The sequence below is a fragment of the Leucoraja erinacea genome, chromosome 25, assembly GCF_028641065.1.
Source record: "Leucoraja erinacea ecotype New England chromosome 25, Leri_hhj_1, whole genome shotgun sequence".
Taxonomy (NCBI): Eukaryota; Metazoa; Chordata; class Chondrichthyes; order Rajiformes; family Rajidae; genus Leucoraja; species Leucoraja erinaceus.
Genome location: NC_073401.1, coordinates 28,084,381 through 28,191,979, shown reverse-complemented (window position 1 = coordinate 28,191,979; position 107,599 = coordinate 28,084,381). Strand labels below are relative to the sequence as shown.

At 50.3% G+C, this 107,599-nt stretch overlaps 4 protein-coding genes across 10 annotated transcripts; 2 read left to right on the top strand and 2 right to left on the bottom strand.

Moving 5' to 3' along the window:
- Nucleotides 1–13,033: 13,033 nt before the first annotated feature.
- Nucleotides 13,034–29,232, top strand: LOC129709192 (ubiquitin carboxyl-terminal hydrolase 30-like). 4 transcript variants are annotated; one of them, XM_055655377.1, is made up of 12 exons: nucleotides 13,034–13,189; nucleotides 13,794–13,976; nucleotides 15,260–15,363; nucleotides 15,861–15,959; nucleotides 17,081–17,126; nucleotides 20,143–20,237; nucleotides 20,459–20,518; nucleotides 21,970–22,056; nucleotides 23,407–23,481; nucleotides 24,615–24,837; nucleotides 25,672–25,780; nucleotides 27,755–29,232. In XM_055655377.1, the coding sequence occupies exons 1-12, from the start codon at nucleotides 13,072–13,074 to the stop codon at nucleotides 28,017–28,019; spliced, it is 1,464 nt and encodes a 487-aa protein (XP_055511352.1). In that variant the 5' UTR covers nucleotides 13,034–13,071; the 3' UTR covers nucleotides 28,020–29,232. The 4 variants fall into 4 exon arrangements, with proteins under 4 accessions (XP_055511352.1, XP_055511350.1, XP_055511354.1 ...); XM_055655375.1 differs by having other exon boundaries at nucleotides 15,257–15,363; XM_055655379.1 differs by lacking the exon at nucleotides 15,861–15,959.
- A 1,385-nt stretch (nucleotides 29,233–30,617) lies between these two features.
- alkbh2 (alkB homolog 2, alpha-ketoglutarate dependent dioxygenase) lies at nucleotides 30,618–35,571 on the bottom strand. 3 transcript variants are annotated; one of them, XM_055655381.1, is made up of 4 exons: nucleotides 35,404–35,571; nucleotides 33,412–33,807; nucleotides 32,758–32,956; nucleotides 30,618–31,741 (listed from the first exon to the last, which is right to left on the bottom strand). In XM_055655381.1, the coding sequence occupies exons 2-4, from the start codon at nucleotides 33,770–33,772 to the stop codon at nucleotides 31,423–31,425; spliced, it is 879 nt and encodes a 292-aa protein (XP_055511356.1). In that variant the 5' UTR covers nucleotides 33,773–33,807; nucleotides 35,404–35,571; the 3' UTR covers nucleotides 30,618–31,422. The 3 variants fall into 3 exon arrangements, with proteins under 3 accessions (XP_055511356.1, XP_055511357.1, XP_055511358.1); XM_055655382.1 differs by having other exon boundaries at nucleotides 35,290–35,417; XM_055655383.1 differs by lacking the exon at nucleotides 35,404–35,571 and adding an exon at nucleotides 35,265–35,397.
- Nucleotides 35,572–35,747: 176 nt separating this feature from the next.
- unga (uracil DNA glycosylase a) lies at nucleotides 35,748–45,305 on the top strand. The gene is made up of 7 exons (XM_055655380.1): nucleotides 35,748–36,119; nucleotides 37,550–37,825; nucleotides 39,488–39,583; nucleotides 40,492–40,589; nucleotides 41,403–41,491; nucleotides 42,399–42,577; nucleotides 44,402–45,305. Exons 1-7 carry the CDS (start codon nucleotides 36,009–36,011, stop codon nucleotides 44,540–44,542), a joined length of 990 nt encoding a protein of 329 aa, XP_055511355.1. The 5' UTR covers nucleotides 35,748–36,008; the 3' UTR covers nucleotides 44,543–45,305.
- Nucleotides 45,306–48,572: 3,267 nt separating this feature from the next.
- On the bottom strand, nucleotides 48,573–91,623 carry myo1ha (myosin IHa). 2 transcript variants are annotated; one of them, XM_055655374.1, is made up of 31 exons: nucleotides 90,420–91,623; nucleotides 88,586–88,701; nucleotides 88,050–88,248; nucleotides 86,780–86,860; nucleotides 83,516–83,695; nucleotides 82,360–82,458; nucleotides 81,086–81,199; nucleotides 79,216–79,287; nucleotides 75,992–76,111; nucleotides 74,863–74,930; nucleotides 72,610–72,715; nucleotides 71,730–71,810; nucleotides 70,963–71,054; nucleotides 70,057–70,151; nucleotides 69,319–69,365; nucleotides 67,204–67,284; nucleotides 66,362–66,467; nucleotides 64,954–65,071; nucleotides 63,577–63,690; nucleotides 62,494–62,570; nucleotides 61,478–61,546; nucleotides 59,121–59,205; nucleotides 57,850–58,012; nucleotides 56,192–56,275; nucleotides 55,335–55,428; nucleotides 54,558–54,613; nucleotides 53,921–54,056; nucleotides 52,724–52,794; nucleotides 50,371–50,468; nucleotides 49,464–49,563; nucleotides 48,573–48,980 (listed from the first exon to the last, which is right to left on the bottom strand). In XM_055655374.1, exons 1-31 carry the CDS (start codon nucleotides 90,543–90,545, stop codon nucleotides 48,954–48,956), a joined length of 3,075 nt encoding a protein of 1,024 aa, XP_055511349.1. In that variant the 5' UTR covers nucleotides 90,546–91,623; the 3' UTR covers nucleotides 48,573–48,953. The 2 variants fall into 2 exon arrangements, with proteins under 2 accessions (XP_055511349.1, XP_055511348.1); XM_055655373.1 differs by having other exon boundaries at nucleotides 48,573–49,563.
- Nucleotides 91,624–107,599: the final 15,976 nt, after the last annotated feature.

The following is a 107,599-nucleotide window of genomic DNA, read 5'->3' as shown; positions in this document are numbered from 1 at the left end:
ATGTTGGGGGGAGTCCAGAACCAGGGGTCACAGTTTAAGAATAAGGGGTAAGCCATTTAGAACGGAGACGAGGAAACACTTTTTCTCACAGAGAGTGGTGAGTCTGTGGAATTCTCTGCCTCAGAGGGCGGTGGAGGCAGGTTCTCTGGATGCTTTAAAAAGAGAGCTAGAAAGGGCTCTTAAAAATAGCGGAGTCAGGGGGTATGGGGAGAAGGCAGGTACGGGGTACTGATTTGGGATGATCAGCCAATGATCACATTGAATGGCGGTGCTGGCTCAAAGTGCTGGATGGCCTCCTCCTGCACCTATTGTCTATTGATCCTAATTAGTTTAGTTTAGAGATACAGCGTGGAAACAGGCCCTTCGGCCCACCACCAAGTCCGCGCCGACCAGCGATGCCCGCACGCTAACACTATCCCACACACTAGGGACAATTTACAGAAGCCAATTAACCTACAAACCTGCACGCCTTTGGAATGTGGGAAGAAGCACAAGCACCCGGAGAAAACCCACGCAGGTCATGGGGAGAACGTACAAACTCCGTAAAGGCAGCACCCGTGGCCGGGATCGAACCCGGGTCTCTGGCGCTGTGAGGCAGTGACTCTACCGCTGCACCACCGTGACCGTCCCAGGTGGAGCTGCGGTCTGACGAAGGGTCCCGACCCGAAACATCGCGCGTCCAAGTTCTCCGCAGATGCTGCCTGACCCGCTGAGTTACTCCGAGATTTCAAACATCTGCAGTTCCTTGTGTCGGGATAAGGGACGGGTGATGGACGATTATACCCCACGTGTAACAGGGACATGCGAGCCAACACAGTCTTCTGTGTCCATTCCCCTCTTGACCAAGCTTCCATCTTGATGGGTGAGAACGTTCGTGACCCTCTCGGCCGAAGAAACAAAGGCTGGTAAGGTGCAGGGGCGCCCAAAGTCTGGGCTTAGAGATACAGCACAGAACAGGCCCTTCGGCCCACCGAGTCCGCACCGACCAGCGATCCCCGCACACTAACACCACCCTACACCCTACACACACACACACACCAGGCACAATTTACAATGACACCAAGCCACTTAACCTACAAACCCGCACGTCTTTTGGAGCGTGGGAGAAAAAACGAAGATCTCGGAGAGAACCGACGGGGGTCACGGAGAGAATGTGCAAACCCTGTACAGACAAGTGCCCGTAGTCGGGATCGAACCGGGGGATCCAGGGCTCTGGCGCTGTGAGTGAGGCGGCGACTCTACCCGCTGCGACACCGTGCCGCCCTGACCGTGAACAAGAAAGGGATGACCTCTTCCCAGCAAAGATCCTATAGCGGAGCAAGATAGACCACTCCTGCTAAACGCAATGGGCTGACGTGTAGTACGCAACAGAGTGGGCCTTTTTTTCATCCATTTCCGTAACCGGACCCGACCCGACTCGCAGTGTAATCAACGTTGCAGGGGAACGGTTTGTGTCAATAAATTAAAATTCTGAAAATGAGGAGGATTTTTACGAGGATGTTTCCGTAACCAATTTCCGTCTCCGCGCTAGTATCTTTGCTCCGCTACGGGATCTTTGGTGCGGAGACGGAAGCCGGTTACGGAAATGGGGCCGAAAATCCCCCACGAATCTGCCCATGGCCGTACTAGGTCTTTGTCGTCGAGTGGGCCATCTTGCTCCGCTGTTGGATCTTTGCTTCCCAGTGTCCGTGAGTCTGAGTCGTGTTTTATTCAAAATGGTGGTAGATTTTGATAATGTCGTAAGATGTTGTTCCTGTGAGCGCAGATTCTTAAATGTGCTGAGCTTCATCGACTGTGTACACGGTTTTAAACCCAGGGGGAAAGAAAACCGTCGTACCTATACAGATGAACATATATAATATATATTTATTGTAGAAGTGAATTGTGTGTTTTCAACAGAGATAAGAAAAGAAAAAAGCCACCCAAGTGCTTTACATTTCAGAGCACAGTTTGCACTGTTTTGCCAAGTTCCTTCCGTCTCGGTATTTTGTCCTGTTTATGACTTGGTTTGGTCTGTCATTTTTGTCGGAGCCCAGAGGTGGACGATCTTAAAAGGGGCCTGTCCCACTGTACGAGGTGTTTCAAGAGTTCCCCCCCTGATTCGAACTCTGAGAATTACGGGAACAGCCGCTCGTAGGTACCCGGGGCTCTCGTGGACATTTTTGAACGTGTTGAAAAAAAACTTCGCCAGTCTTCACGAGCTTACCGCGTTTCCCGAGTACCTGCCGTTAGCGTTACGAGCCGCTAAGAGACGTCCACGAGCTCCGACGTACCCGCTAACGTACATTTTCTGTGCTTACCGCGAGTTAGATTTTTTTTTTTAAACTCAGGAGAGCTCTTGGGTGAACTCGTACAGTGGGACAGGGGCTTAACTCCAGCCGCAACCTCCAAAGGGGTCTAGTCTTAATCAAGGAAAGCCAACTTCAGGAGCCCCTGCTGCAGACTCGGACCAAATCAACCCAGCGGTTGGGATCGGTCTAAAGGCCACGTATAGCAAAGCTGTGTGTGTGTGTGTTTTCAAGAGAGAGTTAGATTTCGCTCTTCGGGCTAAGGGGATCGAGGGATATGGGAGGAAAAAGCAGGACCGGGGTGCTGATTTTGGATGCAAGCACAAAATGCTGGAGAAACTCAACGGGTGAGGCAGCATCTATGGCGAGAAGGAATTGGCGACGTTTCGGTTCCAGAAACGTCGCCAATTCCTTCTCTCCATAGATGCTGCCTCGCCCGCTGAGTTTCTCCAACATTTTGTGCCTACCTTCAATTTTACCAGCACCTGCTGTTCTTTCGTAAGCACTACCGATTACTGGATGATCAGCCACGATCATCACATTGAATAGCGGTGCCGGCTGGAAGGGCCGAATGGCCTAGTCCTGCACCTTATTTTTCCATGTGTGTTCCCCACCCAAAACAAAAAAGATTCAAAACTCACGTAACTTGCGTAGGAAAAGATTTCGCTCTGGAGCCTGGAGTAGGGTCCCGACCCAAAGCGTCACCAAAGATGCACACAAAACGCTGGAGTAACTCAGCGGGACGGGCGGCATCTCTGGAGAGAAGGAATGGGTGACATTTCGGGTCGAGGCCTTTCTTCAGACTGGATACAGCAGTGGGGTTGCCCGTGCTATAGCAGTGGACATATCTAGAAGAAACTGAGCAGGCCATTTAAAATGTGTAAGAAGGAACTGCAGACGCTGGTTTAAACCAAAGAAAGACACAAAATGTTGGGAGTAACTCAGCGGGACAGGCAGTAGTCGTCTTGTTGTGTCTCATTGTCTGTGACTCGTTTTCACCTAGCTCACCGCTAACAATGGCCTGCTTCCTGTATCATGGTTACTTTTTGTGCGTATCTTTCATTCATTCGTTCGATATCTCTCTACATCACCGTCTAAATCTCTCCTTCCCCTTTCCCCCGACCCAAAACATCACCTATTCCTTTTCCCCAGAGATGCTGCCTGGCCCGCTGAGTTACTCCAGCACTTTTGTGTATTAACCAGTACCTGCAGTTCCTTGTTTCTACACTGCGAGTGGCTGGTAGGATTTGCTCTGACGAGCAAAGTTATAAACAAATTTCTAGTTGAGATTAGTTTGGAGATACTGCGCGGAAACAGGCCCTTCGGCCCACCGTGTCCCCGCCAACCAGCGATCACCTCGTTACACCAACACTATCCTACACACAGTAGGGACCATTTACAATTTTAACCAAAGCCAATTAACCTACAAACCTGCACGTCTTTGGAGTGTGGGAGGAAACCAGATCACCCGGAGAAAACCCACGCAGGTCACGGGGAGAACGTACAAACGTGAAATGGGCTGTTTGGCCGAATTTCGAGTTTTAAGAGATATGGCGCGGGAAAGAGGCCCTTCGGCCCGCCGAGATGGATCCCCGCACGCTAGCACTATCCCACACACACACACACACACAGTAGGGACAATTTACAATTTCACTGAAGAGAAAGTACAAACTCCGTATAGGACGGCACCTGTGGTCGGGATCGAACCTGGGTCTCGGGTGCTGTGAGGCAGCAACTCTACAGCTGCACCACCTTTATGTAAAAGAAAGGCGTGGAGGCGCAGCGGTAGAGCTGCCGCCTTACAGCGCTTGCAGCACCAGAGACCCGGGTGCTGTCTGTACGGAGTTTGCACGTTCTCCCAGTGAACTGCGTGGGTTTTCTCCGAGATCTTCGGTTTCCTCCTGCACTCCAAAGACGTGCAGGTTTGTAGGTTAATTGGCTTTGGTATAAATGTAAAAAATTGTCCCCAGTGTGTGTGCAGGGTGGTGTTAGCATGTGGGGATCGCTGGTCGGCACGGACCTGGTGGGCCGAAGGGCCTGTTTCCACGCTGCATCTCCGAAACTAAACAAAACAGGGACATTCTTCCCGAACTGGGGAGGGGAGAGGGGCAGCCGTGGCAGGTTTTATCACCATCTGCGGAGACTGGTCTGGTCTGCAGTAACTCCTGGAGCCCTGGAACGATGTCTTGTACTCCTCCATTCTGTGCTCAGCTCCTCCACACAGTGCCATGTTCCCTATAACAACATGTTGTAACTTTATAGTAAGATATATATTTTATCATTGAATTTCTTTTCTAAAACTTGAGATCGCATCCTGTTTAGCAGTTAAAAGGGTGAAATTAAAATGATTTAAAGAGAGCTATAAATATATATATGAATTCTATGGTGAATGTATTTTAAATATGAGATATATCTATAATTAAATAAATGTCCCAAATATATATTGGATTGTGTGTGTGCGTGCTTTATACACAGTTTGTTTTGCCGAACAAGTTAAGACTATATTTCAAACAATTTTGAAGCTTGAAGTATACAAGTTGGCTAGCCCTGTGCACACCTCCACATTCAGAGACAGTTTCTTCCCAGCTGTTATCAGGCAACTGAACCATCCTACCACAGCCCGAGAGCAGTGCTGAACTACTATCTACTTCTTTGGTGACCCTCGGACTATCTTTGATCGGTCTTTGCCAGCTTTACCTTGCGCTAAACGTTATTCCCTCATCATGTATCTGCACACTGTGGACGGCTCGATTATGACCATGTGTTGTCTTTCCGCTGACTGGTTAGCACGCAACAAAAGCTTTTCACTGTACCTCGGTACACGTGACAATAAACTAAACTGAAACTCAAGCCCATAAGTGATAGGAGTAGAATGAAGCCCTTCGGCCCATTGAGTCTACTCTGCCATTCAATCATAGAAACAGAAAATAGGTGCAGGAGTAGGCCATCTGGCCCTTCGAGCCTGCATTGCCATTCAATATGATCATGGCTGATCCAACTCAGTATCCTGTACCTGCCTTCTCTCCATACCCCCGATCCCTTTGGCCACATCTAACTCCCTCTTAAATATAGCAAGAGGGAGTTAGATGTGGCCCTTGTGGCTAATGGGATCAGGGGGTATGGAGAGATCATGGCTGATCTATCTCTCCCTCTCAACCCCATTCTCCTGCCTTCTCCCCATAACCCCTGACTCCAGTACTAATCAAGAATCTTATCAATCTCTGCCTTAAAAATATCCATAGCTGGCTTGTCCTCCACAGCTGGCTGTGACATAGAATTCCACGGATTCACTATCCTCTGGCTGAAATCTCTTCAGTGTAAGGTACTATTTTCACACTCTATGCTGTACAGGAGTGTAAATGTGATTGTACCCATGTGTGGTCAAATATTTACTGAACTGTACGCAAAAAATAAATTTTACTGTCCCTACATACCTAAGTACCGTAGAGGTGTTGATGTAAAACAGAAACTAGCCACTCAGAACAACGAGCCTGCTGGTTTAGTGTAGTTTGGTTTAGAGTTATAGCCCTTCGACCCACCAAGTCCGTGCCGACCAGCGATCCCCGCACACTAACACTAACCTACACACACTAGGGACAATTTACACTTTAATCAAAGCCAATTAACCTACAACCCCACACGTCTTTGGGATGTGGGAGGAAACGGGAGCGCCCGGAGGAAACCCATGCGGTCACGGGGAGAACGTGCAAACTCCGCACAGACAGCATTGAACCTGGGTCTCTGGCGCTGTGAGGCAGCAACTCTACCGCTGCGCCACCGTGCAGCCCCATGAACCAGTCTACGGTGAATTGAACTATGTATACATGGATTGTATGGAAGAACTATATAAAACAGAAACAGGCCATTCAGGCCATCAAGTCTGTAAATTCAGGGAATGCCTGAGAAAGTGGGAGATCATAGAACTAGGGTGAAAAGAGCCAACATGCTGGAGTAACTCAGCAGGTCGGGCAGCATCCCTGGAGAACATGGATCAGTGACGTTTCGGTTTGGGACCTTTCTTCAGACTGATTGAAGAGACCCAATGTGAAACAATATTTATCCATGTTCTCCAGGGATTGCTGTCTGACCTGCTGAGTTACTCCAGCATTTTGTGTCTTACCACCCTAGTTCTATGATCTCCCACTTTCCCATGCATAGGCAGTGCAGCGGAGACTCACAAGGTTAATTCCTGGGATGGCGGGACTGTCATATGTTGATAGAATGGAGCGGCTGGGCTTGCGTACTGTGGAATTTAGTAGGATGAGAGGGGAGCTTATTGAAACATAAGATTATTAAAGGTTTGGACACGCTAGAGGCAGGAAACATGTTCCCGATGTTGGGGGAGTCCAGAACCAGGGGCCACAGCTTAAGAATAAGGGGTAAGTCATTTAGAACGGAGATGAGGAAAAACTTTTTCACCCAGAGAGTTGTGAATCTGTGGAATTCTCTGGCTCAGAAGGCAGAGGCCAATTCACTGGAGGCTTTCGAGAGAGTTAGATAGTGTTCTTAAGAATTCTCTGCCTCAGAAGGCAGTGGAAGCCAATTTTCTGGATGCGTTCAAGAGAGATCTAAATAGGGCTCTTAAAGATAGAGGAATCAAGGGATATGGGGAGAAGGCAGGAGCGGGGTACTGATTGTGGATGATCAGCCTTGATCACAGTGAATGGCGGTGCTGGCTCGAGGGGCAGAATGGCCTCTACTCCTGCACCAGAGGAGGAGGAGCCATCTTGGGGAATGGCTGCCCAGCACCTCGGCTTCGGTGGCGGCACAGTGCTGGAGCGCTATCGCGGAGCGGAGCGGGCGATGCCTTGCCTGGGTCGCCGCGCTGGATCGACGCGCTGGAGCTCCGGTGAGATGTGACCGCCGAGATCAACACCTCCGGGCTGCGGGTCTGCGGAGCGGAGCGGGCGGCGCCGACCTTAACATCGGGAGCCTGGGAGCTCCAAACCGGCGCGGCCTTGTCGACTTCGGAAGCCGACAATCCCCTGCTAGGAAGCGGCCGTTCCAGGTGGCCCAGCCGCTGTGAGGACTCTCCCAACGCCGGGGCAACACCACCCGGCCAGAACGGCCAGGAACATCGGGCCTCCGTAGAGGCAATAGCGGTGGCCTCAATAGGCCTGACTTTGGGTGAACTGGGGATGGGGACTGGACTTTGTGCCTTCCCCCACAGTGGTATCCACTGTGGGGGGGATGATTTTTCTGTGTGTAAGTTAACATGTTAGTCTGTGTCCAAGATGGCTGTCGGAAGGGAGAGTGGACGCTGGCGAGCTTTAGCTGCCGCTGCTCTCTCTTCACATTGTGATTTTTGATTTTTTGATTTTGTGTCTTTGGAGCGATTTCTATCTTTAATTTGTGTATTGATGATGTCCTTATTATTTATTTTTCGCCGACTATATCTTTTTTTTCTCTTCTGTTAACTTTTGTAAGGTGCCCTTGAGACTTTGAAAGGCACCCGAAAATAAAATTTATTATTATTTTTATTATTATTATTATTATTATTATTATTATTATTATTATTATTATTATTATTATTATTATTATTATTGTCCAGCATCTTTCCTTGGTAAACCTGCGTCTGCAATTCCTTGTTTCCACATAGGACTAGTGTGAATGGGTGATCGCTGGTCGGTGTGGATTCAAAGGGCCCAAGGGCCAGTTTCGGTGCCATATCTCTAGATTCTCCAGATTCCACACGCGTCTATACACTAGAGATTATTTACAGGGAGAAGACGGATTGGTAAAATTGATTGATTGAACTGATTGAAAAATACAGCATGGAAACAGGCCCTTCGGCCCACCGAGTCCATGCTGACCATCGATCACCCGTTCTATGATATCCCACTTTCTCATCCACTCCAGACACACTTGAGGGCAATTTTCAGTGGGCCAATTAATCCACTAACGCACACGCATTTAGAATGCGGGAGGAAACCAGGGTATTGCGGAGAAACCCAGACACGGTCGCGGGGAGGACGTGCAAACTCCACACAGACAGCACCCGGAGTCAGGGTGAAACCCGGGTCTCTGGTGTTGTGAGGCACCAACTCTACCGCCAACGTGATGCACTCATCCAAACGTCACCTCCAAGGTTCGCCCGCCCGGAGAGGATGGTGTCAGACGGAGGGGGGAGGGCGGTACGCAGACCGGCTGCTGGAGGGAAGGCACTGGGAGTGTGGGATGGGGAGGGAGATGGCGATGGAGGGGGAGGAGGGAGGTGAGGATAGAGGGAATGAGCCGGGGGGATGGGGAGGAATGAAGAGAGAGATTGGGAGGGAGAGAGTGGAGGGGAGATGGGGTGAGATCGGGTCGAGGATACACAGAAAGCTGGAGTAACTCAGCGGGGGGGGGCAGCATCTCTGGAGGGAAGGAATGGGCGACGTTTCTTGGTTTCTTGGTCCTCCAAAATATTCCAAATGGAATTTAAACTGGAGGTGGAGACCCTTCTTCAGAGTGAGATAGGAAGTGTGAGGAGTGAGGAAGAGAGATTGGGGGGAGGGAGAGGGGGTGGAGGGAGTGTAAGAGGATGGAGGGAGGGAGCAGTCTCTGAGGGAAGGGGTGGGGAAGGGAAGATGTGAGTGGGTGGTGGGACCAGGGTGGTGGGGTGGGACCAAGGTGGAGGGACCATGGTGGAGGGACCATGGTGGTGGGACCATGGTGGAGGGACCATGGTGGTGGGACCAGGGTGGTGGGACCATGGTGGTGGGACCAGGGTGGTGGGACCAGGGTGGTGGGACCAAGGTGGTGGGACCAGGGTGGTGGGACCATGGTGGAGGGACCAAGGTGGTGGGACCAGGGTGGTGGGACCATGGTGGAGGGACCAGGGTGGTGGGACCATGGTGGTGGGACCATGGTGGAGGGACCATGGTGGTGGGACCATGGTGGAGGGACCATGGTGGTGGGACCATGGTGGTGGGACCATGGTGGAGGGACCATGGTGGTGGAGGGACCATGGTGGAGGGACCATGGTGGAGGGACCAGGGTGGAGGGACCATGGTGGAGGGACCAGGGTGGTGGGACCAAGGTGGTGGGACCATGGTGGAGGGACCATGGTGGAGGGTGGGACCATGGTGGGACCAGGGTGGTGGGACCATGGTGGTGGGACCATGGTGGTGGGACCATGGTGGAGGGACCATGGTGGAGGGACCAGGGTGGTGGGACCAGGGTGGTGGGACCAGGGTGGTGGGACCAGGGTGGTGGGACCATGGTGGAGGGACCATGGTGGTGGGACCAGGGTGGTGGGACCATGATGGAGGGACCAGGGTGGTGGGACCAGGGTGGTGGGACCATGGTGGAGGGACCATGGTGGAGGGACCAGGGTGGTGGGACCAGGGTGGTGGGACCATGGTGGAGGGACCAGGGTGGTGGGACCAGGGTGGTGGGACCATGGTGGAGGGACCAGGGTGGTGGGACCAAGGTGGTGGGACCATGGTGGAGGGACCAGGGTGGTGGGACCAGGGTGGTGGGACCAGGGTGGTGGGACCAGGGTGGAGGGAGCAGGGTGGAGGGACCATGGTGGAGGGACCATGGTGGTGGGACCATGGTGGAGGGACCAGGGTGATGGGACCACGGTGGTGGGACCATGGTGGAGGGACCAGGGTGGTGGGACCAGGGTGGAGGGAGCAGGGTGGTGGGACCAGGGTGGTGGGACCAGGGTGGAGGGGACAGGGTGGTGGGACCATGGTGGAGGGACCATGGTGGAGGGACCATGGTGGAGGGACCAGGGTGGTGGGACCATGGTGGAGGGACCATGATGGCTTTGGAGACATCTCTGGCTGAGGGGAGCAGCAGTGGATCGCCCCGGCCACCGGGGGGCGCTGATGAACGACTATAGTAGTGGCAGCTCCGTGCCACAAGGCGGCGCTGGCGGGTTGGGGGGGGGGCGGCAGTGACAGTTCCCGGCCACCCAGGGGGGGGGTGGATGGGGGCCAGTGACAGTGCTACTTCCCGGCCACGTGGGGCCGCTGTTGGACGGCAGTAGCAGTGGATCCTCCGTGCCAGCAGGGGCCGCTGTGGGGTGACACGTAGCCGCGCCGCCTCCCGACCACCAGGGGCCGCTGTTGGACGGCAGTGACAGCGCCGCCTCCCACCACCAGGGGCCGCTGTTGGACGGCAGTGACAGCGCCGCCTCCCACCACCAGGGGCCGCTGTTGGACGGCAGTGACAGCGCCGCCTCCCACCACCAGGGGCCGCTGTTGGACGGCAGTGACAGCGCCGCCTCCCACCACCAGGGGCCGCTGTTGGACGGCAGTGACAGCGCCGCCTCCCACCACCAGGGGCCGCTGCCGGTGCCCCCTCCCTCCGTCACCGGCCGGCGTGGGTGTGGGCGGGGCGACGGCGCTGCTGCTGCAACAGGGCCCGGGGTCGGGGTCGGGGATGCGAGGCGGGCCCGGGGGAGGCCGCGCTCAGCCCGGGGAGCAGGGCTGAGTGTGGGGATTGCTGGAGGGAGGGGGGGAGGAAGATGTATAGTGAGTGTGGAGGAGAGGAGGGAGGAGGGGGGGGGAAGCTGCTATGAGAATGCAGGGTGAGATGAGTGTGGAGGGAGAGGAAGAAGGGGGAAGATGCTATAAGAATGCAAGGTGAGGTGAGTGTGGAGGAGAGGAAGAAGGGGGAAGTTGATAGGAGAATGCAGGGTGAGGTGAGTGTGGAGGAGAGGAGAGGGAGGGAGACGATAGGAGAATGCAGGGTGAGGTGAGTGTGGAGGAGAGGAGAGGGAGGGAGATGCTAGGAGAATGCAGGGTGAGGTGAGTGTGGAGGAGAGGAGGGAGGAAGGGGGAAGACGCTATAGGAATGCAGGGTGAGGTGAGTGTGGAGGAGAGGAAGGAGGGAGGGGGAAGATGCTATAGGAATGCTAGGGTGAAGTGAATGGAGAGAGAGGGGGAAGACGATAGGAGAATGCAGGGTGAGATGAGTGTGGAGGAGAGGAAGAAGGGAGAAGATGCTATAAGAATGCAGGGTGAGGTGAGTGTGTGGAGGAGGAGGGGAGGGGAAGATGCTATAAGAATGCAGGGTGAGTGTGGAGGAGAGGAGGGAGGGAGGGGGTGAGATGCTGTAAGAATGAGGGTGAGGTGAGTGAGAGGAGAGGAAGGAGGGAGAAGATGCTATGAGAATGCAGGGTGAGGTAAGTGTGGAGGAGGGAGGGAGGGAGAAGACGCTAGGAGAATGCAGGGTGATGTGAGAGTGGAGGAGAGGATGGAGGGAGGGGGAGGACGCTATGAGAATGCAGGGTGAATGAGGAGGGAGGAAGGGGGAAGACGCTACGACAATGCAGGGTGAGAGTGGAAGAGAGGGGGGAGGATGCCATGAGAATGCAGGGTGAGTGTGGAGGAGAGGAGAGGGAAGGAGGGGGAAGACGCTACGACAATGCAGGATGAGAGTGGAGGAGAGGAGGGAGGGAGGGGGAAGACGCTAGGAGAATGCAGGGTCAGAGTGGAGGAAGAGGGGGAGGATGCTATGAGAATGCAGGGTGACTTGGACAGGTTGAGGGAGTGGGCAGATACATGGCAGATGAAGTTTAATGTGGATAAATGTGAGGTTATCCACTTTGGTAGCAAAAACAGGAAGGTAGATGATTATCTGAATGGAATCAAGTTGGGAAAAGTGGAAGTACAACGGGATCTGGGGGTCCTTGTACATCAGTCAATGAAAGTAAGCATGCAGGTATAGCAGGGAGGGAGGGAGAGAGAGATGGGGGAGGGGAAAGAGAAAGAGAGAGGGAGAGGAGGAATGAGGGGGTGAAGAAGGGTGCTGGGCGAGGAAGGTGGAGGGGAAGGGTGGAGGAAGGAGAGTGAAATAGGGATGGGGAGAGAGAGATGGCGGGGGAGGGAGGTAACCGAGTGGATGTTGGAGGGGAGGTGGCTGAGGAGGTTGAGGGAGGAGAGAGAGGGGAGAGGGCGTTGGCGAAGGAGGTGAGAAGGATGGCAGGGAGGGAGGGTGAGAGAAGATGGGAGAGACGGAGGGGAGGGCAGGATAGTGAGGGGGGTGGAGCAGGAAGGGTTGGGGATAGGATAGAGGGATGGAGGGGGTGTGTGGGAGAGGAAAAAAAGAGCGGAGGGATGGTGTGGGGGTGGAGGAAATGAGTAGGAGCGGAGGGGGAAATAAGTGAAGGGGTGCTTGGAGAAGAGGGGAAGGGAGGAGAGGGGGAGGAGTGGAGGGTGGGGAAGATGGAGGGGAGAGGCTGAGGGAGAGCGGGGTGGGTTGAGGAGGATAGAGGGTAGGGGGAGAGAGAGGATAGAGGAGGGAGGGGGGGTTGGAAAGTGAGACGGGAGAGAGGGGAATAACTAAACTAAATACAGTACAACAAGGTCATCGTTGTTTTCTGGTGCAAAGGTTGAGGTGAATATGACGTGACCATAAACAAAACTAAACCATGCCGAGCAAAGATACTAGAGGAGTAAGATAGACCACTCTTACAAAAACCAATGGACTGACCTGTAGTACGCAACGGAGTGGAACTGCCGCCATTTTGGGAATAAGACTCCGACTTCCGCTATGCGTCTCGCAGTTTAATCCACGTCAGTCCATTGGGTTTTGCAGGAGTTTATCTTGGTCTAACTTAGCCTTCTATGATCTCTGTTTATAATAATGTGCTACTTTTTTTTTAAACAAAAAGGAAAATTGCGTATAATATGGTCGACCGGTAGGCGCAATGAAAGGTTTCTGGACCATATGCATTCTATGATTTTTGGCTCCTCTAGTACCTTTGGTGCTGAGTGAGGCTGGAGCGGGGGGGAAGTAAGTTGACCATGGACAGCGTCCAATATCTAAACCGGCTTGTGTGGTCTAAATGCGCAGAGGCAGAATGCTGAGGAACTGGGGTGTCATCGGGGGGATTGCCGCCGCCCTGGCAGCGAGTATCTACGTGTTGTGGGGGCCGATTACCGATAGGAAGAAGCGCCGGAGAGGTACGTGTACCAGCAGTGCTACCGACGCGACCCTCCCCGTCCGCCCCTCTCCCAGTGTTGCACGCTGCCCTGTAACTTTTTTTACAAGGATAAACTATAATACAACTATGTTACAGTCCTTGTCCAAGATGTATTCAACCCCCCCGCGGTGCCCAGCGGTCCCGGAAATCCCCCACGGTGCCCGTGGACAGCGCGTAGTCCCTCTCTCGTACCACCCAGTTGCGGACGTAACCCCGGAAAAGGGGCGGGCAGCCGGCTCGGGCAGAGCCCTCTTCCGCCTGGCGCTGTGATGGCCAAGCCCAGGAGCAACCCAACCAGAACATCTTCAGCCCCAACCAGACGGCTGGCGGGTCTGTTGAACCACGAGGGGAAAAGGGTTGCATGGGACTCCACGCTGCAGTAGCCTCCACCCTAGCTGCCCGATGCCCGAAACCCCGTCGAGGCCCAGCCCTGGTCCGCACCCTTTTGCCCGAGGGGTGAGAGGAGACAAGGCCTCGTGTTTCCAATCATTGTGGGCCGATCGTTGAACCGTCCCGTGTTCGCTGTGACCGGCCGTGGTTGAGCTCGAGTTATTGACCGGCCCTTGGCCCTTGCTGTGTTCCAGGGCTGGTCCCCGGCCTCCTCAACCTGGGCAACACCTGCTTCATGAACTCCCTGCTGCAGGGGCTGTCCGCCTGCCCCTCCTTCGTCCGCTGGCTCGGGGACTTCACCACTCGCTACCGTCTGGACGCTTCCCTGGAGGAACGCAGCCCCTACCTCTCCGTCACCCTCCACCGATTACTCCGAGGTGAGTCTACAAACCAGGAGCAGCAGAGGGTGGTGAATCTGTGGAGCTCGTCGCCACAGACGTCTGTGGAGGCCAAGTCAATGGGTACTTTCAAGGCGGAGATTGATAAGATTCTTGATTAGTACGGGTGTCGGGGGTTATGGGGAGAAGGCAGGAGAATGGGCTTGAGAGGGAGAGATAGATCAGCCATGATTTGAGGAATTTCAGGAAGGACATCCTTGTGATTGAGACAGTGCAGCGTAGGTTCACGAGATTGCCCCCTGGGATGGCGGGACTGTCATATGAGGAAAGATTGAAAAGACTAGGCTTGTATTCACTGGAGTTTAGAAGGATGAGGGGGATCTTATAGAAACTTATAAAAGGACTGGACAAACTAGATGCAGGAAAAATGGTCCCAATGTTGGGCGAGTCCAGAACCAGGGACCACAGTCTTAGAATAAAGGGGAGGCCATTTAAGACTGAGAAGGTGAGAAAAACCGTTTTCACCCAGAGAGTTGTGATTTTGTGGAATTCCCTGCCACAGAGGGCAGTGGAGGCCAAATCACTAGATGGATTTAAGAGAGAGTTAGATAGAGCTCTAAGGGCTGGTGGAATCATGGGATATGGGGAGAAGGCAGGCGCGGGTTATTGATTGGGGACAATCAGCCATGATCACAATGAATGGCGGTGATGGCTCGAAGGGCCGAATGGCCTCCTCCTGCACCTATTTTCTATATTTCTATGATTGAATGGCGGAGTAGAATCGATAGGCCGAGAAGCCTAATTCTACTCCTAAGACCTCCGATCCTAACTGATAATTCTTTTCACCGTCTCTTGCCAAGAGGGTGCTGAGGCAACTCCTTGCAACTGATCTTCACCTTGAAGTCAGACACGAAATGCTGGAGCAACTCAACGGGTCAGGCACCAACTCTGGCGAGAAGGGGTGGGTGACGTTTCGGGTCGAGGGACCCTTCTTCGGACTAAGAGTCAGGGGAGAGGGAGACACAGAGATATGGAAGGGTAAAGTGTGAAAAAAAAGATCAAAGGGTCAGGTTGAAACCGAAGACAGACACAAAAGGCTGGAGTAACTCAACGGGACAGGCGGCATCTCTGGGGAGAAGGAACAGGCGACGTTTCGGGTCGGGACCCTTGGTCAGGCTGAGGGTCATGGGGAGAGGGGGACGTGAGATGTAGATAGTACTTGGGAGAGAGGAATGGAAGATGTGCAGAAAGTAAGGATGATCAAGGAAAGGTGGGGCCCACAATGGTCCATTGTTGGTTGTCATTGTCTCCTCTGCTAGCAGTATTATCCGGCACCGGCGAGACGTCGGAGGACGTGGTGGATGCGGGGAGCCTCCTGGAGGTGTTGCGGATGTACAAGTGGCAAATGTCGTCCTTCGAAGAGCAGGTAAGCACCAGGGCTGTAAAGCCGCAGAGTGATACAGCGCAGAAAACAGGCCCTTCCGCCCAACTTGCACATGCCAACCACGAGTCCCGCCCGCCCGCCTGCGTTTGGCCCATTACCCCCTAAACCTTTCTTGTCTTTGATTGGTACGGGTGTCGGGTTACGCGGAGAAAGCAGATGAATGGGGTTAGGAGGGAGAGATAGATCAGCCACGATTGAATGGGGGAGTAAACTTGATGGGCCGAATGGCCTAATTCTTCTCCTATCACTTATGACCGTATGTATGCAAACAGTCACCACATAAAGGTCACCAACAAAGTGACAAAGAATGGCCTACTCCTGCACCTATTGTCTATTGTCTGTCTACGGGCAGTGATTTGGCAAAGACCGCCCGTCCCTGCCACACTGCTCCGCGCTTTGTTTCCTGTCACGGGAGAAGGTGCTGATTTCCCACCACGTACAGCCCTTGGCTTGACTGCCCTTCCCCTCTGCCCCCCCAGGATGCCCACGAGCTGTTCCACGTGCTCACCTCGGCCCTGGAGGATGAGCGGGACCGCCAGCCACAAGTCGCCCACCTGTTCGATGTTCACTCTCTGGAGGTAAAGTTTCAGTTTAGTTTAGAGAGACAGCGTGGCCGGAAACAGGCCCTTCGGCCCGCCGAGTCCGCGCCGACCAGCGATCCCCGCACACTAACACTATCCTACACACACTAGGGACGATTTACAATTTACACCAAGCCAATTAGCCCGCAAACCTGCATGTCTTTGGAGTGCGGGGGGAGACCGAAGATCTCGGAGAAAATCCACGGGGAGAACGTACAAACTCCGTACAGACAGCACCTGTAGTCGGGATCGAGGCCGGGTCTCAAGCGCTGTGAGGCAGCAACTCTACCGCTGCGCCAACGTGACTGCTTTATTGCCACATGTCCTGAAACGCAACACGGAAAATCCTACGTGCAGCAACGACAGCGGCAGCAGCACAGCGGGCTGTAAACGTGGCACTCAACACATAATGTGATAAACAACCAAACAGTTTGATAAATTAAGAAACAGCAATATAGTGCAAGAATTAAATAAAAACTAATCTAGCAGCGTTAAACTGGGATTGTATTTAGTTTAGTTGTGAGACAGAGCGTTGAAGCATTTGTTCCCTGCAGCTTCTTCCACCGAGTCAAAGACCTGAGAGCAAAGCGGATCCAGTGACAGTTATTCTGGGACTGGACCCATCACTGCTGAACCTGCAGATGTTTTCAAGAGAGAGTTAGATATAGCTCTTAGGGCGAAGGGAATCAAGGGATATGGGGAGAAAGCAGGATCATCCTGATTCTGGATGATCAACCGTGATCATATTGAATGGTCAAATTTGGCTGGAAGGGCCGAATGGCCTACTCCTGCACCGACAATGATACCAAAGGCAATTAACCTACAAACACACTCGTCTTTGGGGTGAGGGGGAATCCAGAGCACTCGGAGAAAACCCACGCAGGTCACGGGGAGAAGGTGCAAACTCTGTACAGACAGCACCCAGTGCGGCCCTAACACTATCCTGCACACCGGGGATAATTGAACATGCTCTCCGAAGGTAGACACAAAATGCTGGCGAATCCCAGTGGGTCAGGCTGCATCTGTAGAGAAAAGGAATGGGTTACGTTTCGGGTCGAGACCCTCCTTCAGACTCCAGCAGGCTGGATAATCGTGCTCTCTCTCCTTGCCTTTTGTAGACCCCACCAGCATCAGAGGGCAGCCAGCCCAGCTGCAGGAGCCGGGGTAAGAATCTGAGTCAGAAAACTTTCCGCGGCGACATGGTTTAGCTTCAGCTTTAGGTTTCTTACCTGTTTAGCTCTGTTTTGCACGCTCTCCACATCAGATGTGTTAACGCCACACATAAACAGACTCAAGTCAAACTCAAGTACAATGGAACGAGGAAAGGGGAAGGTACAGGGTACAGAATGTAGTTCTCAGCGTTGTGTGGGAGGTGGGTTTCTTCCGGGTGACAATAGACAATAGGTGTAGGAGCAGGCCATTTGACCCAGCACCACCATTCAATGTAATCAGTACCCCGTTCCTCCCTTCTCCCCATATCCCCTGACTCCACTATCTTTAAGAGCCCTATCCAGCTCTCTCTTGAAAGCATCCAGAGAACCTGCCTCCACTGCCCTCTAAGGTAGAGAATTCCACAGACTCACCACTCTCTGTGAGAAAAAGTGTTTCCTCGTCTCCGTTTTAAATGGTTTATTCCTTATTCTTAAACTATGGCCCCTGGTTCTGGACTCCCCCAACATCTGGAACATGTTTCCTGCCTCTAGCGTGTCCAAGCCCTTAATAATCTTATATGTTTCAATGAGATGGCCTCTCATCCTTCTAAACTCCAGAGTGTACAAGCCCAGCCGCTCCATTCTCTCAGCATGTGACAGTCCCGTCATTCCGGGAATTAACCTTGTAAACCCTACGCTGCACTCCCTCAATAGCAAGAATGGCCTTCCTATCGATACACCATCGAAAGATTACAACTGCACACACCATTGTTCATTGTTTCGATGGTATCATCTTCATTATTGCCTGCTGATTTTTTTTGCTTTCTTTCTGAAGTTGATTTGAGCCTTTTCGTAGACAATACTGCTTTGGAGTTCCCTCTTGCTCAACTTTCCCTTCGTTTAGCTCCGAGATACAGCGTGGAAACAGGCCCCTCGGCCAAACTGGATCCACGCTAACCCATCGGTCACCTGTACACACTAGTTCTATGTTATCCCACTTTCTCATCCACTCCCTTCACAATAGGGGCAATTCACAAAGGGCCAATTAACCCACACACCTGCACCTCTCTCTTTGGAGCGTGGGAGGAAACAGGAGCACCCGGAGAAAACCCAGACAGTTGGCGGGGAGAACGTGCAAACTCCACTCTGACAGCACTCCAGTTGACGATGGAACCCGGGTCTCCGGTGGTGTGAGGCAGCGGCACTACCAGCTGCGCCACCGTGGCGCCCCTTGCCAATTGAAAATTAGAACATTGGCGCAGCGGTAGAGTTGCTGCCTTACAGCGCTCGCAACTTCGGAGACCCGGGTTCGATCCTGACCACGGGCGCTGTCTGTACGTTCTCCCCGTGACCTGCGTGGGTTTTCTCCGGGATCTTCGGTTTCCTCTCACACTCCAAAGACATACAGGTATGTAGGTTAATTGCCCCTAGTTTGCGTAAGACTGTGTTAATGTGCGGGGATCGCTGGTCGGCACGGTCTCGGTGGGCCGAAGGGTCTGTTTCTGCGCTGTATCTCTCAACTAAACTAAACTAAAAACTGCAGATGCTAGAAATCTAAATTCGAACAAAAAAGTGCTGGAAACACTCAGCAGGTCAGGCATCATCTGTGGAAAATCATCAGTTAACATTTCTGGTCTGAGACTTTTGTTGATAGAACAGGAACAGGCCCTTCAGCCCACGATTTTTTAGTTTAGTTTAGAGATACAGCGCAGAAATGGGCCCTTCGGCCCACCGAGCCCACGCTGACCAGCGATCCCCGTACACTAGCACTTTCAATCAATCAATCAATCAATCAATCAACCTTTGTTGTCATCTTGCAAAGCAACCATTTTACAGTGCAAAATGAGAAGATGTTTCCCTGGGAATACCAGAGCATCGCACATGAAACTTAAACATTTCACACATAATAACAGTAAAAACAATCCAGTCCCTGATGAAACAGTATAAACAATTAAAAGCAGGTAAAACAGCAACATTAAAATACAGTAAAAACAGTCATTAAAATGTCCAGGGCAACTGATTTGAGTGGCCAGTACCAGAGTTATTAAATTGTCAGTGCAAAGCAGCAGAATCAGGTGGAGTGACTGTTTAGCAGCCTCACAGCCTGTGGCAGGAAGCTGTTTAGCAGTCTGGTAGTCCGGGCTTTGATGCTACGGTATCTCTTGCCTGATGGCAGGAGATCCAGATGTGTGTGGAGGGGGTGCACTTTGTCCTTAGCTATTCTCAGAGCTTTTTTCAGACAGCGGCTCTGGAACAGTTCTTGTACCAAGGGTAGGGAGACGCCAATGATCCTTTCTGCTCCCCTCGCTACCTTCTGCAGAGCCTTCCTGTCTGAGCAGTTACAGTTAGAGTACCACTTGTTTATGCAGCACGTGAGTACAGATTCCACCGTGCCCCTGTAAAAAGTCCTGAGGATGTTGGTAGGGAGTGTTGTTCCTGGACCAGGTGAGACTGTCTGTAATTTGCACTCCGAGGAACTTTATGCTCTCCACTCTCTCCACCGTGGTGCCACTGATGTTGAGGGGTGTGTGTTTTGGCTGCGCCCTCCTGAAGTCGACAATCATCTCCTTTGTTTTGTCGACGTTTAATGCTAAATTGTTGTTGCCGCACCAGTCCACTAGTTGTTTCACTTCCTCCCTGTGCATTGTTTGATCATCTCCGCTGATGAGTCTCACCACTGTTGTGTCATCTAATGTTTCCCACACATTAGGGACAATTTATAATCTTTACTAAAGCCAACCAATCTACAAACCTTTGGAGTGTGGGAGGAAACCGGAGCACTCGGAGAAGACCCATGCAGGTCACGGGGAGAACGTACAAACTCCGTGCAGACAGTGCCCGTAGTCGGGATCGAACCAGGGTCTGTGGCGCCGTGAGGCAGCAACTCTACCGCTGCGCCACCGTGCTGCCCTGATTTTCTGGCAAGGTCCTTGAACTGTTTCTCCCCGAGGTGCTGCCTGACCTGCCGAGTATTCCCTGCCTCGTTCTTGTTTGCTTTCCCCTGCTCATTGATATCTTTCCTGTTCAAGGTCCTCTGCTGCTGCCACCGAGCCCGTGGAAATCCCAGCACCCTTTCCATGGTCGGCTAACCAGTAACATGGTGTGTAAACAGTGTGAACAGCAGGTGGGTGAGCCCCCCCCCCCCCCCCCCCCCCTTTTGTTCCCCTCGAACCCAATCTTTTGCACAAGGATCTCCGCACGTCACTTTAGTTCCGTTACCAAGTAGTTTTGTTTATTTTCCTGTATCTTGTTGTGTTGTTGTAAATCAATTTCCCTCCGGGGATAAATAAAGTTGTTTGGTAGCCATGATTCTAATCTTGTACAAACTGCGCCTCTTCTCTGCAGAGTCCTGTCCGATACGACACGTTCGACAGCCTCTCCCTCACCATTCCCGCGGTGACCTGGGTACGTAGTACAGCCCGCACGTTGAAGACTCCGTTGTTTCGTATCATGTCCAGGTCCACCACCGATTTTCCGGCACCCGTGCTTCCAGAGCCTTGCCGTATTGTCTGTGTTTTGCCGGAACAACAGAGGTCACGGCTTGTATCATGTCCAGGTCCACCACCGATTTTTCCGCACCCCGTGCTTCCAGAGCCTTGCCGTATTGGGGGGGTCACGGGGGGGGGGGGGGGGGGGTGAGATACCGGCCCGCAAAGTCGGCCGCAGAAGATGGCTGTGGGGACGGATCTGCCCGCGAGGTCTCGACCCGAAACGTCACCCGTTCCTTCTCTCCAGAGATGCTGCTTGTCCCACCGAGTCACTCCAGCTTTTTGCGTTGTTTTCTTTGCCAGCATGATTAAGCGGGATAACGTAGAACTAGTGTGAACGGTTGATCGATGTTCGGCGTGGACTAAATGGGCCGAAGGGCCTGATTCCATGGCGTATCTTTAAGAAAATATGGGGGTGGGATTTAATCCTGAAAAATGTCAGCTGGAGTAGACAGAATGGTGGGGCTGAGGAAGGAATGAGAAGGGCATTGTCGTATACATGCCATAAGGTTATGATAGGAACAGAATTAGGCCATTCGGCCCACCAAGTCTACTCTGCCATTCAATCATGGCTGATCTATCTCTCCCTCCTAACCCCATTCTCTTGTCCTCTCCCCGTAACCTCTGACACCCGTACTAATCAAGAATCTATCTATCCCTGCCTTCAAAATATCCACTGACTTGGCCTCCACAGCCTTCTGTGGCAAAGAATTCCACAGATTCACCAACCTCTGGCTAAAGAAATTCCTCCCCATCTCCTTCCTAAAGGAACGTTGTTTAATCCTGAGGCTGTGACCTCTAGTTCTAGACTCTCCCACTAGTGGAAACATCCCCTCCACATCCACTACATCCAGGCCGGTCACTACTCAATGAGGTCCCCCCTCATTCTTCTAAACTCCAGCGAATGCAGGCCCAGTGCCGCCAAGTGCTCATCATATGTTAACACACTCATTCCTGGGATCATTCTTGTACACGGTGCCCTTGGGATCCTAAGGGCAAAAGAACAGATAGATACATTGTCAGAGAAGGCTCACTTGCTATCATTAGCCATAGCTTAAAGCCCTGTGCCACTGTACGAGTTCATTCCAAGAGCTCTCCCGAGTTTAAAAAAAATCAAACTTGTGGTAAGCACGGAGAATGAACGTAGCGGGTACATCGGAGCTCAGGGACGTCTCTTAACGACTCGTAACGCTAACGGCAGGTACTCGGGAAGACTCGTGAAGATGTTTCAACATGATGAAAAATGTCCACGAGAGCATAGAACTAGTGTGAACGGGTGATCGATGGTCGGTGTGGACTCAGTGTGCCAAAGGGCCTGTTTCCTTGTTGTATCTCTAAACTCATTTATCCACCATTTATCCCTTGCAGGGTCGACCCGTGACGCTGGATCTTTGTCTACAACACTTCATCTCTACAGAGTCCATCAAGGACGTGACGTGTGAGAACTGCAGCAAGGTAAATGCAGCCCGATGGTTCAGCGGTGCTTCATTGACACACGGGCCTCGACACAGTGAAACACCATTTTTCTGCATACAATTCAGCAAAATCTTTCCATTCAAGAGCACAATCATTCCTCAATACATACGTGTAAGAGTGCTACATGACACTGGGGCAGTACACAAGAGCCGGCACATTGCTGGCACCAACCTCTATCCTTCAAATTCACAGTTGCTAAAAATGTAGAGGCTTCACTTGGCCTTCCAGGCCCAATGTTGTATGATGCAACCATGTAGATCACACAATCACTCACTCTCCCCCTATCTCCCTCCTCCTCCCCCTCTCACCCACCCCCTCTCACTCACCCCCTCTCTCCCTCACTCTCACTTCCCCTCTCTCCCTCCTCTACTCCTCTCTCCCTCTCCCTCCCTCCCTCCCTCTCTCCCTCTGTCTCTCTCACTCTCCCTCCCTCTCTCTCCTCCCTCTCTCCTCCTCTCTCTCGCCTTTCTCTCTTTCTCTCTACTCCCCTCCCTCTCCCCTCTATCGACCCCCTTCTCTCTCTACCTCCCTCTCTATATCTCTCTCCCTCCCTATCCCCCTCTCTCTATCTCTCTCCCTCCCTCCCTCTCTCTCACCCTCCTCCTCCTCTTCTCCTCCCTCCTCTTCTCCCCCTCCCTCCCCCTCTCTCCCTCCCTTCTTCCCTCTCCCTCACTCTCTCTCCCTCTCCCTCTCTCCCTTTCTCCTTCGCCCCCTCTCTCCCTCGCTCACCCACGCTCTCTCTTTCTCACACACACACACTCCAGACATATTTGGAACATTTATTTATTTATAGATATGACGAGGTTGTTGCCAGGACTCGAGGGCCTGAACTACAGGGAGAGGTTGAGCAGGCTGGAACTCTATTCGGTAGAGAGAGAGCTGGATGATGAGGGGTGATCTTCCAGAGATGTATAAGATCTTGAGAGGAAAAGATAGGGCGAATACACAGTCCTATCTCCCCCATCTCCCCCCCCCCCCCGCCAGGGGTAGGTTTAATAGGAACCTAGAGGGCCACTTTTTTACATAAAGGGTGGTGGGTGTATGGAACGAGCTGCCGGAGGAGGTAGTTGAGGCAGGGCCTATCACAACATTTGAACAGGCACATGGATAGGACAGGTTTAGAGGGATATGGGCCAAATGCAGAAAGGTGGGACTTGTGTAGATGGGACATGTTGGACAGCATGGGCAAGTTGGGCCGAAGGGCCTGTTTCCACGCTGTATGACTCTATATATCTCATATTTAAAATACACTCACCATAGATTTTAATTTATATTTATATCTCTCTCTTTTAAATTCTGGGAACTCTTTCTGTTCTTTCACTAAATCAGGTCGAGGGGAAGCAGAGTGGTTGGATTCCAGGAAGCCATCGGACAACCTTCATCAAACAGCTGAAGATCGGCAAGGTGGGCTTGTGTCCGTGATCGCAAATTGCTTTTGGATGTTGATAGCTGCCGAGTCCAGTGCAAAGTCAGAAGTGATAGGAGCAGAATCGGGCCATTCGGCCCATCGACTCTACTCCGCCGTTCAGTCATGGCTGATCGATCTCTCCCTCCCAGCCCCATTCTCATGCCTTCTCCCCATAACCCCTGACACCCATAACTAATCAAGAACTGTGGCGCAGCAGTAGAGTTGCTGCCTCGCAGCGGCAGAGACTGGGGTTCGATCCCGACTAGGGGTGCTTGCTTGTACGGGGTTTGTGCATTCTCCCCATGACCGCGTGGGTTTTCCCCGAGATCTTCGGTTTCCTCCCACACTCCAAAGACGTACAGGTTTGTAGGTTTAAGAAAGAACTGCAGATGCTGGTAAATGGAGCGGCTGGGCTTGTATACTCTGGAATTTAGAAGGATGAGAGGGAATCTTATTGAAACATATAAGATAAGCTAGAGGCAGGAAACATGTCCCCGATGTTGGGGGAGTCCAGAACCAGGGGCCACAGTTTAAGAATAAGGGGTAAGCCATTTAGAACGGAGATGAGGAAACACTTTTACACACAGAGAGTGGTGAGTGTGTGGAATTCTCTGCCTCAGAGGGCGGTGGAGGCCGGTTCCCTGGAAACTTTCAAGAGAGAGCTAGATTGGACTTAAAAATAGCGGAGTCGGGCGATAGGGGGAGAAGGCAGGAACGGGGTACTAATTGTGGATGATCAGCCATGATCACATTGAATGGTGGTGCTGGCTCGAAGGGCCGCATGGCCTACTGCACCTATTGTCTATTGTAAATTCGAAGGTAGACACATGCTGGAGAAACTCAGTGGGTGAGGCAGCATCTATGGAGAGAAGGAATTGGCGACGTTTCGGGTCGAGACCCTTCTTCCTTCTCTCCATAGCTGCTGCCTCACCCGCTGAGATTCTCCAATATTTTGTGTCTGGTGGTTTGTAGGTTAATTGGCTTGGCATAAATGTAAAATTGTGTGTGTTGGATAATGTTGGTTTGCGGGGATGGCTGGTCGGCGCGGACTCGGTGGGCCGAAGGGCCTGTTTGCGCGCTGTGTCTCTAGACTGTAAAACTAACCTGTGCTGACTCTTCTTGTTGTGAGCTCCCGCAGTGCCTGTGCATCCACCTGCAACGACTGTCCTGGTCCAGCCAGGGGAGCCCTCTGAAGCGCAACGAGCACGTGCAGTTCAGCGAGTTCCTCTCGCTCGACGCCTACAAGTACCGCGGGCCGGCGTGGCGGCGGCACGGGCAGCGGCGGCTGAGCCGAGCGGCCAGCACCGGCAGTCTGCCGTGTATGCTGGAGGCAGCCCTGCTGAGCAAACCAGGTACGCACCGCCCACCGTCACATTGTCAAGCTGCAGAGATTTACCGGACTTTAGACGAGAGAGAGAGAGATACAGGCCCTTCGGCCCATCGAGCCCGCACCGACCAGCGATCACGACCCCCCCCTACACTAATTCTATCCGACACACACCAGGGACAAGTTACAGAAGTCGAACAACCTACAAACCCGCACGTCTTTGGAGTGTGGGGGGAAACCGAAGCACCCGAAGATAAGTCACGCGGTCACTGGGAGAACGTGCAAACTCCTCGCAGACAGCACCCTAGGTCAGGATCGAACCTGGGTGTCTGGCGCTGTAAGGAGGCAACCCTACCGTGCCGCCCTAGAAATTAGGTGCAGGAGTAGGCCATTCGGCCCTTCGAGCCTGCTCTAAGCCCTGAGCTACAGGGAGAGGTTGAGCAGGCTGGGACTCTATTCCTAGCAGCGCAGGTGGATGAGGGGTGGGGGTAGCACAGTTGCTCAGCGGTAGAGTTGCTGCCTCACAGCGCCAGAGGCCCGGGTCCGATCCCGACTACGGGTGCTTGTCTGTACGGAGTTTGTACGTTCTCCCCGTGGGGTTTCTCCGAAATCTTCGGTTTCCTCCCACACTCCAAAGGCGTGCAGGCTTGTAGGTTAATTGGTTTGGTATAAAATGTAAATCGGCCCCTAGTGCGTGCAGGATATTGTCAGCGTGCGGGGATCGCTGGCCGGCACGGACTGGGTGTTTCCTAGACTAGAAGGACCTTTATCCCGGGGGTGGAAGTGTCCAAGGCAAGTGGGAGTACCTTTAAGGTGAGAGGGACAAAGTGTAAAGGAGGTCTTCTGTGATTCCATGCAGGGTCAACTCTACCCAGCCTTGCTAAAATGCCCATGGCAAATGGAGCATGTTCATCATCCCTGCTGTCATCTTTAACCACTACACCGTCCATTGGCACTGCAAGTTACTCGTGAGTCCATTTAATATTTCTCTTCCGCCCCCTCTCTCCCCTCCAACTCCATCCCCCAATATTGTTCCATATGTCAAAATAAAATTACGGGTTCATTCAAACGTGTTACCGCATCAAAAATAGACCCAGAACACTGGAGTAACTCAGCGGGACAGGCAGCATCTCTGGAGAACACGGGCTGGTGACGTTTCCGGTTTGGGCGAGAAGGCAGGAGAACGGGGTCGAGAAAGGCAAATAGATCACAGCTATGACCAAATGGCGGGGCAGACTCAATGGGCTGAATGGCCTAAGTCCAGTCCTGTGTCCTATGGACCCTTCTTCAGACTGAGAGTCGTGTGGTAGGGAGAAAGCTGGAAGAGAGGAGGGGCAGGACAAAATCTGGGAAGTAATGTGGATACAGGTGAGGTGGGGGGGGGGGGGGGGGGATAGCAATAGGTAGATGGTTGGACAAAGGCCACAGATCAAAAGAGGGAAGGTATGAGCCAAGATTGTTTGCATTGCATGAGCAGGCACTATCATAATGTTGCAGGTGCTATCCCAACGTTTAAGAGACATGTGGACAGATACATGGATAGGACAGGTTTAGAGGAGTATGGGCCAAGAACAAGATACATCCCAGCGAAGTCCGATGAAAGAAGGATCTCCAATGAGGTAGATGGGAGCTCAGGACCGCTGGCTGCAGCTCAGCAGCAAACCATATCTGAAGAAGGGTCTCGAGCCGAGACGTCACATATTCCTTTCCTCCAGAGATGCTGCCTGACCAGCTTTTTGTGCCTGTCTTATATTTGAAGGGGGTAAGGAGATGGTAGACACAAAAAGCTGGAGTAACTCAGCGGGTCAGGCAGCATCTCTGGAGAGAAGGAATGGGTAACGTTTCGGGTGGAGTTTGCACGTTCTCCCTGTGACCGCGTGGGTTTCCTCCGGGTGAATATTATTGAGGGTGGTGCAGCTGGTAGAGCCGGTGTGTGTGTGTGTCTTTGTGTGTCCCCATGTGTGTGTGTGTGTGTGTGTGTGTGTCTGTGTGTGTGCGTGTGTGTCCATGTGTATCTGTGTGTGTATGTGTGTGTGTCCATGTGTATCTGTGTGTCCGTGTGTATCTGTGTGTCTGTGTGAATCTGTGTGTCTGTGTGTATCTGTGTGTCTGTGTGTGTCCGTGTGTATCTGTGTGTGTGTCCATGTGTATCTGTGTGTCTGTGTGTGTGTCCGTGTGTATCTGTGTGTGTGTCCATGTGTATCTGTGTGTGTGTGTGTGTGTCTGTGTGTGTGTGTGTCTGTGTGTGTGTGTGTGTGTCTGTGTGTGTCTGTGTGTGTGTGTCCGTGTGTATCTGTGTGTGTGTCCATGTGTATCTGTGTGTGTGTGTGTCCGTGTGTATCTGTGTGTGTGTGTGTGTGTGTGTGTGTATGTGTGTGTCCGTGTGTATCTGTGTGTGTGTGTGTGTATCTGTGTGTGTGTGTGTGTGTGTGTCTGTGTGTGTGTCCGTGTGTATCTGTGTGTGTGTCCGTGTGTATCTGTGTGTATGTGTCCATGTGTATCTGTGTGTGTGTCCGTGTGTATCTGTGTGTATGTGTCCATGTGTATCTGTGTGTCCGTGTGTATCTCTGTGTGTCCATGTGTATCTGTGTGTGTGTGTGTGTCTGTGTGTGTCCATGTGTATCTGTGTGTCCGTGTGTATCTGTGTGTGTGTCCATGTGTATCTGTGTGTGTGTGTATGTGTATGTCCATGTGTATCTGTGTGTGTGTGTATGTGTATGTCCGTGTGTATCTGTGTGTGCGTGTGTGTCTGTGTGTGTCCGTGTGTGTGTCCGTGTGTATCTGTGTGTATCCGTGTGTATCTGTGTGTGTCCATGTGTGTGTGTGTGTGTGTCTGCGTGTGTGCGTGTCTATCTGTGTGGAGTTTGCACGTTCTCCCTGTGACCACGAGGGGGCGGGCCATTCCTCCCAGTACAGACTTCCTGCCCTCACGCCCCCTACAGGTCGCCGGTGTACTCGTTCCGCCTGATGTCGGTGGTGGTCCACCACGGGGACGTCCACTCGGGTCACTTTGTCACCTACCGCCGCTCGCCCTCCACCTCCAAGAACCCGCTGGCGCTGAGCAGCCAGTGGACCTGGATCTCGGACGACACCGTGCGCAGGGCCAGCCTGCAGGAGGTGCAAGCCTCCAACGCCTACCTCCTCTTCTACGAGCGGGTCCCGCCTCTGGCCCGGCACGCCAGCCGCGAGCTCGTACTGGGCAAGTAAGTGTGCGGCGAGTCGCACGGCGGAGGGACTTTGCCAGCTTCACCGTTGAAAGGGAGGTGAACTTCTGAAGAGATGGGACCTGATTATTGCCGAGCTGGTGGTGGCGTCTGCTTCAGTATCTGCAGTGAACCAAAGCGCGTAAATCAAACGGCTCCAGAATGTTGTATATATGTGGACTTTGACTGTTTGAACTAGCTGAGAGCTCTCTTGACATCATATTAGCACAGTGGAAGAGCTGCTGACTCACAGCTCCAGAGACCTCGGTTCGATCCTGACCTTGGGCGCTGTGTGTGTGTGTGTGTGTGGACTTTGCACGTTGCTGCGTGGGTTGCCACCTGGTGAATATTATTGGGGCGGGACAGTGGCACAGCGGGTAGAGTTGCTGCCTTACAGCGCCCGAGACCCGGGGTACCATCCTGACCTCGGTGCTGTCTGTACGGAGTTTGCACGTTCTCCCTGTGACCGCGTGGGTTTTCTCTGGTGGCTCCGGTTTCCTCCCGCGTCCCAAAGACGTGCGGGTCTACGGGTTAATTGGCCCTCTGCAAATCGGGAGTGGACGTGAAAATGGGATAACACAGGACTGGCGCGAACGGTGGTCGGCATGGACTCGTTGGGCCGAAGGGCCTGTTTCCATGCTGTACATTCCAACCAATCAAAGAAATTGGCATGCCCTGTGGAGTCTTTTGGGTTGGGACATGGTGTGTATGGTGATCGCTGGTCAGAGCAGACGGACTCGATGGGCCGAAGGGCCCGTTTCTGCTCCGTATCTCCAAAGTGAATCGGGGGTGAGCAACAGGAAGGGTCTGATCCAGGAGAAGTGTGAAGGGAACGGGAAAAGGCCGATCGCCAGGCCACGTAATTCGGACCCGCCTGCACCTTGTGGAGCGGACACCCACCAATGTTGACCCTTGCCTTCGCCCTTGGTGCACCCATCAATCTCCACAAGGTTCGCCTGTGTCTGTGTTCACTGTACATGAGAATGGGGGAAGGGGGGAAATGAAAACGTTTATACACGTTTGATTTTTTTAATACCTTTGTGAGAAAATAATGTGAAGTTCTGATTGTGTAAATGAGAAACTTCAGAAACGAAAGCAACTTTTGCACTAACCCAATGTACGCACATATATCTGACACGATGAAAGTGCTTTACAAGTGTTTTAATGAATTTGTTAAGCGGAAATGTAATAAAACGTTCATGAGCGTCAAATCTGGAGATTTGGAGGCAAGTTTATTTTTTTTAACTTTAGAAACTTTTAAAGTGGTGGCGCAGCGGTAGAGCTGCTGCCTCACAGTGCCGGAGACCCGGGTTTCATCCTGACTACGGGTGCGGTCTGTACGGAGTTTGTACATTCTCCCCGTGACCTGTGGGTTTTCTCCAGGTGCTCCGGTTTATTCCCCCCCACCCCACACTCACACTCCAAAGACAAACAAGTTTGTAGGTTGCGTAGGAAGGAACTGCAGATGCCGGTTTACATTGAAGATAGACACACAATGTTGGAGTAACTCAGCGGGTCAGGCAGCATCTCTGGGTAGAAGGAATGGGTGACGTTTCGGGTCGAGAGGTCTGAAGAAGGGTCTCGACCCGAAACGTCACCCATTCCTACTATCCAGAGATGCTGCCTGTCCCGCTGAGTAACTCCAACATGTTGTGTCTGTGCTCCCCTGCACACCGGCTTGTTAATCTGGCGACCAAACCTCGGGGCCCTTGTGGTCCAAGTATAGACACAGCCGGTTTGTAGTTTTAAGTGCTGCCCGCTGCAGGTTTGTAGGTTAATTGGCCTCTGTAAATTGTCCGTGTGTAGGATACTGCTAGTGTAGAGGATAATCGCTGGGCTGGGTGTGGATGGGTCTGTTTCCACGCTGTATCTCTAAAATCTGAGGCAGGGGCTGGCAACCTTATTCTGCATACGGGCTAGGACCCATGTCTGTGAGCGGATGGCAGGCCACGTCTATCGCCATAGTGTGACACTTGGTGTTTTTTGCATTCGTTTTCATGTGGTTTTCAGTTAGTTTTCTGCAGTTCCCAGATCAGCTCGCCTGCCCCGGGACTGGATGTAGCGCCCAGGTCGTGAAAACAAATTGAAACCAAAATATACCTGTGGGCCGATGATTTTGGGTTACGGGCTGAATCCAGCCCGTGGGCCACAGGTTGCCGACCCCCAGGCTAACCTTTGCCCTGATTTTTTTTTTTTCTTTTATTTCCAAACTAGGAAGCCGGCCTTCTCCCCATAACACTCGCTCTTCCCCAAGCTGAACCTAGTCCAGACTTTTCTGCTCAAGGCAATGGAATAGGAATTGAAAGTAAGGACAGATACAAAACGCTGGAGTAGCTCAGCGGGTCAGGCAGCATCTCTGGAGAAAAATAAACGGGAGACGTTTCGGGTCGAGACCCCGTCACCGTCATTGAAACGTCACCCATTCCTTCGGTCCAGAGATGCCGCCTGGCTCGTAAAGTTACTCCAGCATTTTTGTGACTTATCTTCGGTGTAAACCAGGATCTGCAGTTCCTTCCAACACAAATTGAAACCTGTCTCCTTACGACAGACGGCAATAGTCTGATAAACTGAACCAAGTAAAACTGTACCCAAGTCACCTGCGTCAGAGTAGAAACGTTTTAATAAGAAATATTTATAAAATATACATACAGACAGAATGGATAACAATACCCCTAATATTCTACGGAAGTAATTGGTAAAAAATGTGCCTCCATCTCTGGTCTGAGGCTCATCATTTAGTCAAGTAATCCAGTACTAATTGCAAAGAGGACATTAGAGGGGTTTTTTTAAACATACTAATCCTGTTGAAAAACACAAAATGCTGGAGGAAGTGATGAAGACGTGTGTGTTTGTAGGCAAATCGGCCGCTGTGGATTGCTGTGGATTTAGTGTGCAGAGTGGTTGAGAGAGTTGGATAACGTATAACCAGTGTGTCAAGGGGTGGTTGATGGTCGGCTTGGACTCTGGAGAAAGGTCCGTTTCCACGCTGTATCTGTAAACTCAGCAGCATGTTTAGTTTAGTTTAGAGATATAGCGTGAAAACAGGCCCTTCAGCCCACCGGGTCCGCGCCAACCAGCGATCAGCCCGTACACTAGCACTATCATACACATGCTTACACATGCACTCACACGCACACATACACATACGCACACACATACGCACACACTGGGGACAATTTACAATTTCACCGAAGCCAATTAACCTACAAACATGTACATCTTTGGAGTGTGGGAGGAATCCGGAGTACCCGGAGAAAACCCACGCAGGTCACGGGGAGAAGGTACAAACTCCATACAGACAGCGCCCGTGGTCAGGATCGAACCTGGCGCTGCGAGGCAGCAACTCTACCGCTGCGCCGCCCTTACACCGAAGACGGAGCCACAAAGACGCGGAGTGATCCGGGGGCTCAGGGCGCCAGCGAGGGCAGCACCCGGCGGAAGGTCAGGTTGACCCTAGGGGTCAGCACCGCTCTGCGGACGGGCAGGCTGTGGTACCAGTAGACGTTGGTGGGGTAGTTCATCACCAGCAAGCTGCCGTGGGCCAGGGGCAGCTTCACCGGGGCCACCGCCCCCCGCTGCCGCTGGGCACCCTTCCCCCGCGAATCGCCGTGCCGCAAGACGAAGTCCCTGCAGGCGCCGAAGGAGACGGAGGCAATGGGGCTGCCCGGCGCCAGCTCCCGCTCATCATCTCGATGCTCCCCAATATGGTCTCTCCCGTCCTTGTACCTGTGGAGCAAGACAGGCAGAAACGTTACCCCCCTCCCAGCCCCCACTCACAACGGCAGCCAACTCTCTTTCGTATCAAGGGGAAGGGGAAAAGATTTAATAGGAATCTGAGGGGTAACCTTTTCCACACAGAGGGTGGTGGGTGTATGGGACAAGCTGCCTGAGGAGTTAGGTGAGGCTGGGACTATCCCATCGTTTAAGAAACAGTTGGACGGGTACATGGATAGGACAGGTTTGGAGGGATATGGACCAAGCGCAGGCAAGTGGGACTAATGTAGCTGGGACATTGTTGGCCGGTGTGGGCAAGTTGGGCCGAAGGGCCTGTTTCCACACTGTATCACCACTCTATCTCCAAAATAAAATTAACAAGATTGTGAATTAATCGAACAAAATGAGTCATGGCACGGTGGGGCTAAAATGGCACTAGTTTGTTTTCTCTCAAACATGTATTGTACACGTATTCACACACCAGGGAAACATGCGGTCAGTTTAGTTTATCGTCACCTGTACAGTGTCACAGTGAAAAGATTTTGTTCCATGCTGCCATGGTGGCGGAAAGACAATACGTGGTTACTATCGAGCCGTTTACAGTGTACAGATACATGACCAGGGCATAACGTTTAGTGCAAGGCAAAGTCAATAGACAATAGGTGCAGGAGTAGGCCATTCGGCCCTTCGAGCCAGCACCGCCATTCAATGTGATCATGTCCTATCAAAGATAGTCCAAGGGTCACGAAAGGAGTAGATTGTAGTTCAGGACCGCTCTCTAGTTGGTGGTAGGATGGTTCCGTTGCCTGATAACAGCTGGGAAAAAACTGTCTCTGAATCTGGAGGTGTGCATTTTCACATTTCTGTACCTTTTGCCCGATGGGAGAGGGGAGAAGAGGGAGTGACCAGGGTGCGACTGGTCCTTGATTATGCTGCTGGCCTTGCTGAGGCAGCATGAGGTGTAGATGGAGTCAGTGGTTCGTGTATATATATATATATATATATTCTATCTATATATATATCCTCACCTGTTGACTAGTACAAAGTTGAACGTGTGCCCTGTCACCTGTGTGACCCTCTCTCGTATCCTCAGCAGCAGAGGAATCCAAGGCTTTGGGGTCAGGGTCACCCCCGAGTACCTGTAGGTCAGGCCCGGGTCTCCGTACGTCACCTGTTGGCGGGGAATGCTGTGCCACTTCCCAAATACCTGCACCTTTGTCAGATCACCTTAAAAAGAAACAAGGTGTAACACAGTAAACCCTCGCGATACCAGACCTGTTTGTGGTGGATTTCCGTTGGAGCGGAGTGAGGGTCCCACTTCTCGTGTCCCAGCCACCCCCCCCACCCACCCCACAGGTGATCGATGGGCCGAATGGCCTAATTCTGCTCCTAGCACTTACGACAGGCGTAGAGGGATCTGGGCCAATCGCAGGCAGGTGGGACTAGTGTAGCTGGCGCACCATGGTCGGCGTGGGCAAGATGGGCTGAAGGGCCTGTTTCCATGCTGTGTCAATGTCCATGAGAGCCCCGAGTACCGACGAGCGGCCATTACCGTAAATCTCCGAGTTCGAATCAGGGCAAACTCGGGAGAACTCTTGGAATGAACTCGTACCGTGGGGCAGGGGTTTTTACTCCAGCTTTTTTTGTGTCTCTTATCTTCCCACTTCCCCTTCAGTCTGTACCTGAAAAATACTCCAGCTCCCTCTCCAACTGCGAGAGGATGGCATCGGCCTCGGAGGTTGGGAAGAGTCTGGTGTAGTCGCAGGAGAGGCCCTCTGCACGGATGTTCCTCCAGGAGGGGGTGGGGGTGGGCGACATCTCCCACCCGTCTCCGTGGGGCTGAGGGGGAGGTTGCTGCCGTTCCTTCCCGGGGCTGCCATTTGCCTTCCTCTTCTTCCTGGGTCTCTCGTCCTCCCCGTCGCTCCGACCGGCCGCCGTCCCACGCCGGCCCCCTCCCCAACCTTCGGCGCTCTTCGCATCATCGCTGACCACCACCACAAACTTATCCATTGTCTCCACGGATGAACTCGACACATTGGGCATCTTCCATCCACCCAGGTGAAGATTTCAGCGGCAGTCTGGTTAGGAAACGGACAATGGACCATAAAATATAGAGATATGAGAAATTATATACAAATGGAAATCCCATTCGCCAGGACAGATATTTATAAGATCTCATTCTTTGTAAGAACCTTAAGGGAATGGAATAAACTAGACAACAATATGGTCAAATCACCTTCACTAGACAGTTTTAAGGGGACACCAAAAGCAAGTTAGTGTGCACAACACATCCAAGTTGGCGAATATGCAGAGTACTGCCTTGCTGACTACAAATACAGAAGATTCAGAAGATATAAGTAAACTGCAGATGCTGGTTTAAACCAAAGATAGACACAAAAAACCCGACGTAACTCGGCGGGACAGGCAGCATCTCTGGAGAGAAGAGATGGGTGACGTTTTGGGTGGAGACTCTTCTTCAGACAATGGTGGATGCTCTCTATGCTCCTGTCTCCAGCACAAGGTCCATATCCTCTATTCCCCGCCTGCCTTTGTGGCTGTCAAAATATCTCTCAAAAGGACACAAAATGCTGGAATAACTCAGCAGATCAAGCAGCATCTCTGGAGAACATGGTCAGGTGATTTTCCTAAAATGTCACCTCTCCATGCATTCCAGAGGTGCTGCCTGACCGGCTGAGTTACTCCAGCACTTTGTGACCTTTAGTGTAAACCATCACAGGGCAGCAGACCCGGGTTCAATCCTGGCCACGGGTGTTGTCCGGACGGAGTTTGCGGGTCCTCCCCGTGACCGCGTGGGCTTTCTCTGGGATCTCCGGTTTCCTCCCACACTACAAAGATGCAGGATTGTAGGTTAATTGGCTTCTGTAAATTGTTTCCAGAGTGTGGGATAGAACTAGTGTATGGAGCATAAAGTCACATGTCCTAAACACAACAATTACATTCTTACTTGCAGCAATATAACAGAATATATAAACATGGTGTAGGAAGGAACTGCAGCTTCATATACTCTGTAAACAAGATCAAAATATGTATAATTGAACATATATATATATACATATATATATATACACACACATATATATATGTGTATATATATATATATATACACACATATATATATATATGGTATATATATATTGTATATATATATATATATATATATATATATATACATATATACATATATATATATATATACATGTGTATGTATATATATATATATACACATATATATATATGTGTGTGTGTGTATATATAGTTCAATATATATTTTCATATCGTTTCATATATATATATACATGCACACATGTATACACATATATACGCAGATATACACACGTACAGATATACACACGTATCTACACACAGTTATACACAGACACAGACTTTTAGACACTTTCAGACATAAAATATATATATATATATAAAAGTATGTATATATATATAAAATATATATATATATACATACACACATAAAATAAACAAACAATAATAGTGCAAAAAGCCAAAGCCCCACGTCTATGTAGTTACGACAATCATACAGCAATTGCATGACTTCTCTGCCTCATTTCTCTCCCCACTGTTGGATTTTGACTGCTTTGCAGAATTAAAGCGGCAACATGGTGGATAAGTGCAAGGACCCGCTGCAATCCCACCTCTCAGCGACTCCCCCACCAACACATGTCTCCTGCTTCCTGCACCTTGTCAGCAGAACACGTGGCCACGAGTAGGCAGTCCCTACTTTTAACCCCTTAAATGCCTAAAACAAAAACTGTTTTTTGTGATTAATTAATTTAATGATGTGGGAGAGGGCGGGGGAGGCAGGAAAACGTGGTGAAATATAAAATCCAGCTGTGTGTGTGTCTGTGTGTCTGTGTGTGTGTGTCTGTGTGTGTCTATCTGTGTGTGTGTGTCTATCTGTGTGTGTGTCTCTGTGTGTGTGTGTCTGTCTGTGTGTGTGTGTGTCTCTGTGTGTGTGTGTGTCTCTGTGTGTGTCTCTGTGTCTGGTTGGGGGTGCACTCTGTTCCCCTTTGCTGGGCCGCTTTCTGAGTATTTCCGGGAGGAGGTGGGGAGATTTCAGATGTGTTGGTGTAGTTTTAGCTCCGCCTTGCAGAGCTGGCGCGAAAAAAGCCACATGGGCGAGAGAGAAAGTCAGCGCTGAAATCCCCGTGTGTGGACTGACTGTATTTTCACCGGGTGAACCGAACTGCTCAGAAAGGCCGAAAACATTCATTCATTTGTAGGGAAACAGTTCTCCAATATGATCGGGCAGAAATCCATCGTATCCTACTTCATCACACGAGCCAAGAAAAGAAGTTTGCTTGAAGTTGCAGAAGATGATTCGAAGGAGAAAGAGGGCATTAATCAGGAGGTGAATGAAAAGTAAACTTGTGGCGTTAATGTGAACTCATTGCTTTTTGGAAAAACAAAATTGTGAGCTTGTATGTTGAGGGAGGTAGGAAGGAAGGGTCTCGACCCTAACAATGTCACCCATACCTTTTCTCCAGACTTGCTGTTACTCCAGCATTTTGTAAACTTTTAATTTTCTTTGGTGAGGTTTAACAGCATCATGAGTTTCGTTTTAAGTATTGTCTTTGAAGAGTTCTTGACTGGAAGCAGAGCGGTTTGTGGTTTGAGTAATGCGGAAAGTTTTTATATAAAGACGCTTTCTGGGTTTTTTCTTTAAAGAAAGCAGGGCCAGTTTGGACTATTGTGTAGTAGTATACAATTAGATGGGAAAGTTTTCAATTGTCACCTCTTGTGAAAATGTAAACCTTGTTGCTGTTAGGTTCATTATTTTTTTTTTAAATGATATATTTTTAAATAAATTTAAACGTTGAGGCTTTTTTTTTAATCATGAAATATTAATCTTATGTGAAACACAATTTCCCCACAGTTGTCCGAATTTTTCGAACAGTTGCCTGCGGTAATTCCATGTTTTAAATCTCTTTTCATTTGGAGTTGGCGGGAAAATGTCACTAATAAGCGGAAAAGTAACAAAGTGGAGGAGGATCAGCCAATGAGAACGGGGCAGTGCTGGAGCAGGAATGAGAGAGACTCCACGCTGGAGTATCAATGGGTCAAGGGCTGGAGTATCAATGGGCCCGAGTATCAATGGGTCAAGGGCTGGAGTATCAGTGGGCCCGAGTATCAATGGGTCAAGGGCTGGAGTATCAGTGGGCCCGAGTATCAGTGGGTCAAGGGCTGGAGTATCAGTGGGCCAAGGGCTGGAGTATCAATGGGCCCGAGTATCAATGGGTCAAGGGCTGCAGTATCAATGGGCCCGAGTATCAGTGGGTCAAGGGCTGGAGTATCAGTGGGCCCGAGTATCAGTGGGTCAAGGGCTGGAGTATCAGTGGGTCAAGGGCTGGAGTATCAGTGGGGAGTATCAGTGGGTCAAGGGCTGGAGTATCAGTGGGTCAAGGGCTGGAGTATCAATGGGCCCGAGTATCAGTGGGTCAAGGGCTGGAGTATCAATGGGCCCGAGTATCAATGGGTCAAGGGCTGGAGTATCAGAAGGCTGGAATATCCGAGAGCTGGAGTATCAAGTGGGCTGGATTATCAGTGGGTCAAGGGCTGGAGTATCAATGGGCGGGGAATTAAGCTGGAGAACCAGTGGGCTGGGCTGGCGTATCAGTGGGCTGGGCTGGAGCAAAGATCTTGGGGCTGGAGAGCCAGTGGGCTGGGCTGGAGTAGCAGCGGTCAAGGTGCGGGGCTGGGTCGGCGGGGAGAGAGGGAGGGAGGGAGATGTTGCGCCGCGTCCGGCCTGTCTTCAGCCGCTGCCTCTGTGTCCGCCCGCAGCACGGAGACCGGGCGCCGGGGAAGAGACTGCGGCTGGAGCCCGGGCTGGAGCTGGAGCTGGAGCCGGGACCAGGAGCAGGCGAGGAGCAGCAGCAGCAGCAGCCGGGGGGAGCGGCCGAGCCCCGCATCCCGCTCAGCCCACAGCAACGGTCCCGCATCGAGATCAACAAACAAGCGGCCCTGCATAAGCTGGCCGCCCGCAAGGCGCCGCCCGGCCTCGCCCACAGCTGGAAGACTGAGCTGCTGGCCGAGTTCACCAAGCCCTACTTCACCAGGGTGAGAGAGAGACAGAGAGAGCAACTGCTAACGCTGCAATCCAGTAGCAACCTTTCCCTTCCTCCCCTCCCCTCCCCCCCCTGCATAGAAACATAGGCATTAGGAGCAGTTTGGCTTCCATTCGGCAAGTTCAAGTATAGCACCTGAACTTTTATTTTCTGATCGTTTGATCATCCAACTCAGTATCCCGTACCTGCCTTCTCTCCATACCCCCTGATCCCCTTAGCCACAAGGGCCACATCTAACTCCCTCTTAAATATAGCCACATGAACTGGTTCTCAACTACCCTCTGTGGCACAGTTTCCAGAGATTCACCACTCTCTGTTGAAAAAACCTTCTCATCTCGGTTGAGAAGGATTTTTTTATCCTTAAGCAGTGACCCCTTGTCCTGGACTTCCCTAACATCGGGAACAATCTTCCTGCATCTAGCCTGTCCAACCCCTTAAGAATTTTGTAAGTTTCTATAAGATCCCCTCTCAATCTTCTAAATGTGGCCTTGTGGCATTATTGATTTCAGTTTTGGCTTCTATTCACAAAGGCAAGTATAGCCCACAACTTTTGATTTTCTCTCGTGTTTATATTGTTTACAGTGTACTATGGCATCGAAAATAGGTGCAGGAGGTGGCCATTCGGGCCTTCACGCCAGCACCGCCATTCATTGTGATCATGGCTGATCATCCCCTATCAATAACCCGGGCCTGCCTTCTCCCCATATCCCTTGACTCCACCAGCCCCTAGAGCTCTAATCTAACTCGCTCTTAAATCCATCCAGTGACTTGGCCTCCACTGCCCTCTGTGGCAGGGAATTCCATAAATACACAACATAGGGGGAGCTTTCATTAATAAAAAAACATTGCAATTTTCATTGTGGGGGTGGAGATGAGGATTGGGGGAGCAGCCCAAGAATGCAGCTGTACTTTGGGCGCTGGGGAGCGGACATGGACACAGACTGGGCCCTGAGCGTGGCTCCGGAGGGGGTAGGGAGGGGAGAGTGGGGTAGATGAGGAGGGAGAGTTGGGGGGGATAGAGGAAGAGGATGGGGGGAGTGGTGGAATATTGCGTTGGGGGTACGGGACCCAACGGGTCCTGTCGTCCGTCTAGTATGACAATTAAACACTCCTGACTCCTGCCTTCTCCCCATAACCCTGACACCCGTACTAATCAAGAATCTGTCAATCTCCGCCTTACAAATGATCCACTGACTTGGCCTCCACAGCGTCTGTGGCAAAGAATTCCGCAGATTCACCACCCTCTGACTAAAGAAATTCCTCCTCATCCCCATTTTGGAAAGTAGGGCCTTCTATTCTGAGTAGGAAAGAACTGCAGATGCTGGTTTAAATCGAAGATGGACACAAATTGCTGGAGTAACATCTCTGGAGAGAAGGAATGGATATTGTTTCGGGTTAAGATCAACCTCAATCTGAAGACGGGTCTCGACCGGAAACATCACCCATTCCTTCTCTCCAGAGATACTGCCTGTCCCGCTGAGTTACTCCGGCTTTTTGTGTCCACCTTCTATTCTGAGGCTGTGCCCTCTGGTCCTAGACTCTCCCACCTCTCCACATCCACTCTATCCAGGCCTTTCACTATTCGGTAAGTTGCAATGAGGTACCCGCTCATCCTTCTAAGCTCCAGTGTGTTTTTCACCTTGTTTATTTGCAGCTGATGGATTTTGTCACGGCTGAGAGGAAGCACTGCACGGTTTACCCACCGCCTCACCAAGTCTTTGCCTGGTCCGAGCTGTGTGATATCGACAATGTAAGTGCCTCGATTAAAGATTGCCTTGCTGTAAAGCCCTATCTGACTAATTCCTCGAATAGTGAAATAAACTTGGCTAGGTGACGTTTCCAGTCTTCAGACTGATAGAAGTCTTGTGGTGTGCAGAAGTGTCTCGACCCGAAACGTCACCTATTCCTCTCATAAAACATAGAAAATAGGTGCAGGAGTAGAAGTCTTGTGGTGCTGATCATCCAGATCAGTACCCCATTCCTGTCTCCCGACCCGTAAACTTGAAAACACCTGAATTGCCTTCTGAGGCAGAGAATTCCACATAAAACTGGGTGGAAAATAATTGGCCTCCCCTTAAAATGGGTCTGGCAGGATGTTTCCTGTAGGTGTCCAACCCCTTAATAATTCGTTTCAATAAGATCCCCTCTTATCCTTCCTTCGAGCCAGCCCAGCCGCTCCATTCATCAACATATAAGTCATCCCGGCGTGATCATCCAGAATGTCCTTCCTCAGACCAACACTACCCCATAAGGCCCTGTACAACTGCTTTCTACTCAACCCCATATTCCATTGCTTTTTTCCGTTGGCTTACTTTCTAAGAACAAGGTCCCCCAATCTCTTTGGATATCTAACAGACAATAATCTGTCTTGAAAACATCCATTTTGTGAATTGATCATCCCTACCTCGTCCCTGCTTTCTCCCCTGTCTGTGGCAGAGAATTCCACAGATTCACAACTCTCTGTGCAGAGTGAAAAACTCTCTGGTTTTTTTTCTTCATCTCAGTCCTAAATGGTCTACTCCTTATTCTTAAACTGTGTTTCAACCTGGTTCTGGACTCTCCCCAACACGGGGAACATTTCTCCAGAGCCTGACCCGCTGAGTTACTCCAGCATTTTGTGTCTGTCCTTGCGATAAATTGTAGCTTTGTGTGTTTCAGGTGAAGGTGGTGATTCTGGGCCAGGACCCTTACCATGGGCAGAGCCAGGCCCACGGGCTGTGCTTCAGCGTCAAGCACCCCATTGCCCCCCCGCCCAGGTAAGTACCCCCCCCACCCCCGTAAAATTCTGAAGGGATTAGATCGGCTAAATGCAGGTAAAATGTTCCTGATGTTGGGTGATTCCAGAACCAGGGGTCACCATATAAAAAGTAATGGGTAAAGGCCATTTCGGACTGAGATGAGGAAAAACGTTTTCACCCAGAGAGTTGTGAATCTGTGGAATTCTCTGCCACAGAGAGCAGTGGAGGCCAATTCACTGAATGTATTCAAGAGAGAGTGAGAATTCCACAGACTCACAACTCTCTGTGAGAAAACGTGTTTCCTCGTCTCCGTTCTAAATGGCTTACCCCTAATTCTTAAACTGTGGACCCCCCAACATTGGGAACATGTTTCCTGCCTCTAGCGTGTCCAAACCCTTAACAGTCTTGTATGTTTCAGTAAGATAGCCTCTCATCCTTCTAAACTCCACAGAGTATGCATTCTCTCAGCATATGACAGTCCCGCCATCCCAGGAATTAACCTTGTAAACCTGCGCTGCACTCCCTCAATAGCAAGAATGTCCCTCAAATTAGGGGACCAAAACTGCATACAATACTCCAGGTGTGATCTCACTAGGGCCCTATACAACTGCAGAAGGACCTCTTTGCTCCTATACTCAACTCCTCTTGTTATAAAGGCCATTCACTTTCTTCACTGCCTGCTGTACCAAATACTAAAGATGGTGCATTGAAGGGCCTCTGTGTTGACCTGGTTCCATGTTGACACTCTGAGAACGAGTGGTTTGGGGGAAACCAGGACAGGTTGAATGATCCTGTGTTTTGAGCGCCGCAAATGACCCTCTCCTCCTGCAGTCTGGAAAACATGTACAAGGAGCTGGAGACGGACATCGAAGGCTTCGAGCGACCTTCCCACGGGGATTTGACGAGCTGGGCTAAGCAAGGTACATACATAGCACAGACAGTTTGGAGTGTTGTGTTCGGTTCTGGGCACCATGTTATGGGAAAGGTGTAGTCAAGCTGGAAAAGTTTGCGGAGAAGATTTACGAGGAAGTTGCCAGGACTCGAGGGTCTGAGCTACAGGGAGAGGTTGAGCAGGCTGGGATTCTATTCTCTGGAGCGCAGGAGGATGAGGGGTGATCTTATAACAAATATGTGTATAAAAAATATGAGAGGAATAGATCGGGTAGACACACAGAGTCTCTTGCTCAGAGTAGGGGAATCGAGGACCAAGTTTAAGGTGAGGGGGGGAAAGATTTAATAGGAATCTGAGGGGCAACTCTTTTACACAAAGGGTGGTGGGTGTATGGAACGAGCTGTTGGAGGAGGTAGTTGAGGCAGGGACTATCGCAACGTTTAAGAAACATTTAGACAGGTACATGGATGGGACTGGTTTGTAGGGATATGGGCCCAACGCAGGCAGGTGGGACTAGTGTAGATGGGACATGTTGGCCGGTGTGGGCAAGTTGGGCCGAAGGAGGGAAAAACTCATAACGTTTCAGCGTTATGGCCTTTCAATTGGGCAGCGGATGTGGGATGTGGGAGGAAACCTGAGCACCCGGAGAAAACCCACGCAGGTCACGGGGAGAACGTACAAATGGCGTACAGACAGCACCCGTAGTCGGGATTGAACCCGAGTCTCTGGCGCTGTGCGGCGGCAACTCTGCCGCACGTTAGTTTACTGTCACGTGGACCGCGGTACAGTGAAAAGCTTGTTGCGTGCCATCCAGTCAGTGGAAAGACAATGCGTCTGTGGCTAGCACGGAAATAGTCGCCTTAATTGGGCGCCATTTTAGGAAGCAGACTCACGGACGTGGTTTTTTTTTTTTTTTTTTTGCGTGTTTGGATCAGGCGTGTTGCTGCTGAACGCTGTGCTCACGGTGCGAGCCCACCAAGCCAACTCGCACAAGGATAAAGGCTGGGAGAACTTCACTGACGCGGTGGTGTCTCGCCTCAACCACAGCCGGGACGGCCTGGTGTTCATGCTGTGGGGAGCCTACGCACAGCGCAAAGGCAGCGTCATTGACCGGGTAGGTCGCACGCGGGGTGGGAGCTGAATCAGGCCGCTCGGCCCATCAGGTCTACTCCTCCATTCAGTCATGGCTGATCTATCTCCCCCCCCCCCCCTCCCCAACCCTATTCTCCTGCCCATAACCCCTGACACACGTGCAGCCAAGCACCCGTAGTCAGGATCGAACCCGGGTCTCTGGCGCTGTGAGGCAGCGTGAAGTGCAGGCGGTTTAAATATGTTTTGCCGTGTGTGGGATATATTCATAAGTGATAGGAGTAGAATTAGCCATTCGGCCCATCAGGTCTATTCCACAATTCAGTCATGGCTGATCCTATCTCCCTCTCTCCTAACCACGTTCTCCTGCCTTCTCCCCGTAACCCCTGACGCCCGTACTAATCAAGAACCCCCCCCCCGGAAACTCCTTCCTAAAGGAACGTCCTTTAATTCTGAGGCTGTGACCTCTAGTCCTAGACTCTCTCACGAGTGGGCACAAGCTCAATGGGTTTGTAGGTTGATCGAATGAGGGGGGGGGGGTTGGGGAACCTCATTGAAAACTGAATAGTGAAAGGCCTGGATAGAGTGGATGGTGATGGGGATGTTTCCATTAGCTGGAGAGTCTAGCACTAGAGGGCACAGCCTCAGAATTAATGGACGTTCTTTTTAGGCAGATGAGGAGAAATTTCTTTAGTCAGGGTGGTGAATCTGTGGAATTCACTACCACAGACGGCTGTGGAGGCCCAAGTCAGTGGATATTTTAAGGCGGATAGATAGATTGTTGATTAGTGCGGGTGTCAGGGGTTATGGGGAGAAGGCAGGAGAATGGGGTTAGGAGGGAGAGAGAGATCAGCCATGATAAATGGCGGAGTAGATGATGGGCCGAATGGCCTAATTCTACTCCTATTGAAGGAGCTTGTACCCCTCCCCAATCTTTGCACCCCCCCCCAGCCTTTCCACTCGTCACTTTAATTTCGTGGTTTTTATGGCCGTTGGCAGATCAATTTCCCTCCTGGAATAAATCAAGTCATGTCGTATTTCCTTCACTCTCTGACCAGCGTTGCCCCGTTACGCATCGTTCGATCAGCCGGGAAGGTTGTTGGCTGCAACCTCTCCCCCCCCCCCCCCTTCCCCAATCAACGAACTGTACGCCGCAAGGGCCAGAAGTGAGCGGGCAAGATCATCTCGGACCCCTCTCACCCTGGCCACAAACTCTTTGAATCACTTCCCTCTTGAAGGCAACTCCGGACGGTCAAAGCCGCCACAGCCAGACATAACAACAGCCTTTTTTTCCCCACGAGCAGTAGCTCTACTCGATAACCAAAAGCCTTTTGCTCTGGTATTTTATTTCACTTTTCTCATGTTTAAATTTGAATGTTTTATTTTTAGTTTATTGTCTACTGTATATCAACAAGCTAGATGCAGGAAAAATGTTCCCAATGTTGGCCAAGTCCAGAACCAGGGGCCACAGTCTAAGAATAAAGGGGAGGTAATTTAAGACTGAGGTGAGAAAAATACTTTGGTGTGAATGTATGGAATTCCCTGCCACAGAGGGCAGTGGAGGCCAAGTCACTGGATGGATTTAAGAGAGAGTTAGATAGAGTGCTAGGGGCTAGTGGAGTCAAGGGATATGGGGAGAAGGCAGGCATGGGTTATTGATTGGGGACGATCGGCCATGATCACAATGAATGGCGGTGCTGGCTCGAAGGGCTGAATGGCCTCCTCCATCTATTTTCTCTGCTGCTATGTTTCTATGTATATCGTGTTGCTACTTGTGAGCGTAGCATCAAGGCAAATTCTTTGTATGTGAACATACTTAGCTAATAAAATGTATTCAATTCAACCACAGAGGCGGCATCACGTGTTACAGACGGTCCACCCGTCCCCGCTCTCTGCCCACAGAGGCTTCTTCGGGTGCAAGCATTTCTCCCGGACCAACCAGTTGCTGAAGCAAGCGGGGAAGACCCCCATCAACTGGAGTTTGGCGTGAGTCCGCTCCTGGGGGGTTGGGGGGGAAAGTGTGGAACATCGGTGGGATCACACTAGATACCCAGGACCCTGAAATCCACAGGTCCACCCTTGACCAAGGGTGGGTTCGATGTTAATTGTGGGTCACAGTTAGTATGTTTAAGGTCTTGTCTAAAGTGAACTGAATTCTAAAGCCCACATTGTATCTTTCTAATGTTTGAGATCTTGTGCAAACGGAACGCAAATCTAAATCTCTCGTTGTATGTTTCCAATGTGTAGTGTCTTGTACAAATTGAACTAAAATCTAACACCCATATTGTATGTTTCCAATGTGTAGTGCCTTGTACAAATTGAACTAAAATCTAACACCCATATTGTATGTTTCCAATGTGTAGTGTCTTGTACAAATTGAACTAAAATCTAACACCCATATTGTATGTTTCCAATGTGTAGTGTCTTGTACAAATTGAACTAAAATCTAACGCACATATTGTATGTTTGCATTGTTGAGATTTTGTACAATCATAACTAAAAAGTTAAAAGTTCTGGTTTAACAGATCCGAGTTATAATTTTGTTCGCATGGTCAGTGCGTCGCTGATCAAAATATAATTTTATCTGCAGCATTTCGAGTGATGAGCCTCTTAATCTAGTCTATGACTAAAGCTTTAAATATTATTTCACTGAACTGTACATATTTACATGCGTTCCTTTGTTGACGTTTTGCTTGCTGTAAAATTGCTCCAGCATTTACTTGTGAATATGTTAAATAAAATTTGTATTTCAATTCAGTTTTTGGCCGAGCTTGTTCGTCGAGTGTTTGCACAGTCGTCACTTTCCCAGCGTCCGTCCTCTCAATGTTTCCTCCGACATCCCAGAGACACGCGGGCTTTTAGGTTAAAAATTTGTAGGAAGGAATTGGTGATGCTGGTTTACACTGAAGACAGACACAAAGTGCTGGAGTAACTCGCCGGGTCAGGCAGCATCTCTGGAGAGAAGGAATGGGTGACGTTTCGGGTCAAGACCGTTCTTCAGACTGACGAGACCCTTCTCAGTCTGAAGAAGGGTCTCGACCCAAGGCGTCACCTATTCCTTCTCTCCAGAGATGCCGCCTGTCCCACTGAGTTACCCCAGTATTTTGTCTCCATCATTGGGTTTGTAAGTTAATTGGCCTTCTGTACATTGCCCCTAATGTCTCAGGAGTGAGATGGCGCAGAACTAGTGTGAACGGGTGATCGATGGTCGGCATGGACTCGGTGGGCTGAAGGGCCTGTTTCCATGCTGTATCTATAATGTGACCAGTTTAGATTTACAAGGCCCTTCGGTCCACCAAGTCCATGCCAACCACAGATCACCTACAGCACACACCAGGGACAATTTACTATTCTTTCCGAAGCCATGTGTGGGAAGGAACTGCAGTTGCTGGTTTAAACCGAAGATCGACACAAAACGCTGGAGTAACTCAGCGGGGAAACAGGCAGCATCTCTGGAGAGAAGGAATAGGTGACATTTCGGGTCGGGACCCTCTGAAGAAGGGTCTTGACCCGAAACGTCACCCATTCCTTCTCTCCAGAGACTCTGCCTGACCCGCTGAGTTACTCCAGCGTTTTGTGTCAACCTACAAAACTGTATGTCTTTGGAGAGTGGGAGGAAACCGGAGCTGCCGGAGAAAACCTTTGAACGGGAATAATTCTGCTCACACAGATGGTTGTAGAAAGCATGAGTTTATTTTTGCAATGCGATTGTCCTGTACATGTTTCCACTGATGAGCACAAAAGCACCGCGGCCTCGATATTTAATAAGTTTTGTCACATTTTTCACACATTGAAGATGACACAAGTTAAAGGTCTCTGCTTCCCCGCTCCTGTTAATTGGTGGATCAGCGAGCAGACGGGTCCCAGAGGTGACCTGCGTTGCCACCAGCAACCCCCCTCCACACCCCACCCCCGGCGCATTCTGGACGTTTGCTCACAGGCGACAGATAATTTAAAGGGAGGATTCAACTTTAAACTGCTCGTCCTTGGTGGAGATTTGATTTTACCCGCTGTTGAGAAAAGGTGAATTATGAGCAGTTCGAGAGGGGTGGGAGACTGCAACCTTCATGTGGCCCGCCCTGTTTTGTCGAATGCAACCTGCCGTGCACAACCAAACGACCAAAGTTGTCCTACAACTTTAGGCTGTGCACGCCAAACGCAAGAAGTAGCAGCATTTCAAAAAACCGCATTCAATTTTGAGGTTTGTGAATTTGATTGGAGCAAAATTAGGCCATTCGGCCCGTCAAGTCTATTCTGCCATTCAATCATGGCTGATCTATCTCTTCCTCCTAACTCAGACGGAAGGACATTATTGCCATAGAGGGAGTGCAGAGACGGTTCACCAGACTGAATCCTGGGATGTCAGGACTTTCATATGAAGAAAGACTGGATAGACTCGGCTTGTACTCGCTAGAATTTAGAAGATTGAGGGGGGATCTTATAGAAACGTACAAAATTCTTTAGGGGTTGGACAGGCTAGATGCAGGAAGATTGTTCCCGATGTTAGGGAAGTCCAGGACAAGGGGTCACAGCTTAAGGATAAGGGGGAAATCCTTTAAAACCGAGATGAGAAGAACTTTTTTTTTTCACAGAGAGAGTGGTGAATCTCTGGAACTCTCTGCCGCAGAGGGTAGTCGAGGCCAGTTCATTGGCTATATTTAAGAGGGAGTTAGATTTGGCCCTTCTGTCTAAGGGGATCAGAGGGTATGGAGAGAAGGCAGGTACGGTATACTGAGTTGGATGATCAGCCATGATCATATTGAATGGCGGTGCAGGCTCGAAGGGCCGAATGGCCTACTCCTGCACCTAATTTCTATGTTTCTAACTCCATTCTCCTGCCTTCCCCCCCATAACCCCTGACACTCGTACTAATCGAGTATCTATCTCTGCCTTCAAAATATCCACTGCCTTGGCCTCCGCACAGCCGTCTGTGGCAAAGTATTCCACAGATTCACCACCCACTGACTAAAGAAATCCCTCTGATTAAAGAAATTCCTCCTATAATTCTGAGTGTGCCCTCTGGTCCTAGACTCTCCCGCTAGTGGAAACATCCTCTCCACATCCCCTCTATCCAGGCCTTTCACTATTCGATGTTTCAATGAGTTACCCCCTCATCCTAAACTCCAGCGTCTTCAAACACTCATCAAACGTTAAACCCGACCATCCCTGGGATCATGGTCACACAAAGGGTGCAGTAGGAAGGAACTGCAGATGCTGGTTTACACCAAAGATAGACACAAAGTGCTGGAGTAACTTAGCTGGGCAGGCAGCATCTCTGGAGAGAAGGAATGGGGGAAAGTTTCAAGTCGAGGAGAAGGTTCTTGACCCGAAACGTCACCCATTCCATCTCTCCCGAGATGCTGCCTGTCCCACTGAGTTACTCCAGCACTTTGTTTCTGTCACACACGGGGTGGTGGGTGTGTGGAACGAGCTGCCGGAGGAGGTAGTTGAGGCAGGGACTATTGCAATGTTTGAGAAGCAATTCAGCAGGTACATGGATAGGACAGGTGGGACTGGTGTAGATAGGACATGTTGGGCCGAAGGGCCTGTTTCCACGCTGTGCGACTAAGATGGAGGGACGTTTAGGGTGGGGATTCTACAATCCACGTTCGTTCGGCACAGTGGCGCAGCGGGTAGAGCTGCTGCCTCACAGCGCCAGAGATCGAGAGTTCAATCCTGGCCTTCAGTGCTGTGTGTGTGTGTGTGTGTGTGTGTGTGTGTGTGTGTGTGTGTGTGTGTGTGTGTGTGTGTGTGTGTGTGTGTGTGTGTGTGTGTGTGTGTGTGTGTGTGTGTGTGTGTGTGTGTGTGTGTGTGTGTGTGTGTGTGTGTGTGTGTGTCCGGTGTGTGTGTGTGTGTGGTGTGTGTGTGTGTGTGTGTGTGTGTGTGTGTCTGTCTGTGTGTGTGTGTTCCTCCGTGTGCTCCGGTTTCCTGTGTGTGTGTGTGTGGTGTGTAGGCTAGTTGGCTGTGGTGTGTGTGGTAAATTGTCATTCGTGTGTGTGTGTGTGTGTGTGTGTGTGTGTGTGTGTGTGTGTGTGTGTGTGTGTGTGTGTGTGTGTGTGTGTGTGTGTGTGTGTGTCTGTCTGTCTGTCTCGCACGGGGTGATCGCTGGTCGGCGCGGACCTGGTGGGCCGGGAAGGGCCTGTTTCCGTGCTGTATCTCTGAACTAAGCAACTGTCCATTTCAATTTCAGGCCCCTCTTTGTTGCTGCAGTTGATGGGCGGGCTGTGGATATGGACACAACACACAACGTACTGGTGAATGACGCACGACATCCAGCAAGGGGTCACGGCGGCGTGACGTGAAGAGGGGGGGGGGGGAAGCGAGGACCGCCTTCGAGACTTGCAGCAAATCTATATTGCCCGTGGAATTTCGAAACAGAAGATAACGAACGCCAGCGAAGGCTATCGAGACTTTACCCTTGGAGTCATCTGTGGAAGGACAAGGAGGAAAAGCCGTTACAGTATCTCCGTCCGAATGAGTTCATAACATCACAAGTGATAGGAGTAGAATTAGGCCATTCGGCCCATCAAGTCTACTCCGCCATTCAATCATGCACGAAGAGTCTCGACCCGAAACGTCACCTATTCCTTCGCTCCATAGATGCTGCCTCACCGCTGAGTTTCTCCAGCATTTTTGTCTAGTTTCAATCATGGCTGATCTATCTCTCCCTCCTAACCCCATTCTACTGCCTTCTCCCCTTAACCCCTGACACCCGTACTAATCCAATATCTATCTATCTCTACCTTAAAAAATATCCACCGACTTGCCCTCCACAGCCGTCTGTGGCAATGAGCTCCACAGATTCACCACCCACTGGCTAAAGAAATCCCCTCCTCAGATGTGGGGCGTAAAACTGCTGCCAATGGGGTGTGGCGGGCGGCGTGATCCAGCCCCCAGTGTCCCGGACTTACCACCATCAGATGTCCATTCTTCCCCTTGAACACCTGCGACTCGTGGCCTGATGTGAAGTCGACGATACCTTCCTTCCCCGGTTCGATCGTGAACTTCAGGCTGAAACGGGAGAACGGACAAACGGAATACACCATCGAAGCACCACAGCGGGTCGAGCCAGCGACCCCGGTTCCACCCTGACATCGGGCGCTGCCTGTGTGGGTGGAGTTTGCACGCCCTCCCCCAAAATATATATATATATATAGCATTGAAACAGGCCCTTTGGTTCAGTTTAGCTCATTGCCACATGTGCCGAGGTACAGTGAAAAGCTTGCTGACCAGGCAGCGGGGAGACAATACACAAGCCGTTTACAGTGTATGGACTGTTACAGCCCACAGTCAACCGACCCTTCACATGTTAACCCACTCTTTCATCCGTTCCCCACACGTTAGATTCAATCCTGATCTTGGCTGCTGTCCGTGCGGAGTTTGCATGTTCTCCCTGTGTCTGCGTGGGTTTGTGTGTAGGTTAATTGTCCCTAGTGTGTAGGGGGTGTGTAAGATAGAAATAGCGTCAATGGATGATCGATGGTGGGCATGGACTTGATGGGCTGAAGGGTCTGTTTCCATGCTCTCAACTGTATCCACCTATCACTAGCTGGGGTAACTCAGCGGTGGGGGGGAGGGGGGGGAGAAGGTGGTGGGTGGAAGAACACTGGAAAGGGAAGGAGATGCAGGATAAAGCCTGGCAAACGTCACCTATTCCTTTGCTCCATAGATGCTGCCCGACCCGCTGAGTTCCTCCAGGACTCTGTGTCTTTATTTGTAAGCCAGCATCTGCAGTTCCTTCTGTCCCATCTCCTTTCTGTCACTATTAACTCGGTGGCCCCCCCTGCTGGGTTGTGTGGGCCACCGCACTTTGCTCACCTTCCTTGCACGATATTGAAACTGTTCTGTTTGCTGGCCATCGTGCAGAGTTTTGTCACCGTCTCAAAGACATGGTCGCACTGTAGAATAACGTCGCCCTGCGTGTACGAGAGAGACAGTCAGCGTGGTACCAGGAAGCAGTGTTCACCCCACCCTTATTAGAAGGATGAGAGGGCATCTCATTGAAACATGTAAGATTGTTAAGGGGTTGGACACGCTACAGGCAGGAAACATGTTCTCGATGTCGGGGGGAGTCCAGGACCAGGGGCCACACACAGTTTAAGTTTAAGAATAAGGAGGTAAGCCATTTAGAACGGAGACGAGGAAACACTTTTTCTCACAGAGAGTGGTGAGTCTGTGGAATTCTCTGCCACAGAGGGCGGTGGAGGCGGGTTCTCTGGATGCTTTCAAGAGAGAGCTGGATAGGGCTCTTAAAGATAGCGGAGTCAGGGGATATGGGGAGAAGGCAGGAATGGGGTACTGGTTGGGGATGATCACAGCCATGATCACATTGAATGGCGGTGCTGGCTCGAAGGGCCGAATGGCCTACTCCTGCACCTATTGTCTGTTGTCATAGGGAGGTGTGAAGAAGGGTCCCGACCCGAAATGTGATCTGTCATTGGTCATAAAATCACAACAACTAAGATACGTGAAACGTGAAAGTGGCGAGTGGAAAGATTGGGGGGGGGGGGGGGGGGGGGGGGGGGGGGGGGGGGGGGTCGGTGGTAGACTCAGTCTCAGTCTACCCCACGACAGAAGGGGGAGGGGTTGTACATCCTGTGGCATTCCGTCCTGCATCTTGGTGGAACCAGTCTGTGCTCCTCAGGTTGACCAGTGTGTCATGGAGGTCACATGATACAGTCTGTATTGTCCAGGATGCTCCGCAGTTTGAGGAGCATCCCCCCCCTCCCAGACCAACCTCCCGTCAATCCAACTCCGACTCCGCCCCCAGGACGGACCCAGCCCCACACGGCCCATACATTGAAGATCTATACACCCCACAGACCGTGCACCACTGGTCAGACCCCACACACACTCCTCAACATATTTACACCACCTGCACTACACGTTGCCTCGGCAAGGCCAGCAGCATAAATTAAGGACCAGCCTTCTCCTCGTGTGCAGGGAGTGGATGAAAAAGTGGGGTAACATAGAACTAGGGGCGGCACGATGGCGCAGCGGTAGAGTTGCTGCCTCACAGCGCCAGGGACCCGGGTTCCACACTGACTACGGGTGCCGTCTGTACGGAGTTTGTACGTTCTCCCCGTGACCTGCGTGGGTTTTAGTTTTAAGTTTTAGAGATACAGCGCGGAAACAGACCCTTCGGCCCATCGAGTCCGCACCGACCAGCGATCCCCGCACACTAACTATCCCACACACATACACACACACTGGGGACAATTTACATTTACACCAAGCCAATTAACCTACAAACCTGCACGTCTTTGGAGCGTGGGAGGAAACTGAAGATCTGGGAGAAATCCCACGTGGTCGCGGGGAGAGCGTGCAAACTCCGTACGGGCAGCACCCGTAGTCGGGATCGAACCCAGTGCTGCAAGCGCTGTGAGGCAGCAACTCTACCGCTGAGGCAACGTGCCATCCCAATTTGGAAAAATTGTCCCTAGTGTGTGGGATATATGGCCAGCGTACGGGGTGATCGCTGGTCAGCATGGACTCGGTGGGCTGAAGGGCCTGTTTCCATGCTGTATACCCAAACTAAAGGGGGGGCTTGATAGAGGTCTTTAAAATGATGAGAGGGATAGACATAGTTGACGTGGACAAGCTTTTTCCATTGAGAGTAGGGAAGATGCAAACAAGAGGACATGATTTGGGAATTAAGGGTAACATGAGGGGGAACTTTTTTACTCAGAGAGTGGTAGCTGTGTGGAATGAGCTTCCAGTGGAAGTGGTGGAGGCAGGTTCGTTTTTATCGTTTAAGAATAAATTGGATAGGTATATGGACGGGAAAGGAATGGAGGGTTATGGTCTGAGTGCAGGTGGATGGGACTAGGTGAGAGTAAGTGTTCGGCACGGACTAGAAGGGCCGACACGGCCTGTTTCCGTGCAGTAATTGTTACATGGTTATATAAACTGAAAACTGAACAGGAGGGGTAGCAGGTTAATTGGCCCTTCGTTAATCGCCCCAAGTGTGTCGGGAGTGGGATAGTATGGAACCATGTTGGTGATCGCTGGTCGGCGTGGGCTGAAGGGCCTGTACCCCCCCCGGATCAATTCAATGGGTGGGCTTGTAACGGGCAGGGGTCTCGTTAACTCAACCAGCTGCTGCACATCGTCACCCACCCCCAACCATTCCCCACCGTGAGACGGAAAGAGATAACAACGCATTCGTTACTTTCTGCTTGTTGTTTTCACAGGGCACGTGGATAACAAAGACGCCATCGCTCAGATTACTGACGGAGACACCTAAACGAGGCAGAGAGAGAGAGACACACACACACACAGACAGTCAGCTGTTAGTGAGGTCCACAGTCTATAACTGCACCTTGCAGCATACATACAACAAGCACAAAACAAATGACCCCCACATCGATACCACGGGTTGCCGGGGGTTACGGGGAGAAGGCAGGAGAATGGGGTTAGGAGGGAGAGATCGATCAGCCATGATTGAATGGCGGTGTAGACATGATGGGCCGAATGGCCTAATTAACATAGAAAATAGGTGCTGGAGGAGGCCATTCGGCCCTTTGAACCAGCACCGCCATTCAATATGATCATGGCTGATCATCCTAAATCAGTACCCCGTTCCTGCTTTCTCCCCATACCCCTTGATTCCGTTAGCCTTAAGAACTCAGATAGATTCACTTAGTCCGAAGAGCTCTTCCAGTGAATTGGCCTCCACTGCCTTCTGCGGCAGGGAATTCCACAGATTCACAACTCTCTGGGTGAAAAGGGTTTTCCTCATCTCAGTCCTAAATGTCCTAATTCTTAAACTGTGTGACCCCTGGTTCTGGACTCCCCCCAACGTGGGGAACATGTCTCCTGCATCTAGCCTGTCCAATCCATTAAGAATTTTTTATATGTTTTGGTAAAATTCCCTCTCATCCTTCTAAAGCCCAGTGAATACACAAGCCCAGTCGACCCATTCTTAATCCTGCTCCTATCACTTATGATGCCTATGATTCACCATCAGACCATGACATAGGAGCCGCATGAGGCCATTCGGTCCATCGGGTCTTTTTAAAGCAGAGGTTTGATTTAGTTTAGAGATACAGCGCGGAAACAGGCCCACCGAGTCTGCACCGACCAGAGATCCCCGCACACTAACACTATTCTACACACACACACACAAGGGACAATTTTACGTTTATACAGTTATACCAAACCAATTAACCTACAAACCTGCGCATCTTTGGAGTTTTGGAGGAAACCGGAGATCTCGGAGGCGGGGTGGGGGGGAAGGGTGGGGGGGAATAAACTGGAGGTGAGCAAGGGCCAGAACAAAACATGGCAGGCAACAAATGACCTCAGGGAGGGTGGATCCACAGTGGCCCATGATGGTTTGATGACCGTGTTGATCGGAGTCCATTACCTTTGAGGGTCGAGTATTCGATCTTCTGCTTGAGTTTTTCCTCTTCAACGATGTAGGCTTTGTTCTGCATCAGGAGCAGTTGTCTCGGCCTGGGTTTGAAGCCATTTCGGTTATATTTAATTACGGGAACACCGTACTGAAAACGAAAGAGGGTAGGTTTGAGTTTAGTTTAGAGATACAGCACGGAAACAGGCCCTTCAGCCCACCGAGTCCCTGCCGACCACCGATCCCCCCCGCACACCAACACTGTCCGACATACACACACTCGGGACAATTTACCTTTATACCAAAACAATAGACAATAGGTGCAGGAGGAGGCCATTTGGCCCTTTGAGCCAGCACCGCCATTCAATGTGATCATGGCTGATCAACCCCAATCAGTACCCCGTTTTTTGTCTTCTCCCCATATCCCCTATCTAGCTCTTTCTTGAAAGCATCCAGAGAACCGGCCTCCACCGCCCTAATCAAACCAACTGGCCGACAAACCCGCACGTCTTTGGAGTGTTGGAGGAAGCAGGAGATCTTGGAGAAACCCCACGGGGAGAACGTGCAAACTCGGTACAGGCAGCGCCCGTGGTCAGGATCGAACCCGGGTCTCCGGCGCCACGAGGCAGCAGGTAGATGTGAGGAGACCCACCTTAATTCTCTCGTTACGAATGAGCTGCAGAGCCTTGGGGTTGATGTCCTCCTCACCTGTGGGCCAGAGAAGATGCCACAATCAATAGTTAATGGATCAATGGAGCGTTATTTGTCACGTCTGCAACTGCACACTGAAATTCTTTATAGTTTAGTTTAGAGATACAGCGAGGAGACAGGCCATTCGGCCCACCGAGTCCGTGCCGACCAGCGATCCCCGCACGCGGGACAATTTACAATTTTTTACCGAGGCCAATTGACCTACAGACCTTGACGTCTTTGGAGAGTGGGAGGAAACCGGAGCACCCGGAGAAAACCCACGCGGGTCACGGGGAGAACATGCAAACATTCGTACAGACAGCACCCGTAGTCAGGATCGAACCCGGGTCTCTGGCGCTGCAAGCACTGTAAGGCAGCAACTCTACCGCTGCGCCACCGTGACCGCCCATCATACGTGCGGGCGCCGCCGTGTTTTGGCGCCATTGGCCGAATTCCAAGGGCGCCCCCTGCAGCCGACCTTGAAGCCTGCAGCTGGAGGCATTATTACCCCCCGGTGTTTCACCCTCCCACCGCCGGCCCTTGCTCCTCGCGTCCGGCTGTTCCCTCCCCGGTTAGGCCGACCGGCCGACGAGCCTTTGGGCGGGTTACCGGTGCTGCCGGAGACTACGGTGAATGAGCCGGGCCTACTTGCACGGAGTGGAAGGGTGGGCACTGGGAGAGAGAGAGAGACGGTGGATTTAGTGGCTGTTTCAGTGTGCATCGCGAGTGCTATACTTACGCAGTCGACTGTCACTGAAGGGCTTGGTCACACTCTGTAGATAGCCATCCTTCTTCCCCTTGAACAGCGTGCTAGCCACAACCTTCTGCTGCATCTGATGAAACAGTGGCATTTATTTCCAGAGAGCTTGCCTACAAAAATGGGGATGTAATGCTGAGGCCGGCACTTTTTCACCCAGAGAGTTGTGAATTTGTGGAATTCCCTGCCACGTAGGGCAGTGGAGGCCAAATCACCGGATGGATTTAAGAGAGAGTTAGATTAGAGCTCTAGGGGCTAGTGGAGTCAAGGGATATGGGGAGAAGGCAGGCACGGGTTATTGATAGGGGATGATCAGCCATGATCACAATGAATGGTGGTGCTGGCTCGAAGGGCCGAATGGCCTCCTGTACCTATTTTCTATGTTTCTAAAATGCTGGAGTAACTCAGCGAGTGAGGCAGCATCTATGGAGCGAAGGAATTGGCGACATTTCGGGTTGAGATCCTTCTTAAGACCAAAGATGCCAGAGGAGGCTCCTCTGTTTAAGAAGGAACTGCAGATGCTGGAAAATCGAAGGTAGATAAAAATGCTGGAGAAACTCAGTGGTTGAGGCAGCATCTATGGAGCGAAGGAAATAGGCAACGTTTCGGGTCGAGACCCTTCTTCAGACTGAAGGCATAAAAGATCCTAGAGGAGGCTCCTCTAGTATCTTTGCTTCAGACTGATGTCGGGGAGGGGGTGGGACACAGTGTATTGAAGAGTATTTATTTGACGTATTATGGTGATTTATTTCATATTGCACATATTATTGTAAATAATTGAGGCAATTATTTTCAGTTAAACAAAAATAACTTTCCAATGTACACGTGGCAATAATCACCTGCAGTTTTCTCTGGGCTGAGATCCCCCTGCAGTATTTTCGAACTAAGGTTCGCATTTGCAGCTTCCTTAGTAGTTCTGAGGTCTGTAGAAACAAAATGACAAGCGTGAGTTATCATCAAGGCAATGGCCTGCCTTTGTCTGTTGCCGGGGTGTCAGGGGTTATAGGGACAAGGCAGGAGAATGGCGTTAGGTGGGAGAGATAAATCAAGCATGATTGAATGGCGGAGTTGACTTGATGGGCCGAACGGCCTAATTCTGCTCATATCACTCTGTTGTCTCGGTCTAGAAGGCTTCACTGTCCCCTTGTAATTCTTCAGCCAACCACTAGGAGGCAAATCCCACTCTTCCCTTCAATCTTTAGGCTTTAGAGATACAGCGCGGCAACAGGCCCTTCGGCCCACCGTATCCGTGCCGACCAGCGACTGCCCCGTACTCTAGCACTATCCTACACACACACACACTAGGGACAATTTACAATTTTACCAAAGCCAATTAACCTACAAACCTGTACGTCTTTGGAGTGTGGGAGGAAAGCGGAGCACTTGGAGAAAACCCACACGGTCACGAGGAGAACGTGCAAACTCCGTACAGACAGCACCTGTAGTCGGGATCGAACCCGGATCTCTGGCCCCGTGAGGCAGCAACTCTCCAGGCAGCGTCTTTGGAAAAAATAGAAGGGTGATATTTCGGGTCTGGTCCTTTCTTCAGACTCGATCCAAAACGCCACCTATCCATTTTCTCCAGAAACATAGAAACATAGAAATTAGGTGCAGGAGTAGGCCATTCGGCCCTTCGAGCCTGCACCGCCATTTAATATGATCATGGCTGATCATCCAACTCAGTATCCCGTACCTGCCTTTTCTCCATACCCTCTGATCCCCTTGGCCATAAGGGCCACATCTAACTCCCTCTTAAATATAGCCAATGAACTGGCCTCAACTACCCGCTGTGGCAGAGAGTTCCAGAGATTCACCACTCTCTGTGTGAAAAAAGTTCTCCTCATCTCGGTTTTAAAGGATTTCCCCCTTATCCTTAAGCTGTGACCCCTTGTCCTGGACTTCCCCAACATCGGAAACAATCTTCCTGCATCTAGCCTGTCCAACCCCTTAAGAATTTTGTAAGTTTCTATAAGATCCCCTCTCAATCTCCTAAACTCTAGAGAGTATAAACCAAGTCTATCCAGTCTTTCTTCATAAGACAGTCCTGACATCCCAGGAATCAGTCTGGTGAACCTTCTCTGCACTCCCTCTATGGCAATAATATAGATACTGAGATACTGCCTGACCCCGTTGAGTTGTAAGTGATAGGAGCAGAATTAGGCCATTTGGCCCATCAAGTCTACTCCGCCATTCAATCATGGCTGATCCATCTCTCTCTCCTAACCCCATTCTCCTGCCCTCTCCCCGTAACCCCTAACACCCGTACTAATCAAGTCCGTGTTACTCCAGCACATTTCGACTATCTTTGGTATTAACCAGCATCTGCGGTTCCTTTTCATCGCAGGCTGTTTGTCGGCCATGTATTAGGCCACTCGGCCCATCGTGCTCCATGCTGGCTCCCGGTAGAGCAATTCCATTGTTCCCATGGGAATTATCCCTCTATTAATTGAGGTGAAGCAATGGGTGGAGAACCTCTGCCTCGAGGCCTGCAGCTTACCGTGGCCATAAAGGCAGGAGGCTTGAGCCATGATTTTTTATCCAGAACATTCTTTGGCAGCTTTTTCCTGAGGTTCATCAGGTAGTTATATCGAGCGAAGGCCAAGTATTCTTTATTTTCCGGACAGACTGGCTGGTTTCTCAGCATGAAGCCTTTAATAAATCTGCAAAAACAAGATACGAGTTGTGGGAGGGAACTTTCTGCTTCACTTGTACTTCACTTAGATAGGCTCAAACACAAAATAAAACAGCTCGTAGGTCAGTGGTGAGTCTACCTAACAAGTCGGTTTCGTTTCGTTTAGTTTAGTTTAGAGATACAGCGAGGAGGCAGGCCCTTCGGCCCACCGAGTCCGCGCCGACCAGCGATCCCCGCACACCCAACGCTGCCCTACACACACTGGGGACAGTTCACACTTACACACCAAGCCAATTAACCTACAAACCTGCACGTCTTTGGAGTGGGGGAGGAAAACGGAGATCCCGGAAAAAAAACCCACGCAGGCGTACAAATTCCGTGCAGAGAAGCACCCGGAAATGGGATCGAACCCGTGGATCTGGCGCTGTGAGGCAGCAACTCGACCGTTGCGATACTATGCCGCCCCAAGCTGGTTAATCGAAGGCCTTGGCAGTCCGCAACGGGAAACACTCTGAGAGAACCTAAAGTGTTTCCACGATTCACAGTAACTACAGCATTTTATATTCTTATGGCACAATGGTTTTTTGTGAATTCTACATTTTTGAAATAGGTCATCATTGATCAATGTCTCTGTAACCTTTCATATTTGCCTTTCCCCAGTTATCTCTCAGCCTCCGCTTGTTATCTTGAAAATCTCTCTCCCACATATCTAACAAATAGTTACCAATTAGAATTTCTGTGGTCTACTTTTCTAAAAAGGTAGAATCCAGAACCAGGGGGGGGAGGGGGTCACAGTTTAAGAATAAGGGGTCGACCATTTAGGACTGAGATGAGGAAAACCTTTTTCATCCAGAGAGTTGCGAATCTGTGGAATTCTCTGCCACAGAAGGCAGTGGAGGCCGATTCACTGGATGTTTTCAAGAGAGAGTTGGATATAGCTCGAAGATAGATACAAAAAGCTGGAGTAACTTAGCGGGACAGGCAGCATCTCTGGAGAGAAGGAATGGGCTGACGAAGGGTCTTGATCAGAAACGTCTCTCCAGAGATGCTGCCTGTCCCGCTGAGTTACTCCTGCATTTTGTGTCCACCTTCCTTTTATTCGGGAGATTTAAGGATTTAAGGATAAGGCGACGTACTTTTTGATGACTTTCACAGCCCATGCTCTCTTCCCCGCATCCTGCCTTGCTTGGATTCCTCTCCAACAAGTCTCGATCTTGATTGCTGCAGGAAAATAACAAATACACGATTAGTCCCTCTCGGGAATATTCTCCCAACTTATGTGGCATGGTGGCGCAGCGCTAGAGTTGCTGCCTCACCGCGCCAGAGACCCGGGTTCGATCCTGACGACGGGTGCTGTCTGTACGGAGTGTGCACGTTTTCCCCGCGACCCGTGTGGGTTTTCTCCGAGATCTTCGGGTTCCCCCACACTCCAAATTCGTACAGGTTTGTAGGTTAATTGGCTTGGTGTAAATGCAACTTGTCCCTGGTGTATGTAGGATAGTGTTAGTGTGCGGGGATCGCTGGTCGGCGCGGGCCGAAGGGCCTGTTTCCGCGCTGTATCTCCGAGTGTTCCCAGGGACGCATTCAGAGACTGACGTCAAGATGCTGCTGGAAGGTCATCAGCTCGGTGAAAGACGCTCTTTGGACTGCCCGAGCGTTGTTGACCACCCAGCGGATCGAGTTGTCCGTCGGGGAATGTTGCCGACTGGCCCGCTCCAGACTGCAGGAGTACGTGCAGACGTACGCACTGAAGCTCGGTGCAACCAACGGCAAGACTCTGCGGGGGAGGACCACTGTCTAGGGTCCTTCCACTGCCGGCCACTGGGGGGGGGGGGGGGGGGCAGAGTGTGGTGGAGAAGCCCCTCAGAAATAAGGGAAGGGATTCCACGGCAGTGGGTCACATGAGTGGCAAGGGTCGGGGATAAAATTGTGGAATTGTTGGAATGTGTGTACAGCCTCCGAGAATGTCGGATGGAGTTTGGTGAGGATCATGTATCTTATATATTTATTTTTCGAATAATGTACATTTTGAAATTTAAAAAAAATCTCTAAACTAAACTAAACTAAACTAATGGAACAATGCCAAGTGATCTGGGATCAGAATCAAATATAACAGTTAATGTTTTAATTTGTGTTGCTAACGTTTGTTGGATAGAAACATAGAAAATAGGTGCAGGAGTAGGCCATTCGGCCCTTCGAGCCTGCACCCCCATTCAATATGATCATGGCTGATCATCCAACTCGGTATCCTGTACCTGCCTTCTCTCCATACCTTCTGATCCCCTTAGCCACAAGGGCCACATCTAACTCCCTCTTAAATATAGCCAATGAACTGGCCTCGACTACCTTCTGTGACAGAGAGTTCCAGAGATTCACCACTCTCTGTGTGAAAAAAGTTCTTCTCATCTCAGTTTTAAAGGATTTCCCCCTTATCCTTAAGCTGTGAACCCTTGTTCTGGACTTCCCCAACATCGGGAACAATCTTCCTGCATCTAGCCTGTCCAACCCCTTAAGAATTTGTAAGTTTCTATAAGATCCCCTCTCAATCTCCTAAATTCTAGAGAGTATAAACCAAGTCTATCCAGTCTTTCTTCATAAGACAGTCCTGACATCCCAGGAATCAGTCTGGTGAACCTTCTCTGCACTCCCTCTATGGCAATAATGTCCTTCCTCAGATTTGGAGACCAAAACTGTACGCAATACTCCAGGTGTGGTCTCACCAAGACCCTGTACAACTGCAGTAGAACCTCCCTGCTCCTATACTCAAATCCTTTTGCTATGAAATGTATCACCTCCAGATGCATGGATCAATATATCACCTCCAGATCCCTGCCATTGGCAGTCTAGCATGCCTAGAACCAACAGGGCACCAGAATGAAGAAGTGTCTCGACCCACGAAACGTCACCCATTCCTTCTCTCCAGAGATGTTGCCTGTCCCGCTGAGTTACTCCAGCATTTTGTGCCTATCCAGGGCACCAGAATTATCCAAATTGACAGCCAGTCAAGAAACATTTCCTCAACGCATCCCAACTTTTCTCTAAGCAAGTGCAAGTCCTGTCAGGCGAGGCAGGGTGTTCACCTCCACCTCCTCCGACCTCATCTACCGTATCCGCTGTTCCAGGTGTGGACTCCTGTATAGGGGTGAGACCAAGCGCAGGCTCGACGATCGTTCCGCTGAACACCTCCGCTCAGTCCGCCTGGGCCGACTCGATCTCCCGGTTGCCGAACACTTTAACTCCCCCTCCCGTTCCCACACTGAGCTTCCTGTCCTGGGCCTCCTCCACTGCCAGAGTGAGGCCCATCCCAGTGCACCTCATATTCCGCTTGGGCAGCTTACACCTCAGCGATAATAACATTGACATTGACTTCTCTAACTTTAAGTAGTGGTCTCACCCTCCCCTGCCGCTTTCCCCCCGGGGCTAACGTTCCTGGATAAGAATCAACCGAGGCAAAATGGAAGGAGAGTAACGCATTTAGACATTTCACTCTTACCTGCCTTTTTCTGCTTCTGAAACTCTCCCCTCTGGAGTTTGCCTTTATATTTGGCCTGCAACTTGGCAACTGAAAGAAAGAGCACAGTAAGACCCCTCACAGTTAGCGGTACCCAGGAACGTTCCAACACTTTAATAGGAATCTGAGGGGTAACTGTTTCACGCAGAGGGTACAGGCTGCATGAAGCAAGCTGCCGGAGGAGGTAGTTGAGGCTGGGACTATATCAACGTTTAAGAAACAGCTGGACAGGTACGTGGATAGGACAGGTTTAGAGGGATATGGACCAACAGGTGGGACTCGTGTAGATGGGACATGTTGGCCAGTGTGGGCAAGTTGGGCTGAAGGGCCTGTTTCCACGCTGTATCACTCTGTAACTCTAAATAAGCGGTAACGATTTGTAATAGCATTTATTTTAGTAAAATAAAGCATTAACGATGTCTGATAGGCAACTCAGAGGAGAAAATGCAGACAGATTTTGGCAGCAAATTTCAGTCGAAATCTCAGCAGCTGAAGGAACGATCTTCATAGCGAAGTGATGGAAAAACATAGACAATAGGTGCAGGAGGAGGCCATTCGGCCCTTCGAGCCAGCACCGCCATTCAATGTGATCATGGCTGATCATCCACAATCAGTACCCCGTTCCTGCTTTCTCCCCACATCCCTCGAATTCCATTAGCCCTAAGAGCTCCATCTAACTCTCTCTTGAATACACCCAATGAATTGGCCTCCACTGCCTTCTGAGGCAGAGAATTCCACAGATTCACAACTCTCTGGGTGAAAAAGTTTTTCCTCAACTCAGTCCAAGATGGCCGACCCCTTATTCTTGAACTGTGACCCCTGGTTCTGGTCTCCTCCAACATAGGGAACTCTTTTCCTGCATCTACCCTGTCCAATCCCTTAAGCTGTTTAAATGTAAACCTCTCATCCTTCTAAATTCCAGTGAATATAAGCCCAGTCGATCCATTCTTTCATTATATGTCAGTCCCGCCATCCCGGGAACAGGTTTGTCTTCTCACCCAAGGCATTCTTGCTGGCTTGATACGCATCTTCGGTGGCAAATAAAGTCTTTGGGAATCGAATAAATATCTTTGTTCTGAAAAACAAAATAAGTTTATTTTAGTTTTTAGTTTGGTTTAGAGATACAACGCCTTCGTTCCAACGAGGGGCGAGTCTGTGGAATTCTCTGCCTCAGAGGGCGGTGGAGGCAGGTTCAATGGATGCTTTCAAGAGAGAGCTAGATAGGGCTCTTAAAGATAGCGGAGTCAGGGGATATGGGGAGAAGGCAGGAACGGGATACTGACTGGGGATGATCAGCCATGATCACATTGAACGGCGGTGCTGGCTCAAAGGGCCGAATGGCCTACTCCTGCACCTATTGTCTATTGAATCCATGCCGACTAGCGATCCCCGCACACTAACACTATCCTGCACAATTTACAGTTTTTACCAAGCCAATTAACCTACAATCCTGTATGCCTTTGGAGTGTGGGAGAAAACCGGAGCACCCGGAGAAAACACACACAGATCATGAGCAGAACGCACAAACTCGGTTCAGACAGCACCCATAGTCAGGATTGAACCCGGGTCTCTGGCGCTGTAGGACAGCAAACTCTACCGCTGCGCCACCGTGCCATCCTTTGTGCCACATAGTCTTTCCGCCGTTTGGTTGGCACACAACAAAAAAACACAGGGTCTGTTGCACTTAGTGAATAGGGAACAGCGAAAGGCTTGGATAGAGTGGATGTGGAGAAGATGTTTCCACTAGTGGGAGAGTCTAGGACCAGAGGGCACAGCCTCGGATTTAAAGGACGTTCCTTTCCGAAGATGAGGAGGAATTTCTTTAGTCAGAGGGTGGTGAATCTGTGGACTTCTTAGCCACAGAAGGCTGTGGAGGCCAAGTCAGTGGATATTTTTAAGGCCGAAATAGATAGATAGATTCCTGATTAGTGCAGGTGACAACGGTTACGGGGAGGAGGCAGGTGAGTGGGGCTAGGAGGGAGTGATATATCAGCCATGACTGGACGGCAGAGTAGACTTGATGGGCCGAATGGCCTAATTCTGCACCTGTCACTTGCGATCTAATGATCTTATGATCTTACTTTCCCATCTTGTATTCGTCCTGCTTGTAGCCAATGTGCTTCACCAGTCGTTCAACCCCCTCGGATGCAGGTCCGTGCCAGTTCGGCCACGTGTCTGGGCACAACATCTTATACCTGCAGGATAAGAACATTGAATTCTCGATGTGAATCACGTCACCGCCCGTGGCACAGTCTTAGTCACGTCTACGGACAGCACCCCTAGTCACGATCGAACCCGCGTCTCTGAAGCCGTGAGGCAGCAACTCTAACGCTGCACCAGCGTGGGGGAAAAACAGCCTTGATTGCACTAGAGACGGAGTGCAGAATAGTTTACATAAGTGTGAGTTTATGTAAGTGTGAGTTTCTGTAAGTGTGAGTTTATGTAAGTGTGAGTTTATGCAAGTGTGAGTTTATGCAAGTGTGAGTTTATGTAAGTGTGAGTTTACGTAAGTGAGTTTACGTAAGTGTGAGTTTCTGTAAGTGTGAGTTTATGTAAGTGTGAGTTTGTGTAAGTGTGAGTTTATGTAAGTGCGAGTTTATGCAAGTGTGAGTTTATGCAAGTGTGAGTTTATGCAAGTGTGAGTTTATGCAAGTGTGAGTTTATGTAAGTGTGAGTTTATGCAAGTGTGAGTTTATGTAGTGCGAGTTTATGCAAGTGTGAGTTTATGCAAGTGTGAGTTTATGTAAGTGTGAGTTTATGCAAGTGTGAGTTTATGTAAGTGTGCGTTTACGTAAGTGAGTTTACGTAAGTGAGTTTACGTAAGTGTGAGTTTCTGTAAGTGTGAGTTTGTGTAAGTGTGAGTTTGTGTAAGTGTGAGTTTATGTAGTGCGAGTTTATGCAAGTGTGAGTTTATGCAAGTGTGAGTTTATGCAAGTGTGAGTTTATGCAAGTGTGAGTTTATGTAAGTGTGAGTTTATGCAAGTGTGAGTTTATGTAAGTGTGAGTTTACGTAAGTGAGTTTACGTAAGTGTGAGTTTCTGTAAGTGTGAGTTTATGTAAGTGTGGGTTTATGTAAGTGTGAGTTTATGTAGTGCGAGTTTATGCAAGTGTGAGTTTGTGCAAGTGTGAGTTTATGGAAGTGTGAGTTTACGTAAGTGTGAGTTTCTGTAAGAGGCCTGTAGTGTAAGTAGGAGAGTGTCTGTACCCTCCAAACTAAACACGTATCCTGGCAACAAGTATCAAGTCCTGGCAACATCCTTGTAAATCTTCTCTGTACCCTTCCCAGCTTGACCACATCTTTCCTATAACACGGTGCCAAGATCTGAACACAATACTCTGAATGCGGCCTCACCAATGCCCTACACAACTGCAGCAAGACCTCCCAACGTCTATACTACATCTTCCTTTTCATTGTTAAAACAGTCCCTTCAACAGCCTTACTTGGCTGATGCCGTTACCTTTTCAAGAAGGGGTCGAACTTTCTGCGGTAGGCGAATCCTGCCCGCCTCACACGCAGGTGTTCCATGAGGCCGAGATACTTCACCTGATGTCTGACCAACACGTTGTCAAACCTGCCTGTGATGGGAGCGAGAGGGAAGAGGGAGGAGGGAAGGGGGGGGGGGGGGGGGGGGGGGGGGGGGGGGGGGGGGGGGGGGGGGGGTAGGATGTGGAATGAAGAGAAGAATAAATTAGTTTCCGTAGCAATTAGTATCGGCAGATGCCGGTTCACAAAATAAATCACAAAGTGCCGGAGTAACGCAGTGATTCAGGCAGCATCTCTGGAAACCATGGACCTCCCCCAGCAGCTCGTTCCATACACCCACCTAGGAGCACAGGGTCCTAGAATCTATCTCCCCCTCTCCTTAAAACTACATCTTCTGGTCCTCGGTTCTACCACACTGGGCAAGAAACTCTGCCGTGGTTAAATGTGTTGGAAGGAACTGCAGATGCTGGTTTACACTGAACATAGACCCAAAATGCTGGAGTAACTCAGCGGGACGGTCAACATCTTAGGAGAGAAGGAATGGGTGACGTTTTTGGTTGAGACCTTCAGACCCGAAACGTCACCCGTACCTTCTCTCCAGAGATGCTGCCCGTCCCGCTGAGTTACTCCAGCATTCTGTGTCTATCTTCAGGTTTGTAGGTTAATTGGGTTGGTATAATTGTAAATGGTCCCTCGTGCCTGTAGAGTAGCATTAGTGTAGGGTCGGCACGGAGTCGGTGGGCCGAAGGGCCTGTTTCCATGCTGTATCTCTGAGCTAAAAGAACTAAGAAGATGTTAGGTCTTTGTGTGATGAGGAAGATGAGGGGGACTTAGGGTAGGGTTGCCAACTGTCCGATATTAGCCGGGACATCCCGTATATTGGGTTAGATTGGTTTGTCCTGTACGGGACCGCCCTTGTCCCGTATTTGACCGCTGCTACTCGGTTCGAGGGGACTGTCGGGTCGTCCGGCCCCGCCTCGCCCGTCCCGACGTAGTGCAGCCCGTGGAGTGCAGCAGCAGCAACGCTTCACCCGTGGCCCCGTCGGTCGGTCGGCATCCCGGCCAGCTGTCTGACCTCCGGACCTTCGCTTACCGCCGACACCACCACCGATCATCGGTTCATGAGTTGGACGGGGCGCCGGACTTTGCGCGCGATATCGCGCGGCCCGGGCCAAAACTCCTCTGCTGGCCCCCCGGCTGGGCTTTGTGTGCAGTCCAGCACCCGGGGCCAACTCATCATTCACCCAGCCATGGCCGAGTCGGGAATTTGTCCCATATTTGGGAGTGGGAAAGTTGGTGACCCTAACTGAGGAACGCTTACAGATTCAACGCGCCAACATTTTACACATCCCCTGCCCGCTGCTCCAAGGTCGGCCACATACCTGGCTGTTTGGCATCATTGGGCTTCACGCAACGCACATACGAAGGCTCCTTGGACATCAAGATGTCAATAAGACCCGCCAAACTGTACTTGAATTGTGTGGCCACCTATTACAGGATAAACACATGCACAAAAACATCAGCAGAGTTAAGGTCATAAGTGATAGGAGCAGAATTAGGCCATTCGGCCCATCGAGTGTACTCGACAATTCAATCACACCTGATCTTCCCCATAACCTCTGACACCCGTACTAATCAAGAATATTTACTATATTGCTATATTTAATAGAAACATAGAAAATAGGTGCAGGAGTAGGCCATTCGGCCCTTCGAGCCTGCACCGCCATTCAATATGATCATGGCTGATCATCCAACTCAGTATCCCATCCCTGCCTTCTCTCCATACCCCCTGATCCCTTTAGCCACAAGGGCCACGTCTAACTCCCTCTTAAATATAGCCAATGAACTGTGGCCTCAACTACCTTCTGTGGCAGAGAATTCCACAGATTCACCACTCTCTGTGTAAACAATGAGCCATGATCATATTGAATGGCGGTGCTGGCTCGAAGGGCCGAATGGCCTACTCCTGCACCTATTTTCTATCTTTCTATGTTGTGGATCCCTGAGCTTACAACAACTGGGACTTGAAAATGGCGCCTCTGTATACTATCTCAGTGTACTACCGCTGTACATTTGTACTGTATCTGAGATTCCTATCTAAGATGTACCTCTCAGTGCCTAATGCAAAGTGACACTTGGACTGAACTGTTTTACAACAGTGGATTTCTCCGTACCTCGGAACACGTGACAAAATCGCACACCGCACCGTGACGTTGATACTCACCGTCTCAGGCCTTTTCTTTGTGTCTAGTTCGGACGTGACGAAACAGTCCTTCACTATGAAGTTAGTGGAGCTACACATGACCTGTGGGGGTGGATAGTCGAGAGACAGAGACAGAGAGATTTAGAACGTCGAACATGGAGCGACACAGCGCAGGAGCAGGCCGACACTTGCTGCATTCAACAGAACTTCTATTTATTTCTATCGATTTTTAAAAATTTTCTCTTTTTTTCTTTCCTCTCCATATAACCATATAACCATATAACAATTACAGCACGGAAACAGGCCATCTCGGCCCTACAAGTCCGTGCCGAACAACTTTTTTTCCCTTAGTCCCACCTGCCTGCACTCATACCATAACCCTCCATTCCCTTCTCATCCAAATGCCTATCCAATTTATTTTTAAATGATACCAATGAACCTGCCTCCACCACTTCCACTGGAAGCTCATTCCACACCGCTACCACTCTCTGAGTAAAGAAGTTCCCCCTCATGTTACCCCTAAACTTCTGTCCCTTAATTCTGAAGTCATGTCCTCTCATTTGAATCTTCCCTATTCTCAAAGGGAAAAGCTTGTCCACATCAACTCTGTCTATCCCTCTCATCATTTTAAAGACCTCTATCAAGTCCCCCCTTAACCTTCTGCGCTCCAGAGAATAAAGACCTAACTTATTCAACCTATCTCTGTAACTCTCTTTCTATCTCTAAATATAATTAAACAATTAGAAGCAGTGTAAATGAGGACCCCAGATATTTTGATAGCTGGGACCCCGGGACCCCAGATACTAATAACAAAGTCTGTGTTGGTTTGGAGTATGATATGCATATGCTTCTAATAAAAAATGAATTAAAAAAAAAAAAAAAAAGATCTCCTCTGCCTGCATGTCAGGTGGGCAAGGACACTCTCTCTGGATCTCAGGATACTTTCAAGAGAGAGCAAGATAGGGCTCTTAAAAATAGCGGAGTCAGGGGATATGGGGAGCAGGCAGGAATGGAGTACTGATTGTGGATGGTATACAAAAATGCTGGAGAAACTCAGCGGGTGCAGCAGCATCTATGGAGCGAAGGAAATAGGCAACGTTTCGGGACGAAACGTTGCCTATTTCCTTCGCTCCATAGATGCTGCTGCACCCGTTGAGTTTCTCCAGCATTTTTGTACACCTTTGATTTTCCAGCATCTGCAGTTAGATACTTCTTAAATACTGATTGTGGATGATCAGCCATGATCACATTGAATGGCTCGAAGGTGCTGGCTCGAAGGGCCGAATGGCCTACTCCTGCACCTATTGACTATTGTCTATTGTCCATAAGGTGGTTCATAAGTGATAGGAGCAGAATTAGGCCATTCGGCCCATCAAGTCTACTCCGCCATTCAATCATGGCTGATCTATCCCCATTCTCCTGCCTTCCCCCCCCTAACCTCTGACACCCGTACTGATCATCAAGGTGGTCAAGAAGGCACACCTGCCTTCATTGAGAAGGGATTTGAGTACAAATGTTGAGACATCATGATACAGCTGTACTGGCCATTGGTGAGACCACACCAGTACAATGTGCAGTTCTGATCTCCCAGCTCATAGCCAGAAAGCGGGGAAACAGGCCCTTCGGCCCAACTTGCCCATGCTGACCAACATGCCCCATCTACACTACCTGCATTTGGCCCATACCCCTCTAACCCTGTCCTATCCATGTACCTGTCGAAATGTCTTTAACACTTTGTGATAGTCCCAGTCTCAACTACCTCCTCCGGCAGCTCGTTCCATACACCCACCACCTTTTCTGTAAAAAAGTTGCCCCTCCGGTTCCTATTAAATCTAACCCCCCCCCCCCCCCCCCCTCCCCCTCCTTGCCCCATTGCTCCCTCCCACCTCAAACCTGTCATCTGGTTCTTGATTCCGCTGCTCTGGGTAAAAGACCTGATGCATTCCCCTCATGATCTTATATGCCTCCATAAGATCACCCCTCATCCTCCTGCGCTCCAAGCGCTAGAGTCCTAGCCTGTCTAACTTCTCCCTGTAACTCAGGCCCTCAAGTCCTGGCAACATCCTCGTAAATCTTCCCTGCACCCTAAACAAAATCCCAGCATTTTTTGTTTTTTTTTATTAAAGTCGAGCTTACCTCTTTGAGATTCCTGTACAAGAGGTCATTGTTTTTATCCAGAAACCCTGGAAGGAAAAAAGATATGTCCTCTTAGAATGCTAGGTGGCACAGCGGTAGAGTTTGCTGCCTCACAGCGCCAGAGACCCGGGTTCGATCCTGACCGTGGGTGCTGTCTGTACGGAGTTTGCACGTTCTCCCCGTGACCTGCGTGGGGTTTCTCCGGGATCTCCGGTTTCCTCCCACACTCCACAGACGCACAGGTTTGGAGGTTAATTGGCCTGGTGTGAATGTAAAATTGTCCCTAGTGTGTGTAGGATAGTGTTAGTGTGCAGGGATCGCTGGTCGGCGTGGACTCGGTGAGCTGAAGGGCCTGTTTTCACACTGTATCTCTAAACGTTTAATTTCGGGTCTGAAGAAGGGTCTCGACCCGAAACGTCGATTATTCCTTCTCTCCATAGATGCTGCCTCACCCGCTGAGTTTCTCCAGCATTTTTGTCTATCTTCGATTTTTCCAGCATCTGCAGTTCCTTCTTAAACTAAACATTTAAACCTAATCGGGTTAACTAACTTCCTGACTAACTAACGCCCCAAAGACGTGCAGGTTTGTAGGTTGGAAGAAAGGTCTCGACCCGAAACGTCACCCATTCCTTCTCTCCAGAGATGCAGCCCGTCCCGCTGAGTTACTCCAGCATTTTGTGCCTATCTTCGGTTTAAACCAGCATCTGCAGTTCCTTCTCGCACATTTCCTCGACTCACCTGTTACATTGTAAGTAACTTCTCCTGCGTAGTGTATCAGCCTGAAGTCACCCCTACACATGGTCTTCCTTGTCTTCTGATCGGCCAACTTGTGTCTGCAAATCAATAGACAGCAAAGGTAACCTTGGATGGATTACAGACCCTTTACCGACTCTAAATTAAAATCAACGCCGCTCAGTTGAAGGTTAGGTTGGGCGATGTTGGCCACTTAATTTTAGTTTAGTTTAGAGATACAGCGCGGAAACTGACCCTTCGGCCCGCCAAGTCCGTGCCGACCAGCGATCCCCGCACACTAACACTATCCTACACACACTAGGGCCAATTTTACATTTATACATTTTTACCGAAGCGAATTCTACTACAAACCTGTACGTGTTTGGAGTGTGGGAGGAAGCCGGAAATCTCGGAGAGAATCCATGCAGGTCACGGGGAGACCGTCCAAATTCTGCACAGGCAGCGCCCGTAGTCAGGATCGAACCCGGATCTCTACCGCTACGCCACCGTGCCGCCCAGGGTGGTTTATCACCATCGCGAAAATCAACAGAACTTTCTGTTCTAGGTGGCGCAGCGGCAGAGCTGCCGCCTCACAGCGCCGGAGACCCGGGTTCGATCCTGACTGCGGCTGCTGCCCGTACGGAGCTTGTACGTTCTCCCCGTGACCTGCGTGGGTTTTCTTCAGGTTGCTCGGGTTTCCTCCCACGTGCGGGTTTGTCGGCTAATTGGCTTGGTGTGAGTTGTAAATGGTCCCTGGTGTGATCGTGTAGGATCGTGTTGGTGTGCGGGGATCGCTGGTCGGCGCAGACTCCCCGCTGTACCTCTGAACTAAACCAGGACTCTAAACCAGAGTGTCCCCAAACCAAACGAAGCCGAACAAAGGCGGTGGACTCACACGGCACAGGTACGTACGTCAGGAAGTGAGGGTGAGCGGGCACTTTCTCCTCCAGGCGAAGCAGGAAGGTGAGATCTGTGGCCTCTCCGGGTCTCAGGCATTCTTCATCCTGATGGCGAAGAGAAAAAATCGTCACTCAAGCCATCCGCCTTCACTTTTGTTTTAGACAATAGACAATGGAAAATAGGTGCAGGAGGAGGCCATACGGCCCTTCGAGCCAGCACCGCCATTCACTGTGATCATGGCTGATCATCCACAATCAGTACCCCGTTCCTGCCTTCCCCTGACTCCGCTATCTTTGAGAGCTCTATCTAACTCTCTCTTGAAAGCATCCAGAGAATTGGCCTCCACCGCCCTCTGAGGCAGAGAATTCCACAGATTCACAACCCCTCTGTGTGAAAAAGTGTTTCCTCATCTCCGTTCTTAATGGCTTACCCCTTTTTCTTAAACTGTGTGGCCCCTGGTTCTGGACTTCCCCCACCATCGGGAACATGTCTCCTGCCTCTAGCGTGTCCAATCCCTTAATAATCTTATATGTGTTAGTCTTAGTTCAGTCTAGTTTATTGTCACATGCACCGAGGTACAGTGAAAAGCTTTCGTTGCGTGCTAACCAGTCAGCGGAAAGACAATACGTGATTACAATCGAGCCGTCCACAGTGTACAGATACGCGATAAGGGAATAACGTTTAGTGCAAGGTAAAGCAGTCAGGATCAAACCCGGGTCTCTGGCGTTGTGAGGCAGCGACTATCTCGCTGCGCCATCGTGCCGCGCCTAATTTCTTACCAGGATGGAGATAATTCCTTTGTGTTTTTGTTCCACGAGGTCACAGATGATCTTGTTGTTGAAATATTGGATTGGCTCCCACTGAAGGAAAATAAATAATTTAAAAAAGCCATGTTTAGATTTAGTTTCGAGATACAGCACGGCCCACAGAGTCTGTGCCGACAAGCGCTCAACCCAACGAGGGGAACATCCGCATGGAATCAGGGTGACCACTTACTCCAGCAGTTTGACTCCATTAAGAGTCAGGAGTATTTAATAGCGGTAGAGTTGCTGCCGCAGAACGCTTACAGCGCCAGAGGCCCAGGTTCGATCCCGACCACGGGCGCTGTCTGTACGGAGTTTGTACGTTCTCCCCGTGACCTGCGTGGGTGTTCTCCGAGATCTTCGGTTTCCTCCCGCACTCCAAAGACGTGCAGGTTTGCAGGTTAATTAAGTTTGTAGGATAACATAATAAATTAAAAATAATCTATAAATCAAAACGCCAATTTTAGTGCAAGAAGCCCAAAGTCCTTAGATGTGGAGAGATAAGTTTTTTTGGCCTTCCATCACAGCGATGTGATGGATGTTTATGTAAATTATGTTGTCTCTTGGGTCTATGTGTTTGTAATGTATGGCTGCAGAAACGGCATTTCGTTTGGACCTCAAGATGTCCAAATGACAAATAAATTGAATCTTGAATGTAATCAAAGACTTCATAATTATTAATAAGAATGAACTGCAGATGCTGGTATAATTGACTTGGTATAAAACATGTCCCTAGTGTGTGTAGGATAGTGTTAGTGTGTGGGGATCGCTGGTCGGCACGGACTCGGTGGGCCGAAGGGCCTGTTTCCGTGCTGTATCGCTGAACTAAACTGAAAGAGGGTGGACAGATAGATACCTGGATTCCTTCCACTTGATATTCCTCCTGCTCCGATTTCAGGGTCAACTCAATCAGCAGTTGTTGCAGCTTCTCGTTACAGTAATTAATACAGAACTGCTCGAAACTGTAGAGAGAGAACCATTCAGGGTTGAGTCAGCGGAGATGGGGCCTTGCCTCGTGTCCGTCTACGCTGTGCCTGTCTGACTTTGCTGTCACCGTCACTCTCCCATCTTCCCGTTGGACAAAGCTTGCACCCAAAGAGCAAGCGGCGCTCCCTGTCACACGAGTGGTCTGAACTGCCCCCCTCACTTCAACTCTCCCTCTGCTCCACAGCGGTGGGGAGTCGCACGATGGCAGCCTCACCAACAGTCTGTCTGTTTTTTCGTCTTTTTTAAATTTTTTAGTGTGTGTTAAAAATCTGTGTAAATGTTCTCCGGTTTGTTTTATGTGGGGGGGGGGGAGGGGGTCGAGGGGGAACTTTTTTTTCTAATCTCTTACCCTGCCGGAGATTGTTTCCCGGGTCGTATCTCCGGTTGCTCTGCGGCCCAACATCATGGAGCTGGCGGCCTTGCTTGGGACTGACTTTGAGCCCCACCGCGGGGCATGGACTTAACATCCCTTGCCTGGGGTCGTTCCAACCGCGGCCTGCGGACTTCACCATCGAGGAGCTCGCAGTCTCGGCAGAGGCCGAGTCGGGAAGCTCCAAAGTCACACGGAGGGCTCATCCGCCGGCTACGGGAGCCAAGATCGTCCCGTCAACGGAAGGCTCGAGGCCCCCGACCGCGCATCTCTGGAGAGAAGGAATGGGTGACATTTCGGATCGAGACCCTCCTTCAGACAAAGGGGCTCGACCCGAAACGTCGCCCAAGGTCAGAGTGGGAATGGGAAGGGGAGTTAAAGTGTTTGGCCACCGGTCTTCACCTCTACAGTTTAACGCCAATGGCAGTACGGTGCGGGGACTGGGGTTTCCTGGTGGAACTGGCTCGGTTGCAAACCGTGCCTCGATGGTGACTGGGGTAATCAGGTTAAGGCATGAGGGTGAAATGTAGACTGATTACAGAATTACAGGCACTCCCGCGGGTAATTCATCATCAGGAGCCATGTATCCGGTTTCATGTTCACCAGATTAGTAAGAGGACACACTGCTAATGTACAGTGGACAGTTCTACGAAGATTAATGGGTATTCGCCAGGTATTCTGCCAGAAAGATCATAAGAAGTGGCTGCAGAAAGAGTTAGGCCATTCGGCCCATTCTGTACAGAGTTTGCATGCTCTCCCCGCGACTGCATGGGTTTTCTCCGGGTGCTCCGGTTTCCTCCCACATTCCAAAGACGTGCGGGTTTGTTGGCTAATCGCCTTCTGTAAAAATTGTTATTTTTAGTGTGTGTTTGAAATTTGTGTGAATGTTCTCCAGTTTGTTTTATGTGGGGGGGGGGGGTGGGGGAGGGAGGGGGAGGGGGGGGGGGGGGGGGGGGGGAGGGGGGAAACTTTATTTTCAGTTTCTTACCTTTGCCGGAGATGCGATTGTTTTCCGGGTTCGCATCTCCGGTTGCTCAGCAGCCTACCATCGATGGAGCTGGAGGCCTCCTCGTACTGACCTTGGGCCCCACCGCGAGGCGTGGCCTTAACATCGGGGTCGATCCCTTGCCTGGCATCGCACCAAGCGCGGCCTGCGGGCTTGACATCAGGAGCTCGCAGCCTCGGGAGAGGCCGTGGATGTCGAGAGCTCCAACGAACGCAGAGGCTCGACCAGCCCTGACGCGGGGTTTGATCGCCCGGCGCGGAGGAGCTGACATTCCCCCCCCCCCCCCCCCCCCCGATGCGGGAACTGATCGCCACGACGCGGTGGGACAAAAGGCCGCTGCCTGCGGGAGTCAAGATCGTCCCGTCAACGGAGGGCTCGAGGCCCCCGACCGCGGGAGAGCAAAGGGGAGACATTGAACTTTTTTTCGCCTTCCATTACAGTGAGGAATGTGGAGGAGTCACTGTGGTGGATGTTTATGTTAAAATGTGTTTTATATGTTCCGTTGCTTTTTATTTGTTGACTGATTTGGCAAATGAAATTTCTCATATGTTGCAAAACATACCTGGCTAATAAAGTATTATTGTGATTGTGTGTAGGACAGAACTGGTGTAAACGGGCGATCGCTGGTCAGCGTGGACTCGATGGGCCAAATGGCCTGATCCATGCTGTGTCACTAAACTAGACTAGACTAAGCTAAACGTTAATGCCATCCTGTGAAACAATGCAATGCACCACAAGGTTCTTACCTGTTGACATCAAAGACTTCAAAGCCATAGATATCCAGTAGTCCGATCACAGTTTTCCTGGTCGCATCCTAGGATAAAGTGAATGGGAATAATGAATCCAAGGCTCGGACAGAGTGGATGTGGAGAGGATGTTTCCTCCCGTGGGAGAATCTAGGACCAGAGGGCACAGCCTCTGAATTAAAGGATGTTCTTTTAGGAAGGAGTTGAGGAGGAAATTTCTTTAGTCAGAGGGTGGTGAATTTGTGGAATTCTTTGCCACTGAAGACTGTGGAGGCCAAGTCAATGGATATATTTAAGGCAGAGATAGATAGGTTCTTGATCAGTACGGGTGTCAGAGGTTATGGGGAGAAGGCTGGAGACTGAGGTTAGGAGGGAGAGATAGATCAGCCACGATTGAATGGCGGAGTAGACTTGATGGGCCATTCTCCTGTCTTCTCCCCCATAACCTCTGACACCTGTACTATCTATCTCTGCCTTAAATATATCCACTGACTTGGCCTCCACAGCCCTCAGTGGCAAAGAATTCCCCAGACTCACCACCCTCTGACTGAAGAAATTCCTCCTCATCTCCTTCCTAAAAGAACGTCTGTGGCTGTGACCTCTAGTCCTGGACTCTCCCCCTGTGTGACCTCTAGTCCTAGACCAGGTGTGGGGGACCTTTTCATGTTGGAAGGCCGCATTAAGTTAGCTGTAATCTAATAAGGCCGCATCCAAGAGACTTCAATGAGATATACTTCAAAATGTACATTATTTTGTTAAAATAACCCTCATGACTTACTAATGTTTTAATTGTGGTTGTCAGACGGGGAGGATTATTTAGTTGAATCTAATTGGTATTTTAAATACGTTCATTTTAAGATTAAAATAAAAATAATAAAAGACGAACAAAAACATATTAATAAAAATAAAAGGATTTGTTCTACAAAATTTAGATTCATTCATAAGTCCGCAGTTAATGGCCGAGAAGGCCGCAAGTTCCCCAACCCCTTTCCTAGACTCTCCTCCCCACCAGTGGAAACATCCTCTCCACATCCAGTCCAACGCTTCCTCTATCCAACCTGGCAATGCCAATGGTGGATGAGTTTCCATGCTCTCAGATGTTTCAAATGACAAAGGTTCCCCTTCGTACCTGATTAGCGAGTGATTGATTAATCTTGTTAACGAGCCAGGTGAATGTCCGCCCGTAAATAGCCTTTGCCAGCGCATCCCGGGCACAGACAGCTTGTTCAACACTCAGGGGACTCAAAACCTTGAAAAATAAAAACTTAAAATGCAACAAATTCCCATTTAAGGAGTGCGATTCCTCCCCATTTGAACATTTCCCCCTCCCATTGTGCTTGGCATCTTTTCTCTTTCAGAGAAGCAAGGAGAAGGGTCTCGACCCCAGAAAAGTCGCCCATTTCTTCTTTCCAGAGATGCTGCCTGTCCCGCTGAGTTACTCCAGCTTTTTGTGAGTTCCTTCCCACACACAAGTAAATATCTCAACTTAAAATGAGAATGCTTATTACAGGGAGAGTGGCAGGGTGGCGCAGTGGTAGTGTTGCTGCCTCACTGCGCCAGAGATCGGGGTTCGATCCTGACTATGGGTGCTGCCTGTATGGAGTTTGTACGTTCTCCCTGTGACCACATAGAAACAAAGAAACATAGAAAATAGGTGCAGGAGTAGAGGCCATTCGGCCCTTCGAGCCTGCACCGCCATTCAATATGATCATGGCTGATCATCCAACTCAGTATCCCGTACCTGCCTTCTCTCCATACCCCCTGATCCCCTTAGCCACAAGGGCCACATCTAACTCCCTCTTAAATATAGCCAATGAACTGGCCTCAACTACCCTCTGTGGCAGAGAGTTCCAGAGATTCACCACTCTCTGTGTGAAAAAAAGTTCTTCTCATCTCGGTTTTAAAGGATTTCCCCCTTATCCTTAAGCTGTGACCCCTTGTCCTGGACTTCCCCAACATCGGGAACAATCTTCCTGCATCTAGCCTGTCCAACCTCTTAAGAATTTTGTAAGTTTCTATAAGATCCCCTCTCAATCTTCTAAATTCTAGAGAGTATAAACCAAGTCTATCCAGTCTTTCTTCATAAGACAGTCCTGACATCCCAGGAATCAGTCTGGTGAACCGTCTCTGCACTCCCTCTATGGCAATAATGTCCTTCCTCAGATTTGGAGACCAAAACTGTACGCAATACTCCAGGTGTGGTCTCACCAAGACCCTGTACAACTGCAGTAGAACCTCCCTGCTCCTATACTCAAATCCTTTTGCAATGAAAGCCAACATACCATTCGCTTTCTTTACTGCCTGCTGCACCACGTGGGTTTTCTCCGGGTGCTCCAGTTCCCCCCCTCCCCACACTCCAAAGACGTACAGGCTTGGAGGTTAATTGACCTGTTCATGTGTCGGAAGGAACTGCAGATGCTGGTTCACACCGAAGATGGACACAAAATGCCGGAGTAACTCAGCGGGTCAGGCAGCGTCTCTGGAGAGAAGGAACGGGAGACATTTCGGGTCGAGACCCTTCTTCAGAGTGAGAGTCAGGGGAGGGGGAGACTAGAGGTATGGAAGGGCAAGGTGTGAAAATGACAGATCAAAGCAGACGATTATTAAGGGAAGGTACACAAAAATGCTGGAGAAACTCAGCGGGTGATTATTATGGGAATGTAGATTGGTTCATTCTTGGCTGAGGGGAAGGTGACAAGGGGGCACGCAATCAGTAAAATTAATCAGGACAGTGAAACTAGTCGGAGATCTAGGGTGGGGGAGGGACGGAGAGAGAGAGAGGGGAAGCAAGGGTTACTTGAAGTTAGAGGAACCAATATTCATTGGGTTGGCCGAAGGAGGGTCCCCACCCCATTCCTTCTCTCCAGAGATGCTGCCTGTCCCGCTGAGTGACTCCAGCTTTTTGTGTCTGTAAGCTGCCCATGCGAAAGTTGAGGTTTGTCGTTCCAGGTGCAACAAAGGTTCACCTGCATCTCCTCCAACCTCATCTACTGCATCCGCTGCTCTAGGTGTCAGCTGATTTACATCGGTGAGACTAAGCGCAGGTTGGGCGATCGTTTCGCCGAACACCTCCGCTCAGTCTGCAATAACCAACCTGACCTCCCGGTGGCTCAGCACTTCAACTCCCCCTCCCATTCCCAATCCGACCTCTCTGTCCTGGGTCTCCTCCATTGCCAGAATGAGCAACAGCGGAAATTGGAGGAACAGCACCTCATATTCCGCCTGGGGACCTTGCGTCCGGATGGCATTAACATTGAATTCTCCCAATTTTGCTAGCCCTTGCTGTCTCCTCCCCTTCCTTAACCCTCTAGCTGTCTCCTCCCACCCTCCCATCCGCCCGCCCTCGGGCTCCTCCTCCTCCCCTTTTCCTTCCTTCTCCCCCCCACCCCCATCAGTCTGAAGAAGGGTTTCGGCCCGAAACGTCGCCTATTTCCTTCGCTACATAGGTGCATCCAGCAATTTTGTATACCTTCGATCTTCCAGCATCTGCAGTTCCTTCTTGAACAAAGTTGAGGAGATGTTCCCCAATATTTGTGTGTGGCCTCGATCTGACCATGGAGGAGCCCCAAGACCAGAGAGAGGGGAAGGAATGGGTGACGTTTCGTGTTTCGGGACGAGGCTCTTCTTCAGACTGTGAGTCGGGGGGAAAGCCCTTCGGACCCGCTCCCCGTGACTCTCAGTCCGAAGAAGGGTCTCGACCAGGGTCGCCAACATTCCCACTCCCAAATCAGGGACCAAAGGTCAAAATACGGGACAAATTCCCGACGGCAATTCGTTGACCGACTCGGCGGTGGCTGGTGAATGATGAGTTGGCCCCGGGTGCTGGACTGCACACAAAGCCCAGCCGGCGGGGCAGCTGAGGAGTTTTGGCCCCGGGCCGCACGACATCGCGCGTAAAGTCCGGCGCCCCGTCCAACTCATGAACCGATAATCGGCCGTGAGAAGGAGGGGTGGTGGCGGTAAGCGAAGGTCTGAAGGTCGGACAGCTTGGCCGAGCTGCCGACCGACCGACCCACGGGGCCACAGGCGAGGTGCTGCTGCTGCACTCCATGGGCTGCACTACGTCGGGACGGGTGAGGCGGGGCCGGACGACCCGACAGTCCCCTCGACCCGAGTAGCAGCGGTCAAATACGGGACAAGGGCGGTCCCGTATGGGACAAACTAATCTAGCCCAATATACGGGATGTCCCGGCTAATACGGGACAGTTGGCAACCCGAAACGTCCCCCACTCCTTCTCTCCAGAGACGCTGCCCGTCCCGCTGAGTCACTCCGGCATCCTCTGTGTATAGTCCGGCCTCCCTCCCCCGCGGGTGGTCTCCGGCGCCGACGCCGTCTCACGCCACGTTATTTACCTCTTCCGCTTTCGCTTCGATCTTCTTGTGCGTCAGCCCCTCCTGCAGGACCAAGACGTGGACACCCAGCAACTGTGAAGAGAAAACAAGGGGAGATAGAGTAGAGAGAGGCACACCATGTGGATGGAATGTCTGAGGCTCCTTGTCTCAAGAATACAGTCATGTAGTTTACATCTTGGGGGGGGTGGGGAAGTGGAATTAGGCCATTCGGCCCATCAAGTCTACTCCGCCATTCAATCATGGCTGATCTATCTCTTCCTCTCAACCCCATTCTCCTGCCTACTCCCCATAACCCCCAACACCCGTACTGAGTGACACAGCATGCAAACAGGCCCTTCGGCCCAACATGCCCCACCTACACTAGTCCCACCTGCCCGAGTTTGGCCCACATCCCTCTAAACCAGTCCTATCCATGTACCTGTCCAAACGTTATGATAGTACCTGCCTCAACCCTCTCCTCCTGCAGCTCGTTTTAGTGTGGAAAATGTTACAGATTTAAAGTTTTTTTTAATCTTAGTCCAATTCCATTTTAAACCTGAAGAAGGGTGTTGACCCAATATGTCACCTGGTCCTTTCCAGTCTGAAGAAGGGTCTCGACCTGAAAAGTCTCCTTCCTATTCCTTCTCACCAGAGATGCTGCCTGACCCGCTGAGTTACTCCAGCATTTTGTGTCATTCCCCTAAATTTCACCCCAAGAAGGTTTTGTTTGGTTTAGTCTCATCCCCATCCCCATCCCCATTCCCATTTTGTGTGAAGCCATTATTTCCAGAAGGTTTCGTTTGGTTTAGTCTAGAGATACAGTGCGGAAACAGGCCCTTCGGCCCACTGAGTCCGTGCCGACCAGCGATCCCCGCACACGTACGCTATACCACACACACACACACACTGGGGACAATTTACAATTTTACCAAGCCAATAAACGTGCAAACCTGCACGCCTTTGGAGTGCGGGAGGAAACAAAAGATCTCGGACAAAAACCACGCAGGTCACGGGGAGAGCGTGCAAACTCCGTACAGAGCAGCGCCCAACCCAGGCGACTATTTGCGTGCTGGCCACAGAAGCAGATCTACCATCACATATCACGATCGCTCCACACACTTAAATCTATACTCCTACAGCTATCTGTACACTGTGGAAGGCTCGAGTATCTTTCGATGGATTGTCTTTCCGCTGACTGCTTAGCACGCAACAAAAAGCTGTTCACTGTACCTCGGTACACGTGACAAGAAACTAAACGGAACAGGTATGGTACTGAAGAAGGGTTTCGACCCGAAACGTCGCCTATTTCCTTTGCTCCATAGATGCTGCCTCACCCGCTGAGTTCCTCCAGCATTTTTGTCCACCTTCGATTTTCCAGCATCTGCAGTTCCTTCTTAAACAGGTCTGGCACTTTATAAGTCACATACACCAAGGTTCATTGTTGTATACAGTTCAATACAAGTATCACTACACATAAACACTGAGATAAGGTTTAGAGGGGTGTGGGCCAAACGCGGGCAGGTGGGACTAGTGTAGCCTGGGCATGTTGGGACGAAGGGCCTGTTTGCATGCTGTGTCACTCTATGACTTGATCAGTACGGGTGTCGGGGGGGCTATGGGGAGAAGGCAGTGCATCTTAGATAAGAGTCTCAGATACAGGACAAGTGAAGGGCAGTCGTACACTGAGCCAGTTTGGCGCCATTTCAAGTCCCTGTTGTCGTAAGTGTAGCTTTTCGAAACTAAATCGAAACTGGACTGAGCGCCCGTAGTGGGGATCGAACCTGGGTCCCTGGCGCTGTGAGGCAGCAGCTCTACCGCTGTGCCTCTGTTTTGGCCCTCTGATTCGAGGTTGTTTTGTGATCCTTCCATCTGCCTACCCCGGAATCTTTACCTTGGAGATCCAGCGGACTTGCTTATCCACGGTGATGTTGGCACGCCCGTGGTTGTCTGCGATGAACTGGATGTTGCCCAGGTGCAGAACGCTGGCGACTACCCCCAGCAGGTTCTGTGGGGCAGAAGCAAGCAATCAATACCCGAAAATATGCCAAACATTAATTATTATTATTAATAAGGTCATAAGTGAGAGCAGCAGAATTAGGCCATTCAGCCCGTCAAGAGTTTAGAAGGATGAGTGGGCATCTCATTGAAACGTATAAGATTGTTAAGGGCTTGGACACGCTAGAGGCAGGAAACATGTTCCCGATGTTGGGGGAGTCCAGAACCAGGGGCCACACAGTTTAAGAATAAGGGGTAAACCATTTAGAACGGAGATGAGGAAACACTTTTCTCACAGAGAGTGGTGAGTCTGTGGAATTCCCTGCCTCAGAGGGCGGTGGAGGCCGGTTCTCTGGATGCTTTCAAGAGAGAGCTGGATAGGGCTCTTAAAGATAGTGGAGTCAGGGGATATGGGGAGAAGGCAGGAACGGGGCACTGATTGGGGATGATCAGCCATGAGCACATTGAATGGCGGTGCTGGCTCGAAGGGCCGAATGGCCTACTCCTGCACCTATTGGCTATTGTCACCCATAGTGGGGATCGAACCCGGGACCTCCGGCTCCCCAAGCGCTGTAAGGCAGCAACTCTACCCGCTGCGCCACCTTGCCGCCCTGATCTTTGCAAACTGCTGGGTGGTTTTGATCTGTCCAGAGCTCTGTATCTGTGGTGAATGGAAGAAAAGCCCCTTGTTGAGGCAAAGAAAAAAAACCGCTGAAGGAGAATGAAGGATGAAGGGGGGGATCTTATAGAAACTTACAACATTCTTAAGTGGCTGGACAGGCTAGATGCAGGAAGATTGTTCCCGATGTTGGGGAAGTCCAGAACAAGGGGTCACAGTTTAAGGATAAGAGGGGAATTCTTTTAGGACCGAGATGAGAAAAACATTTTTCACACACAGAGAGTGGTGAATCTGTGGAACTCTCTGCCACAGAAGGTAGTTGAGGCCTCAGTTCATTGGCTATATTTAAGAGGGAGTTAGATGTGGGCCTTGTGGCTAAAGGGATCAGGGGGTATGGAGAGAAGGCAGGGATGGGATACTGAGCTTGGATGATCAGCCATGATCATATTGAATGGCGGTGCAGGCTCGAAGGGCCATGATCATATTGTATGGCGGTGCAGGCTCGAAGGCCTACTCCTGCACCCATTGTCTATGTTTCTATGAACACTTACATCGATGTCATGGTCGGTGAAGTCAATCACGGACAACGCTTTGCGGACGGTTTTCCAGTCAAGTTTATCGTTGATGGAACTCACTTTGGCACATTCACCCTTATTGGAGACAGAGGGCAGGAAAAGTTAACGACAGAAAATAATGCAAATTCCACAACACCGCGATTAAAATTACAATGAGTATAAAGTTACGCCTGATTAGCACGCAACAAAAAAGATTTTTCACTGTACCTCGGTACACGTGACAGTAAACTAAACTGAACTGAAGCATAGTTTGGTTTAGGGCAGTTTAGTTTAGACGTACAGCGTGGAAACAGGCCCTTCGGCCCACCGAATCCGCGCCGACCAGCGGTCCCCGCGCACTATCACTATGCTACACACACACACACACACTAGGGACAATTTACAATTATACCAAGTCAATCAACCTACAAACCTGTACGTCTTTGGAGTGTGGGATGAAACCGAAGATCTCGGAGAAAACCCGCCTGGATCATGGGGGAGAAGGTACAAACTCCGCACAGATGGGGGGGCGACACGGTGGCGCAGCGGTAGAGTTGCTGCCTTTCAGCGCTTCCAGCGGCAGAGACCCAGGTTCGATCCCGACCACGGGTGCTTGTCTTTACGGAGTTTGTACGTTCTCCCCGTGACCTGCGTGGGTTTTCTCCGAAATCTTCGGTTTCCTCCCACGCTCCGAAGGCGTACAGGTTTGTAGGTTAATTGGCTTGGTGTATGTGTAAAAACTGTCCCTACTGTGTGTAGAAACATAGAAACATTGAAAAAGAGCAGGCCATTCGGCCCTTCGAGCCTGCACCGCCATTCAATACGATCATGGCTGATCATCCAACTCAGTATCCTGTACCTGCCTTCTCTCCATACCCCCTGATCCCTTTAGCTACAGGGGCCACATCTAACTCCCTCTTAAATATAGCCTCAACTACTTTCTGTGGCAGAGAATTCCACAGATAGTAGGATAGTGTTGGTGTGCGGGGATCGCTGGGCGGCGCGGACTCGGTGGGCCGAAGGGCCTGTTTCCGCGCTGTATCTCTAAACCAAAGTAGACAGCGCCCGTAGTCGGGATGGAACGCAAGCGCTGCAAGGCAGCAACTCTACCGCCGTGCCGCCGCACACGTGCCGCCACACGTGCAGCCGTTACCTGGATGAGGTAGTGGTAGAGCAGCGGGTCGCGGTCCAGGCCCAGCCAGCGAAGCAGCTCATCGTCTCCTCCCTCCAGCAGCTGGTAGAAGATGTGGAAGTTACGTTCCCTGTGGTTCTGGTGGGCCACCCGGGACTTCTCCAGGAGGTAACTCAAGATGTGGCCCCCCACAGGAGCCCCCTGCAAAAACAACACACACCCCCCCTCGACAGTGAACACCCACACACTAGGACCACCACCTCATCTCAACACCTGCACGACATTTCAACGCTAAACTGAAGCATCGCAGAATCAAAAGGGATTCTTTGCCACAGACGGCATCAAAGACTTCAAAGCCATAGATATCCAATAGTTTTCCTGGTCGAGTCCTCGGATAAAGTGAACGGGACATAAGGAATCCAAGACTTGGACAGTGTGGATGCATGCGGTGATGATGTTTCCACTAGTGGGAGAGTCCAGGACCAGAGGGCACGGCCTCAGAATTAGAGGATGTTCTTTTAAGAAGGAGAATTAAGAATAACATTTTAGTTTCAAGGGGAGGCCATTTAAGACTGAGGTGAGAAAACACCTTTTCACCCAGAAAGTTGGGAGTTTGTGGAATTCCCTGCCACAGAGGGCAGTGGAGGCCAAATCACTGGGTGGATTTAAGAGAGAGTTAGATAGAGCTCTAGGGGCTAGTGGAATCAAGGGATATGGGGAGAAGGCAGGCACGGGTTATTGATTGGGGACGATCAGCCATGTTCACAATGAATGGCGGTGCTGTCTCGAAGGGCCAAATGGCCTCCACCTGCACCTATTTTCTATGTTTCTATCTATGTTTCTTTGAGATGAGGAGGAATTTCTTCAGTCAGAGGGTGGTGAATCTGTGGAATTCTTTGCCACAGAAGGCTGTGGAGGCCAAGTCAGTGGATGTTTTTAAGGCAGAGATAGATAGATTCTGGATTAGTGCGGGTGTCAGGGGTTATGGGGAGAAGGCAGGAGAATGGGGTTAGGAGGGAGAGATGGATCAGCCGTGATTGAATGGCAGAGTAGACTCGATGGGCCGAATGGCCTAATTCTGCTCCAATCACCTATGAACCCGTAAAAGGAGTCTCAAAAACGACTACACTTATATGGGCTCTAGGAAGTGGAGATGCTGGTATCTTGCCCAGACCACAATATGCCCCAGCACGATGTTACTCCAGCACATTGTCATAGAGTCATAGTCATACAATGCGGAAACAGGTCCTTCCACCCAACTTGCTCACACCGCCCAACATGTCCCATCCACACTAGTCCCACCTGCCCGCATTTAGAAACATAGAAATTAGGTGCAGGAGTAGGCCATTCGGTCCTTCGAGCCTGCACCACCATTCAATATGATCATGGCTGATCATCCAACTCAGTATCCCGTACCTGCCTTCTCTCCATACCCCCTTATCCCTTTAGCCACAAAGGCTGCATCTAACTCCCTCGTAAATATAGCCAATGAACTGTGGCCTCAACTACATTCTGTGGCAGAGAATTCCACAGATTCACCACTCTCTGTGTAAAAAAATGTTTTTCTCATCTCAGTCCTAAAAGATTTCCCTCTTATTCTTAAACTGTGACCCCTTGTTCTGGACTTCCCCAACATCGGGAACAATCTTCCTGCATCTAGCCTGTCGAACCCCTTAAGAATTTTGTAAGTTTCTATAAGATCCCCCGTCAATCTTCTAAATTCTAGCGAGTACAAGCCGAGTCTATACAGTCTTTCTTCATATGAAACATGAAATTTGGTCCATACCCCTCTAAACCTGTCCTATTACCTGTCTAAATGTTTCTTAAACGCTGTGATAGTCCCTACCTCAGCTACCCCCTCCGGCAGCTCGTTCCATACACCCACCACCATTTGTTGTAAAGAAGAAGTTACCCCTCAGGTTCCGATTAAATCTTTCCTCCCTGACCTTAAACCCATGCCCTCTGATTCTCGATTCCCCTACTCTGGGCAAAAGTCTCCCCCTATAACTCAGGCCTTTGAGTCCTGGCAACATCCTCGTAAATCTTCTCTGCGCCCTTTTCAGATTGACAACATCGTTCCCACAACATGGTGCACAGAGAAGAACGCAATACTCTAAATGACAGACGCAAAAAGCTGGAGTAACTCAGCGGGTCAGGCAGCATCTCTGGAGAAAAGGAATAGGTGATTTTTCTGGGTGGAGACTGACTTCTTCAGTTTGAAGGCTGAGGAAGACCGGAGGGGGGTCTCGACCAGACACGTCACCGATCTCTTCTCCCCAGCGATGCTGCCTGACCCGCTGAGTTACTCCAGCGTTTCGTGTCTGTCGTCAATGCTTATCCTGTCTGACAAGCTTGATCACCTTACTGTTCAGGAAGTTGATTAATTCATTATGGGGCTCGATGTCCAACATTTCATCTCCCCGAATGAGCTGCCTTTCAAACGAGGCCCAGATTGCTATCCGAGCTCTGATCGTTGCGCGATGCTTGCCAACATCAAACAATGGCCCCCTTTCAATCTTGAATTACTTTACTGTAAATAGTCCTGGAACTGGACACAATTCTTTTCACTCTAAATATTTCATCGGGAATGACAACAAAATCCTGTTTGGTTGGTCTGTGGGGCGGGGGAGGGGGGGGGGGGAATAGGATATCGTAACGCAAATCGGGCCTAGACGTTAGAACAGGCCCGACTGAAGCCTGTGGCAACAGGCCAAGGAGAAAATCAGTTCCCACAAGTTCAATCACAAGCCAGATATATGTCCGAGGAACATTGACACAATTTGACAAATAGAAACATAGAAAATGTTACACTTCAAAACAACTGTATTACAATCGTTGTCAAGGATGCATTCCACCCCCCGGCTGTGCCCAGCGGTGGCGGAAATCCCCCCTGGGCGTCCATGGACAGCGCACATAGAAAACATAGTGACATAGAAAGCAGGTGCAGGAGTAGGCCATTCGGCCCATCGAGCCATTCAATACGATTATCCAAAATCAGTACCGGCGGAGTAATCTCCATGGGCCGAATGGCCTAATTCTGCTGGTATCACTTGTGAACTTATGAAGACCTTGGAGTGAAGGTGTGTCACACACTGAGGTGAGGGGGAGGGGGGAGGGGGGGGGGGGGGGGGGGGGGGGGGGAGGGGTGGGGGGGGGGGGGGGGGGGTGGTCTCAGCCATTCTCCGCACTCCCAGAATGATGGAATCCCTTCATTCTGGTGTCCGTGATATTTTATCACCGTGGACTTTGGCCTTCTCTGATATCAGACCAACATTGACTTTGTACCGTGTAGCTGAACTGGATGTCCATGTATTTCCCAAAGCGGCTGGAATTATCGTTCTTCAAAGTCTTAGCGTTTCCAAACGCCTGAAATAAAAGAGCAACAGTTCATGTACGTTATTGGGAAAAGCAATTGATTCAACACAGTGATTGGGATGAGGGCTGGACTTTGTAGCTTGCCCATCTTTACACTCTAGACTTTGGTGATACAGTGCGGAAGCCACTTCTCTGTTGACCACTTCTCTGCCACAGAATGTAGTTGAGGCCAGTTCATTGGCTACATTAAGAGGGATATGTGGCCCTTGTGGCTAAAGGGATCAGGGGTCATGGAGAGAAAGGATCGCTGAGTTACTCCAGCATATCGTGTATGTGATCGCTGGTCGGCACGGACTCGGTGGGCCGAAGGGCCTGTTTCCCCGCTCTATCTCCAAACTAAACTAAACTAAACTCAAGAGAAATTGATCTTCAAGGCATCGGATAATAAGTCTGCTGACAAAACGGTCAAATTGTAAGGTTAGTCACAGAGCCATACAGCATGGAGACAAGCTAGCAACTCCATAATGGAAGATAGACACAAAAAGCTGGAGTACCTCAGCGGGACAGGCAGCATCTCTGGAGAGAAGGAATGGGTGACATTTCTTCTTGACCCAAAACATCACCCAATCCTTCTCTCCAGAGATGCTGCCTGTCCTGCCGAGATACTCCAGTATTTTGTATCTATCTTTGGTTTAAACCAGCATCTGCAATTCCTTCCTACACATGAACTGAACTGAACTGGACTGAACTAAACTGAACTGAAATAAACTGAATTGAACTAGATAGAGCTCTTAAAGATAACAGAGTCAAGGGTTTGAAGAAGGGTTTCGGCCCGAAACGTTGCCTATTTCCTTTGCTCCATAGATGCTGCTGCACCCGCTGAGTTTCTCCAGCACTGTTGCCTACCTTCGATTTTACAGCGAAGTTCCTTCTTAAACACAGAGTCAGGGGATATGGGTAGAAGGCAGGAACGGGGTACTGATTGTGGATGATCAGCTATGATCACAATGAATGGCGGTGCTGGCTCAAAGGGCCAAATGGCCTCCTCCTGCACCTATTGTCTATTGTATTAAACTGAATTGAATTGAATTGAACTGAATTGAACTGAACTCAATTGAACTCAACTGAATTGAACTGAATTGAACTGAATTGAACTGAATGAACTGAATTGAATGAATTGAATTGATCTGAATTGAATGGAACAACACTAATTGCTGCTCCTACACTAATTGCTGCTCACCTCCAGTACGGGGTTGGACAGCAGGAGGCGGTCACGCACCACTTGTAGTTGCTCCGTGGTCTGGCAGGTCTTGGCGTAGAATTCCAGGATCTTCTTCGAGGCCTCGGTCTTGCCAGCTCCGCTCTCTCCGGAGATGAGGATGAAGTGGTTGTTGTACTCTGTGCACATTACCCGGTAGGCGTTGTCAGCAATGGCATAGCTGCAGGGGGACAGAAGAAAGCCAAGATCTCCGTTAAATCACCCCTCACCTTCCTGCGCTCCAAGGAATAGAGCCCCAGCCTGCTCAAACTCCCCCTGTAGCTCAGACCCTCGAGTCCTGGCAACATGCTCTGCAAACCTTTCCAGCTCAACAACATCTTCCCAACAGGTGTCAGAGGTTGTGGGGGGAAGGCAGGAGAATGGGGTGATGAGGGAGGGAGGGATAGATCAGCCATGATTGAATGGGGGAGCAGGCTTGATGGGCCGAATGGCCTAATTCTACTCCGAAGAACATGAGCTTATGACCAACATGACAATTTGCCGTCTCTACGACTCACATGTGAGGCGGAAGTTCAAAGAAATTGACTCCTTGGTAGAGTTCCTTCTTCTTGTGTGTGTATATATCCAGTTCCTTGTACGGATTCACAGAAACAAGCAGAGTGCCGATGTACGTCTGAGGAATTAAAAAAAAATCCAGGTCAAGAAAATATTGAACAAATCCTTATTGAGGCATCTATATACGTCAGCACGCTTCAAAGTTCTGAATCAACTGATAACACTCCTGGAGATATTTCACTGCGTTGCGATATAAATACCATACACCATAGACTGGTACAGCGTGGAAACAGGCCATTCGGCCCAACTTGTCCATGCCGGCCAACTACACTGTCCCAGTTTGGTCCATATCCTCCCAAACCTGTCCTATCCATGTACCTGTCCAACTGTTTCTTAAATGTTGGGATAGTCCTTGCCTCAACGATCTCCTCCGCATGCTCGTTCCAGACACCCACCACCCTTTGAGCGAAAAGGTTGCCCCTCAGTTTCCTATTATGTAGTTTATTATCTACGCTAGTACCACCAGGTCATGTTTGGCCCGTATCCCTCCAAACCTTTCCAATCCATGTCCCTGCCCAAATGGCTCTTAAATGTTGTTAGTGCACCTGCCTTAACTACCTCATATTATAATATGAACACACACACATCCGCACGCACGCACACACAAGGCGGCACGGTGGCGCAGCAGTAGAGTTGTTGCCTCACAGCGCCAGAGACACGGGTTCGATCCTGACTAAAAGCCCTGTCCCACTGTACGAGTTCATTCCAAGAGCTCTCCCGAGTTTGCCCTGATTCGAACTCGGAGATTTACGGTAATGGCCGCTCGCAGGTACTCGGGGCTCTCGTGGACATTTTTTTCCCCAACTTGTTGAAAAATCTTCACGAGTCTTCCCAAGTTTACGGCGTTTCCCGAGTACCTGCCGTTAGTGTTATGAGCCGCTAAGAAACGTACATAGTTGGCACCTAAAATTAGGTTCCACTGTACTGTTTTGTGCTGTATTATTTTTTTTTTTAAAATAAACAAAAAACAATTGAATTAACTCGTACATAAATAAATAAATGCTGTAAATACGTTAGATAAATGATTTTTTTTTTAAATCCGAGCAAAAAAAAAAAGAGTTTCCCCGAGCTCCGACGTACATTCCTAAGTGCGTACCACGAGTTTGATTTTTTTAATAAACTCGGGAAGGACACTTGAATGACCTCGTACAGTGGGACGGGGGTGCTGTGTGTACGTTCTCCCCGTGACCTGCGTGGGTTTTCTCCGGGTGCTCCGGTTTCCTCCCACATTCCAAAGACGTACAGGTTTGTAGGCTAATAAGCTTCGGTAAAAATGGTGAAATTGTTCGTAGTGTGTATGATACTGCCATTGTGAACCGATGACCGCTGGTCTGTGCGGACTTGATGGGCCGAAAGGCCTGTTTCCGTGCTGTATCTCTAATTAGCCTGTGTAAATTGTTGCTAGGGTGTGGGATAGAACTAGTTCATAGGTTCATAAGTGATAGGAGCAGAATTAGGCCATTCGGCCCATCACGTCTACTCTGCCATTCAATCACGGCTGATCTATCTCTCCCTACAAACCCCATTCTCCTGCCTTCGCCCCATAACCCCTGACACCCAGGTGCACGGGGTGATCGCTGGTCGGCGAGGGCTCGATGGGCCGAAGGGCCTGTTTTCCGCGCTGTATCTCTAATTAGCCTGTGTAAATTGTCCCTTGTGTGTGTAGGATAGAACTAGTGTGCGGGGTTCGCCGACTCGATGGGCCGAAGGGCCTGTTTCCGTGCTGTCTCTCTAAAACGAAACGCTAAAACCGAGGCGGTATACGGCGGCGTTTACGTAGATGAGGTTCTCTCGGAAGCGTTTGCGGAGGTTGTCCAGGAAGGCCTCTTCGCTGGTGTAGGAATCGAGCAACACAAAGTCCTGCACTCCCACTCTGTCGCGAGCTGTCAATGCTGCCTCCATGTTCACGGGGAACCTGCTTCCCGTCCCCTTCTGCTGAGAGGGAGAGAGAGAGGAGGAAATGCCGTCAATCTGCACAGGGACCCAAGTCAAGTCAAGTCAAGTTTATTGGTCACATACACATACGAGATGTGCAGTGAAATGAAAAGTGGCAATGCTCGCGGACTTTGTGCAAAAACAAACAAACAAACAGAATGGAACAGAATCACATATTCTTTTACATATTACATATTGTGGGAGGAAGGAAAAAGGAAAACAAAATAGCAATTTAAAAAAAAACAGTAGAATGATACCGTAAAGTTAGCCCCTGGTGAGATCGGAGTTTACAGTCCGAATGGCCTCAGGGGAAGAAACTCCTTCTCATCCTCTCCGTTCTCACAGCATGGCAACGGAGGCGTTTGCCTGACTGTAGCAGCTGGAACAGTCCGTTGCTGGGGTGGAAGGGGTCCCCCATGATCTTATTGGCCCCGGCACAAATAGCGTCCAAATAAAACTGTGAACATCCCACGTACATCATTGTGTTGGAAGGAACTGCAGATGCTGACTGACACTCAACCCGAAACGTCACCCGCTCCCTCTCTCCACAGATGCTGCCTGTCCCGCTGAGTTACTCCAGCATTATGTGTCTGTCTTCCATATTGTTGCCAGGGGCCTGAGATGGAGGGAGAGGTTGAGCAGGCTGGGTCTCTATTCCTTGGAGCGCTGGAGGATGAGGGGTGATCTTATAGAGGTGTACAAAATCATGAGAGGAATAGATCGGGTAGACACACAGAGACTCTTGCCCAGAGTAGGGGAATCGAGGACCAGAGGACATAGGTTTAAGGTGAGAGAGAATGAAAGAGGGAGAGAGAAGAGTACTGTACACTGAGAACTTCCCTTATACATTTCCCTTCATTGCTAGACAGACACAAAAGGCTGGAGTAACTCAGCGGGCAATAGACAATAGACAATAGGTGCAAGAGTAGGCCATTTGGCCCTTCGAGCCAGCACCGCCATTCAATGTGATCATGGCTGATCATCCCCAATCAGTACCCCGTTCCTGCCTTCTCCCCATATCCCCTGACTCCGCTATGTTTAAGAGCCCTATCTAGCTCTCTCTTGAAAGCATCCAGAGAACCCGCCTCCACTGCCCTCTGTGGCAGAGAATTCCACAGACTCACCACTCTCTGTGAGAAAAAGAGCAGCATCTCTGGAGAAAAGGAGCAGGTGATGTTTTGGGCCACGACCCTTCTTCAGACCAAGGGACAGGGGAGTGGGGAACAAGAGGTATAGACGGTACTTAGTACAAACGAACGACAGATGTGCAGAAAGCAACGATGGTCAAGGAAAGATGGAGCCCACAATGGTCCATTGTTGGCAGTGGGGGGAGGTGATAACGAATTACACAGACGGTGGAACTCAGCGGGACGACAGCGAAACTGGCACGACGACTCGGGTGGGGGAGGGGCAAGGAGAGAGGGACCGCAAGGGTTACTTGACGTTATTCGTCGCTGGCCCAAGACATCCTTGGCAACCTATTTTAGTTATAGTAAGCGAATCCTCCCTTTCTCAATGTTTCTAATAATACCTAATATTTTTCTTCAACGATTTCCTGAGACTTATCTTGTTCCAGCACTAATTATCTCCCAGTCAGGAAATCGATGTTCCAAGGAATTTTTTTTGAAACCTAAGGAAATGGTCCCACCACCCCCCTCCCTCCCCCTCCCCCCCTCCCCTCCCAGCTTGGGTGAAAGGTTAGAAAACCTGAGATACGTTTAAACTAGATATTTCTATTTTTTTTAAACCCAGGACCGCCATAAGCATTTTAATAATCTTATCACAGACAGACACAAAAAGCTGGAGTAACTCAGCGGGACAGGCAGCATCTCTGGAGAGAAGGAATGGGTGACGTTTCGGGGTCGAGACCCTTCTTCAGACTGGTTAGGGATAAAGGAAACGAGAGATATAGACGGTGATGTGGGGAGATAAAGAACAATGAATGAAGATATACAAAAAGGTAAGGATGATAAAGGCAACATTGTTGGCTGTTTGTTGGGTGAGAACGAGAAGCTGGTGCAACTTGGGTGGGGGAGGGATGGAGAGAGAGAGGGAATGCCGGGGCTACCTGATGTTAGAGAAATCAATATTCATACCACTGGGCTGTAAGCTGCCCAAGCGAAATATGAGATGCTGTTTCTCCAATTTGCGTTTAGCCTCACGCTGACAATGGAGGAGGCCCAGGACAGAAAGGTTTGTGTGGGTACACAAAAAATGCTGGAGAAACTCAGCGGGTGCAGCAGCATCTATGGAGCGAAGGAAAATACGTTTCGGGACGAAACGTCGTTTCCTTCGGTCCATAGATGCTGCTCACCCACTGAGTTTCTCCAGCATTTTTTTTGTACCTTCGATCTTCCAGCATCTGCAGTTCTTCTTGAAATAGATGGGAAGGGGAATTAAAGTGTCGGGCAACCGGGAGATAAGGTTGGTTCAGAAATCTGGTTGCAGATAAGGCCGACATCGGAACAAGGCAGAGGGGAAGTCTAGTCTAGTTTAGAGGGCAGTCACGGTGGCGCAGCGGTAGAGTTGCTGCCTTACAGCGAATGCAGCACCGGAGACCCGGGTTCGATCCCGACTACGGGTGCTGTCTGTACGGAGTTTGCACGTTCTCCCCGTGACCACGTGCCGTACGGCTCAAGCGACCACGTTAGGTCGCACTTGCCGCATGCAGGTCGCATGCCCGTGGAACAGGCCCTTAACACCCCCCCTAGGGGCAATTTGCCCAAACCTGTCTCTTTGAAACACTTACCACACATAGAGTTGGACTCTGTGGTCGGACTGAGGCATCTGGATACTTTCAAGAGAGGCCGATTGAAGACTCAGAGTCAGGGAGATATGGAGAGAAGGCAGGAACGGGGTACTGATTGGGGATGATCAGCCATGATCACATTGAATGGCAGGGCTGGCTCAGAGGGCCGAATGGCCTACTCCTGCACCTATTGTCTATTGTTTAAAAATCGAAGGTAGGAAAAAAATGCTGGAGAAACTCAGCGGGTGAGACAGCATCTATGGAGCAAAGGAATTGGCGACGTTTCGGGTCCATAGATGCTGCCTCACCCACTGAGTTTCCCCAGCATTTTTGTTTTCTTTCTAAATAGATAGACATTTTGTGCCTGTCGATACTCACTCTGTTCTATACCGATGTCCAAACCATCTGGGCTCTCAGTAAATTCCAACCCCCACCCCCCCTTCCCCCCCGAATCTGAAAAACTTACCTCTCGAATTGGAGTCGGACTGAATGTTTTTTTGGGCCGTTTCTCAAGTGTCTTGCAAGCGTTGTGCCTTGGGCTGATGGAGACGCAGCGAATGACCGGGTGAGGGGTGAGTGAGTATGTCGGAGGATGTTTTGAGGGGGTGAATTGGATCTGGGCTCCACCTCAAGGAAAGCAGTGTCATGATTTATGGCAAGGATCTGGATGCCGGGCAGGGGAAGGACGTTCGGTTTTTCCCCCACTGTGTTCGAGCCAACAGCCGATAACACCAGGACTCAGATAAAACATGTAGGAAGGAACTGCACATGCCGGTTTCAATCAAAGATGAACTATCAACTATCAACTGTGAACCCAGGCCAGCCTCATCTCCCCAGCGTTGACAAACTCGTTACACTCAGCATGTAGGTGGCCCTGTGAAGATTCTATGTCACAGGGCGACAGACAGTAAAACATCGTTAAATATTCAAGGCTATGCGATCCCACCACCAATGTCCCTGCACTCCTGCCTCGTGTCCTTGAGAATGTTGTGCCTAAACATCTAACTGGATGACCAAGTCCTGAAAACATCTCCGTCCTCAGTCACGGGGTACAGTAATGGAGTCACAGAGCGTGGAAATAGGCCCTTCAGCCCAACTCATCCATGCAGTCCAGGCAGTCCATCTAAACTAGTCCCATTTGCCCACGTTTGACCCATATCCTTCTAAACCTTTCCTGTGGAATTCTTCGTCTGTGGAATTCTCTGCCTCAGAGGGCGGTGGAGGCCGGTTCTCTGGATGCTTTCAAGAGAGAGCTAGATAGGGCTCTTAAAAATAGCGGAGTCAGGGGATATGGGGAGAAGGCTGGAACGGGGTACTGATTGGGGATGATCAGCCATGATCACATTGAAGAGCCAAATGGCCTACTCCTGCACCTATTGCCCATTATCTATACCTTTCCAAATGCCTTTTAAAAGTTTAGACTCGTTTAGTTTACTTCAGTTCACTTCAGCTTAGTTCAGTTTAGTTTAGTTTAATTCAGTTTAGATTAGACATGCATCGCAGAAACAGGGCCTTCGGCCCACCGAGTCCGCGCCGATCAGCGATCCCCGCACACTAACCCTATCCTACACACACACGAGGGCTTGCTTCAATGCTGTTTCCTTCAATCGATCAACCAACCCATGCTTTGAAATTCTGCAGCAGAATTGTTCACACGTTCTCCCTGCGAGTCTGAAGAAGGGTTTTGGCCCGAAACGTTGCCCATTTCCTTCGCTCCATAGATGCTGCTGCACCCGCTGAGTTTCTCCAGCACTTTTTGTCTACCTTTGATTTTCCAGCATCTGCAGTTCCTTCTTAAACATCCCTGTGACCGCGTGGGTTTCCTCCGGGCGCTCCGGTTTCCTCCCACGTCCCAAAGACTTGCAGGTTTGTAGGTGAATTGTCATCTGTAAATTCCCCAGGTTGGTGTAGCGCGCGGATGAGAGATAGTGCGATAACATAACACTAGTGTGTTCTGGTGACCATTGGCCGGCATGGACTGGATGGGTCGAAGGGCCTGTTTCCATGCTGTATTTCTGATCTAAACTACCAGACTTAAGTGGTGAACCTCCATGTTTAGTTTACATGCCACTTAACAGGATTAGGAAGAGGTAGTCCGCCTAGTCTCATGTTTCTGATTACTTTCCATCTCACTGGCCTGGACATTCTATCTATGATGTTCGGCATGAGCCATGATCAAATTGCACTGCAACTGAACAGAGGAACACACTCATTTTCTTGGCCCTTACCACGGGTATTTACATTAGCCTAGTTTACCCACCAGCGATCCCCGCACACTAACACTATCCAACACACACCGGGGTCAATTTTATATTCATACCAAACCAATTAACCTACAGTCTTTAGAGCGTCTGAGAAAACCCACACAGGTCACGGGGAGAACATGCAAACTCCGTACAGACAGCGCCCAAAGCCAGGATCGAACCCGGGTCTCTGGCGCTGTGAGGCCGCAACTCTACCGCAGCGCCACCGTGCTGCCACTAAATGCACTTGCATAGTTAGATATTGGCCCAGCCCTCACGGAGTGGCAGGAGCTGAATTAGGTTGATGTGTGGGAAGGAACTGCAGATGCTGGTTTAAACCGAAAGCAGACACAAAATGCTGGAGTAACTCAGCGGGACAAGAGATGCTTTCAAGCCAGTTAGGGCTCTTAAAGATAGCGGAGTTAAGGGATATGGGGAGAAGGCAGGAACGGGGTACTGATTGGGGATGATCAGCCATGATCACATTGAAGGGTGGTGCTGGCTCGAAGGGCTGAATGGCCTACTCCTGCACCAATTGCCTATTGTCTATTGTCTATTGACAGGCAGCATCTCTGGAGAGAAGGAATGGAGTCCTTCAAAGACTGGACCATGTCTGAAGAAGGGTCTCGACCCGAAACGTCACCCATTCCTTCTCACAAGAGATGCTGCCTGTCCCGCTGAGTTACTCCAGCATTTTGTGTCTGCCTTTGACATAGACTGATGATGTTGTGTCGTTGTTTGCCACAGTCCGCCTCTATCAGTTGGCCTCTGGCCAACAAGCCGAGGAGGATTTCCTGGTTTGAGTTTCCCTTGTCGATAGCAAGGCCAAAGTTTCACAACGGGAGTGGACGGCAGGGCAGCAGGAGCCCATATCCCATCCCACGGCCGGAAGCTCAATGCAGAGACACGGAGATCAAATTGCAGTCTCTGTTCTGCCTGCCACGAAGCTCTCACGAGTTCCCACCAAAGGGCGTTTGGGGTCATCCAAATAAACCCCTGGCTGACTTGGAACACAAGTCCTCTCTCAGTCTCCGCTCCACTGAACTCTGAGGGCCTGTCCCACTTGGGCGTCATTTGTGCATCATTTATGTGTCACGACGCACACATGATGGTTCGAGCTGCCGGAGGAGGTAGTTGGGGCTGGGACTATCCCATCGTTTAAGATGACAGTTAGACAGGTACATGGATAGGACAAGGTTTTGAGGGATATGGACCAAGCGCAGGCAGGTGGGGCTAGTGTCGCTGGGACATTGTTGGCCAGTGTGGGCTAGTTGGGCCGAAGGGCCTGTTTCCACATTGTATCACTCTATGACACCTGTAGTCAGGATCGAACCCGGGTCAGTGTCGCCGAGAGGCAGCAACTCTACCGCTGCGCCACCGTGCCGCCCAACGGCTAGGAGTTTGTGAACATGTGTTTTGGTTTCATTTCCAGTTTTCCAGCAGCAGTTATTAGTTTTTTTGTTTAAAGCCCATCTCTACAGCAACTCAGCAGTGACTGTACTGGAGTGGGGGCCTGAAAGACAATAGACAATAGACAATAGGTGCAGGAGTAGGCCATTTGGCCCTTCGAGCCAGCACCGCCATTCAATGTGATCATGGCTGATCATGCAAATCAGTATCCTGTACCTGCCTTCTCTCCATACCCCCCGACTCCACTATCTTTAAGAACCCTATCTAGCTCTCTCTTAAAATCATCCAGAGAACCTGCCTCCACCGCCCTCTGAGGCAGAGAATTCCACAGACTCACCACTCTCTGTGAGAAAAAGTGTTTCCTCGTCTCGGTTCTAAATGGCTTACTCCACATTCTTAAACTGTGGCCCCTGGTTCTGGACTCCCCCAACATCGGGAACATGTTTCCTGCCTCTGCTGTGTCCAAACCCTTAACAAACTTATATGTTTCAATAAGATGCCCTCTCATCCTTCTAAACTCCAGAGTGTACAAGCCCAGCTGCTCCATTCTCTCAGCTTTTAACTCAAGTATTTAACATACCCCGCGGGATGGTGAGTTTCTCCAGCAGGCTCTTGTGTCTGCTTCGAAAGTATTTGAATCGACTGCATTATATCATTTCTGGCACCAGAGGAGGCTGTTTCACACCCAAGATATGGAGCTATGTACATGCAGACATATTCCCACATACACTGCGGAGCAAAGGTCCTATAGCGGAGCAAGATAGATCACTCCTGCTAAATGCAATGGGCTGAGGTGTAGTATGCAACGGAGCGGAACGTGGGCCTTTTTTTCATCCATTTCAGTAACCCGACCCGACCCGACTCACAGTGTAATCAACGTTGCGGGGGACAGTTTCGGTTAATAAATTATAACTCTAAAAATGATTTTTACCAAAGAACTTTTATTTTTACGAGGACGTTTCCGTAACCGGCTTTGGGGATGTCTCCGCACTAGTATCTTTGCTCCGCTATGGGATCTTTGGTGCGGAGATGGAAGCCGGTTACGGAAATGGGGCCGAAAATCATCCAAGAATCTGCCCATGACCGTACTGTGTCTTTTTCCTCGAGTGTTTTATCTTGCTCCCTATAGGATCTTTGCTGCGGAGCATCCTGGACAAAACACCCCCCTCCGTGACACACTGGTCAACCTGAGGAGCACCTTCAGCAACAGACTGGTCCCACCAAGATGCAGCACAGAACACCACAGGAGATCCTTCTTCCCTGTGGCTATCAAACTGTACAACTCCTCTCCCTTCTGTCGTGGGGTAGACTGACTCCCCCCCAATCTTTGCACATCCCCAATCCTTTCCACTTGTCACTTTAATTTCATGTTTCACGTATGTTGTTGTGTTTTACGAGTTGGCAGATCAGTTTCCCTCTCTGAGATGAATAAAGTTCTATTGTATCGTATCATACAAAGGAGGTATATTCACGCAGAACACAGGTGGATGTGTACACACATATAGAGACGGATTGGAGTATACAGACATATAGGGACACACAGTATCTACATAGACACACATTGATGCATGAATGCGCATACACACACAGATAAGTATATAAACATACACACAGGAGTCCAGAACCAGGGGCCACAGTTTAAGAATAAGGGGTTAACCATTTAGAACGGAGATGAGGAAACACTTTTTCACACAGAGAGTTGCGAGTCTGTCGAATTCTCTGCCTCAGAGGGCGGTGGAGGCAGGTTCTCTGGATGCTTTCTAGAGGGAGCTAGATAGGGCTCTTAAAGATAGCGGAGTCAGGGGATATGGGGAGAAGGCAGGAACGGGGTACTGATTGGGGATGGTCAGCCATGATCACATCGAATGGCGGTGCTGGCTCGAAGGGCCGAATGGCCTCTTCCTGCACCGATTGTCTATTGTCACAGGGAGGTGTGAAGAAGGGTCCCGACCGGAAACATCACCTATTCCTTTGTCTCCAGAGATGCTGCCTGACCCGCTGAGCTACTACGAGACCCTTCTTCAGACTATGTGGGCTAGCAGGTTAATTGGCCCTCTTGTAAATCGCCCCTAGTGTGCAAGGAGTGGATGAGAAAGTGGGATAACATAGAACCAGTATGTGTGGGTGACAATAGACAATAGGTGCAGGAGTAGGCCATTCGGCCCTTCGAGCCAGCACCGCCATCCAATATGATCATGGCTGATCATCCACAATCAGTACCCCGTTCCTGCCTTCTCCCCCATATCCCTTGGTTCCTTTAGCCCTAAAAGCTGAATCTAACAGAATGGCACGGTGGAGCAGGGGCCCGGGTACTGATCCATTTAATGTCACCGGGGATTTAAGGTTCTCCCTGATCTCCCTCTTCAAATCTGGTGACATCCCAGACTGTGGGTGGAATCAAGAGGATAGCAGGCAGACTGGGACTTCAATACTAGCAGGCTGGACTATACGGGCCGGATGGGCGCTTGTCTCTGCATGGCAACTACAATGCAACGTTAGATAAAGGTTTGTGCTGTTGCATGTTGCACAATACTGACACTGACTGCCAACAGCGAAGCTGAGAGCCGGCTTCCTCCTCTCGAGGTTAGAGAGCAAACACTTAAGGATAAAGGGGCCGTCCACTTAGAGCAGGGACGTGCGATTTCTTTGCTCAAGGGTGGGTGAATATTTGGAATTCTCTGCCCTCGAGTGCTTTGAGGAGAGTGGATTGTTTCAGCACAGAGGGAAGTGAGGACCAAGGGGACGGACGGGACAAGGTCAGATACAGTTTCAAAACAGGCAGCCAACATCATCAGAGACCCTCACCACCCTGGACACACACTCACCTCACTCCTGCCACCGGGGAGAAAGTGGAGGACTTTATAAACGAAACGAAACTTCTCCAGAGATGCTGCCTGGCCCGCTACGTTACTTCAGCACCTTGTGTCCATCTTCCATATAAACCAGCATCTGCAGTTCCTTGTATATATATATGTATATATGTGTGTGTATGTAAGTATGTATGTGAAAAAAGACAAAATGCTGGAGTGACTCAGCGGGACAGGCAGCAGCTCCGGAGAGAAAGAATGGGTGACGTTTCGGATCCAGACCCTTCTTCAGACTCAGACTCCTTCAGTGTATGTATGTAGAATGTGTGGTGTGTGTGTGTGTGTGTGTGGTGTGTGTGTCTGTGTGTGTGTGTGTGTGTCCTTGTGTGTATGTGTGTGTGTATATACGTATGTGTGTGTGTATATGTGTGTGTGTGTGTATGTGTGTGTACATGTGTGTGTGTGTGTGTGTGTGTGTGTGTGTGTGTGTGTGTGTGTGTGTATGTGTGGTGTGTGTGTATATACATGTGTGTGTGTGTGTGTATGTGTGTGTGTGTGTATGTGTGTGTGTATGTGTGTATGTGTGTGTATATGTGTGAGTGTGTATACATATGTGTGTGTGTGTGTGTGTGTATGTATGAGTGTGTATGCATATATGTGTGTGTGTGTAAGTGTTGTGTAAGTGTGTGTGTGAGCGGGTGTGTGTTTGTGTCTGAGTGAGAGTGAGTGTTTGATAGAGTGTGTATCAATGAGCGAGTGAGTGTTTGATAGAGTGAGTATCAATGAGCGAGTCCTGATGTGTGTAGCATGAAACCTTGCCTAAAAGGGACAATCCTACACACTTAGGGACACTAGGGAGTTCCCGGGGTCACAGCACCCGTGGTCAGGATTGAACCCGGGTCTCTGGCGCTGTGAGGCAGCAACTCCAAACGCTGCGCCACCGTGGGCTTGGTTTTCTTGGTGCAGTGTTTATCCAGGTGTTTCATTAGCACAAACACGTTGTGTTTTAGCGGCAATGTAGCCATGCTGGAAGGCATTAGCCACTGTGCTAAAACACAGCCCCACTTCGACGGAATGTTTCCTGATGAATGGTTTTGACAACATTCCAGTGTTCACCTGTTGTTCGACTAAACGGCCTGTAAGCAGCCCGTTGCCAGCGCATTGTGCTCGAGAGTAAACAGACCATTAGAACAGCAAAACTAGACAACAATCAACGTGTCTGCACAATAACTTGACCCGGAGGTCAATGCCAGCCTTGGCTCCGTAGCAAGCAACACTTGTACGAGTCTCTCCCTGGTCGTATCGGGCAAAAGGTGCAGAAGTGGGAAAACGCACACCTCCAGATTCAGGGTAGACGCAAAATGCTGGAGGAACTCAGCGGGCGAGGCAGCGTCTATGGAGAGAAGGAATTCGGGTCGAGACCCTTCTTCAGGGACAGTTTCTTCCCGGCTGTTATCAGGCAACTGAACCATCCTACCACAACCAGAGAGCGATCCTGAACTACTATCTACCTCATTTGGTGACCCTCCGATCAGTCTAAAGAAGGGGTTCGGCCCGAAACGTTGCCTATTTTTCCTTCGCTCCATAGATGCTGCTGCACCCGCTGAGTTTACCAGCGCTTTTGTCTACCTCCGACTATCATTGATCAGACTTTGCTGGCTTTACCTTGTACTAACGTTATTCCCTTTATCAAGTATTTAGACGCTGTGAATGACTGGTTGTAATCATGCACTAGACAATAGGTGCAGGAGTAGGCCATTCGGCCCTTGGAGCCAGCACCGCCATTCAATGTGATCATGGCTGATCATCCTCAATCAGTACCCCCGTTCCTGCCTTCTCCCCATATCTCCTGACTCCGCTATCTTCAAGAGCCCAATATCTAGCTCTCTCTTGAAAGCATCCAGAGAACCTGCCTCCACCGCCCTCTGAGGCAGAGAATTCCACAGACTCACCGCTCTCTGTGAGAAAAAGGTGTTTCCTCGTCTCCGTCCTAAATGGCTTACTCCTTATTCTTAAACCGTGGCCCCTGGTTCTGGGCTCCCCCAACATCGGGAACATGTTTCCTGCCTCTAGCGCGTCCAAGCCCTTAACAATCTTATAGGTTTCATGATCGATGGTCAGTGCGGACTCGATGGGCCGAAGGGCTTGCATCGCTAAACCAAATCTAAACATCGAAGCAGCGAAGGAGTTAATAGAAGGCTTGGAGCTTAAACCGAACTATCCGTTTTTTTTCACCCCTCTTAAAAGCTTTGAATGTAAAAGCAGAATAATGATTCTAAGTCTCTTTACTCTTTGTGAGAAAACTTTCAGACAGTGAATGGGGGCTTTTCCCACAGACCTCTCGACAGAGAAATACACTTTTTGTCAATGGAGGCTCCGATGCCGCACTTTATATTTAAAGCCTTGTATTGAAAATCCTTTGAACCAAACTCCCTGGAAAAGCCTTGAATTGTCAAAGTAAAACTTGTGTGGATAATTGAGAAAAGCTCCGCACTTCTCTTTGGAAAATAGCTGCCCCGAAGTGTAACAATCCACTACAAACATATTTCGAAATTTGCTTTGAATCCATATTCATTTGAAAGCATTTAATGTCAGATGCATTTCACACCGGCTAGTTTGAACACTGGCGCGTACAAAGGACATTCCTTTTCCCCCCTTCTCTAAGCCACTGAAGCCCCACTTCTAATCTGGGAGACGTAGAATGGGGTGGGGTCCACAAAACAACAGTTAGACTTGCTGTGCAGTTAACGGTCAGAGACCCTTACCCGCTGAGACCCTCATTTAAAACTGTCGTGAACAATGGGTGCTTGTTCTGAAAGCTTGCCCTCCTCCCTCTCCATGCGGGCCGGTCGGTACAATAGGGGAGGGGCGGGTGGGGGCTTGCCCGGAGACTGCTTTCTCTCCCACCTGCCCGACTTACGCGTGCAGGGTTTTCCCACTGCCCCACCAGCGCTGGCCAGCTCCACCCTCTCATCTTCCCTTCCCTCAAATCCTCTCCTCCCATCCCCTCCACTTTCCTCTCAAATCCTCTCAGATCTCCTCCTCTCCTCTAATCAACTTCTCTCTCCCCCCTCTCCTCCCCCATCCTCCTCTCATCTCTCCTCCTCTCATCTCCCCCCCCTCTTCATCTCTCATCTCTCCCCCCCCTCTCCTCTCTCTCTCCCCTCCTCCTCTCACCCCCCCCCTCATCTCTCCCCCCCCTCATCTCTTCCCCCCCCCTCTCCTCTCCCCCCTCCTCTCCCCCTCTCCCCCCCTCTCTCTCTCTCCCCCCGCCCCCTCTCTCCCCCCTCTCCTCTCCCCCCCCCGCCCCTCTCAAATCCTCTCCTCTCCTCTCATCTCCCGCCCAGTCAAATCATCCCCTCCCCCCCCCCCCCCCCCCCCCCCCCCTCTCCTGCCAGTGCGCCCTCACTTTAACCAAACGAGACAGGTGGACAATATCATTACAATAGCACCATCAGAACCAATTGCCTCTCACTCCCGCGAGAAGTCTGGGACTGAGTTAGCACATCAGGACAAGGAGCCTCTGTTTCCACAGGTTTGCTCTTAAGAAAGAAGCAAAGTTATTAGAGGGTGGGAGAAGGGGGGCAGGAGGGGAGGAGGGGAGGAGGAGGGGGGGGGGGGGGGGGGGGGTGAATGTGCAGACAATCCCCATCCCCCCCCCCAACCCCCTCCCCTCCGCGTACACTTGCAAAACAGCAATTAGGAAAAGTACATTGACTGCAAGGTGTTGCACGAGGCTCCAGAAATCTCTTCACTAATTATATTCCTGCCTTTGCCCAGCAGTTTTACACTATTAGGCCGCACCGCTGAAGCCAAAACATTTGTAAATATTAATTAATGAACAAGGATACGCTTGTTAAATGTGACAACACTGAGAAATACATAGTAGATACATACCTTGCTTTAGTGACCCGGGCTTAGCACTTGCCCATTGAAACGACAACACGAGGAACTCGAGCAATCCCGTTCACGGACTGTTGCCATTGAGGGGGGGGGGGGGGAAACTGTTGCCATTGAGGGGGGGGGGGGGGGGGGGGCTTTTGGTTTAGCTGTATTTTAGCTCAGAATTTAGATTTCCTCTGAATTAGCCAGTTTTTAGCCCTGACCACCAAACTGCAGACTGTGGCGCAGCGGTAGAGTTGCTGCCTCACAGCGCCAGAGACCCGGGTTCGATCCTGACCATGGGTGCTGCCTGTACGGAGTTCGCACGTTCTCCCCGTGACCTGCATGGGTTTCTTCCAGGTGCTCATGTTTCCTCTCACGCCCCAAAGACGTACAGGTTTGTAGGTACATTGGCTTCGGTTCAATTGTAAATTGTCCCTAGTAAGTCCAGGTCGCTGGTCAGCGCGGATTCGGTGGGCCGAAGGGCCTGTTTCCGCGCTGCATCTCTAAACTGCACATCTATACCCAGGGCGGCGCAGCGGTAGAGTTGCAGCCTCAAAGCCAGGGACCCCGGGTTTGATTCTGACTACTGGTGCTGTCTGTGCAGAGTTTGTACGTGACCTGCGTGGGTTTTCTCCGGGTGCTCCAGTTTCCTCCCACGCTCCAAAGACGTGCAGGTTTGTAGGTTGATTGGCTTGGCATAAATATAAACTCACATGTACATAAACAAATCTTTAAGCCCACTGACGCCCATGAGTTTCCAGACTGATTCCTGGGATGTCAGGACTTTCATATGAAGAAAGACTGGATAGACTCGGCTTGTACTCGCTAGAATTTAGAAGATTGAGGGGGGATCTTATAGAGACTCACAAAATTCTTAAGGGGTTGGATAGGCTAGATGCAGGAAGATTGTTCCCGATGTTGGGGAAGTCCAGAACAAGGGGTCACAGTTTGAGGATAAGAGGGAAGTCCTTTAGGACCGAGATGAGATTTTTTTTTTCACACAGAGAGTGGTGAATCTGTGGAATTCTCTGCCACAGAAGGTAGTTGAGGCCAGTTAATTGGCTATATTTAAGAGGGAGTTAGATGTGGCCCTTGTGGCTAAAGGGATCAGGGGGCATGGAGAGAAGGCAGGTACAGGATACCGAGTTGGATGATCAGCCGTGATCATATTGAATGGCGGTGCAGGCTCGAAGGGACGAATGGCCTACTCCTGCACCTATTTTCTATGTTTAAGTGCTGGAGTAACTGAGCGGGACAGGCAGCATTTCTGGAGAGAAGGAGTAGGTGACGTTTCGGGTCGAAACCCTTCTTCACACACGGACCGTGAAGGTACAGCGCAACTCTTTGCGTATAGAAAGTTATCCAGTCTTTCTTCATAAGACAGTCCTGACATCCCAGGAAAAAAGTCTACTCCTTAAATATGTACGCAATACTCCAGGTGTGGTCTCACCAAGACCCTGAACAACTGCAGTAGAACCTCTCTGCTCCTATACTCAAATCCTTTTGCAATGAAAGCTAACATACCATTCGCTTTCTTTACTGCCTACTGCACCTGCATGCCTACCACTGGGTCCCTCTTATTCACCCTCAAAACATTTACCTGCTGCCACCAAAAATAACCTCACTTACCCAAATCCACTACAGGATACTGAGTTGGATGATCAGCCGCCAACCTCTACACCATGTCTGAGCGGGACAGGCGCATTTCTGGAGAGAAGGAGTAGGTGACCCCTTCCCCGGACCGTGAAGGTACCCCTGGCTCCAGGGAGCCTGAGAGGAGGAATGAACGAGTCGTCAAAGCCCTGGGTTTAATTAGGGTTAGTAGTAGCGCAAGGACAAGCGCACGGAGAAGCCTTTTTAAAACATTCATGAGACCTCGGGTACATTTCCACCCTCGGCATCTTAGCGGGCGATGGGATCTGAATGGAAAGGTATCCTACTCCCTCCACGTTCAGTGCGTGCACCTTATAACCATATAACAATTACAACACGGAAACAGGCCATCTCAGCCCTTCTAGTCCGTGCCGAACACTTACTCTCACCTAGTCCCATCTACCTGCACTCAGACCATAACCCTCCATTCCTTTCCCGTCCATATACCTATCCAATTTATTTTTAAATGAGGCAGGTTCTCTGGATACTTTCAAGAGAGAGCTAGATAGGGGCTCTTAAAGGCAGCGGAGTCAGGGGAGAAGGCAGGAACGGGGTAACATAGAAACATAGAAAATAGATGCAGGAGTAGGCCATTCGGCCCTTCGAGCCTGCACCGCCATTCAATATGATCGTGGCTGATCATCCAACTCAATATCCCATCCCTGCCTTCTCTCCATACCCTGATTGGTACTGATTGGGGATGATCAGCCAAGATCACATTGAATGGCGGTGCTGGCTCGAAGGGCCGAATGGCCTCCTCCTGCACCTGTTGTCTATTGTCTAGTACATTATTACAATCACAGCGTCTAGATACTTGATAAAGGGAATAACGTTTAGTGCAAGGTAAAGCCAGCAAAGTCCGATCATGGATAGTCCGAGGGTCACCAAACGAGGTAGATAGTAGTTCAGGACCGCTCTATGGGTGTGGTAGGATGGTTCAAATGGCCTCCTCCTGCACCTATTGTCTGTTGTCTAAACTTCGTACAGACAGCAACCGTGGTCAGGATCGAACCCGGGTCCCTGGCGCTGTACTTACCGCGAACTCCGCATCCGTTTGGACGCGCTGGACGCATGCAATCGCATGCTGGTGGGACAGGCCATCACCGCTGCGCCACCGTGCCCGCCCTTAAGTTCACAACTTCAATAGTGGTACAACCTTCCTGCAGCAAACGCTGTTCACGTTATTCACGTCCTTGCCTTTATCCTGTAGCTGTACACTCGATTGTAATCTGTACAGTCTTTTCCCCCCGACTGGTAGCGCGCAACAAAAAGCTTTTCACTGCACCTCAGTACACGTGAAACATAGAAAATAGGTGCAGGGGGAGGCCATTCGGCCCTTCGAGCCAGCACCGCCATTCACTGTGATCATGGCCGATCACAATGGAAATTAAACTGAATTAAATTAAAACACTTCCATTACCTTACACTGTAAAGCTGAAGGTAGACAAAAGTGCTGGTGGAACTCAGCGGGTGCAGCAGCATCTATGGAGCGAAGGAAATAGGCAACGTTTCGGGCCGAAACCCAAAGGAAATAGGTAACGTTTCGGGCCGAAACTCGGAAGAGTTTCGGGACGAAACGTTGCCTATTTCCTTCGCTCCATAGATGCTGCTGCACCCGCTGAGTTTCTCCAGCATTTTTGTCTACCTTCGATTTTCCAGCATCTGCAGTTCCTTCTTACACCCTGTAAAGCTGAACTTTTCTTACTGGGATAGTTATTAGCTCAGTCATTTTTTTTGTTGTTGCTAGTATCTTTAACTATCTTAATTCCAGAAACGCAGAGACACCTTCAGACAGGTTAGTTTGTTAGTGTTTAAGAGGGAACTGCAGATGCTGGAGAATCGAAGGTTACACAAAAAAGCTGGAGAAACTCAGCGGGTGCAACAGCATCTATGGAGCGAAGGAAATAGGCAACGTTGCCTATTTCCTTCGCTCCATAGATGCTGCTGCACCCGCTGAGTTTCTCCAGCTTTTTTGTGTAACCTTAGTTTGTTAGTGGGTTAGTTTGGCTGGTTCGTCGATAAACTTGTAAACCGCGTGGAGAAGAAATAGACGCTACTAGTACCTGCATTATGCATGCGTCGTAATGCCCGCTTTTCAATTATTCCCGAGGGATTGAGTAAGAGACGCTAGCTTTCCAATCACGCAATGGATTTCCCCCTCCCCTGCTAACCGAGACACACGGGAGTGTTACCTGGCAAAGGTGAACGAACGGTGATGAATAATTCAGGAGCTGAAGTTATGTGGTTGGTAATGTGAATGCGGGCGGGCGAGAA

Bases quoted from the DNA above. Each gene is read 5' to 3' on its own strand.
- LOC129709192 (XM_055655375.1), top strand. From the start codon at position 13,072: ATGCGCAGAGGCAGAATGCTGAGGAACTGGGGTGTCATCGGGGGGATT. The intron at 15,960-17,080 runs GTAAAGTTTCAG...TGCCTTTTGTAG, and splicing joins TCGATGTTCACTCTCTGGAG to ACCCCACCAGCATCAGAGGG. The intron at 20,238-20,458 runs GTGGGTGAGCCC...TCTTCTCTGCAG, and splicing joins GTAAACAGTGTGAACAGCAG to AGTCCTGTCCGATACGACAC.
- alkbh2 (XM_055655381.1), bottom strand. From the start codon at position 33,772: ATGCCCAATGTGTCGAGTTCATCCGTGGAGACAATGGATAAGTTTGTG. The intron at 32,957-33,411 runs GTACAGACTGAA...TTTCTTTTTAAG, and splicing joins GGAGCTGGAGTATTTTTCAG to GTGATCTGACAAAGGTGCAG. The intron at 31,742-32,757 runs GTGAGGATATAT...CTTGCTCCACAG, and splicing joins AACTTTGTACTAGTCAACAG to GTACAAGGACGGGAGAGACC.
- unga (XM_055655380.1), top strand. From the start codon at position 36,009: ATGATCGGGCAGAAATCCATCGTATCCTACTTCATCACACGAGCCAAG. The intron at 37,826-39,487 runs GTGAGAGAGAGA...GTTTATTTGCAG, and splicing joins CCAAGCCCTACTTCACCAGG to CTGATGGATTTTGTCACGGC. The intron at 40,590-41,402 runs GTAAGTACCCCC...CTCCTCCTGCAG, and splicing joins CCCATTGCCCCCCCGCCCAG to TCTGGAAAACATGTACAAGG.
- myo1ha (XM_055655373.1), bottom strand. From the start codon at position 90,545: ATGGAGGCAGCATTGACAGCTCGCGACAGAGTGGGAGTGCAGGACTTT. The intron at 81,200-82,359 runs GTAAGTGTTCAT...TCTGCCCCACAG, and splicing joins TCACCGACCATGACATCGAT to AACCTGCTGGGGGTAGTCGC. The intron at 65,072-66,361 runs GTATGTGGCCGA...CTCCCATCACAG, and splicing joins CAATGATGCCAAACAGCCAG to GCAGGTTTGACAACGTGTTG.